Below are 120415 nucleotides of genomic sequence, written 5' to 3' on the forward strand. Positions count from 1 at the left end.
ACCAAGTAGCAGTGTAACAAACTATTGTATAAAAACACCAGTGAGTGGCAGGAAACACCACACAGGGCACTGGGCCAGGCAAATGCCAATTTCGAACTTAGACCTGCTAGTAATCAAGTTTTTTTTTTCACATTCAGTAAATAACTGCCAATTTTTTTTGAGCAGATACATAATTGAATCCACATTCAGTAGTTTGACTACTATAGTAGGAAAATTGGAGGCAGTAAATTGTTTGCATGCAATAAGCAGCAACAACATCCCCTTCATTATTTCTGCCTTTTGAGTGGTAACAGATGATAAACATTGGGTTACTAAAGGGTGTGATGTGATGGAATGATGGGTCTGTGCACCTTATAGACATAAACAACTGTCCCTATATTGTACTGTATATCTTTAGTGGGTGACTAAGTTTGGGTGGTCTACTATCTTAACAATTAATCAGAGGGTAGAACTGGGGAACATGGTGGTTGCATTTTAAGGTTTTAATTCATGGAGTAATAAAAGGTTTGGGTAAAAAGTAGAAAATATGAACAATATATGGATATTATAAGTTTTACAAAGTATGTTATGTGCTTGTATGGACTGATAATGGGATGGCCAGTTAATAATTGAAGTTGAAGACTGATAAGGAGGTTTTTAAGATTACAGTACAAGAATTCTTATTTTATAATATAATAATGATATTAAAGATGGATTTGTTTGAGAAAAGGAAGTACAGTAGTTATTGTAAAACAAAATTTAATTTTTATGTAGTCTATTAATATTATAACCAGTAAGCCCCTATTAACCATGGTGACAATGCTATAGTGAATTTTTCAAGAAATTTGAAAATAAATATAAAAATATATACAGTACAGTATACAGTATGTTATAAATTGAAAGAAAATCATCAAAATAGGAAGAAAAGCAAAAAATAAATATGAATTACATCTCAACTCATGTGTGGCTAGACTGGCGAAGGGAGTACTGATGGTGGTGATGTTGACAAACAATAGCCTGCAAGATGGGCCAGCAACAGTAAAATTCATAGCTTCTACCGTCATCATCAATGTCCATTTTTTCTATGCCACCATCAGTATCTTCACTAGTATCCAATTCACTATATGTGTATACTGTATACATAATCATTCAAATAAATACTTATACAGGACTTATAATCTACAGATGTGTTCATACAGCCTCACCTCTAACCTTATGCAATTTTACTCAATTATTATTGAGGCACAGTATTACTCTTCTTGAAATGCAACTACAAGAGAATCCCCAGTTAGGTCTAATGATATTCCAAACATGCAGGTGTCTGGTAATTTGGCACACAGTAATTTTGTATAATAAGTCTACTTAAAGCAGTGGTTACCAACATTTTTTGGCTGCGACCCTAAATTTCCCAACAATACAGTGTCGTGACCCTCAGGCATATAATATATTATACGTATGGTTTGAATGTTAAGCAAAATTTTTTTTGACTGATAAGTATTATATTTCTTAAATTGTCTGAAGGCCCCATGCGACCTGAGATTGGGAACCGCTGACTTAAAGTATTAATGCGTTTTATCTAAACCAGTTCAACAACTTGGTAAGTAATACTGTATAAAGCTCATGGTATTACAGCTTTGTACTGTAATGCATTTTTTTTTTACATCAATGATGTTATCTTTTGTGCGTATTACTATTACTTGTTCAGTCCATGTTAATCAATTCATCGATAATGTTTTTAGGTAGCTAACGTATTTCTGACATCACTTTACTTAATTTCCTACTCCTTTAGTTAATCATACCTTGGGATGTGTATACAGTAATAGGTTTTAACTCATTCCAGAGGTGTAACCTGTGTATCCCAACTGGAGGTTACAGTTGTGCCTTTTGGTACATCAGCAATAATGACAGGCTACCTAATTAATTGTAAGCATATCAAAATATCTCACACACACATGCATACATACATTTCTGTACATGTACAGATATGGGACCATTTATTCAGTGTCCTGGTATTCAGAACGCTCCAAAACCTTTTGAGGACTTACACAATGAATTTTATTTTATTTTCTACAGTTCAACACTTACCTTCATAACACAGACCTCTAATTCTTCTGGTACACTTTAGGCTAATTGCACAACTACCATTAAGAGATAGCCAGTGCCTGACAAACACCGACTATACAGTTAGCTGTAGGTAACAGGAGTATTCTTGGCAGTACATAATTGTGACTGAAGGCCAGTATTTACAATATAGAGAATTCAAATTTACAAACTGATTATGGCAAGAAACCGAGATCTAATTAGCAGTTCATAATCCTTGAAGAACAAGGCATGTTGCTTTACATACTACTTTGTGAAAAGATTAAGCCAAGTGCAATGGATTTGTCAAAAATCTTTGAAATTGCCCCTAACATTCAAACAACAAAAATGGCATTTGGCAAGAAGTAAAATTACATTTAATGGTTTGATATCTACGAATGACAGAGATCCTTAGTTTATTAAGATTTTTATTCTTAAGTGTCTTCAGCAACAGGGTATAACATATTTGTGGGTTGATCTTATATGCTAGGTTCCTTTTAATATTTTCTATAGACTTTTCAGTGCTCTGGGCAAATATGATGTACTGTATGTGATGATAAACTGAACAGTACCTGCAACTTTCTGGAGCAGATCAACTTGTGTTCCTTTCACACATTCTGATTTCACCCAATTTAGTGATCATAATTACATATTTTTCTTGTAATTGCCATTTGATTTTAATTGCAATAGTTTATTTATCAATGTCTGATTTACTATGTTCACTGTGTTGACAGTTTAGTGTAATGGCTAATGCTGATTATTCATTTCCAAAAATCTTGCATGGCTTACTGGTCCATCTCTGATAAATACAACTGCATACAGTACAGCAAACTCTCAAAGGTCCAGACCCCATAAGTCCAGATTTTGGATAGTCCAGACACTGACTCTTTCTTGCCCAAATCCTTAAATATTTGTCGTTTAAAATTCCTGTCATGCGCGGTCATTTGAAATTGCCGCCAGCAAGCAATCCCTTAGCCTCTTTCCTCCTCTCAGACCAATGAGTGACCAGTTTATTCCCCCCCCTCTTAGAATGGACTCTCACCCATAATGCTGCCCTGTGATTGGTTAGCTATAAGTTCAACACACATTCAGTAACAGAAAAATGGTAAGATTTTAGGTAAAATAAATCAAACAATGGTGATGGTAATCCCCACAGGAAAAGAGCAAAAGACAAGCACAGATTGAATCACCCATGTCACACGCACCAGGTGCAGCCCATCTGTCTCCAATATTTCTTGCTTACACCAACTGTAGAAGCATCGAGGCTACCATTGTCCATGAACAACTACGCTGGACTGGCCATGTTACCTGCATGGACGACAGTAGACTGCCAAAGCAGCTACTTTACAGTCGTCTAACAAATAATAAATGTAACGCTGGTGGGCAACTGAAAAGGTATAGTCTTAAGACACACCTGAGTAAGTGCCAAATCGACCCTCTCACCTGGGAGTCGATTACTCCACATTGTAATGCTTGGAGAAGCACCACACAAGAAGTGTCGATACTTTAGAGTTAGCCCAACTGCAAACCGAGGCAGACAAGCACCAACGCCGGAAAGACGCTGCCACCGCCCCTCCCGCACTAGATGCAGCCCTCCACATGTGCAACATCTGTGAACAACTCTGTTGCTCCCGTATCGGTCTCTTTAGTCGCCTCAAAACTCGCCAATGAAGGTGACATCCCTAGTAACTCATAACATTGTATCATAGCTGGATGATCGTCATACTCGATTCCGAGTGACAGCAAAGTAGTAGTAGTAAGTAAAGTCAAAATACTTGTACTGTATCTTATTTTATTTATTTTTTTAATGATGAAATATACACCATAAGAGACTGATCATACGAGAATATAATAAATAAATAAAAAGAAACTGGCGAACGCAGCAACAAATAGTCCAACCATCAGGGAAGAGATTACCTTCTGATTTGGCATGTCCATTTATTAAGTCAAATTACAAAAAATATAGAGTACAGTGTTTTGTATTTTTTCTATTATTTAATAATGTATGGTACATTAGTTATGATGAAACATACACTCTAAGAGGTTGATCATATGAGAATATAATGAGTAAATAAAAACAAATGGTGGACGTGACAATGGCCAGTCTCTCTCCCCCACCTCGTACCTATTCGCTAGGCCTATATCAAATCTGATTAGACCACTGTAAAGTATTCCCATTAAAGACAAAACAGTATATATTTTAACAATAAATACAGTAATATATTTTATAAGAATTTATATATTTCTTAATTAAGTGCTGAGTGGCCCCCAGAATCCCCCAAACAAACTTCGTAAAATTTCGGATAATTGGCAAGTCTGGACCATCTTTCCCCCCAAATTGTCTTAACTTTCAAGGGTTTATTGTACAGATATACGTATTGCAAAGTACTAATGGGTGAAGCACAGAAACTCATTTATTAGGTCGTAGGGAGCTACCAAACAGGGAGGTACTACCGCCTGGGAAGATATTGGAAGCATAATGAGTTGCCTATGGTAGACCCTGCTGCTATATGGCATCACAAAAATTGTGTCCAAGTCTCAGGTTGCTGATCTGACTTTCTGCCTCATTTACACACAATTGCAGGGTCTCAATTGTTTCACTTACTATTGACAACACAACGTACATATATTGTTTCTCACTTTTGATTTTTTTTTCCCATTTCTTTATGGTTCTTTATTATTATTATTACATTTTCGCCCCCAGGCCCTGATGTGGGTCAGTAACCTGTGCCCAGGTGGGCTAATCCCCGTGTAAAAAAAAAAACCTCCCAACCACAATGTCAGTTTCAGGAAAACTTAGTACACTACAAACCTGCAGTTTTTTTTTTAAAGAACAGACCTAGTGAACCAACATGGATGATGCCCTCATGAATAATTACTTACTGTAACTAGTAGCATGTTTGTATTCATTTGGTGAAAGTTACTGAACATGTTCAAGTGCAGAGTGTAAAGAGATGAATTCAGATGGCAGTTATATCTTCAGGATTCCAGTACTGTACAGTATACATAGTACTATATTTAAATTCATCTTTATTGATTAAATGGTGATTCAGGAATTTGTGTATTTTAGTATAAAAAATAAGCAGTTGGTGGCTTTTTTTTTTATACAAAGGAGACAATCCAATGAGGCTGCAAAATGTCAACAAAGACTAATATTTATTCTGAAAATTTATTCCCCCCCAAGGAAACAAGCACCATATTGTCTCCTGATAATTAGGTCAGCGGTGGGCTCTCGTTTCACCTTTAGTTGTGTCCTCATTTTTACATCTGCAAAATGTCAAAGACAAGTCATCTGAAGGCAACACATCTAAGCTACCCGGTAAGCTATAGATATTTAGAAAAAACAACTATAACTGCCAAATATCATTAACATGGACCCATATTGGCACGTGCATGAAATTTCATTGAAAATTGTTTGATTACTGTAATAGTTTTTAAAAACTTCCAATTACAGGGTATATAAAACTAGATTACACGACCCATTAACTTAGACAGATGCACATCTGCCATCTAGGTTGAGATTAATTCCTTCACTATGGGGACACCACCTTTTTCATTTGGCTCATGCCAGATGATTTTATTCAGCCCAGATACCCCATACACAAGGGGCTATGATGCACTACCATACTGCCTCATTTCAGTTTGATGTCAAATGCACTTCATTGATTTACAGTTTGTAACTACACGAGTTTCATCTTTTTACATTCATTATACCATGTGTACTTGTAATTATAAAGTATTTAAAAAAGGTACAGTACTGTACTTGCAATACTTGCCTTTATATTTCATCATTACCACTATATCTCACAAAATTATACTTTTCTCCATTAGCACTCCATTGTCTAATTTTAGCTTCATTTTCTGCCAATTGCTTACTTACCGTATATACTCGTGTATAGTTTGAGTTTTTAAGACCAAATTTTTAGGCAAAAAATTGGGGGTCGTCCTATACATGCGTAATAGTTTGTTAAGTTGAACCCTTGCATGATGGGAAGGGCGAGGAGCAACTTTTAGCTTCAGACATGAAAAATATTTACCATTTACTGCCAGTAAACAATGGAAACGTAAAATATGTATCAATTAGTAATGAAAAGTTGTGCAGTTCCTTCAGTAAATGAAGCTCACCAACTTACAATAGGCTAAATTACCTTACAACGTGCTTTCAGTAGTCTATGTTGAAGTTCTTAGCACAGGCTAACTTATTATATCATATACGGTGTCACAGTTCTCATTGATCTACAAAAAATACAGGTATTAAAAACCTTTTCGATATTTCACACTTAATATAATACCCGGTAATCTACTTCAACCTCCTATTGTTTACAACGACGCATCACCAGCTGTATCAGCTAGACGGTACACGTGTTTTTCGAATCGTTTTCAGTTAAAAAACTGTTACATCACATGTATATTTTACCTTAACTGTGCCTGAATGAATATATTCTCGGAAATAAATACAGTTGTACCCACTTAGCGGTCAATTGAACAGGGTCCGTTAAGTGGCACGTTAAGTGAATAATAGAACATATGGGATTAATTCCAATAGAGCAGCCCGACCCCAAACTCCACGGCGACAAATAACTATGTTGTAGTAAAATAACATCTTAATTTTATGATGGTACATGCACACAATTAATACTTAAAATACAGTCATGAGTTAATGTCCATTCAAATAATGGACTCAACTCCCTCCCCTCTTCTCACACTACACTCACTGGCTCTTCCCTCTGAAAATTTTGGGGAAAACCAGGTATAGTAATAAATAATTCCTCAAACTAAAGTTAGGATAATATAATTGACATTGCTGATTCCTTGTGAGACCAGGAATATTTTTGAATATAAATGTCATATATTTTCACAAAAGATAACATATTTACTCAGAATAAACTTTACATCTTTAGTATGTCTAATGCAAAAATTATGATGTTTATATTCAAAATGATCAGCAAATTGTAAGAATTCCAGCAATGTAAATTATATTTGGGCGGATAATTTGTATGAATTTTAATGAGCTAAAACAAATATCAAATAAAAAAAAAATATTCGACACTATCTGTCAATCAAAAGTAATCCCACCTTGCCTTCCAACCGCGTGGCAGTCCCAACCCTCCCCCACCCCCCACCAATCCTCCATTCAAGAGTTTTAACATTTAAATAAATAATACCTCAGATTAAAGTTGGATAATATAATTGACATTGCTGGATTCTTGAGACCAGGAATATTGAATATAAATGTCATATTTTGGACAAAGATAACATATATTTAGAGAACAATTTTATCTAAAATTATAGTTTAATTAAAATATATGTTGTTTATTCAAAATGATCACCAAATTATAAGAATTCCAGCAATGTAAATTATATTCTGACCGTAATTTGTATGAATTTTGAGCTAAAACAAATATCTTCAGTTAATAAAAAAAAAAATTTCACAGGGTAACAGATGGTCGGTCGGTCCTCCCCCACCCCCACCAACCGTCCCAAGGAGATGTGGGATAACAACAATTTTAATAAATAATACCTCAAACTAAATTTAGGATAATATAATTGACATTGCTGGATTCCTTAAGACCAGGAATATTTTGAATATAAATGTCATATATTTTGGACAAAAGATAACATAATTACCTAGAGCAATTTTATCTAAAATTGTATGTTTAATGCAAATATATGTTGTTTATATTCAAAATGATCACCAAATTATAAGAATTCCAGCAATGAAAATTATATTCTGGCTGGGTAATTTGTAAGGAATTTATGAGCTAAAACAGGCAGTCAGGCAGGGTGGGGGGTGGTGCGAATTCAAAAATAGCTCTCGAGCCGGACACTCAATATATGATGAAAAATGCCACGTTAAGTGAAAGTTCAGCTTTGGCAAGGCACACGGTATATAAAACGCAGCTATGAAAGCGCCGTTAAGCGGGTAATACTGTAGTAGTTTTGCTGAAACGTGATGTATTTTAATGTAAAATAGGATAAAATACATGACGAAAACAAAAGATTTTACCTAACCTTCCGATGTTCAAGAGAAGTTACTCGTTTTTTTAATAGTTTTTGGTTAAAATATTGTTATATTACAATGGTATTCTATTCATACTGTGCTTCATATAATGCATTCACGGAAATGTAATATTTTTGCTGAAATGACATACATATTAGTGGAAAGTGGGATAAAATTGTGACGAAAACAATGACTTTCGCTTTCTTTCGTTCAAAAGATGTTACCGTAATCGCTTTTCAAATGGCTTTCAGTTAAAAAACTGTTGTATTACGATAATATTCTATCCTAATTGACTTGAATAAATACTACGATGCCATATTTCTGAATATTTTCATTAAAATCCATCAAAATCATTTTCCTTGTCATCGTCTGCAGCACCAAACAGCTTCTCCCAGTCCTCTCCTTGAACAGGGCTAGAGGGTACGTGTTTTTCGAATCGTTTTCAGTTAAAAAACTATTACATCACACGTATAATTTACCTAAACTGCGCCTGAATGAATATATTCTCGGAAATAAATAGTAGTTTTGCTGAAACGTGATGTATTTTAATGTAAAATAGGATGAAATACATGACGAAAACAAAAGACTTTACCTAAGCTTCTGTTCTTGAGATGTTACTCGTTTTTTTAATAGTTTTCGGTTAAAATTCTGTTATATTACAATGATATTCTATTCATACTGTGCTTGATATAATACATTCACGGAAATGTAATATTTTTGCTGAAATTACGTACGTATTAGAGTGGAAAGTGGGATAAAATCGTGACGAAAACAATGACTTTCGCTTTCTTTCGTTCAAAAGATGTTACCGTAATCGCTTTTCGAATGGTTTAGTTAAAAACTGTTGTATTACAATAATATTCCCTCCTAATTGACTTGAATAAATACTTGAATGGAAATATACAATATTTTTGTTGAAACTACCCACGTTTCAGTGTAAAGTGTCGTAATAATAAATGGTAAACAATTTGCCTTCGGCACTCGTGTTTCATGCACGGCGAGCCTCAGTTTATAGGATGTAGAGCGTTTTTAGTGAAGGTTTTGTTGTTCCATTACCCTCAAAAACGTGGGTCGAACTATTAACGAGGAATATCGTAAATTAACAATTTCTTGGTCAAAAAATCAGGGTCGACCTATAAACGAGGGGGGGTTATAGACGAGTATATACGGTAATTCAAACACAGTACTCTGTTCAGATTTTCTAATACTCCTCCTTCATACCGAGCCATTGAAACATACTGTAGCTGTTAAGAACCTTAATTTAATTAGGTCTTTTTTTAACATAAATTAGCAATGCTGAGCCGAAAAAGTTATTTTATGGCCACAGTTATGAACATGTGCTAAGTTAGCACAAATGGATATGGAAAGCTAAATCAAATATATCTTGCATTTGTACATATGTATATAAAGTTTCATCAGTAAATGAAGTTTCAATTTCTTCCTTCATATTTTAAGTACTAGAAATGTGTGCAAGCAGGAATAGATATGAGGTGCAAGTAATTCAGAGGAGTATAAATATAATCTGGGTAGCCTCAAAAGTACCACATTAAGTCATATGACAGCAAAGTCCACCTCAACTTAACACTATTCTACCATGCATTTTTCCACAGTAGTCTTTATAGCCCAGCCTCTGAACAATAACAAACACATTCAAAATATTTCAGACTTCAAGTGAAAATTGCTGAGGAAAGCCTCACAAAAATGATCTAAATTTACTTAAAAAATACAACTTCTGAGTGGAATATTCAATTATCACAAAATTCATGGAGATAACAGTTTGCACACTGAAGAACCCAGAAAATTAATTAAAAATAATGTTCATAGACCCTCAAAACAAAATGTCACCAGATCAGAAAATGGACTCGGCCTCTTGGCCAAGGGTAAGTAAGCATTCATCAACTACCTCAGGATTAGCCATAAAGGAACTTTGGAGGAAACTTATCCAACATCTCAATACACCAATTAGGGTTAAAGCAATTTAGTCTACAATATTTACCATGACTAGGACACAGCTCATGGTTATCAAGAGGGTGGATTTCCGGTTTACAGATGGAAGTCCTGTAAACCTTATCTTGATCAATTAAAAACAGAAATATCCTAAAATATTGGTAATTTCCAGTGGAGCAGAAATAATATTTGAAAGGTATCACACTAAAGCAAACTCCCTAGAAGGTTGCATCATCAGAGAAGACATTGTAATCAGTATGGAAAATGAACTCCAAATAAATAAATATCATGCATGTGTCACCGGTTCCTGAAGTTCTCTGTTCGCTCCAATCATGTTGGTTCCATTGTCGGATCTGATGCACTTGGGAGGTCCTCTGCAGGATGTGAACCTCGTCATGGCATTGATGAACGAGTGTGTCCAGTGAGGTGAGGACTTCCAAGTGTATACTCAGGTGGCCAGGACATGTAAACAAGCATCCCCATCTTTTCGCCCTTAGCCCGGCCTTGTTTAACCATGAAGGGACCAAAACAGTCGACTCGGGTGCAAGTGAATGGCCGATCTTCTGGATGTACCCGGTCCTCTGGCAGTCAGCTTGGCATTGGTGGGTAGGCTTCCAATTGCTTCTTCGACAAATTACACACTTACGTAATACTCGGTCGATCAACTTACAGTACGGCACTTGGGTATCCAATATGTCTCGCGTAGTGCGGCTAGAGTGTGCTCGCATCCTGAGTGGCCAGCCCTATTCGAAGTACCTCTTGTAAGATAAGTTGTGTTTTTTTTTGTCCCTGGGTAACAGTACGGGGTTCTTTTGGTCTGGATGGAGAGCAGCACGCTTCAGTCGGCCGCCTACTCTGATCAGGCCGTCTGCACCCAGTTAAGGTTCCAGTCTGCTTACATCACCAGTCCTGAAGGAGTGTCCTTGTTCCAGTGCGTCCAACTCGTGGGGAAAACCCTCCCTTTGTATCAGTCGCAAGACAGCTAATCTTGCCTCATCCAACTCGCTGATCTTTAGTCCCTCACTCACACCTTCCTGCAGCAAGCAAGTGCATCTTGGACCATTCTGTCAACTTTGGCAAAACGCTCAACATTTTGATCCATTCCGTCAAACATCTGCATCCCCTTATTAATTGTAGCAAATGCCTCTGCCATTTGCTTCACTGAAAAATTTAGAGTATCTTCTTCCTCTGCATGTTTCTGTGCTTCCAGTTTGATAAGATCCTCGTTAATTAGCTCTTCTGCTACACTTTCAACCAACTGTTCAACATTTTCATTATCAATTTTTAACTCAAGCTGTTTACCCAACTCCACTATCTTGTTATTAATCTCAGAAATTACTTCATCTTCATTAAATCCTCTGAAACTGTTCACATATCTTTTCAGGACTTTCTTCCATATTCCATTCATGCACTGTTCTGTAGCCTCATCCCATGCTGCAATAATGTTCTTTATACATGTCAAAATGTTGTTGTCCTTCCAAAACTCCGAGCGTTTTCTCACCTTCAGTAGCAGCAACAGCCTGAGCGAAGGTCGTACATATATAATTAGCTTTAAAAGCTGCAATAGCACCTTAATCCATGGGTTGGATGACAAGAGGGAGTGTTAGGTGGAATGTAGACTACCTTAACATCAGGGTGCATGTCGTCCAGGTGTGGTCGGTGTCCCGGAGTATTATCCAAAATTAACAAAATTTTGAATGGAATCCATTGTTGCAGACAATACTCCTTGGCTCGAGGAAAGAAACAAGTTATGTACCAATCCTCAAACAGTACTAGGGTCATCCATGCTTTCTTATTACTTCGATAAAACACTGGCAGTGTGTGCTTGCTGACATGTTTAAAAGCCCTGGGGTTCTCTGAATGATAGATCATGAAAGGCTTTATCTTGAAACCAGCTACACACCCCCCCCCCCCTAACAGAAGTGCAATTCCGTTCTTGAATGCCTTTAATCCTGGCATTGTTTTTGCCTCTTTGTGGATGTATGTCCATTCAGGCATGCGCTTCCACAATAATCCAGTTTCATCCACATTGAATATTTGCTCAGGCAAATAATTTCCTTCCACGATGACACAATATAGCTCCTCCTTAAAAGCTTCGGCAGCACCAACATCAGCACTAGCTGCCTCTCCACTCGCCTTAACATTATGTAAACTGTAGCGGTTCTTAAGTCTGTTAAACCACCCATGACTTGCTGTGAAGGTTTGCTCGCACTCATCTCCTGCCTGCTCCTTCAGGCTTTCGAAAAGGCTTCTTGCCTTAGCTTGTATGGTTAGAAGGCTTAAGGGTACAGGCTTTTGTATCTGGTCTTCCATCCATATCACAAGCAATTTTTCATCTCGTGAATGGGACCTTGTCTTTTCTTCGTTATTACAGTTCCCTTTATAGGTGCTGATCCTTTCACTACCTCACGAATACGTTCATTGTCTTTCAAAATAGTAGATATGGTCTAGTGCGAGAAGCCTAGGTAGCATGAAATTGTTGCTACAGTTTTTTCCAATTTCATACTGCATTATTATCTTCATTTTCGTCTCAAAAGTAATTGACTCGCCTTTTCGTCTGAGCACTACTAGCACTCTCACTTGTACGCTTTTCAGTCATTCTAAAGTCAATTAAATACTTAAATAATGTCAGTACACAGCGCGATCAGTTGCAGATACGACAGCCAAACACCAACTAAGCGCTCTACAGCGTGGGTGCTGTAGCCACGCGGCGACCCAAGCCACGCGACGCTCTCGTACGGGATGGAAATGTTTCGGTATAGAAAATGCGCGCGTCATTTGAAAAAAAATTTGGTACCAACTGCAGCGGTCGTATGTGAGGGTGGTCGTTACGGACTGAGGCAGGTCGTAAGTGCGGGTGGTCGTAGGTCGTAAGTCGGGGAGGAGCTGTACAGTATTCCGAGACAATGGGTTTGGCCTTGGGTATACATTTATCAACCAAACTGTTCACTTTATTGATTATGATGTTCAGAGTAATAATTGATATTCAGTCAATTTGACCAAGGACAGCTGACAAAGCCATGAGAGGCTTTTTTCCAGTAGAGTTTTTATGCCAGCAGCATCTGGTGTTCTTACCAGTGAGTCAGGCCAGTGAATACCCCTCCATCCTGTCATAATTGCCATTGCAATATTTGAACCATGGCCTGATCTTATCATTAACCAAGCAACAGTTAAATCTGAAAGACAGTGTCACATGACAGCTTGTGTAAACAGGAGCTAGATGTTCCAACTTAGTCACCAAGTAATCAATTATGTACAGTAATACCCCGATTTACACGGTTTCGCTTTACGCGATTCTACATTTACACGGTACCTAGCCAGAACCGGAATTTCATTTTACGCGGTGCATCTACTCATATACGCAGGTGAAGTATAATTTTTTATTTAGCTCATACAACTCATACAAATTACCCGGCCAGAATATAATTTACATTGCTGGAATTCTTACAATATGATGATCATTTTGAATATAAACATCATGGATTTTGCATTAGACATACAAACTTTAGATCTAATGTAATAATTTGGTTTACATAAAGCAAATATTTTATCCTTTGTGCAAAATATATGAAGTTTACATTCAAAATATTCCCTGACCTGCAGGTAATCCAGAAATGTCAATTATATTATCCTAACTTTAGTTTGAGGTATTATTTATTACTATTCGTTAAAATCTAGTGTTTTCACCCAAACATTTCTCAGAGAGGTAGGAGCCAGTGAGCTGGGAAGGGGGGGGGGGGGTTGGTTGAGTCCATTATTTGAATGGACATTAACCTGGAGACTGTATTTCTCTTAAATATTAATTGTGTGTGCATACCATCATAAAATTAAGATGTTATTTTTACTACAACATAGGTATTGTGTCGGAAAAAGTGGAGTTTAGGGGTCGGGCCAGTCTCTATTGGAATTAATCCCATATGTTCTGTTGTTCACTTTAGGCAGTTTTCACTTTCCGCGGTACCCTGTGGGTTCAATTGACCGCGTAAATCGGGGTACTACTGTATACTATATCCTATTAACTACATTTCACAAGAAAATCCAGTATAAAAAAGGAGCTACTTTTTATAATACAGTACTGTACAATAAACACAGCATCAACATTAATTAGAACTCACCTGCACTGGTTAATAAAGGAGTCCTTATTTTTATGTTATATTTATTTGAAATTATTAAATGAACAGCATCTATGCACAGAACTGTCACCTGTATTCTCTAAAAATAAGTATTAATTTAAAAACCATACATCGGATTCACAACATCAGAAACCATAAGAGCAATTTCAGGTTGGGTTTTTTATAGGACATATGAATATCACTATTTCTTGAAAATAATATAACTAATATAATAATCAGGGTTAAATTTGGTTTGAACTGAAAACCTCAAGACTGGTTTATGCAAATGAATAGTTGAGTAATCCTCTTCCTACTGACAAACTTAAACTGCAAGTTCCCATTTCACTACTGACATTTAAATCAGCAGTTTAGTGGGTACTCAGTAACTTAAACAAAGCAAGAATTATCTAACAGTTTAATGGATAATTAATCTAGGAATGCAATAGTTCTAAGATTTGTAATACACATCTACCCAAACCACTAATATTTGGACCAGGAATCTAAATAGCCACAAGCAATAGAGAACTTTTAACAACTGAAGTATCCCAAGGCTTGGACTTTTATTTCAAAGAGAGAGCAGGAAGAACCTTGCCAGTACACTGGCCAAAACCAACCCTGAAATCATCACCTCGACAATAGCCAGTTATTACCACTTCATCTCCATCTTGAAGGAACTTACGAGTGGCTCCATTGCCAATGTCAACTGTTTTACTCCCACGCCATGACAGTTCCAACATTGACCCATATGAATCTTCAGTCTGTCAAGGCCAGAAAAATTTAAGAAATGAGTTATACCTGTAGTAATGCTGTGCAACACATGAGAGCATATGCAGTTTTGAAGATTAAAAAACTCAAACCTAAATTATCATGTTCTTGCAAGCAAAATTTGAATTTTTTGTGTAATATAAAAAAGACACTAATTGGCAAATACAGGCCATTCTTCCAATTATGTTAGGGTTGCATTCTTGAAAACTTGTACCCCCGTAATACAAAATTCTGTATATTGCCATGGAATTTTATAAACGCTTACAACAAATATGATGTAAACAAATCAAGCATATAAGAGCAAATATCGTACTGAGCCTAGCATGCCTCAAATTAATCACAATAATACGGTTCCTGCAAGACTAAAAATATTTAAGGTACACTGTAGGCGAGTAATGCCAATTTACTAATGCCGATAGTTTATTATTAAATATATTGACAAGTATAAAAAAAATTCAAACTTCATAATTATTGTACATGATAAGCAAAGGATGTTGTTCATTGTATTAACAATATATGGCAGTACGATGTAGTTGCAGTATACGGCAACAAGCACAAGAACTATCGGTACACAATTAAAAATGGTTATCTATTTCACCTAAAACAATACAAAATAAATGATGCTCAAAGGTAAAGTAAATATTGGATTGCCAATTTAGAACATTCAATAAACAGTACTTTATATTATTAATGAAAGTACTGTACACTGTGTTGGCAGTATACTGCAACAAGCGAACGAAGTTTACACTCGGGTGCTGGTAAATTATTCAAATATTTTATTTATAACTAAAAATATACTTTAAAAAGTTGCTTGAAAGTAAAGTTAATATTTAATGCCAATGTAAACCATTCAAGTTTTACATGTACCTGTACAGTGATATATCCGTTATCTGGAACAATTGGTGCAGAGCATTTCCAGGAATGAGAGATTTCCGGGTAAAAAGGCAACTCTCTCAAAGCTGGAAAAAATCCCTCATCCCCGGAATTTTCTGGGTTGCGGAAAAATATTCTTGGAAGTTCAAGAAATTGCGCATTATATCATCTCTTGGTAACATATTAAAATATTTCCCATCCCCAGAATTTTCCAGGTACCGGAAAAAAATTCTCGTTATTTCCGGAAAATGCACCTGGTTTTTATCTCTCAAACCCGGAAAAGGATCCCTCAACTCCGGAATTTTCCAGGTACAGGTAATGGGAAAATTTTCTCGGAATTTTCCAGAAAATGTGCCCCCTTACAAAATTTTAAATCCGGCTATCCTTCTTAACCGGAACTCTCAGATACCCAGAATTTTCTTGAAACGACCCAGGACTGTTTCCTAAGTCAACATATAACCGAACCCACCCGGGGTAATAATATACTCGATTTAGTTCTGTCAAACAGAGAAAACCTCATTAGTAATGTCGAGGTAGGGAACAAACTTGCAAACAGCGCTCACAAAGAAATTAGATTCCAGTCAGAATTTCAGGACAACCGTAAGGAAAATTCCACTAAAGTCCCAGATTTCAGAAGGGCAAACTTTGATAGTTTGAAGAGGCAATTGAGAGAAGGGGTATCACGCTTGGGGGTGAACTACACCGACCTCACCCCACCCATGAACTTGACGGTTGAAACCGACCTGATAACGAGATCTGAGGTTGCCAAGTTCCATGACAATTTAAATAATGAGTTACTTAATGCACAAAGGCAGAACATACCATACAAAAAACTCATATCAAACAACAATGACCCTAAATGGATAAATAATTATTTAAAGAACATTATTGGACAAAGGAAGGATATATTGTAGGTAGGAGAATAAATCGTGGTGAAGTTTACCTGAGTTTACAATAAGGTATTGGCCGGTAAGGTTAAGACCAAGATAAGAAAAGCCAAGAGGAATAATGAGCTGAAGATAGCAAGGGAGGCTAAGTCAAACCCCAAGGGATTCTATCAAATGTATCAAACTAAAACACGAGAAAAGATTGGACCAATACAGTCGGATACCGGCGAGCTAACTGATAACGACGGAGAAATGAGCAATAATCTGAATAAATATTTTTCAACAGTTTTCACCACCGAAAATTTAAACATGATACCCGAAGCTGACTCTATACAGAGATAGTGAAGAAAATAAATTAAGCAAGATCGTAGTGACTAGTAACGGTGTTAGTAAGCAAATAGACAAACTAAAGCCTAATAAGTCACCAGGTCCCGATGAGATATTTGCCAGAGTATTAAAGGAATGTAAGGAAGAGCTTAGTATGCCCTTAGCAAAGTTGTTTAACATGTCCTTAAAAGCAGGTGTAGTACAGAATCCTGGAGAATAGCGAATGTAATACCGATTATCAAGAAGGGAGATTCACCTGGAGAAGCACAAGTTGATCAATGATTCCCAACATAGCTTCACAAGCAGGCGTTCATGTCTAACTAATCTATTAACATTCTTTTCATCAGTTTTCGAATCAGTGGACGAGGGGCACAATTATGATGTGGTATATCTCGACTTTAGCAAAGCCTTCGACAGAGTCCCCCACGAAAGACTAATAAGAAAAGTGGAGACTCATGGCATTAAAGGTGATATTCTAAAATGGATTAGGGGGTGGTTACAGGACAGAAAACAGCGAGTGAGCATTAACGGCACTAAATCTCATTGGAGCAACATCACTAGTGGAGTTCCGCAAGGCTCAGTACTTGGACCATTATTATTTATTATATACATAAACGACATAGATATCGGCGTAGGCAGCAACATAAGTAAATTTACTGATGACACTAAAATTGGACGTGTAATTAAATCTGACGAGGACTCCACAAAACTACAGGAAGATCTAAACAAATTTTTCAAATGGTTTGAAAAATGGCAGATGAAATTCAATGTGGACAAATGTAAAGTACTCAGTATAGGAGATGTAAATAGGGAAACCAAATACCAAATGAACAACTATGTTATTGAGAAATCCGACTGCAAGTAAGATTTAGGAGTTATGATAAGTAGGAATCTTCAGCCAAGTAAACAACGTGTATTTGCTCGAAACAAAGCTACTAAAGTATTTGGGTTCATACAAAGGAGTGTTAGTTACAAGACTAGCGAGGTCATCTCAAAACTATACCTTGCGCTTGTGAGACTTCACTTGGATTACGCAGTTCAATTCTGTTCACCGTATTACAGAATGGATATAGAATCCTTGGAAAGCATTCAGAGGAGAATGACAAGACTAATCCCGGGCATTAGGAACCTTGAGTACAGAGACAGGTTAAAGCATCTTAATTTGCACTCCCTCGAGAGACGTAGAATGAGGGGCGACACATGATCGAGGTGTATAAATGGAAGTCAGGGCTAAACAAAGGGGACATTACAAAGGTACTCAAACTATCCAACCAGGAGCAAACTCGTAACATTGATTTTAAATTAAACAAATTTAGATTTTGGCGCGAAGTAGGTAAACATTGGTTTGGAAAAAGAGTAGTGGACGAATGGAACAAGTTACCAAATATCATCATTAACTCGAATACGCTGGATAGCTTCAAACATAGGTTGGATGGATATATGAGCAATAGGGGCTGGGTGTAAATGGGACTGCCCAGTATGGGCCAATAGGCCCGCTGCAGTTTCCTCCATTCTTATGTTCTTATGTTAATTGAAATTTTCTTGGAAAAAAGTTCCCAGTACCCAGAGAATTCTGGAAAATTTCGGGGATGGAGTTTTTTCCGGGTTTGAGAGATGAAAATCAGGCGCATTTTGCGGAAATTCTGATAAAAATTTTCTGATACTGTACCTGGAAAACTCCGGGAATGGGAGTTATTCTGGTAACACAGTAATGAGTAACCCTATTAAAACTGAATAAAGTAGAATATAATAAAAAAATTTAAAAGGAAAGACCAAATCATATGCTATGTGTACTAACCGGTCCTGATATGGTGCCAGAAGCCAACAGATCTCCAGGGCGAGTGTTACAGCCTGTGATGGTGTGGTGAGCCAGTTGCTGCTTCATTGTCCAGTACATGTTGCGAAAGTTGCTTTGACACACAGTTCCTACATGATCACTACCATCCGCTACAAAAGAGTATTAATATACTTGTAGAAGGATTGATTTTGAAACCCTGCTATTTGACCAAGTCCATGACTGCTTGGCCCAGGTGTATGTACTCAATAAGTTGTTGGGGTAGGGGTAAGAAGACCTTGACAGAGTGGCTGCAACTTATCTTAATTACCAGTAATTCTCCAATAGCTCTGCAACTAGAGCCTTATAAAGGGTTGTTTTTAAACAAAGGGGTTTTTCCCTGACAGACAAAGGAAGTACACAGGAAGCGAGGGCACTAAATTTTCTAAAGCAATGAAATAATATCTGAGCTGTTTATCCTCCTCCTAAATACAGTCATTCTGAAAGTGACACCTCTAACTAACACCAGAAAGGCAAAACACTGTCCTTGTATCACAAAACACTCCAAGGTCCTGCCACACTTGACCATTCCTTAGAATCAAAAGGAGTCCAAAATGAAACATTTACCTGTCAAATATGTAATTATGCAATAATCTATTACACACCAGGACCACATACAGCTTAAGGTGAAATGCACATAGTACAGTGTAATGAACTTATTATTATGCTGTATGCTCAATCTTAAAATATTACTAAATAAATGTACGTTTTCTGCGTAAAAGTACACTTTATTATAGATACAGGGTACTGCACTTGTAATGACATTTTCCTCTCATTAATTTAGGAGTCAATATTCATCACAACAAATTGAAATGGACATAGTGTAATGAAAGAATGTTAAGCTGCATGCTCATAACATAAAATAATAAATAATTGTATGTTTTTGGTGAAAATCGTACCCAATTACAAATAAACATAAACCTTCAACAGGAGGGCAACACTGAATCACAAACTGGCAATGGACCCTGTACATGAGGGCAACTCCCGGCTTTTCACCCATGTGGTAAGTGTTAATCTTTTTGTTAAACTGAAATAAGAATAATAATAAATTTGTTTTTATCGATTCATTTAACAAATAAAATATGAAGTAACAAAATATTACTTAACCCTCTCACGCACACAATAATTCTAAGTTTCTAACCATAACAAAAGTAGTATGTGACCACTCACGTGAGGTTTGTTCGCCTTTGTTCTGCGACCAATTTATTCCAAAAATAACTTTTTTTTGCATGATTTATACATCAATGACTTCATTATTGTTTTGGCCATAATGTACACAGAAAATAATGAATAAAATGAGAATAAGACTACCGGGTATTGTATATTTTTTCACTTCGAATAGAGAAACAAAAATAATTTTGTTCCCAACATCACATCTCATATTTTCTCAAACATCCACCCTAGTTACTGTGTAGAAGTGGAATTTTATGAGTTTTCCAACAGTGGCTTTGGAATTTTGATAAGACTAACCGTGGGGAAGATGAAATAAAGGACAAATGTGACCTACCAGCAAGGCTGACAGGAAGAAATTGATGAACGGTGGAACTCCACCCACATTTAGGTACTTTCTGGAAGATTCCCTCGCAAGATCATGCAGTCATTTATGATGTATGAAAATTTGACAATTATCTAGGAAAAACTTAGGAAGGCAAATTTTCTTAAGCTTGATGATAAAATTCACATCGCTGATGCAAATAGTACTACCTAATGATTTGACGTGATTTGCGTCACGATACACGAGTGGGTTAACTTATCATTTAAAACAGTAAAACACCATAATTCAAAACAATAGCGGCTCTAGCCCCTACCAATAATGATAATTTACAAAAGAGGGACACCTCCTGAGTTAAGAAAGGAACGGTACTTTTCTGTTATCTGTCCCAATCAAAATTTAAACTCCTCTCTACCAAATTTACCTGTCTGGTCCAGGGTTATCAGATATAATGGCTCAAACACTGAGCAATAATGGAAAAACAAGTGGTAAAAAGCTTGCGTGGTACACCATAGATATACACTCCACAAATGACCAACATGAACTGACAGTGACCAACATGCTGTCTGGTACAGTATACTTGTTTACACCGAGGCAAGCATCCAAATCCCATGGGGACATGTGCATCATGTATATTTATAAATGGCTCTCATAATCCCAAATTTTACCAAATATTAAAAAAAATTGTAATACAGACTACACGAATATATAGTCACTCCTCGACTTACGATGGGGTTAGGTACTCAAATTCAGGTCGTAAGTCGAAAATGCGAAGATAATACATAGAAAATCTAAAATGGGTGTATCTTTTTCTTCTCAGTACCACAAATCTCTCACTTTTAAGCATGCCAGCCATTTTAAATGGAATTACAAACGAAAATTTTGTCAATACACAGCACAATCACTAACGTCGGGACTCAAAAATACGTAATTTGAAAAAATTTTGGTATGACTGGGGCGGTCGTATGTCCTAGTGGTCGTAAGTCAAGTAGGTCGTAAGTCGAGGAGCAGCTGTATGTCGTAATACTGTATTTCATAATGTCTCATAGCATTTCAAAATTTTACTAAACATAACGAATTAGGAGTTAGTTCTGTTTTTCAAATTAGGGGGGGTTTTGCTGTAGTTCAATGGAATTATTCTTGGCTTTCGAGCAAAATGATCAATAACTTAGCCATAAAATTCTAGCTTGCTCTGAAGATGCTGCAATAATTCTTTTTCAATTGATAGAAGGGCCATGCCTTGTAATCTTTCTTGACCTTCAGGTATGTAATTCATTTCAAAGCAGAGAAGATGCAGTCGTTGCTGGCACCGTTAAAATTAATTCACAAAGACTAGCACTTTCTCAGTAAGTCTTTTCCAACTTATTCATCTTTATAAAAGAATTTTTTTTATAGTTTTATCCTTCAATTCTTCCAACATGTAAACAATTCCAAGTTGTGATTTCAGTAACAAAGAATCAAAGAAATTGTTATAGTTACACTTCGGGTACTGAAAAGCAAGCTCTGGAAATTTTCTAAACCTACAGAAAGATGGAGTGTAATTCTGCGAAAAGTCGTAAGAATGAAGTTTTCACATAACATTTTCATTGTCTCTTAAATTTGGGTTCATTTTCATTTATGTAATCACAGCTTGTTGTTTTCCATTGTTCTCAAACTTCTCTTTTCTGTTCTAAAGCCAGACAAAATTTTTTCACCCTTTTGACACGGTACCCAACATCATGAATTCTTGCCTGCAGTATGTTGAATAGTGGATCCGACAATGGGAAAAATGAGGTAAAAAGAATTAAGAGAAAGCAAAAATATAAATTAGTCATCATTCGTATTCAGGATCTCTCTTTTTTCGAATAAAGCAACAAGGGATTTTTTACACTCAAACAGGGTCAACTGTTTTGAAGTACTGTACTATATAATTCCAACAGGTAGGTGACAGTTGCATAAGTTTTTCTCATGGTCATTTCTTGATTTAGAGCATGTGTTCTCTTTATAGCTCTACTGAAAAAGGCTGAAATTCCAAAGTCTTGAAAAATACTTTGCTTTTACTTATTTTTGTTGTATCTTGTGATGTGATAAAACTAAATTTAATCTGTGGGCAAAGCAGTGTATGAATAAAGCAGTTGAATATTTTTCTTTGACTCTTGATGCAGGTCATTCAACTCTCCAGTCATGAGAGTAGTACTCTCATAAGTCTGAGCAACTATTTTGCTTTCACAATTATATATTTGCAGAAGACTTTTAACAAATGTGTAAAGTGCTTTTGCTGTTCTATCATGAGAGAGGTTTTCGAAGCCTAAAAACCATTCATATACCTTGTTATCCAATGAATAATGAAACACATACAACAGCTGACATAAATTGGTATTGTTCATAAGATACCTTAGGTTTAATATTTGTGTTCGTTTGTGCATTTAAGGTGTTTGTATGTTACTGCATGTTAAATTATTGCCAAGGTGTCCTTCTCCCTCTCTTGCACTGGTTCCGTGAACATCTCCCAGGCATTCAAGTTCGTGAAGTTTTTCTTTACTGGTGAATTTTACCGCAATTATGGCCCTTAATAGGAAAATTAGTGGCAGTGCTTGTGGTGGCTTGAGTGAGAAAAAGAAAGCCCATGCAGTACTGTGAGAACCTTTGTAGAAAAAGTCAAAATACTTTGTACAGTGGATTTACTAAGAAGTGGCATATCAAACTCTGAAGTTGCAATCGGTTACCCTAGCATAAAATAGGGGTACAGTATATGTATATATAGTACAGGGAGGACCCGAATTCACACTTATGCGGGATCCCAAGAACGTACTCCGAGATCCTACTGTATTTTACTCCTAAATTGTTCTGGCAAGGTGTATTTTTATGAATCTATACTGAACTCTGTTTTTTTTATGAATACTGCTCAACAGCTGTATACTACCAAACTGAACCATAATATACAATATATACTTCAACTTAGAAATGATCCCAACAATGTCACATTCTCAAGGTTTTACTATATGAAACACTCACCTTTAATTCCCACTTCAAGTTTGATGTCATAGGTATATTTATCTTCATGTTTAAGATATGGGAAGGGTTGAGGATCTTGAACATAGTTGTCTACTGTAAAAGGTGCCAGTGCCTCCATGGTCACCACCCATGGAGAAATTGTTGTTCCCATGTTCTTTGCCAAGAATGGACCAAGAGGAACGTATTCCCATTTCTGGATGTCTCGTGCTACAGAAAGATTACCACATTAAAATAATAATGAATAAAAGAGCTACGTACATGTTAGTTAAGAGTTAAAAAATGTAATAAAAAACATTCTAAAAACCAGTTTTGTGATATAGTAGTCCAGAATGCAACGTCTTGCTTCATACCAAGGTATGTAAATGCCTAGCATTAACTCGCCAGGCCAACATACAGGCAATTAAAACATCTAATAATTAATTAAATACGTAATACAGTACGTATTAGGACACGTCGCTACCTGGCATTTAATTGCAATTTTCAACACCCCCCTCCCACACCCTCCATCACACGCATTGCTACCATCATCTCTTGCCCTAGAGCGAGCAGTAAACAAATGTCAACTCTCGAGGGGTGAGATTTCGACATCGCATTCTGGACTATATCACAAAAACTGATTTTAGAAAAAAACGGCTTTTCGTTCAATCCAGAATGCGACGTCTGGCTTTGATTACCCGAGCAGGAGGTGGAGAGGAAGGCAACATTGCGTATAAGGCTCCACTAGCTTAGGTCCAGATTATAATTATAAACTTTTGGGAATATTTTCCAATACAGTGACCCCTCGTTTAACGAACACCTCGGTTAACGTAATTTCGATTAACGAACTGCCTTCCATAAGGATCTTCAATTCGGTTAACGAAAAAAAATTCGCTTAACGAACTTCTTACGAACCGACCTCAACATGTTTTCGCTTGCACTGACCGGGCAACCAGGTTTAGTATCAGTCCGCCAATACATTAATCGGTTCTAGGGCTTAAATTCCTTACTATTTTTGTAAATATCAAGAAGTTTATACTATTCAATAATTTTAAAAGTTTAATATTCAATTTTTTAGTCATTTTAACAATTATTGAACAAAATTGAAGGTAAAGTGACTAGTTTAATGCGCGGCATCCAGCCTCTTAACACAGCAAACAGGCGTCAGTCTCTCTCTGTTTTCACTGGAGGTAACATCTTGCTTGAGACTCTCTTCAACTAAACGCTTTTTTTCTGTGTTTCCAAGCAAATTATTGGTCATTTTGAAATATATTTTATATATTGACAATATATAATGCAGTGCAGCGTTGATTTAAAGAAAATAATCTTGAATTAAACCAGAGAGCTAAAATTTTATGGGTGAAATGGCACCATGGGGTGACTTCTCTTCCACCCCAATGCCTTCTCTTCTTCCTTCTCCTCCACCCCCATTCTAAATCCCATCATCATCATCATCATCCAGGAGCCTTCTACATACACACCTCAAAGTAAGTGAACTTTTCTACCATTTTTGTTGAATTTAGGAAATTTTCGGTGAGCTGGAACCAATTACCCAAAAACCCATTGAAACAATGGTTTCGGTTAACGAACGTTTCGGTTAACGAACGACCTTCTGGAACGGATTGAGTTCGTTAACCGAGGGGCCACTGTATTAGGAACATTTACCGGAAGGTAAAATGTTAATTTACATATCCCAATTAGGTTACTCACTTTATTCTGATGAGGAAGAAGGTGGTCCTGGTTGTGGAGATTGACTAGTTGGGGGAGGGGATCCCAGTACCACCACATGTGAAGCATCTTTCAGAGACAGATGAAGATAGCCGTTTTAAAAGGTTTTTGAAGATTTCCAAAAGCCCATTTCTTTGATCTGACTGAGGCTCATATGCCACAGAAAGACCACAGACCCTGCATATTTTCTGGTGTCATGTGCCTTTTTTTTTTCCAGGGTCTGCTTGACTCAATAACTGCAAAAATATTTTGTCATTTGACTAGGAGGCAATTTCTTACCATCTTGTGATGGGAATATACAGGGGTCTCAATTAGGGAATCTGGTTGACCAATCTTGAAGAAACTTAACTGGGCACAATATATGAGGAACCCTTGTCTCATCCATTAGCAGTTTTATCCTGATTGGTTGAGCTTGAAAATCCTCCATTTCATTTTTTCTTAGAATCTCCATAGGAAAAAGGGTGACATCTTCCTCAGAAAATACCAATAATGATGGATTATTGGAAATTGAAATCGGCTCACCGATTCTCATTCCTGTTGCTATTGCTAGAAGGAAGGCTGCCTTCTGAAGCAATCTATCCCGGTTCAGATTTATATTGTAATTAGGCCCCATAAGAAATTTAGGAACTTTATCTAGAGACCAAGGTGGGATTCTCTTAGGCCGAGGGGGGTCTCTGAATGAAAAAGGACGATCAGAGCATTTGATAAATTCTTGGGTTCAAAGTAATATTAAAACCCCACGCCAGAGGGTCAACCAATGATGACATAAGATGCAATTGTCGATCCCTGAAGGCCTTTAACTCTGAACAGAAAATCTAAAAATTCTAACACCACTGTTTCCGACAATGTGATTGAAGTTGTTAACCTGATAAATTATTGAAAAAGTTTTTAAGCTTGCTCATATTGCATAGAAGTTTGGGGTCTATGACCTGCTATCACTTGGTTAACTATATTGGAATTACCCAACAATCTATTTAAACATCTTTTGAGAAACTCCAAGCGTGAAGTGCCTAGGATATCTCAAACTGAGGGTGCAGTACCTGGTCTAGACATCCTTGTTGCAATTGTAGTGGATGCGGGCACCAGTCCAACAGATCCAGACACCACAGATGTAGGATCCAATATGGTGCAATTAAGAGGACCTTTCCCTGGAAGGATCCGAGTTTTTGAACCACTTTGGGCAACATTTTCACATGTGGCAACAGATAGATTGAATTCCAACGGTTTGAATCTATGAGTAGAGCATTTCCTAAAAGCCTCGATCGTTCCAGAGATGCACAAGTTGGCACCTTGCAATTGTTTTGCGAGGCAAACAGATCGATTTGTGGAGTCCCAAACCTCCTCACCAGACTCTTGAGCTTCGATATCTTTAGGGACCATTCTGTTTCCGTCGATACTGGCCTGAGACAGGACAACACATCTGCCCAATTGTTTTGTACCCCTGTTATGTTTATGCGTTTGTCTCAAAGGGAGTTGCTCAACTTCCCTTGACGGAACTCTCCTTTTGAGGAATGGTATTCTCATCCTATCTCAAACGCTTCTGTACAAACAACCAAGTCTGTTTGAGGGGGAGCCCTGGGAGATAAACCGATTAGATTGTCCAAATTTGTCCACCATGACAGACGAATCTTATCTGAATAGGGAGAGAAGCAATATTTTTGTTTCTGTGAAGCAACTTTGACCCCAGATGAGTTAGTTGCTTCTTCCTTACCCTGCCCAAAGGAACTACTATGGTGGCAAAATTCAACAGACCCAGTAGTTTTTCCCAATCATGCCAAGAAACCCCTTGCTTTACACAAAAGGCTTCTACTTGGTTTATCACATCTGTTTCCTTTGCTTCTGGTAGACTGACTGACTTCTTATTGGTGTCCCAATGGAGACCTAACCAATCCAATTTCTGACATGGTATGAGATTTGATTTGACCCAGTTTATCTTTAATCCTAGGTTTTGAATTAGTACGAGTGTATGTTGGGCCGCCCTTTGACAATCTTCGAAAGAGTTTCCCCACTATCAGCCAATCGTCTAGATAAGCAAAATTTCTTATGCCCTCCTTCGCAATGATCTCCCTGGGGACGTTCGCCAGTTTTGTAAACACTTTTGGTGCAATTATTAGTCCGAATGGCATCACTGTTAGTTGATAACTTACATCCCCCACTGCAAACACTAGAAACTTTCTGTATCTGGGAGCAACAGGCACATGATAATAGGCATCTTTGAGATCCACTTTTGAGATCCAATCATTGGGCAGAAGTAGATGCCTCAGATCATAAGTGAGCATCTTGATGCTTGTTTTGGTAATGAACTTGTTCAGTACGGAAAGATCTAAAATCCACCTCAATTTGTCGGTGCTTTTCTTGGGGACTGGGACCAAGTGAGACATGAAAAACTTCTCTTACTGCAACAGTTCTATCATACCTCTGTTTACAATTGAATTACAAATTCTGTGAGTAAGGGGATCCCCTGTATAGATGATATTCCCTAAGAGTAATCGCCACACTGGTAAATGAAGTAAAAACCCAGTGCAGAAACTAGAACCCTCTTCAGCTAACTAACAGCACAAAATAAGGGAGAAAGACTTAGAACATAGGAATCAAGCCACACGACCTGTCTCCTGAGTTGAGGAAGGATGGGGATTAGGGAAAATCTTCTCGACAGTATTCAGGATCATTTTTTAAAGAATACGAATGAAGCCGAAATTCAAATTCTAACAATCCGAATTAAGGAGGGTACAGTGTACAGTATAACCAATCTAAGTAGGAAAACATACAAATTTGATGAAAAAGCATCTGTATTAGATCCTACCAATAACTTCCAAGCTAATTTCAATTATGTACCTGAACCCAAGCACTAAAAACATGCTATTTCTGTTGACAACACTTTTTTTTTTAATGTTCTAGTCAGTAGTTACTCCAAAAAATTCATAAAAAGGCAATGCTGAATAGCAGTCCCATCCACAGCCTTATTTAGAATATTCTTACAATGTTTCAACACAATTTCACCTAGAACAGTGAAGGTCTTCTAATGCTTAAAGTATTTACATCTACAGATACACAGCTAAACCTACCAAACGTCTAGACAATGCCAGACACTATTGTCACAATCTCATTATTCTGTGTTGAAATGAAGAGGAATCAAGTTTAAATAAAACAATATTTATGACTACAGTGGTCCCTCGGTTAACGAATGGTTCGATTAACGAAATTTCAGTTAACGAATTAGCTCCCATAAGGATTTTCAGTTCGATTAACGAACAAAACTTCGATTAACGAAATCCTTACGACAAACAGGTTTTGTTGTGCGTATCAGCCGATCAACTGATTGACCAGTCCGTCAATACAATAATCAGTTCTATGTTTACATTCGTTTCCAGTGGAGTAAATATCAAGAAAGTTGGTCTCTTGAATATTTCTGCATTTTTTACATTAAAATAGTTGGTCATTCTGAAATTTAGTTAACGTATTGATAATATATACAGTACTGTATAGGGAACAGTTTTTGTGCGTCAATCAGCTGATTGAATCACCCTACAACGCATCTCAGTTTAACTTTGTTTACAGTGGAGTGAACATCCAGATTGTTGGTCTCTTGAATATTTTTGCATTTTTACATTAAAATTATTGGTCATTCTCAAATTTAGTTAACATATTGATAATATACAGTGCAGAAATTATGAAACAAAGAAGGCATTAGAACCAATACACTCTGTAAAGAATATGGCATGTCATCATCGACTGCCTCTACAATCAGCTGTTTGATATGTAAACAAAGCTGCCGGGAATACAACATACACACCTCAAAGCAAGTTAAAATACAGTATTTTCTTGTTTTTTATTTATTATTATACAGTATACTGTACAGTACAGTACTGTATTTAGTTTATATTTAATGTTTTGTGAATTCTATTACTGGTATACAGTACTTTGTGTGTACCTGTATAGTGATCCCTCGGTTAACGAACGCCTCAGTTAACGAAATTTCAGTTAAAGAATTACCTTTCATAAGAATCATCAACTCGATTAACGAACAAAAATTCGGTTAACGAAATCCTTACGAAATCGTGTCAACACGTTTTCGCCTGCTCACCAGCTGGAGTATTAGTCCGCCAATAGTGATCGGTTTTAGGGCTTAAATTCGTTACCATTTGAGTAAATATCAAGAAGGTTGTACTATTCAATAATTTTCCAAGTCTTATATTAAAAATTTTAGTCATTACAATTATTAAACATAATTGAAGTACAGGGAACTAGTTTTTAGCACGCCAAACAGCCACTTGACTCGCCCAGAATGGCGTCAGTTTGTGTGTCTGCTCAGTGGAGGTAACATCTTGCTCGAGACTATTTTTACGTTTTTACAGTACAATCATTGGTCATTCTGAAATTTATTTTACATATTGACAATATATAGTGCAGTGCAGTGTTGATTTAAAGAAAATAATCTTGAATTACACCAAGTGAACTTAAAATTTTATGGGTGAAATGGCAGCATGAAGCATGGGGTGACTTCTCTTCCACCCCACTGCCTTCCCTTCTCCCTTCTCCTCCAGCCCCACTTCTAATTCCCATCATCATCATCATCAACCAGGAGCCTTCTACATGCACACCTCAAAGTAAGTGTACTTTACTGCATTTATTTTTAGTTTGTATGTAATTTTCTGTGAGCTGGAACCAATTACCCAAAATCCCATTGAAACAATGGTTTCCTTAACAAAATTTTCGGTTAATGAACGACCTTCTGGAACGAATTGTGTTCGTTAACCGAGGGACCACTGTATACTTTTTCTGTGAGTTGGAACCAATTACTCAATATCCCATTGAAAAAATAGATACGGTTAACGAATGATTTTGTGGAACGAATTGTGTTCGTTAACCGAGGGACCACTGTACTCTCTTCTCATTAAACACAACAACAGAAGCTGTCAATATTTACCACTCCAGTCATTCATGAGAACCATGCCAAATATGTGCTTGTGGGCATCCTTTATGTTGATAGGCTCTCCCATTGTGTTCCCTGGGCCAACAAAGAAGGCCATTTCAAGTTCAAAATCCATCAGTCGACATGGCCCAAATACAGGGGGTTCGTCATCCTTTGGACGGGTTTGGCCATTTGGCCGGTGGATGGGTGTACCAGACACGACTACACTCGAAGCTCTACCATGGTAACCAACTGGTAAATATTTCCTGTAATCACAAAATGGATAAATTTAATTATTCTGATATTTTATTCATAAATTCAACTCAAATGATAAGAGAAATGATAGAAAATATAACATCAACATACACATCTTGGTCGAAGCAACACAGTGATCCAATGATATTTAAAAAGTAATAAGAACTTAAGTTCCTATGTCAGATTTAAAGAAGTTTATTACATTTGTATGAGAGTAGTCCACATTCATAAAAAATAGGAAAACTTTATGTACAGTACAAGCATATTAGCATGGTTTGAGTACCAAAGATGATTGTCCTTAGTGTCTCAAACTAAGTTGGACTTTCACCTACTATAAAAAAAAAAAAAAAAAATGTTATGAACAGTGATATCTTGGTGAATGAAACCCATGATTCTAGATTTCTTTGGTGAAAGGGGGATGATATAATTCATTAAATTTTTCATCAAATCAAAATGTCCTTGATACAAAAATTATAGCCCAATACTTTAATGTATTAATATTGTATTAATCCTGAAGTGCACTTCCTGTACACAGGTAGAACTACTGTAGTACTGTCAAGGTCAATATATATTACTGTAATAGCAGACCCAGATTTACAAAAAGGTTCCATTCTTTAACACCTTTCACACATTGATTTTATATCAATCGAAGCACATTTTCCCAGATTCCCCCATTATAAAAGATGATACAATATTACCAAAAAAAAAAAGTTCCCCAAAGTCTTAAAATGCCTCAAAATGCTACAAAACATATTTCTAAACCATTACTAGTAAAAATCATAGATCTAGGTCCCCGAGCGGCTTACTGCGAGTGGTCTATAACGTAGATATAAAATCCCTGCAGCGTCTGAAATGGCACGGAAAGATTAATATATTTAAAATATGACCAATGGAAACTTCTCAAGACACATCAGCCTGTTTCAGCTATCTCTATCCCTCCACAACCCTCCTCCTAGTCAGGTGATGCTGTTAGGCAAGGTGTGATAGGGAGACGGAGAGTGAAACGAGGCGGTTGCGAGGAGAAATGAAGTGGTTGTGAGGGAAACGCAAGGCTTCGTTTACCGATCCTGCCACCACTATACCCACCCACCCACCCACACCCAGCAGCTCTCTCCTCGCTACCTCCCAAGTTTGCTGCCCTCATCACAGGCTAAGAAATATGGCCAGAGACCTTGCACCCTTTTAAGCCAAAAAAATAAATTATTATATTATAAATGATAGACGTGCAGTACAGTACAGTATAATACTGTACTAATTCTATGGATGTACTTAAGAGAAACTGGATGATAATAGAAATGGTGAACAGTATGAGATGCTAAGCTAACATCCATAACAATTATATTACCCTAGTACTGCAATACCAAATACACGGACTCCCATTATTTACAATTAGAAATGTTCTGAGAAAAAATAAACATATAATCCCCTGATGAGATCTGCTTTGTTTACACGGCACAAATGCCACTTCACCAGTCAGTTGGCACTCCACTCACCTTCCCTTGTCGAGTTGCCAGGATTCTCCGCACCTCAATACTTTTCTTTACTTCCAAATTCCACAATTTCTCTTACAGGCCTACACCTTTATTGCCCATTATGATCAACAAATGAAATTTAAGAATAAAGAATAATCAATTTTTTTTTAATTTTCCACATATAATATGAGAGTAAATGTTGAGAAATTGGATATAGTGAGGTAGTGCAGAACACAAAACAGCAAACAATGTTCTTGCCATGAGGTAGCAGGTTGAGCATAGGTAATTTGATTCTTCTCTCCATCATCCATGAACCAAGAAACCAACAATTGAAGTCGGTGAGAAGATTGACCCATTGACACTTGCCAAACATCCAAAAGCCTCAGTGTGCAATGAATTAAACTGTCCATCAACTATGCTGTCAATTATAGAACATGCACAAAAAGACAATGATGACCTACGAAACTTTTCTATTTTTGTCAATGTGGCCATTTTCAACATGCACATTTTATACCTGAAGAACAGGCAAGAAGTGAATGCTGGAAGATTTCTCTCCAGAAATTGTGCTCCAACTGTTGAAGGTACAATACACACAATGCCTTGCTCCACATCTGGAAGTCATCAGCAAGCAGGGGGCAATATGCCCCACCATTTCCCAGCTATCATACCAGCAACAGCCACCAAAAAATGAGCACAGAAACCCTTTCCTATGTGCAAGAAAAGTGTTGCAGCCCAAAGTGAGGAAAGACATCAGGTACCAATGCACTTAATGTGATGTTGTTTTATGCCTCATTTCTTGTTTTGAGCAATACTGTACCACACACTGCAGCAGTACTAAGCAAGTATAAAATGAATGTAAATACTGTATATCACACAAACATTAGTGCAATCCAAGTGAAAGAAGAAGTTGTTTAATATGTTGTGCAAGTGTGCATTACATATAAAGACTGCCGAATTAGGAAAAAATTTAGCTAAATTACAATGTTTTGATATAACAAGTGGTGTCTCATTGTACAAACAAGTGTCTTACTCTTTGCCCATGGTTGTCTGACTTTTATTGTTTACATTTCTATTACAGTGGTAAAAAAAATGAATTAATTATATATTTTGTTCTGTACAGTGGTAATATGCAGTACAGTACAGAACAGTGAATTGTGGTGCTAAACTACAGTACAGTTGGCCCTTAACATACGCAGGTTTAACTTACACGGATTTGGAAATACGAGGATTGCCGCTGGAGGAATATACATTCAAAGGAATATGCAGTGGTCCCTCGGTTAACAAACGCCTCGGTTAACGAAATTTCGGTTAACGAACTGCCTCCCAAAAGATTCTTAAATTCGGTTAACGAACAAAAATTCGGTTAACAAATTTCTTACGAACCAACCTCAACATGTTTTCGCTTGCACTGGCCGGTCAACCAGCTTTAGTATTAGTCCGCCAATACATTAATCGGTTCTAGGGCTTAAATTCCTTACTATTTTAGTAAATATCAATTAGTTTATACTATTCAATAATTTTAAAAGTTTAATATTCAATTTTTTAGTCATTTTAACAATTATTGAACATAATTGAAAGTAAAGTGACTAGTTTAATGCGCGGCATCCAGCCTCTTAACACAGCAAACAGGCGTTAGTCTCTCTCTGTTTTCACTGGGGGTAACATCTTGCTTGAGACTCTCTTCAACTAAACACTTTTTTTTCTGTGTTTCCAAGCAAATTATTGGTCATTTTGAAATATATTTTACATATTGACAATATATAATGCAGTGCAGTGTTGATTTAAAGAAAATAATCTTGAAATACACCAAGTGAACTAAAATTTTATAGGTGAAATGGTGCCATGGGGTGACTTCTCTTCCACCCCAATGCCTTCTCTTCTGCCATCTCCTCCACCCCCATTCTAATTCCCATCATCATCATCATCATCCAGGAGCCTTCTACATACACACATCAAAGTAAGTGAACTTTTCTACCATTTTTGTTGAATTTAGACAATTTTCGGTGAGCTGGAACCAATTACCCAAAACCCATTGAAACAATGGTTTCGGTTGACGAATTTTTCGGTTAACGAACAACCTGCTGGAACGGATTGTGTTCGTTAACCGATAAACCACTGTACATTATTCAAATCGCGCGCGACACCACACACTGCACACCACACACATCGCCCGCATTCCCTCAGTCAGTCAGTCTCGCTGTAACCACGCTTGTATTGACATCAGCATTGTAGTTGCAAAAATATTACATTTCCGTGAATGTATTATATCAAGCACAGTATGAATAGAATATCACTAATACAAAAGTATTTCAACCGAAAACTATTAAAAAAAACGAGTAACATATCTTGAACATCAGAAGGTTAGGTAGGTCTTTTGTTTTCATGTAATTTATCCTAATTTACATTGAAATACATTACGTTTCAGCAAAACTACTACAGGTAGTTCTGCTATAACGCGATAATTGTGTTCTTGTAAAATATCGTGTTATAGAAAATCGCGTAATAGAAATAACAGGGCTTATGGAGAAAATAGGGTTAGGTGCAGATTACTCGAAATCGAAAAAATTTAGTATTTAGCCTAACACAAAGGATAGCACAGTCTAAATAAATGTTACATTCATATCTAATAATGAAATCATACAGTAAATTTAACACTTTACCTTGAAAAAATATGAATGTAACTTGATGGGGGAGAAGGGTGATTTTGAGGTTGATAACATTGAGCTTCTCTTCAAGTGTTATATCCTTTCTTTTACGATAATCACCGGGAATTCTATCATCAGAGCGCCTTTTGGAGATATTCTTCTTTACCATATTCACAGTTAATACCACAAAATTGGAGAAATAGTAAGCAAAAATCGCGTTATAGCAAACAAGCGTTCGCGTTATACAAATATTGTTCCGAATTCATAAATCGCGTTAGAGCAAATTCGCGTTATCAAAACACGCGTTATAGCAGAACTCCCTGTACGTGTATTTATTTCTGAGAATATGGAAATGTAATATTTTTGCTGAAATGACGTACGTATTACAGTGGAAAGTGGGATAAAATCGTGACGAAAGCAATGACTTTCGCTTTCTTTCGTTCAAAAGATGTTACCGTAATCGCTTTTCGAATGGTTTTCAGTTAAAAAACTGTTGTATTACAATAATATTCTATCCTAATTCACTTGTGATGCAAACAGTTTTTTAACTGAAAACCATTCGAAAAGCGATTATGGTAACATCTTTTGAACGAAAGAAAGCAAATGTCATTGTTTTCGTCACGATTTTATCCCACTTTCCACTATAATACGTACGTCATTTCAGCAAAAATATTACATTTCCGTGAATGTATTATATCAAGCACAGTATGAATAGAATATCATTGTAAAATAATAGTATTTTAACCGAAAACTATTAAAAAAACGAGTAACATCTCTTGAACATCGGAAGGTTAGGTAAAGTCTTTTGTTGTCGTCAGGTACTTTATCCTATTTTACATTGATATACATCACGTTTCAGCAAAACTACTATTTATTTCTGAGAATATATTCATTCAGGCACAGTTTAGGTAAAATATACATGTGATGTAACAGTTTTTTAACTGAAAACGATTCGAAAAACAAGTACCCCCTAGCCCTGTTCAAGGAGAAGACTGGGAGGAGCTGTTTCGTGCTGAAGACGATGACAAGGAAAATGATTTTGATGGATTTTAATGAAAGTATCCAGAAATATGGTATCGTAGTATTTATTCAAGTGAATTAGGATAGAATATTATTGTAATACAACACCTTTCTTAACTGAAAACCATTCGAAAAGCGATTACTGTAAAATCTTTTGAACAACGAAAGAAAGCAAAAGTCATTGTGTTCATCATGATTTTATCCCATTTTCCACTGTAATATGTACGTAATTTCATCAAAAATATTACATTTCCATATTTATTTCTGAGAATATATTCACTCAGTCACAGTTAAGGTAAAATATACTTGTGATGTAACATTTTAATGAAAATACGCGGTACAGTGAACCCTCACTTTACGCGGTTAATTCAACCCACAGGGTACCGCGGAAAGCGAGAAACGCGTAAAGTGAACAACATAACATATGGGATTAATTGAAATCGAGACCGGGCCGACCCCCAAACTCCACTTTTTCAGACACAATACCTACGTTGTAGTAAAAATAACTTTTTAATTTTATGATGGTATGCACACACAATTAATAATTAAGAGAAATGTCAATAATATTAGGTTTTTTAACACTTACATTAGTAGAAAAAATGGCTGGGCACACGGGGATGGGGGGTTGGTTCCGAGGCAGAGGGCAGATTATTGGCCCTCACCTGTATCACTTGTATCAATTGTATCACTATCCACCACAGAGGCTTGCAGGGCCTCTTTGTCAAACCCCTCAAAGTCCATACAAGTCCATATCCTCACTATAACTATCACTGACTTGGGCCAGCTGTGGTGGGTGAAGAACTCGGTAATGTTTGATGACTGGGCGACCTTGTGCGCACCCTGCTCGCGCCGCTTACAGAACATGGCGGGAGGTTTGGATCCAAAAATGGCGCGGCTCGCCAGCCGCTGTCAGCGTAAAGGGGTACACGCACCGCGGAATGTGAGCATTCCGGTTTCGGCAGGGTACCGCGTAAACGTGGAAACGCGGAATGTGGGACCGCGTAAAGCGAGGGTTGACTGTATTTAGAAATACGGTATCATAGTTTTCTTTTGTTTCAAATTTAATTAACAAAGACTGACGTTTCAAATGTAATGAACAAAAATTTATGTATCTATAAATAAACTTTAAAAAATGAATACTTTATGTTTTACATCGTCCTGTGCTACCACATACCATGCATTTGGCTACTTTGGGCTTGCTATGATGATGCAAGAGATCTGCCCTGGCAACTGTACCAACACTCACAGCTGGTGGTGCGTCGTTTCCATTGTTTACTGGTAGTTACTGGTAAATATTTTTCAACCTAACGAAACTATTACCCGTTCAGAGGTCGACCCTTAATTTTTTGAGAAAAATTTCGTCTTAAAAACTCAAACTACACACAGGTATATACGGTAAATAAGGACACGGGGGTCCAGGGGTGTTTTTAGGGGGGGGGGCAGCAAAAATACGCAGATTCTTAACATTCACGGGTATCTCTGTTACTTAACCCCCTCATATGTTAAGGGCCGACTATACTGTATGACCTCTCTATACCAAAATAGTTGGTGAGCAGTCGGTTCTGTATAGGGAGTTTTTCAGTGTTAAAAGAATCCAAAAACTTGTCCAATAACGAACTTTGTTCGGTATATAGTATTTTAAAGTTTGGTATTTTCAGTCCAGATAAATTGTTGTAATACCAAATTATTTGGTTATATAAATTATAATTTGGAAACTCAAGACTAAAAAACATTAAATACCTGTATACATAAAAAATTCAGTTATACAAATATTGTACAAAAGAGGTTCTTTATTACATAAACAGCTCCTTCCCTGGCTGCTGTCTGGTCAGCTGTTCATCAGTGTAAACAAGGCATCAGGAATTTAATAGGATACAATAACTAATGTGGGGTAGTGCGATTTTTTTTTTTGGGATAAAAATTAATTTATGATAATGTTTTATTAAAACCAGCACTAAATGAACCTACATAATATTGGAATTTGGGTGAAATTATGGGGGTTGAAGGACTGGAGGAGGGAATTTTCCGCCCAATCCAGCCAGCAACCCGCTTTTCCTACCTTCTCTCTCCCACAGAATTATTTTCTTTACAGGGAACAGTACTCACTTTTCTTATTCTATAGTTTTATATTATATTTTCTTTACTTCTAATTTAAATTACAGCATTGTAAGACAATACAGTATTATAATTGAATATTTGAGGAGGGGTTCAGTATAGTATGTACTAAAGCAAATTCTTTTGGAAAACAGTGGTACAGTACTGGAATCTGAGAAGGGGTTTGGTATATAGCAAATTTCAGTTGATAGAAGTTTGGTATATACCTGTACGATGTTTTTATGTGATAATAGTAGGCATCTAAAACATAGGTTACATAAAATGAAACAACCATAATAATAGCTGTCTTTGGGAGTCTTTTAGCCAAATTTAAATTTCTTGGGTTACTTTTCCTACAAAATATTGCTATCTGTAAGACACTAATCTTTCATGAATAATAAAAAAAAATAGAAAACTCGTGTTTTTTTTTTATAAAAATATAAAAAGGTCAAGTTAGGTAAAAAAAATTTTTACAAAGAAATGGCACTCATTGAGGACTGGCCTATAATCCCAGTATTGAGTGAAAGGGTAAAAAAAAAAAACAAAAAAAAAAACTTACCAGTTTGGCATTAGGGCATTATCCTTGCCTCGAAACATCGTGCCCACATTAGTTGCATGTTCAATAGAGGAATAGAAGTCCGTGTAATCCCCAATGTCAGCTGGAAGATGCATTGCAGCAGAACTCTGGGGCACAAAAGCTCTGGAAAACACAAAATATTACACCCAATTAAAATATAAAGACAAGGCATGCATGTCTCCCTATATTTGTCCCCTATTTAGAGCACTTGAATAGAACATTCTCCTTAAGGGGAACATTTGGTTTAGAACAATTAATTTTGTATTTTTTGGCTAATCACTTTTATATTCATGACGTTATTCAAGGATAACGTAAGCATGAATTTAAGCCCCATAAACCCCACCTCCCTTTAATTTTTTTTACTGCACCCACAAATTTGTCTATTTTTTTCTTAAGTTAATACCATCATAACTAATGATTCATTGGACATGAAACTTTTTCTACTAAAAGAATAAGGATCGTTCTTGACAACTACATATCAATATATTCTTTTTTTTATCCGAATTCTGGAAAAAAAATTTAATTAAATAAAAAAATTTGCAAAAATTTTTCTGAAAAAAAAATCCCCCAAAACACCTTACACGACAATAAAAATAAAAATGTTTAGCTTAGTGGAATATTGGCTTATCTTTTAACTGCTTTTTGTTTCACTGATATAGGTAAAAATATTAATTTTTTATGATTGAAAAGGTCAAGTTTCAAGATACGGGCGACTCGGGAGCCACGTGACACCCTCTACCTCAAACGAGCAAAGTGCTCACTGTCCTGAATCAGCGTCTCTCGGGGAGAGAGAGCAGCAGGGAGTGGGGAAATGTTGCCTAGGTCGAATATCTTCGAGTAATTTTAGTGACAGTTTTAGGCTGGATTTGTTAAGATTTTTACAGCGATCACCGACAGGTTACCCTTTGGCGGCACAGGTTGGGGGTGGGTTAAGATGCAGACAATATAAAAGTTTCTTCCATGCCTTACCCAAGGCCAGCCACGGTTGCTCATTCTTATTTGCCATGGTAGGTGGACCCTTTCAATAACCTTTTACCATGTGCAACAGTCATCAGTTGCCATCAACACCTCAAGAAGCCTAAGCATCCCTTAGGTTCTCCCTCTACCACTCCAGTCACAAGAAGCCTTATAGGAATTTCTCCCCGAGGGATGAGAGCGAGATAAGTGGCATAGTGTGACAAGTCGACCAATCCAGTTGAGTAAGAAATTGTCTTAAAAGAAATTTTGTGTTGTGTTTTGTAGACTGACCAACATCGTTTACATTTAAATAAGGTTCACTGCCTCCTCCTGTTTCCATACTCATACAATCTGTCTCACTTCAAGAAGCTGGTTTCCCGGCATCTTTGTGGTGTAGATTAAGTCTTTTTCTCTTCTATTTTTAATTTCTTTTTACTCTTATTTTTTTACCCCCTAGGCCCCATTGTGGGTCGTTGACCTGTGCCTGGGTGGGCTATTCCCCGTAGAAAAAAAAAATTGGCGAGTATTTTAGAGACGCAATACTAAAAGTTGACCTTTTGTCCTGCGACAACATATACCTGTTCCAAAACCGAGTTTAGTGAAATAATGAAATGCAACAAAATAGGAGGTTGAATACATCACACAGCTGGTAGTCCCACTGCTTACCATACCCAAGCAGATGATACAAGTGACATTATGTACATTTTCTGATTATCTATATACTGTATGTCATGGCAAATAGAAAATCAATGCACTTTTAGTTTATACAGTAATGGTTAAATATACATTTTCCATCTTATAAAATCCACTGGCATTTGTAATACAGTAGTGTTCATGTACAGTAATACTCTGCATAGAGCAACACTGGTCAACACTGCTTAACTACAGTACTCCTGATCCCAGAGAGACTTTTAACAATAAAAAATAAAAAATGTACATAAAATTTCAAATAAATTAAAATGAAAATATACACAAAAATTTATAAATAAATTACAATTCTAAACCAATTTTTGTCCAATGTACATTTTCAGGCTTTTGGCTACTGTATCATATACTGTACAGTACAGGTACTGTATACAGTATACATAATGTATATAAAATGAAAACTTACTTGGATCTAAGTTTCTGGTCATCACGAAGAGCCGAGTTACTTTCACTCAGTAACGTCTGCAGGGTTGACCTGGCTTCCTTCCATGCCTCATTGCCCAGGCTCATTAACCGATTGAGGGTGGTCTAGAAGCAAGGACTCCTTAATACTGTACTCCATCTTATCAATAATTACCTAAAGTATAAAAATTGCCTAGTATAACATCCATTTCCCTCCAGACACACGCCAAGAGATTTTAGCGAGCTAGAATAATGTTCTTGCATCTTACTCAGTAACAGAGTCCAGGTCAAAATTTCAACCCTAGGTTCCACTTGTTTTTAAAAAGCTAAATGAATCAAACTGCCATCTCAAGCTCTTGAGCCTGAAAAGGTTTAGCATAAATAAAAAATTAGTTAACCAATAACAGGGATTAAATAATACGGTGGCTTAGTAGTATTTTAACACTAATTTAATTTCTAATACGCAACATTAACACCAGATCAAAGATACAGCATGTAAATTTATTAAGAATTTCCATTAGTGCAGAATATTATCCCTCTCTGGCACAATTCAGTTGTGTGGTATAACAGCAGCCAGCTTGCCTCAAACTAATATGATCTGGGTTCAAACCTGGATTATATGGGGAGAAGGGAGCTGTGACCATTTTAAATTTTTTTCCCAGGGACTTTGGTGTTCTTCTGTAGTAATACTTGACTTGTGAATGATAACCTCACCAGGAACAAAGGGGGTTGAAAACACATCAGCTACCTTCCCTTGGGAAACCAGTACATTAATGTATACACAGAGCCGTTCCTAAAGGAGTGCGGGGCTATTATTTTTGTATGTATGCATGCCTTTTGCCACACACACAGACCGGCAGCCCCCCACCCACCTCGCGCAGTCCGCCACTACAACAAAATTCAGTCCATAAGAGCCCGCACCGATAGATATAAGAATAGCACCATCCCATCTATTGTTAAAATAATAAACAACTCCTGATTTATGTACTGTACAGCCTTGTAAATGTATTCAATGCATATTATATCATTATGTCTAAATCAAATGTAAGTCTGTATATTTTCAGATACCAGCTGCAACTCTATTAATAAACTGTTTATTATTATTATTAGAAGGCGACATCTCTATCAGCCCGAAAAATTGGTGCAGAGCACTTCCGGGAATGAGAAATTTCTGGGCAACAAGACAACTCTCGAAGCCGAAAAAGAAATCCCTCATCCCTGGAAATTTCCGGGTAACGAAAAAATTTTCTCGGAAGTTCCGGAATGATGCACTATTTCATCTCTCAAAGCCAGAAAAAACCCTCATCACCGGAATTTTCAGGATAACGGAAAAATATTCTTGGAAGTTACAGAAATTGCGCATTACAGTATCTCACAAACCCAGAATAAATAACCCCAATCCCAGGAATTTATGGAATTTTCCAGGTACCAGGAAAATTTTCTCAGATTTTTCCAGAAAATGTGACCCTCGGAAAATCTTTCCCAAAGCCAGAATTTAAGGAAAATTTGGGGTTTGGGAATGATTTTCATGAGAAAATTTAAATTACAGCTATCGGAGAGTTCTGGGTTGGAGGGATTCCATGCAAAAGATTTTACTTAAAACCTCAATAGATCAGACTAAATGAGGCAGACCCCATTAAAAAAAAATGCGAAAGTCCCCAAAAAGCGAATACCCTGTAGTACTGTATATGGAAGGGGGTTTGTTGTTGTTGTTGTTGTACTGTATAAAGAAAATCAGGTTTTATTACATTATTACTGCACTTCAACAACTAAAGTCTTTAAGTGTATAACAAGGTTATTAAAAGAATATTACAAACAATAAAACAAATATGAAACAACTCTCTGGGTTGAAAATCAGACACCTAAGTCTGGTTGTCAACAATTGTTGTCACCAAAGATGATTGTTATTTACTGTAAAGTGTTACATGTAAGTAACCACAGAATTTGTCTTATGAATAAAGAGAAAACTGTATACTGTACAGTACAATAAAGATAAAAACAAGAACAAATAAGTGTAGGAGTATTGTAAGCGCCTTCCGGACGTTTAAAGGTTAATCAGACTCTTCACGTTAAACTCAAACGTTATAATTCGGTCAAACCTGTTGAATACAATTCATTTTAGTATTTCAAATAAATCATACATAGGCAATCATACATAAATGTTTAATCCAATATATATTTACATAACAATCATAGCTATGTAATTAGCCTAATCTTAACACTTGCAATGAGTACTTAATTTGCCATATTTTATGTTGTCACAATGATAAACGATGCAATGGACACAGTCTATCTGTGTACACAATAAGTACCAGTTAAACTTACGTGTTGAAAGTCTCAAGAGAAACCAGGTTAGGTGTTGCCTCTCTGATATGGACAACTACAGTGACAGCCTGGTCGCCTGCCCAACCCTCGCTGGTCGGCGAGGGCCGAATCAGGTGTTTATACATAAACAAGCTCCCCTTACACACTCCAACCTCCTCTGGGTGTCTCATCTTCCACCATCTCAATACTCTATATACTGTATATGGGCCGGCACACCCAATAAACATGTGACTTACAGCCTAACATAAGGTTTGTTTAGGGGTCATCCTACTCATTACTGCTTGTGGTAACAAGTATATTGTATGTGAAAGACGAATGTTTACCTAGGAGCAGCTGGCAGAGGGGGAGGGGGGTAGCACAAGTGGGTTGCTCCCTCCCCCTCTCTCCCACAATTCTTATATAATTTAGGATCATTTGGTGCGAGGTTGATAAAATAGTATCCCAAAAGAATCGGCTTTCATGAAAAAAGAATCCTACTCTGAACACCATGAGTCATTTGTTTACAAAGAGCAAAGAGCTCTGTCTGTCTTCAACACTTCGTTAATCAGTACAGTGTGTATTTATCATCGCTTAATAAATACTATTGTAAGGTATTTATCATCGCTTAATAAATACTATTGTAAGGTATTTATCATCACTTAATAAATACTATTGTAAGGTATTTATCATCGCTTAATAAATACTATTGTAAGGTATTTATCATCGCTTAATAAATACTATTGTAAGGTATTTATCATCGCTTAATAAATACTATTGTACGGTATTTATCATCCCTTAATAAATACTATTGCAAGGTATTTATCACCACTTAATAAATACTATTGTAAGGTATTTATCATCACTTAATAAATACTATTGTACGGTATTTATCATCACTTAATAAATACTATTGTAAGGTATTTATCATCACTTAATAAATACTATTGTACGGTATTTATCATCCCTTAATAAATACTATTGCAAGGTATTTATCACCACTTAATAAATACTATTGTAAGGTAATTATCATCACTTAATAAATACTATTGTACGGTATTTATCATCCCTAAATAAATACTATTGCAAGGTATTTATCACCACTTAATAAATACTATTGTAATAAGACAGATGCCATATTGTAATATTTCATGATAACAATTTATAACTCATCACCACTTAATAAATACTATTGTAAGGTATTTATCATCACTTAATAAATACTATTGTAAGGAATACAGGCTTTTTCCAGCAAAGTCTTCAATCAATTCACGATAACACAAACTTGCTGCCAGTTCCTTTTCGATGGAAAGCACAGGTAGTCTACTCAACCTCTCTTGAGACATAGTTGTCCTTAGATAGTTTTATATCAATTTGAGTTTAGATAAACTTTGCTCCCCTGATGCCACTGTGACTGGACAAAATCCTATACTGTACAGGGTATGCTATTTCTGCATTAGGAAAGGAACCATTGAGAGAGTTTATTGACTAAAAGACTAAGTGCATTTTTTTTTCTTTGGTAAGGAATTCTCAAGAGTACTCCCACTTCTGAAAACAACTTAGCTTCGTCAATATTGTGAGAATATGCAATACTCAATGACTTGTCCAAAGAAGAGTTATGCTTGAATAGGTACTGCACAGCTGCTATAATACGTGTTAGAACCGATCGCTAATGTTCCTCTTCTTTATTCAAGTCTTGTAACATGTGTGTATCTACGGTAATCACTGAACACAACCTTCTTTTCACTTCTATCCATTTGGTTAAATTAAACAAGTGTTCATTTGGTGACTCATGAGATTTTAATTTTCACTAAAATGCTTCCAATCAGCACAGCCATCTTTTACTAGTTTATGTGTTGCATTTGAACTGTATAATTACTAACCCGGAGAGCGTAAGGCCCCTGGAAGCACTAGACCCCCCCCCTCCCTCCCCTCGGGATGACTCTGTGTATACAGTACCATATTAGGGAAAAAATGGAAGTTATACATGTACTGTACAGTACTTAAATAGCACAATACATACCTGCTGAAACACTTGTTGCTGTGTCTTGAGAAGCGGTCCATTAAACAAGTTTGAGATCACCGAAAGGTCCAAAATTAGATTACCAATTGCCACACCAATACGATGAGTTGCCTGAAAAGATAATAAAGAGTACAAGTATTGTACATTATATCAATTAATGGTACAGGGTATTGGTTAAGATTATCTCTGTGGCAGCTTTTCTTCTCATAGGAATTTTACAGTTTGTTCAGCAAGAACAGTTGCTTATACAGCTGCTCCTCGACTTACGACGGGGTTAGGGACCCAAATCCAGGTCTTAAGTCGAATTGGTCGTAAGTCGAAAATGCTTAAATAATACATAGAAAACCTAAAATGGGTGTCTTTTTTCTTCTCAGCACCACAAAACTCTTACTTTTAAGCATGCCAGCCATTTTAAAGTGAATTACAAACGAAAATTTTGTCAGTACACAGCGCAATCACTAACGCCGGGACTCGAAATTATGTAATTTAACAAAATTTTGGAACGACTGAGGCAGTCGCATGTCCGGGTGGTCGTCAGTCGAGTAGGTCGTAAGTCGAGGAGTAGCTGTATATGTAAAGCTTCTTGCCCCACAGGCAAATTGCCAAGTGAACGATCATTCACTTGGCAATTTATAATTTTCCAAGCCCTTTCTCACTGAACGATCATCATTTTTCAGTTTAGCAATCTTTGACTCACTGGGAAAAATTCAGGGGTAGGGTACGATTCAGCGCCGCCATTCCAGCTCCGATGTTTCAGCACCGCTGTTTCAGCGCCAGCCCATTTCAGCGCCAGACTATTCAGCGCCACCAAATCAATAATTTATTCAAAGAATCACACACATTTATGAGATTGGTTGATTTAATTAAAAATTATTAAAAAAAACATTTAAAATCGTTTAAAATAAAGGGTTAGCTTTATTTTTAGTGTGATAAATTGTGCGCAATTGCACACAGGTATTCTACTTCATTTCTGTTCCCATATTCAAAAACAATTTTTAATATTCTTTCATCTGCTTTTCTGTATTTCAGTAATTTGGGTTGAGGTTCATGCCCAGCTGAAAGCTTCTCGAAATATTCATCCCGTCCTTTTTGGACTCGTTTAAGAGCATGGATGAAGTTCAATATGGTTGGATGCAACATTCCCAGTTTGCCTCGTAGTCGTCTGTTTGCAGCTTCAGCATGGTTATTGGTTCTATCTTTGCCTTGTAAAGTTCGTTGGCACATGTTCCACATCTGTGGGAAACAACGGTTGTCTTCTCCCAGTTCCTCTCCGGTATGGACGATCAATATAATTGTCTTCAAACCAATTTAAAAGCGGAACCAATTCCCCAGACAAGTCCGTTGCAAGAGCATCCACATGAAGGTCAATGTCATCATTTGGTACAAAAGTAAGTGCCGTTACCATTTTAGCATGTAAAGCAAAGTCGAGATTGCTATTATATGAACCCATGAGACCCATACTTTTATCTGTTTTAGTAAATTTTGCGATAAACGGAACAGACAGCCTCTGATTTCTACATCGGAAAAGCTGCATACTCAAAATCACAGTTTATGGCAACGGGGTCGTGCATTTGGTACCATCTCCTGTATCATTTCCATCATTCTCATATAAGTTACACTCTGCTTATTCTGCAAGAGTGCATATAGTACAGGGTGTACGCCCACATGTTTCTTGACCATGATGATATACACTTGATAAAATAAATGTGGTGCAATCGCAAATGTTCCATCGATGTACCAAATGCTCGAAGTTGCTATATGTTCCAACCAGCTCTCTTCTAAAAATAATAATCCCATCGTGGCTCGTTCCTCTATCCATCAAACAAAAATTTTCCTCTGTTTCTGGTGTGGGTTCATACATTTTGTAATCGTGAGGCAATTCTAACTCTTGAATGGATCTTGGATTTTCAGGAACTTGGTCGACTTCATCCTGTTTTCGCCGAATGATCTTATGCATTGCTTGCCTATTTGGTAATTGTGCAATGCCAGGTTGAGACATTTATATGCACTTGTTAATAATAATGCTTGGAGGTTCACACGTCTTCTCAGCACGATGTCTTGCATCTGTTTTTGCCTTTTCTACCTCGACTTCAACTGCAGATGGGAATGTTCGTTAATCTTATGGTAATTACCGTTTCCTCTAATGTATGAATTCTGGATTTGCATCTTCCATCTTCATGGCATCGCTAAAACTTAACATCATTCTGTGTCTTACTTAATTTGTCAAATCGATATAGATATCCCTCATGACAGAATTTCTCTCTTCATCTCTTGCTTTGCACTAGTTGCGCACCATGGGTCCAACGGTTATACAGCAAAGACACCTGTTATGGCTAATGAGAAGTTGGTGCTTGATAATATCCTGTAATTGATATTATGTCACAAACATAGGTGCAATATCATTGATGAAAATTTGTTTGATTAAATGATAAACAATAATAGAATTTCAGATTCAACTAGACAGACGTAGCAAAACCACTCTCACTCACTCACTCTTTCTTTCTTTCTCTCATTCATAACACCAAATATTAAGAAGTTGAATACAACATAATATAAATCTAGAGTAGTATACAGTATTATTCCATGTTAATGAAAGAGATAGTTTCCGAGTTGAACGGAACGCACAGACGCTGAAAGGTCTTGGCGCTTAATAGTCTGGCGCCGAAACGGAGGCGCTGAATTGGGCCATCACCAAATTCGGAGGGGAGTCAGAAAAACTGGGGATTCCGTGCTCTAAGTGCACATCTCTACTGTCATTTGTTTATGCTACCCGTGCATGCACCACCTCCCTAGCCATGGTGAGCACTACTAGTTTCAACAGCCTACCATTTGATCATTTTATTCTGTGCTGCACTGTTATCGATGCATACATTATCAATCACTGTGCAGCGTCCCGATTGCTGTGAATCGCTATTATTGTTGAGAGTTTTACAGGTTATTGAGTATTGTACAGTACTTAACGGACTGTTCATATACTGTACATGTACAGTACCCTGCTTAGTCGTCCAGCCTCGGAGAGGACACATGGTGACTGCAAGAGGGTCATCGTAAATGACGCCGTACACCCCATAACCGTTCTTGCAAATGGCCCTACATCCGACATGGGCTTGGCAAGTGTTACTTTACTGTAGTGTACTGTAGTTTATTATTACTTTAAACAAATTTTATGTATTTTCCCTCATTTTGCCATTTGGCAACGGTTTCACACCACATGAGACAAGACAGCAAACAATTGGGAGATCCCCATGCCGTTCCCCTTCCCCGCTCAGCCTCACCCACGAGTGCTACTGGGTGGCGAGTCAGCAATCCGACTACACAATTACATGCCATTTCCATGTATAGAATACTGTACCTCATTATCTCTTGTTTAGGATATTATTTCTTGTTATTCCTCATTTAGCAATCATATCCATTAACGATCATTTTCTTCAGGGATGCATCCCAATCATTAAACGAGGGATACCTGTACATGTGATATCACTGCAGTCAAGATACCCCAACTGTGGAATCGTGGGGACTTTACATTTCAATGTCCTTTAGATATTATGTCGGTTATAATTGTGTTGTTGAATTCTGCTGTCCTCCCTTCCCTCCACCATTCTCCAGTTTGGATACCCTGACATCACTGCAGCATTGCCACATGTACCAAGTCATCTGAGAGGCAAAGAATATAACACGTGGAAAATTGTACATAGACAACACAGATATACAGCATATATAAACTGTGCAGATACACAACCAATTTACCTAAATAGTGTGAGTATATGAACACAGGCAAACAGTAAGGCAAATTGACCAAGAATACCCAACAGGGCCACAAGATGCTGCCATCATCAGATATTCAGTGAAGCAGGGAACTCAATGGCTTTCTTCAAAATTCAGTATAATCTGGTAGCAATGGTTTGTGTACATCTAAACCACCTATTTTTATTAGTTTTGTATTGATGACAACATTCTACATTGAGAAAAGTGCAAACCAAAAGTGGGAATTCCAATTTTCACATCTTGGTTATCCCATCATTTTTCTACCTGAAAGTAATCTACCAGCATGTCCATCAGACACATCCATCTACCGCCAATTTTACGCTTGGTGTATTGTTGTCATACAAATGCTTACCAGTGACCTTTCCATACAAAGGCTTCCAGTAACTCACATCCCTCGATATTCGAGATTTCTTAATACTTGAATTTCACACACAAGAAAGCTTCAATCTACAAAAGGGATAGGTATGTTTTTTATAAACCTTTCATAAATTGAAAGAAATTAATAAATTATCCCCCAAAAGTAAAAATACATTTTTAGGCAATTTGGGGGGGGGGGGGGAATACTTCTAAGCAAATGTATTTATCATAATAAAATTAATTAGGCAGTACAGCATCATGTATATTTAATACATATTAGAATACTGTAGTTGGATTTAAATCCCATACAGTAAAATATTATGAGTTTCGATACATTTCCAATTTCTTTCAAGTAGCACTGGTTTCCAAGTGAACTGTACGTTTGTATACTTATTGTTCTTCTCCAAGGGGACAGATTTAGAGACAAGCTCACTATTTTTAATTTTACCAACCTAGCAATGTTGTCCTGTTCTGGTTGTTCTTTCTCTTATTGTAAGTGAAGGACTGTTAGCACCAGAAAGACTTTATGGAATTGCACCAAATTTTCAGATGTTGTTTGGATGACACTGAGTAGTAAAGTATCCCCGAGAACATTGCAAGTATTTTTTTTTCCATTTTAGTTTATCCTTTGATCATCATTTACTTGTTAGTGGACAGGACATGAAAGAATATGGAAATAATGAGGTAAAAACACTGATCATATGGCAGTACTGTCACGTCTCTAAAGGTTTTGTAGGCTAAGAAATAAATTATTTTCCGTAATTATAACTCGGATCTACTGTGGTGAATATGTTTTGGTTCACATTGTCTGCTATAAAAGAGCGTCCATGGTGTTTTTTTATATGTCAAACAACGAATGACTATCTCATTGGGCAAGTCCATTATTATTTATATTGGATTAAATTTGTTCATTTCTTCTAGAGATGTTTGGATGTTAGTAAGAAAATTGAAACGACAATGCACAGGTTTGGAAGTTAGGTAGGTTAGGTTATACCAAAATCAATACTGTATAGAGTTGCATGGTTGACCTTTTAGTATTTTTGCAGTAGTTCACACAATTTTCCTACCCAAAATCTATTATCATATTCGAAAAAGCCATCTAATTTTAAGATAATTTTCTTCCATTACATTACCGTCGCAAACGTATAATAACAGAGATAGCGCAAGCCAAATCTTTCTCTATTTTCTTCCACTAATCTTCGGCCATTACCGCCTACTCAACCTCCGACTCGGCATGTTTCCTTTATAAATCTTCACGCGCATGCATTCCGTTCACGTCACGCAGCTAATCAAGCTTTTTTTTTTGCCAACAATTAAAATGACTTGTGGCTTAATTCGCGTTATTTTTTGCCCAATCAGATTTGATCGTAATTTTGGGTCTCATTTTGAAATTCAAATTAATTTCCGACCATGGAAATCTACAATGGGTGTCACTTCAATCATATGGAGTCACGTAACTGCACGTTTCGGGGGAAAAAACGAACAAGCTATAGCATAGTTGGCATCAGCCACCTGTACTGACCTTAGAATCCAACGACGAACCAGAACCAGGCCAATAAGGTAAGAAATAAGTGATTCCATCATATGGTGAGAGTTAAGTCAAGTTAGGTCATCCCAAAAAAGGTTCAGTTTATGTTTTTCTAGTTTTTTTTTTTGTGTATTTTGTATTCGCTTGGCCATGATTTTTGTTGGAAAACGACCCACCCAAAACCCCCGTTAACTAAAAAACAGGCAATTTCCGTCGGAAATCAAGGTCAAAACCAATCAAAACAAAAATACACTAGAAAAAACATAGTTTTGACTTTCTAACAGTGTTGTGTGCACTAATGCAAATTTACCGACCTTTTTCCAAATCTAAACTCAAATTAACATAAATAAGCCAGTAACTCTTCTTAAACTTTACCCATTATTGTTAACCATACGTGATTATAGAAACATACACAAAAGTAATCCCACCAAATTTGGAGTGTCAAAATATATAGAACAATTAGCGTATGGGTGTATTAATATTATCTGTTGCCAGCACAAATTGTCCTTGTAAGAGCAAACAACACACTTTAGCCTGAGGTTACCGTCCAAGGTCTCTCCCCGATTAGGCTTAAAAATAATGGTATTTGTATGTTGTTAGCTTCAAACATCCAAACAATACTAAAGGCAGTTAAGTGAATTTCCAGTAACCCGAAAAACAGTACAAGCATAAGTTTCGGTACTTTGATCATGAAAGATAATTTATCATGTACGCATGTGTGGGGGGGGGGGCGTGTAAAAAATGCCGGGTGGACAGCAACAATTCCCTTCCTCATTATTACTCTGAATTTGCCACTGATACTCACGTTGTCAGCTGTCGAGAAGATCCCGTACGGTAGATTCTGAATGGGGAAATGACTTTCGGGGGAAACCTCTATGAATGACTTCATTTTCTAGGACACTGCCGCAAAAGCCTTATCTCTTCCAAACGTGGGTTGACTACAAGCGGGATCAGGGACTGGGTTGGTCTCTGGGCGCTGGCAACACTTCAGCTGACTTTTCATGAGTTGCCAAAGTTTGTTTGATCATAGTTGCCAAGTAAAGTGCTTCTTTTATTTTAATTCAAATCATTATTTAAAAATATTTAGCTACAATATATTATCAACACTCTCGTGCTCTGAACTGAAATACTTAGGTTTAACTCAGTCACATATTAACACAGTGGCTACATACAGTAATATACTGCACATGTCGTGGAGGTGTGTCAAGACGCCTCCAACAAAACCTACCTTGATTGGTTGAATGGAATGACGTCATTAAATAGAATATTTTCATTGGTCAGTAATGTTAATGAGACTGCTTACTTGTCCTTCAAGCTTCAATCTCATTACAACATACATAGCTATTTACGGCAGTCTACCAGCGTGACACCAGGCTCAACATGTCAACTTATGATGATGAACACAAGGAAGACAACCAACGAATACAGTACTGCACTACTAAACAGTACACCTGCTTAATGTAACCAACCCTCACCCTTGTAAACTCGTATTAAGCGACCTTTCCATCCAACCCGCATAGCAACTAACCTCTGTAGTCTGTTTACACAATTGTTCCTAGAATTATCCCAATCCTTATAATTACCAACCTATGGAACCGATCCTTGTAAATATTTTGTAAAAACTAATTCTAAAATCAACATACTCTGCAATCAATTCTATTAACCAAATTGTAACAACTAACCTCATGACAATAAAAAATCATAACTATCAAACAATGTAATTAACATCTCAAAGGGTAGCCTACTGTAGAGGTCTACGCAACAGTACTACTCAGTCGAGTGTATCCTGAAGCTGGCGGACACTTTTACTTTTTTTTTACTTTTATCCTCATCGCCACTGATCGGCTTGTTAGCCGCTTGGGCGATCGGTCACGTCTCTGTCACGCACTGTTAGCAAGTACTGGGCATGCACCGGCTCCTGAATGTACCTGAACCCGCTCCAGTGTTGGTCAAGTCTTCTCTTGAAAGAGCTCACACTCGGTGCCGTCACAACACTCTCTGGTAGATTGTTCCAAGAGTTTACAACCCTCACTCCGAAAAAGTTTGCCCTCACGGTTTTCTGGACTTGCAGCTTCTTCAATCTTGAGCTGTGACCCCTTGTGGGGCGAGCGTCCGCCAGCTCCAAGTAAGGACACTCAACTGAGTAGTGCCCCCTGAGATGCTTATAAACCTCAACTAGGTCCCCCCTTGCCCGTCTGTAGTATAAGCTAGGCAAGTTCAGGCGCTCCAATCTCTCAGGGTAGCTGAGGTGCCGAAGTGCAGGCACCAGTTTGGTGGCCCTCCTTTGAACATTTTCAACCAACTGACAGTCTCTAGCATATCTCGGGGACCAGATGGGGTGACAGTACTCCAGATGGGGAAGCTCTTCACTCCTGAAGATCGTCACGAGGGACGGACCGTCTAGATATCTGAACGACCTTATGGTACTTCAATGGAATTTTCCTTACGTCTGCCCTGAAAATCTAACTGGAATCTAATTTCTTTGTGATCGCTGTTTGCAAGTTCGTTCCCGACCTCGACATTGCTAATGAGGGTTTCTCTGTTCGACAGAACTAAATCGAGTATATTATTACCCCGTTTGGGTTCGGTTATATGTTGACTTAGGAAACAGTCCTGGATCGTCTCGAGAAAATCCTCTGATTCTGAGTTACCTGTAAGGTCAGTCCAATCTATTTGGCCAAGGTTAAAGTCGCCTACTATACAGACTTTGTTGTGTATGGAAGCCCTGCGCATTTCATCCCAGATAAGTCGCTCATTGACTCCATCAAGATTGGGAGGTCTATATATTACTCCTGTGATTAATTTTTCCCTACCGTCGCTTAATTCTATCCAAATTGTTTCTGTATTCCGCTCAGTTTTTATTTCCTTATTTATTTCACACTTCAGATTATACCTAACATAGATTGCTACTCCACCTCCTTTCCTGGTCTGCCTATCGGTATGGAACAATTTGTAACCCGCAATTTGGTATTCGACCAGCAACTCACGTGAGTCTAGGTTGATCCATGTTTCAGTGAATGCTATTATATCGATTTTTTGGTACATACCAAGGCCCTAATATCATCCACTTTGTTTCTCATACTTCTACTGTTCGCGTAGTGGACATTTAAGTTAGTCCTCCCTTTACCGCGTTTAGTTTTAAACTCCGTTTAATTTAGTTTTGTCATCATTCCTAACACTATTTCCCTGTAATCTTTTACTTTGTTTACCCGCTCCCACTGCAGTTTCCCCCACCCGTGCCCATATGTTCCCCTAGCAGTTTAAAGACTTCGATATCCTTTGAACTGCCCCTCTGAATGCATTACACATTTTGATAATTGTCATTACCCATGTCTGCAACAAGGTTACACAACTAAAATAAATCCAGTACAGTACTGTACAATATTAGAAAATTCCATGTACTGTAGTTCAGTCGGGTAGTATCAAGTAAGGATTAAAAAATTTTGTAAGAGATTTTTATATAATTTATTTGATTTTTAACAAATGAAAATTACCATATATTTTGAAATAATTTTGTTGAAGAATGAAGCATAAAATCTCATTTAACAACTAAAAACCTGTGTGACCTATGAGATTCCAGTGCAACAACTTGTCATAGCTATAGGGCATAAAATCTGGCAGAATCTATTAATTATTCAAAGGAATAATGCAATAGTAGTCAATGTAGCTTATCAGCCAATCACATTCGAGTCTTTTAATGATCCAGTTGTTAAATGGTTGCCTAATTGGCCAGTGAATGTAGCTGGTCAGGAGTTACTCTCAACAATGGCTGCACCTCTGAAAACTCCAAGCTATAAAAATAGGATCTAATCTAAGATCCTGGGCCCAGTCTCTTGAAAGAGGATAAACTGCCACCCACCTGAGCCAAAACATTGTACAGAACTACAGTAGTGTCTACCTCCTCCCAAGCCCCCCACTTCCTTTTCTAAAGGTGGGAAGAGATCTAGAATGGACCAGTTCATTTACAAGAACATCTATTGCAGGGCACAAAAAGAGGCTGGGGCATGTACTATAACTGTGCTGTACCTCCAGGTCATTTTTCTCATGGAAAACTGAGGCCCAACTTTTTAAAAGGCAGATGAACCACACTGTCATCAAATACTTTATAAGCATTTTATCAGATAATAATAATAATAATTTTGTAATACAATATATACTATATATATTAAATCATACATGGAGGAAAACAATATATGAATGAGGAAAACCTGAAGCACCAATTGAAACAAAACTGGACCTCTCTGAAATACAGTATTGTACTGTACAATTAATTAAATTTAATGAATAGTACATAAAAAAAAGTTGAAATAGAGTAGAACCTTTCTAATTCACCAGTAAAGTTTGCAAATTTGCTTTGTTTATGTTGATTTCACTCATGAACTAAACTGAACTGTCGCTAAGAGTAGGAATAGAGATAGTCACATGGCATTCATACTAGCACATGAATAATTGGGACAAAGAAAACCGTAAACAGTATACATATATGTGTATATATAAATAGATATATATCCACATATTTTCTTTCAGTGAAGACGAGCCCGGGAGGACGCAGTGACATTCACCGAGTGACTAAAAGGCGAGGAATAGTCAAGAACCATCTACACGAATTCATACAGAAGACGTAAAGTGGACGCCATGAGACTGACCAAAGATCATATAAGAAATTGTCCCAAATACAATAATTGAGACAAACCAAATAAAAGTCACTCTACTTCCTCACTGTGCTAATAAGTATAAATACCGTATATAAAATCCTCGTGGGACTTAGTATTTCAGCAATTGCCACACAAATTCGCAGAGCCTTCTTTTGTGTGTATTTACAGCTGAATCGCCAGGCAAGATGATGGGGGGTGAAGGAGGGGGGTTTTGAGAATTGCAATTAAATGCCAGGTAGTGACGTGTCCTCCTAATATTACTTATTAAGTAATTATTAATTGTTTTAATTCCCTGTATGTTGGCCTGGTGAGTTACCTAGGAATTAACATACCTAGGTAACATGCTGTGCGTCGCATTCTGACGAACAAAAATAAAGGATAAGCCAGCCCCACTAACTGACATCAGAAAAAAAAACAACAACAATTATTGCATTGTACCACAGGTACTACAGGTATATGAAAATTGGTATCTTGCGACATTCCTCCCTTCAATATCAAAACCTTTAAAATACAGACTATATAAGGAGTCTGAACGAATAAACACCAATAATAATAATAATGAGGTGAAAAAACTTTTCATAGTATTTATTGAGATGCAGGAGGTTGAGTCAGGGCAAGCCAATTAGGTACATGGTAAGTTCAGTTAGTGACATTGAAAAGAGGATGCAAATAACAAGACTTAAGATTGGAGCATGAAAGACCCACTATTTTGTTGAAAGAGGAGTGATGGAGGTTCAGAAATGTAGAGATTATTAAGTCTAACTTTTAACAGAATATCTTCAATGACAACCATCACACTGTTGGATACCTTAAAAGACTTCAGGTGTGACTTAGTAGAGCTGTCCTGGCAACAAATGATATTCACTTGAATAATGTACAGTCCCCCCAAAAAGTATCAATGTTTCTGAATGGTGGTAGTACTACATCCATGACCTTTGAGCATGAATGAATATACTGTATGTTTTAGATCCTCCGAGGCTTCAAATCATATATTACATGAATCAGAATGGATGTCGTAAATGGACACTAATGACATGCCAGCCATCAAAGGGATCCGAGGAATGAGGAATTGTCGGGGAGACATAAAATGCGAGAGGTGCTATCATATGCCCTTCTTAACGAGGGTATACGTAACACTGAGACACGGCATGAACCCACATCATGATGGGTTAGGCGCCATGAAATAACTGGTAACACACTGAAACTTACAACCACAAATGTCTTACTATAAGTGGAATAAGGGTTCTGTTCTTGGAAGTCTCTTGATTTGAAACCTTATTTCAGTGTTAAAACAAAGCAATTTACATATCAGTAACATTAAACTGCCAATAGAAAGGTTTGATACAGAATACAAAGTTTATCAGTTTGTAATTAAAACAAGTCAAACTCTGGAAGCTAGGCAGTCTCAGTAGATACCTGTGCATAAACCATATACATGTATTTTGATGTCTTATATTTGTACATATTTAACCATCCTCAACACTTATATAAACCCCACACTGCCTTGCTCCACATCGCACCCTCAACTTATTACCATCACTCCTATTTACACTTTCATTTGATAAATAAATTATTTAACTAAAATTTGGTATACTGTACTAAGATAAATAATGCCCTCCTTATTAAATATTAACACTTGGGCAGGTAGCTACATAAATGATTGCCAATCAAGCCAGTAGTTCACAAGAGTTCTGGAGGTAATACAATTGGGATAATTTATAGAAAATATGTCCATTATCACATCCTGTATATCGCTTTCCACATTGATTAAATAGCGAGTCCACTTTTTGAGGCAAATGCAAGAATTGTAAACGTCATGTCAAAATATTAGCCATACTGTACTGTACACTGTTATAAATAATATACTGTACTGCACACTGTTATAAACTAAATTTTGAATTGCTTTAACCTGAAACAGTGATATTCTGTACTGTTTGGTCACATTAAAACTTTTTGGATACAGTATTTTATTTCCTATACAGCATTAAGAGAATTACAAATGACAATTTAAAACTACACAGATTTTAGCTTATCTTCCCACAGTAGGTTCTTTTGGAATATTGTTAAATTCCCTGTTAGACACCCCAGTCTAAGATTTTTAATGTATCTTATTACTTAGGACTCATTATCCTAACTTAACCTACAAGTAGTGGTGGTTCTCCAAAAGGCATACATTTCATGTTTAAACAATATTACTGCACAGGGGGTCCCCAGGTTACGAACAAGTTCCATTCCTGAGGACGTTCTCAAGTCAGAAATGTACACAAGTCGGAACACACACTCTATGAGCACTATATTATAGCCCAAGTCCTTTAATACATCTTGAATCACTTAATATAAGAGAAAAGAATTAATTGAATGACAAAATACAGTAAAGTAAAAATTAAACCTGGGACTGGCTTGGATGTAGAGATGGGCATTTGTAGGAGTGACAGGGGCTTTATTGGGATGGTTGAACTGAAACTTTCTTCTTTTCGTCATAAATATCTCTGTAGATATTAAGTAATACCTCTATGAATCTTGCTGTTTAAATTTAACCATTCCCTCAATAAGACTGAAACCATCTGCTATTTCTTTTGTAATGAATCCCATTGGTTCTGGAGTTTCAGTTTCCTCTACATACTTTTGACAAAATTTGTTTCTCCAGTTCAATCAGGTCTTCATTGCTTAATTATTCAGCATTAGACTCAAGCAACTGTGTGACAACTGTGTGACATCATCCTCATGACTATCAAGCTGGAATTGGTTCCTAAGGTCTACCACTGTCTGTGTCACTTCCCCAACAGTGAGTGGGCAGTGTTTTTTCCAAACATTATTTGTCCTTACCTTGAACCTGTTAAACCAGCCCCCTATTAGCAACAAAATCTTGCCCATCACTTTCACCACCACACTTAGCCATCAAGTCAGCATATAATCTTCTCACTTTTTCCCAAATCAAGGCTAGACTTAGAGGCAGATCCCATTGATTTTGATCTTCCACTCATATCACTAACAATCTTTCCATTTCATTAAACAATCCACTTCTTTGTTTAGTTATCACAGTTGAGTACATTGGTGAAGATCCTTTTACATGTACAAGAATTTTCTCTATGTCTTTCAAAATTGTTCTGACCGTTGACCGACTGAAACCCAACGCCTTACCAATCACTGAGGGGGTTTCATCCTTTTCAGACCGTTTAATTACATTAACTTTCACTTCCATTGTAATTGGTTTCCTTTTCTTGGATGCACTATGTACCATCACTTGCATCAGGTTTGCATTTGGGAGCCATGATGAAGGTCGAAAAAGAGTTAATAATAATAACAATAAAAACAGTTTGCACTTTGTACGTTTAGGCAGTGAGGATAAAGTATACCGATGCTCCTGCTCCCTCAAGGCAGGTTTCTGGGTGCGACGCATCACTCCCCATGAGCCGCTTCACCTCCCTTCTACGCCACGCAAACTAGTTCTCGTAAATAATTGCTACAAACTATTGTACTTATGTTGGATTTTAAAGGATAATTGACTTCTTTCGTATCGGCGGGCGTTCGTAAGTCGGGGACCCCCTGTACTACTCTATTAAGGTTCACTGGATTCCTTTCTTCACAACATTAATTTATATATCTCGTAACAAATATTTTACAATAGTGCTATATCTAGTTGGAATGCAAATGTTGCTGGTGTCATATGGTTGTTAAAAAAATAAATAAATAAATAAAAATAATATAACAGACAAAAAATTCCTACCATAATTCTACTATAAATGACTTATGTACAAAGAAAAGTGTCATGTTACACTTACCATGCCTTATGTCCTGAAACCCACGACGAAGAATTTTGGTAACATTCCCTGTTGAGACTCGAACATTCAAGCTTTGCTGTCACTGTACCCAAATTCTTTGTTATGGGTTTTGATCACACCACTAGGAGGTGTAAGATGACCTTTTTCTTTGACTGTACATCTATAAATGATCTTGATCTAAGTACTTTGATGTTTAACCCCTTCAGTCCAAAGCTCAGTCTATTTTTTGCATCCCCCCAGCCCAAGACTGAGAGAGAGATATATACAGTGGTCCCTTGGTTAACGAACACAATTCGTTCCACAGAGTCGTTTGTTAACCGAATCTATTATTTCAATGGGATATTAGGTAATTGGTTCCAAGTCACAGAAAAAGTACATACAAAGTATACTGTATACCAGTAATAGAATTAACAAAACATTAAATATAAACTAAATACAGTACTGTACTGTACAGTATACTGTATAATAATAAATAAAAAACAATAGAATACTGTATTTTAACTTACTTTGAGGTGTGTATGTCATATTACTGGCAGCTTTGTTTACATATCAAACAGCTGATTGTAGAGGCAGTCGATGATGACAGCATATTCTTTACAGAGTGCATTGGTTCTAATGCCTTCTTCATGTTTCATAATAATTTCTGCACTGTATATTATCAATATGTTAACTAAATTTCAGAATGACCAATAATTTTTAATGTAAAAATGCAAAAATATTCAAGAGACCAACATAATCAATGTTCAGTCCACTGTAAACAAAGTTAAACTGAGAAGCCTTGTTGGGTGATTCAATCAGCTGATGGGGGCATAAAAACTATTCCCTGTACTGTCTATATTATCAACATGTTAACTAAATTTCAGAATGACCAATAATTTTAATATAAAAAAATGTAGAAATAATCAAAAGACCAATTTTCTTGATATTTACTTCACTGGAAGTGCGCATCAGCTGATGCACACAACAAAACGTGTTTGTCGTAAGGATTTCATTAATCAAAGTTTTGTTTGTTAATCGAACTGAAAATCCTTATGGGAGCTAATTCGTTAACCGAAATTTTGTTAATCGAACCGTTTGTTAACAGAGACCACTGTATATATACTATGTACACCTGTACAGAGTATGTATATATATATATATATATATATATATATATATATATATATATATATATATATATATATATATATATATATATATATATATATATATATATATATATATATAATATATATATTATATATATATATATATACAGTGAACCCTCACTTTACACGGTCAATTGAACCCACGGCGGCCCGCGTAAAGTGAACAACATAACATATGGGATTAATTGAAATAGAGACCAGGCCGACCCCTTAACTCCACTTTTTCAGACACAATACCTACGTTGTAGTAAAAATAAATTCTTAATTTTATGATGGTATGCACACACAATTAATAATTAAGAAAAATATCAATAATATTAGGTTTTGTAACACTTACATTAGTAGAAAAGATGGCTGGGCACACGGGGATGGAGGGTTGGTTCCGAGGCAGAGGGCTGATTATTGGCCCTCACCTGTATCAATTGTATCACTATCCACCACAGAGGCTTGCAGGGCCTCTTTGTCAAACCCCTCAAAATCCATATAAGTCCATATCCTCACTATCATTATCACTATCACTGACTTGGGCCGGCTGTGGTGGGTGGCGGGTGAAGAACTCGGTAATGTTTTGATGACTGGGCGACCTTGTGCGCACCGTGCTCGCGCCGATCTCCGCGTAAAAGGGTACACACACCGCGGAAAGTGAGCATTCTGGTTTCGGCAGGGTACCGTGTAAACGTGGAAACGCGTAAAGCGAGGGTTGACTGTGTATATATATATGTATATATATGTATATGTATATGTATATATATATATATATATATATATATATATATATATATATATATATATATATATATATATATATATATATATATATATATATATATATATATATATATATATTTATATATATATATATATATTTCATGTAAATCCACAATGAAAACGTGGATAAATCTTGATAAAATCACACGGGAAAATGGAAACAACGGAGTACCTTAGCTTTCGTCTTTATTCAAGACATCTTCAGAGGCAACTGGATTACATGGACAGAGAGAGGCTTAAATATACAGGGTGACCTAAAAACATGAGGTCAGGTCATAATGATGACATCCACTAATCCCCACACCAACATACACGTAGAGGAGCTTAAGAGAAGGGTGATGACGTGACTAGACAGGTCAGGTCAGAAAAAAGGGACCCTGTATATTTAAGCCTCTCTCTGTCCATGTAATCCAGTTGCCTCTGAAGATGTCTTGAATAAAGACGAAAGCTAAGGTACTCCGTTGTTTCCATTTTCCCGTGTGATTTTATCAAGATATATATATATATATATATATATATATATATATATATATATATATATATACAATTACCCCGCTTAACGCGCTTTCACTTAACGCGTTTTCGCATATACGCGGTGCCTTGCCAAAGCTGAACTTTCACTTAACGCGGATTTTTCCACAGCAACGCGGTGAGTGTCCGGCTCGAGAGCTATTTTTAGATTCGCACCACCCCCCACCCGCCACCCTGCCTGACTGCCTGTTTTAGCTCATAAAATTCATACAAATTACCCAGCCAGAATATAGTTTACATTGCTGGAATTCTTATAATTTGGTGATCATTTTGAATATAAACAACATATTTTTTGCATTAAACATACAATTTTTAGATAAAATGTTTAATCTGAGTAATATGTTATCTTTTGTCCAAAATATATGACATTTATATTCAAAATATTCCTGGTCTTACAAGGAATCCAGCAATGTCAATTATATTATCCTAACTTTAGTTTGAGGTATTATTTATTAAAATTTAGTGGTTATCCCACACATCTCCTTGGGACGGTTGGTGGGGGGTGGGGGGGAGGGAGGGACCAACCGACCGACCATCTGTTACCCGGTGAAGAATTATTTTTTTTTAACTGAAGATATTTGTTTTAGCTCATTAAATTCATACAAATTACCCGGTCAGAATATAATTTACATTGCTGGAATTCTTATAATTTGGTGATCATTTTGAATATAAACAACATATTTTTTGCATTAAACATACAATTTTTAGATAAAATGTTTAATCTGAGTAAGTATGTTATCTTTTGTCCAAAATATATGACATTTATATTCAAAATATTCCTGGTCTTACAAGGAATCCAGCAATGTCAATTATATTATCCTAACTTTAATCTGAGGTATTATTTAATACTAAATGTTAAAAACTCTTGAATGGAGGATTGGTGGGGGTGGGGGGAGGGTTGGGACTGACCACGCGGTTGGAAGAGGGGGGGAAGGCAAGGTGGGGTACTTTGATTGACAGATAGTGTTGAAGAATATATTTTTTTTTTTATTAACTGAAGATATTTGTTTTAGCTCATAAAATTCATACAAATTATCCGGCCAGAATATAATTTACATTGCTGGAATTCTTATAATTTGGTGATCATTTTGAATATAAACAACATATTTTTTGCATTAAACATACAATTTTTAGATAAAATGTTTAATCTGTGTAAGTATGTTATCTTTTGTGAAAAATATATGACATTTATATTCAAAATATTCCTGGTCTTACAAGGAATCCAGCAATGTCAATTATATTTTCCTAACTTTAGTTTGAGGTTATCCCACACATCTCCTTGGGACGGTTGGTGGGGGGTTGGGGGGAGGGAGGGACCGACCGACCATCTGTTAGCTGGCTGTGTACTGTAGTGTGAGAGGGAGGGAGTTGAGTCCATTATTTGAATGGACATTAACTTGGCGACTGTATTTCTATTTCTCTTAAGTATTAATTGTGTGCATGTACCATCATAAAATTAAGATGTTATTTTTACTACAACATAGTTATTTGTCGTCAAAAAGTGGAGTTTGGGGGTCGGGCTGGGTTCTATTGGAATTAATCCCATATGTTCTGTTATTCACTTAACGCGGTTTTCACTTAACGCGGGACCCTCTGGGTTCAATTGACCGCGTTAAGTGGGGTACCACTGTATATATATATATATATATATATATATATATATATATATATATATATATATATATATATATATATATATATATATATACACAATGTTTAAAAACACTTGTACAGTAATTAACTTTGTTATATTCAATACAAGCCAAGAAATGAGCCATCATTATGACCCTTTCTTCAAGCTAATTTGAATAATTTACATGATACAATGTTACACAGTACTGTACATTTACCCTACCCTTTACTTTGCCCATAAAAAGTGTTCTTTACAAAATGAATGACTAAGATATAGATTTTGTAAGGCACTTGTACTAAATATTTGTCATCACCTGTAAAATACCACATGTTTACAACACAATATCATTATAATATTATCCACCTATTTTACTCCTATTATAATCAAGGGATAGATGACATCTTCTCTATCATACAAAATCAACTGTCATGAAATTAACTTAAGGCACTTCAAAATAATACACATTTTACTTTCACCGACTTTATGTTATGTTCTAATGTGTGTCTGCTACCACAAAAAAATGAAGACTTCACACAACTCTTAAGTCTTGCTGATATGGAGTCACAGTAAATTTTTCTTTATTCCTGTGACTCAACACTTGAGACTTTTTTCCAATCTGAGAAAGTGTTTTAATGTCACGATGTTTACACTGTGATGTTATGCATGGAGGGCAACTACCTGATGGCGTCAGCTTGGGTATCCGGTGACTGTTTTGTTTTACCAAACTGGAGCACACAGGAGGCAGTAACTGGCTTGATGAAGCCCTTGTTGGATTCTTCACACCTGCTCATGACAAACAAATATATATTAAAGAATGAATCAAAGTTTTCAGTCATACTGCAAGGGCTACTCTTCATAATATCCAGTTCACAAAAAATGTTCTTGCAAAGTTAGGATTTAAGTCAGGTCATAAGAGAACACATCCTCCACAGTCCCCAGCCTGTTGAAAAAGGCAACTAGAAGGGTAAAATGAGGAATTTTTTTGAGGATAAAGGGAATGCTTATGATGGTTACTTTTCTGTGGTTAAATGGTTTCAGTAACCAACACCCTTTAAAACCTCAAAGATACTGCCCTAAAGTTTTTCAATACCAGTATATATTATTTAGCCATAGTTGTACAGGCAGTCCCTGATTTACTAAGACCAAGTTTATGTAAAATCAAAGTTATGGGGAGGGAGAGAAAAAAAATCAGGTTTCAACTTATGAAAAAAATTAATAAATAAATAAAACAAAAAAATCATATTTTGGGGGGAAACATCAGAAGATGCAGACAATTACTGTAACCTGAAAAAACACCAGAGTACTGTAGAGTCGGCCCTTAACATACGCGGGGGTTACGTAACAGAGATACCCATGGATGTTAAAAATCAGCGTATTTTTGCTGCCCCCCCCCCCCAAAACAAACCCTGGCCCCCCATGTCCTTATTTACCGTATATACCTGTGTATAGTTCGAGTTTTTAAGACCAAATTATTTTACAAAAAATTGGGGGTTGACCTCTAAACGGGTAATAGTTTCGTTAGGTTGAAAAATATTTACCAGTAACTACCAGTAAACAATGGAAACGATGCACCAACGCACCACCAGCTGTGAGTGTCAGTACAGTTGCCAGGGCAGATCTCTTGCGTCATCATAGCAAGTCCAAAGTAGCCAAATCCATGGTATGGTAGCACAGGACGATGTAAAACATAAAGTATTCATTTATTAAAGTTTATTTATAGATACTGTACATAAATTTTTATTCATAACATTTGAAACAACAATCTTTGTTAATTAAATTTGAAACAAAAGAAAACTACGATACCGTATTTTCATTAAAATATTACATCACAAGTATATTTTACCTTAACTGTGACTGAATGAATATACGTATTCTCAGAAATAAATATGGAAATATAATATTTTTGCTGGAATGACGTACATATTACAGTGGAAACATGAAAACAATGACTTTCGCTTTCTTTCGTTGTTCAAAAGATTTTACCGTAATCGCTTTTCGAATGGTTTTCAGTTAAAAAACTGTTGTACTCGTACTGTATTACAATAATATTCTATCCTATCATTAGCCTTATAATCCCACAACTGAAAACCATTCAAAAAGCGATTACGGTAACATCTTTTGAATGAAAGAAAGAGAAAGTCATTGCTTTCGTCACAATTTTATCCCACTTTCTACTGTAATACGTACATCATTTCAGCAAAAATATTACATTTCCATGTTCTCAGAAATAAATGGTAGTTTTGTTGAAACGTAATGTACAATATTTAATATTAAAATGCAAAAATAGCTATAAAAACAATTAATACACCCATAATGTACTGGCTGACATCTCCACTTGTCCCTGCTCCCGCGTCCAAAGTCACCACCCCTCCCAACTCGCTCTCTCCTCTGCCTCCTCCACCCCCTCTCTACTGCCGACAACGAACACAAATGTTTTGTGAATAACTGCACCTCCACTTCCTATGTACAGTACTGAACTGTACTGTGCTGTGCATTTTTACAAACAATAAACATGACAAGAAAAGCTATTAAAAAAAAATAGATAAAAATTTCACTTTACTGTACAGTACCTATCCTCGGCGACAGGACGGGGGTCATCGTCACTCAATTCCATAACGGGTGGTGAAGTGGGGGCGACGGTGGATTCAGCTGCTTCCTCAATGCCGCCAGTGATTGATGGTGTTAAATCTCTCCTTCGGTGATCAAAGAACATGGTGATGGGGAGTTGTCGTCTCTTTCTTTTCATTTCTTCCATGATGTTTTTGTATGGAGCAAAAACGTTATCCATCCCTCGTATGAATTTCAGGGCACGCACCATGGAGGGGTCCATACTATAGGCCAGGTTTTTCAGTGCCTCAATATTCCTGGTCATCTCCCCCAACTTCTCCAATGTTATTTCTTGGTGCTCTTCCTCTTTCCCTTTCGCTTCCTCTTCCTTGCCTGAGCCTACTAACTCCTGTAGATCCTCCTCGGTCAGCTCAGTGTCGTGCTCTTCAATTAGCTCCCTAATCTCGTCCTCTGCCATGTCCTGGAAGCCTTCAGCAGCCACTTTCCTTGACAGTGCCAGGGTCTTTCTAAATATTTTCATTAAAACCCATCAAAATCATTTTCCTTGTCATCGTCTTAAGCACCAAACAGCTCCTCCCAGTCTTCTCCTTGAACAGGGCTAGAGGGTACGTGTTTTTCGAATAGTTTTCAGTTAAAAAAATGTTACAGCACATGTATATTTTACCTAAACTGTGCCTGAATGAATATATTCTCAGAAATAAATAGTAGTTTTGCTGAAACGTGATGTATTTCAATGTAAAATAGGATAAAATACATGACGAAAACAAAAGACTTTACCTAACCTTCCGATGTTCAAGAGATGTTACTCATTTTTTTAATAGTTTTCGGTTAAAATACTGTTATATTACAATGATATTCTATTCATACTGTGCTTGATATACTACATTCACGGAAATGTAATATTTTTGCTGAAATGAGATACGTATTACAGTGGAAAGTGCGATAAAATCGTGACGAAAACAATGACTTTCGCTTTCTTTCCTTCAAAAGATGTTACCGTAATCGCTTTTCGAATGGTTTTCAGTTAAAAAAAACTGTTGCATCACAAGTGAATTAGGATAGAATATTATTGTAATACAACAGTTTTTTAACTGAAAACCATTCGAAAAGGGATTACAGTAACATCTTTTGAACGAAAGAAAGTGAAAGTCATTGCTTTCGTCACTTTCCACTGTAATATGTACGTCATTTCAGCAAAATATTACATTTCCATATTCTCAGAAATAAATAGTAGTTTTGCTGAAACTTAATGCATTTCAATGTAAATTAGGATAAACTACATGAAAACAAAAGATTTTACCTCACCTTCCGATGTTCAAGATATGTTACTCGTTGTTTTAGTAGTTTTCGGTTAAAATACTCTTATATTAGTGATATTCTATTCATACTGTGCTTGATATAATACATTCACGGAAATGGCAGATGGGCATCTCCCGCACACACTCCATTATTAGTCAGTTCTTTAGTGTGTGCCACACCATCCTCCCCCTCTCAATCCACCCAGTACATGGATGAGGGAAGGGAGGGAGCTGTAGCACCCCAATATTTTGGGTATAAATTGCACCACAGAGTATCTAGGACACCAGAAATAATATTCAGCACTCCCTGGTAATATTTGGTTCCTGTAGTACTGACCCAGTAGCACCCAGCAACCTCCTCCATTCATGTCAGGCCAACCATTGTATGCAGAATGTCTCCACTATTACGGTAAATCCAGTGTTGTAGATTTTATTTAATTTACAGTTCAATTCATTTTATCTGAATTCCAACTATCTGAATCTTTCAGGTATCCCAACTTTGTCCCTGTTCAGTACAAATTCAAATTTAACCCAACAATCTGAACACAACTAAAGTAATTTAATCATGTGTCTGCCACCAGTAGTGTCATAACCACTTTATAAAAAAAAAATTGCTATGATAAACAACAAAATTGATCTGTAATATATCATAATACAACAGCACACAATTTATGTACAAAAGTAGCTCTTTCCACACTCAAGTCATCATCTAAGCGACACCACACAGTCCAGTCAGGCAGTCAACCAGCTGACTCCGGGACGTGAGTGTATGCTATGACGTCACATCGGGGGAAGGGACCCAGGTGAGTCGGTGACGGAGTGTGCATGCACGCACACTCACTTGAGTGAGTGAGGTCCTGTGACACCAGACCAAGTGGTGTCCCCATGATGCTACGACACCATGTAGTGAATGAGTTGCTACAGCATCATGTGAGGTTCCTCATAACACCATCTTTGAGGGAATTACTACACCACGTGATGCCCCTCATAACACCATCTGTGAGGGAATTACTACACCACGTGATGCCCCTCATAACACCATCTGTGAGGGAATTACTACACCACGTCAAGCCCCTCATAACACCATCTGTGAGGGAATTACTACACCACGTCAAGCCCCCCATAACACCATCTGTGAGGGAATTACTACACCACGTGATGCCCCTCATAACACCACCTGTGAGGGAATTACTACACCACGTCAAGCCCCTCATAACACTATCTGTGAGGGACTACACCACGTGAGCCCCTCATAACACCATCTGTGAGGGATTACTACACCACATGACGCCCCTCATAACACCATCTGTGAGGGAATTACTACACCAAGTGAGTTCCCTCATAACATCATCTGTGGGGGAATTACTACACCACATGAGGTCCCTCATAACACCATCAGTGGGGGAATTACTACACCACGTGAGGCCCCTCATAACACCATCTGTGAGGGAATTACTACACCACGTGAGGTCCCTCATAACACCATCTGTGGGGGAATTACTACACCACGTGAGGTCCCTCATAACACCATCTGTGAGGGAGTTACTACGCTACGTGTCTGCTGTTCAACACCTCAGCGTACATGATCTACATGACCTCCACTGTAAACATTAAACTGGATGTTCACTGTATGTCCTTTACCTTTCTCTAATGAAGGCTTTTGTTAAACCACCATTGTATGTAAAAGTCATTTATGTCCAATGTATATTTTCAGCCTTAGGGCTGCAGAACTTAAAAAGTCTCTCTCTCTCTCTCTGCTCTCTCTCTCTCTCTCTCTCTCTCTCTCTCTCTCTCTCTCTCTCTCTCTCTCTCTCTCTCTCTCTCTCTCTCTCTCTCTCTCTCTCTCTCTCTCTCTCTCTCTCTCTCTCTCTCTCTCTCTCTCTCTCTCTCTCTCTCTCTCTCTCTCTCTCTCTCTCTCTCTCTCTCTCTCTCTCTCTCTCTCTCTCTCTCTCTCTCTCTCTCTCTCTCTCTCTCTCTCTCTCTCTCTCTCTCTCTCTCTCTCTCTCTCTCTCTCTCTCTCTCTCTCTCTCTCTCTCTCTCTCTCTCTCTCTCTCTCTCTCTCTCTCTCTCTCTCTCTCTCTCTCTCTCTCTCTCTCTCTCTCTCTCTCTCTCTCTCTCTCTCTCTCTCTCTCTCTCTCTCTCTCTCTCTCTCTCTCTCTCTCTCTCTCTCTCTCTCTCTCTCTCTCTCTCTCTCTCTCTCTCTCTCTCTCTCTCTCTCTCTCTCTCTCTCTCTCTCTCTCTCTCTCTCTCTCTCTCTCTCTCTCTCTCTCTCTCTCTCTCTCTCTCTCTCTCTCTCCTTTTTTACTTATTTTAGTTTTTTATTATATTTCTTCATTTCTAAGCCACATTAGAGTACATTAGTGTAATTCTTAGTCTTTTGATCTGTAATAAAGAAAATGGTTTACTAGGGCAAATTATAATGTCTTGAGTGATATAGATTACATGTTTATTTACATACTCAAACTTGAATATTGAACTGATTAAGCTTTCATAATGATTGCAATAATTTTCTTTAAATTTCAGAACAATTATTGTAATGTTTTTTGGCAGTCCCAAAGTTTTTTTTTTTCTGAAACAAACAGACAAGTGAGTAACACGGTAACTGGGTAATGGTCAAAAAAAAGCACAGATTTGTAGAAAAACGGATGTTTGAAACAGGAATTTGCGGGGTCAGGGTGTATTAATTCCTACATGCCCTTTCTAATTCCCTTTTAGAGGCATATATTTTTTCAACACTTAAACAGTATCATTAGTAATACAGTAGTACCTAAATAAACACTGACAATAGCATGTGCCAGAATAACAAAATGTCTCACCTTATTGCCTGGATCTCCACCCTGACTAGGTATCCCAGTGACTAGACTCTTGGGACGTGTGAACTTGAAGGAATTACCAAAAATCTCCTCTAGCTCACTGTCAGTGCTGGAACCTTCAGGAGATGGTTGCCACTGTCTGCTGCTGGAACATAAAATGAAATGCCATAAATAGTTCTTTCACAAAATAATTACAGTAAAATATCTTTCAATCAAAAATCTACTTTACAAAATAATAAACACTGATCTAAGCATTCTAAGTTCCCATTCTATGGTTGAACCCTACAGGTCATTGTGACATCTTAAACTTTACCGTTATGTTTACTGAGCACTGCGATTAACAATGCTTGACCTATGACCAACACTGGGTCAAGTATCAGTCTTCAAGACTTCTTATTTGCAGAAGATGCATAAATAGTGACAAGGATGCATCAGTTAATGTTCAAATGATAGATGACAGAATTGCAAATATGGCCGTGAATTCAGACGAATCATTTGACAGTGAAAAAATCCAGGAATGATTAGTCAGTTTGTTGTTCTAGCTGACTGGCAGAAGTGTGGTTGTAAATACTTACAAGGGTAAAGATGCACTTAAACATGGGAAATATAGGGAACTGGACTGTTAGATAAGGTTATGAAAGTTGAGGAAAAGGTAACCAAGAAACTGATATGGGAGAGAGGGGACATAAGCAAAAAAATGCAGTTTGGATTCATGCCAGGTAGGGAGACTACCTGGGTACTATTTATGGCCAGGTAACAAGAGAAATGTCTAGGGATGGAGAGAAAGTTGTACTTTGTATTTGTAGACTTCGAGAAGGCATTTGAGTTTCCATGTGAAATATTGGCCACAAAGAGGGCATTGAGAAAGCATTGTCTTGTTCACGTGGTTATGGCATTATATGAAGCCTCAAGAGCCACTGTGAGAGTAAATAGCGAGGAAAGTGAGGAATATGAAGTGAAAATATGGGTTAATCTTCAGCCCCCTTCTGTTTATCACAGTAGTCTCACCCAAAAGTTTGTTAACTCTCCCATCCAGCTATTACTGCACTGCCTGCTTCAGATGTTTGAAACTGTCTCGGTACCAACCAGAACATGAAACCAATACGAATGAATCTAAAGGTTCGAAGTAAGAGACTCATGATATGATGAAAGCAAAAGACAGCCAAATACTGTCTGTAAGAAAGGTGTTAGCAACAACTCCATAATGTGCGAGTGTTGAAGGTGGGTACACAACAGGTGCAGTCGAGTAGATGGCAAACTGCAGGTTGTTGTTGACTTTAAGCTTAAATTTCTTGTATCTGCAGGAACCAAGCAATGCTGGAGAAACTCAACACTGGGATACAGTACTGTATATCCCTGGACTGTATTGAGGAGTTCTGTTACCTGGATGACATGATCATTGCTGGAGGGGTGCTTGAACTAACTCAGTTACAGGAGTCAGAAAAGGCTGGAAAAAGGTTTGGGAGTTGCTGCCTTTTATTGATGGCAAGACTACCTTCCCTCTGCATGAAAAGAAGGGTGTATGCAACTGACATGGGAAGTATGATGTTGTATGGCAGTGAGGCATGGGCAGTTAAAAAGGATGACATGACACACAGTAGCTACACAGGTTTGGGCAAGCTGAAATGTGAATGGTGAGGTGAATGTGCAATATGCCACAGAAAGATAGGAAACTTTATTTAGAGTTATAAGGGCAGCTGGTTATTCAGAATACAATATTGACAATGTTATGCATACAGGTATGCTGAGATGATTTGGGTTTGTGGAGAATGGTGGAAACCAATTGGATAAAGAGAAGCATGAGCTTAAACATGGAGAGCCAAGAATGATATAGGGGGAGGGTGTAAGAAATTACATCAGTTAATAACCTGCACAAAAGTGGAAAATGGGTGTAAAATTCTTTTTGTTGATGGTAGTGATAATGACGATGATGATATGCATTAGAAGAAACTGTATCTTACCTATTTTGATGACAACCAACTAAAGGTTTTGATCCAGCACTGACATTCGACTGGAGATGTACAAATCCTACAGGTACTTGGTCACCTGACCCTGTGGCCGACAGCTGAGACTGCAATCCTTGAGACTGGGACAACTGGATCTTAGAAAGATTGCCACTGGATACTGATGTAGCGGAACATTTTGTTGGCTGGGAGTTCATGGGAGATTTTGAAGAGCTCACTCTGGCAAAAGCCCTCTGGCCACTGTGGTTACCAGACACTGTGAAGATGGTGCAAGGACTGGGGTTGCCTTGTAATGACTCAGAAAAAGTTTCTCCTTCACCCAAAGGATTGCTGGACCCAGTCACTTTCTGACCATTAGTATAGGTCCCTGTAGACACTTGCTGGAATCCTCCATTAACATGCATGACAAGTTTTGATGGAACTGAACTTTGACTAAAAGTTTGTGTTTGTACAGCTGGTAACACTGTAATGACCGTAGAGGACTCCTGTTGATTTAATCCTTCAGTCCTCGTTATGACCTTGATCACCTGCATGTTCTTTGGAAGAGTTGAAGTGAGAGCACCAGTGTGGGACCCAGGCTGAGCTACAGTGAGAGGCACCAGTCCACCATTCACCATCAACACTGGGGAAGTCTTCACATTTTGGCTGGTTGTGCAAAAAAATTTATTCATTGGTTGGCCATAGTTCGAGTTGCATGACTCTATTAAGCTGCCTGATGTAAAGGCTTCCCTTGCTTCATGATGGGAAGCCTTATATCCCTGAAAATGAAAATACAGTATAATTAAATTTCCATATTATTATTATTATTTGCTAATTACAATTACAGTCAACCCTCGCTTTACGCGGTCCCACTTTACGCGGTACCCTGCCGAACACGGAATGCTCACTTTCCGCGGTGCGTGTACCCCTTTACGCGGAGAGCAGCTGGCGGTCCTCTCGCGCCGCGCCATTTTTGGATCCAAACCTCCCGCCATGTTGTGTAAGTGGCGCGAGTAGGTTGCGCAGTGTATGTCTTTGTTGCGTTATCGGTGACGTCATATGACGTAGCGGACTGTGATTGGGCAAAGCATCCTTACCTCCCTCCCTGCTAGCTGTGATTGGTATAATGTAGTACTATGACATGCCCCGCTGTGGGAGCGTTCAAGCCCCTTGACCTACCGCATCAGTTACACCCCTCCCGGCTACACCATGTATATCAGTATCCATTGTTCCATAAGAATGGCTTCCACCGGACCACCACCACCACAAAGAAACCTTGCATTACCTGGACCCAGCCGCCCTAAGCCAAAGAAGACACGACGTTCCTTAAGCTACGAAATCAAATATAAGATCATACAAGAGTTGGAGAAAAGAACAAGACAGGTTGATCTCGCGCGCCAGCATGGTGTTAACGAATCAACTATCAGGACAATTAAGAAGGATGCAGCCAAGATAAAGGAGCACATGAACATCACAAAGTCTACAGGTGCTTCTATGATCAAGTATTCCCACAACCAGGTGCTTCTCAAGATGGAAAAATTACTTGTGAGCTACTTGGTGCGTCAGGCGCGACGGAACATGGCGGTGGACACGCGCTCAGTTAAGGAGTACGCACGTGAACTGTATGCTGCAGTGTCACGAAAGATGGGAATTACAGAGCCCAAACCCTTTAATGCTTCCTCTGGGTGGTTACAGAGATTTAAGAAGAGGAACAAGATCACCAATATCAACATTGGTGGTGAAGAAGCTAGTGCTGACTGTGTTGCGGCTAGGGAATTTCCTCCGTTTTTACGTGAGATTATGGAGGAAGGACAGTACACCGACGACCAGTTGTTTAACATGGACGAATCTGGTCTTTTTTGGAAAAAGCTACCTTCCAAGACCTTCGTTGTGAAGAATGCCAGCAAGTGTCGGGGCCGGAAGATGCAGAAGGAGCGCATCACCGTCCTGTTTACCACCAATGCCTCCGGAACCTGTAAGCTCAAGTTATCGGTGATCCACACAGCATGCAAGCCGCACGCCTACAAAAGTATGGACATGACCAAGCTAAATGTCCACTGGCTGACCGCACGTAAGGCGTGGATGTTCTCTACACTGTCCCTCTCCTGGTTTGATGACTGTTTCGTTCCCGATGTGAAGAAATTCTGTGAGCAACAGAATGTGCCATTCAAGATTTTGTTGCTGCTTGACAACGCACCAGGACACTCGCCCCTACTGTTAGATCGTCACCCCAACGTAAAAGTGGCCTTCCTTCCTCCCAACACTATGTCTATAATACAGCCCATGGACCAAGAATTGATCTGTAATGTAAAAGCTGCATTCTCTGCTAAAAAATTCAACCTCCTGAACGACTACACCAACACCAAGGAAGAGTTGCGTAACCTGAGTGACACCAACACCGATAGCAAGAGCGAAGACGACGAGGATCAACAGTTGGCAGAGCAAGAAGTACTTTTGAAACAATTCTGGAGAACATTCAACGTCAAGAAAGCTGTGGACTTCTTGGTGGAGGCATGGTATCAGCTGTCTGTAGCAACTGTTCGTCACGCATGGAGACATGGTGTTGCAAGGCATTCCGGGTGTTAGGCAGAGTAAATCTGTGACTGGTGAGGTTCAGACTGTTGCAGTAGCAGTGGACCTTGCCAGAGAAGCTGCGCAGAGTGTTACAGCTGCAGGCTTCTCCGAGACCACCAACGACGACATCCTGGAGGTGATAAGGGATCCTGATGTGACTACCGACGAGATGGTAGATGATGATGTCAGTGAAGAGGCAGGTGGTGCGTCATCCCAAGAAGAACGCCGCTTATCCCATAGTAATGTAAGGGGTGCCATCGAGTGTATTGAGAAAGTCGAGCTCCTCCTTTCCGACGACCCTGACGCTAACAGGTATGAAATCTTCACTACCCAGCTGTTGCAGACTATGGAGCCCTACATCAAAGTTTATCATGACAACATAAACACCAGCTGTCAGCAAAGCATAACAGGGTTCTTCGCCCACAACCCACCACAGCCAGCCCAAGCCAGTGATAGTGACAGAGGCAGAGACAGTGATGATGACTTTGAGGGATTTGTCAGGGAGGCACTAGTAAGTGTGGATGACACCGATGAAGACTCACCTGAGGGCCAGTAGCCTGCCCTCTGCCTCGGAACCAGCCTCCATTCCCCTACGCCGACCCATCTCTTCTACTAATGTAAGTGTTAACCCCAACCTTGTTTTTTTTTCTAACCTAACCTTCAGTATATTATTCTCTTATTGATTGTTCCCTTCTATATTATGTGTGTGTGAATACCATCATAAAGTTAAGATGTTATTTTTAGTAAAACGTATGTATTGTGTCGGGAAAAAGTGGAGTTTGGGGGTCGGCCCGGTCTCTTTTTCAATTAATCCCATATGTTATGTTGTTCACTTTACGCGGGCCGCCGTGGGTTCAATTAACCGCATAAAGTGAGGGTTCACTGTATATAATTTAACCCTCAAAAGGGGCAATTTCAAAGATGATATCAGAAGGCAGGGCAGAGGGTGGAGGGTATGACTGATCCCTGTAAAACATGTTGAAGAGAGTTTTCAACACAATCTTGGTATCAATTGAAAGTTCTTGACATAACAATTCAAATGTGTCTTATATCTATATAATGCCCAAGAAATCCAAGATGGCTAACATAGCCACCATTAACAGGAAATGATCCAAGTATTAGCCATGCTGCCTGAATACAGTACAATGCCTCCTTTTAATGATTTATTAAATGTTATCATCATTTAATATTTGTCGAACCATTCTTGTCCGTCAGAATTCCCCAATTCTTCTAAAAAGGAGAATAGTATACAGTAAACCCCCAATTTCTGTGCAGGTTAGGTTTCTATAGTTCTGCAGATAACAAAGTTCTTTTGGGAAAAATGGAATGCATTCCAGACTCCACATGGATATCCTCCAGCCACTAAATCTGTTAAAAAGTAACTACAGTACTACAATTAAGTTTATAAAAAAAGAGAGCAAGAAACTGGGTGGCTACTAAGGCATTAACCTAATACAATCCTGCCTTTAGTGCATGAAAATTATTATTACCTGTATTGCAGTGTTGTTATTATTATCATCCCTTAAGCCCTGAGTGACGTTCCAAAACGTCCGTCCAGCGTGCCCCGGGTGACGTTCCAGAACGCGTGCCTATTCCCGCCACTTTAAATGCCCAGCGCAGGTTATCAAGTTCCAGTGTGACTATTTGCCTGTCATACCACACGCTTGGCCACAGGGAAGCTTCCTGAACATAATTACCTGCTTTGTTTGTTTCATTTTCATGGTTTGCCCATTTTATCATGTTGTATCAAATTAATATTGCTAAAAGTAGTGTACAGTGGTCCCTCGGTTAACGAGCACAATCCGTTCCAGCAGGTTGCTCGTTAACCGAAACCATTGTTTCAATGGGTTTTTGGGTAATTGGTTCCAGCTCACCGAAAATTGCCTAAATTCAACAAAAAAGGTAGAAAAGTACACTTACTTTGAAGTGTGTATGTAGAAGGCTCCTGGATGATGATGGGAATTAGAATGGGGGTGGAGGAGAAGGGAGAAGAGAAGGCTTTCGGGTGGAAGAGAACTCACCCCATGGCACCATTTCACCCATAAAATTTTAGTTCTCTTGGTGTAATTCAAGATTATTTTCTTTAAATCAACACTGCACAGCATAATATATTGTCAATATGTAAAATAAATTTCAAAATGACCAATAATTTGCTTGGAAACACAGAAAAAAAGCGTTTAGTTGAAGAGTCTCTCAAGCAAAATGTTACCTCCACTGAAAACAGAGAGAGACTAACGCCTGTCTGGTGTGTTAACAGGCTGGATGGCACGCCAGAAACTAGTTTCTTTACCTTCAATTATGTTCAATAATTGTTAAAATGACTAAAAAAGTTAATATTAAACTTTTAAAATTATTGAATAGTATAAACTCCTTGATATTTACTAAAAATAGTAAGGAATTTAAGCCCTAAAACCAATTACTGTATTGGCGAACTAATACTACAGCTGGTGGACCGCCAAATGCAACCGAAAACATGTTGAAGTCCGCTCGTAAAAAACTCATTAATCGAGGGATTGCTCGTTAACCGAAGTTAAGAATCTTATGGAAGGTAAATCGTTAACCGAAATCTCGTTAACCGAGGGATCACTGTAGTTGTATTGTAGGGTAGTATTACTGTAAAACAATACTACTATGATTATGTTATAAATGTATTTATTTGTGGAATTATTATTATTTTATACATTACTTGCTCTACCAAACGCAAAGACAGCCTGGAAACCGACTGGTGAGTGTTGCCAAGCACTTTTTATGAAAATTTATGCAAATATATTCTAAATTAATTATTTATAGCATATAAGTATTAAGATCAGTAAATATATGCATTATTGGCCACCCTGGACACAAAGGTGAGCTAAAAATAGCTGCTAAGTGAGTAGGGACCACGAGCGTCAGCTGTCAAACCAACATTGCCTCCTTATCTCCCCCCCTCCTCCCTCCCTCTGTGCAGTCACAAAAGTTTCTAGAGGATCAATATATACAGTCTCTCCTCGACCCAACGACCTGGTCGTAAGTCGAAAAAGCGAAAAATAATAGAGAAATTCTAAAATGGTAAATTCAGTACAGTAAAAGTAATCAATAATGAAAAATGAATAAAGTGTTACTGTGAACTTACCTTTAACGTAGTCAGCTGAATACACACAGGGCCTCAATAATTTTTTAATTAAGCATGTAGACTACATTAATTGGACGAAGCAGAGGAGGAGGAGATAGGGCTGGGTGTGTCATCAAGTTCACTTTCTTCAGACAGGCTAACATACTTGCTTGTTGAGGGTATTGGACCATCTTTAGGGAGTGTAGAGGCAGCAGTGGTGGGGCGTGAGGAGACAGCAGTGGGAGACTTCTTAAAAACTATGTCAAATTTAGACTGCACAGTTTGCTTTTTCTTTTCATTGCACATCTCCCTGTAGCAAGCACGTGCATCTTGGATCAGTCTGTCAACTTTTGCAAAACGCTCAACATTTTGATCCATTTCTTCAAACATTTGCATCCCCTTAGTAATAGTAGCAAATGCCTCTGCCATTTGTTTCACTGAAAACTTTTTGGGGGGTGCAGGTTCTTCTACATTTTGTCTCTCTTCTTCCTCTGCAATTTTCTGTGCATCCAGTTCAATACGATCCTCGTTACTTAGGTCTTCTGCTACACTTTTCACCAACTGCTCAACATCTTCATTATCAATTTCTAACTCCAGCTGTTGACCCATCTGCACTATCTTGTTACTAATCTCAGAAATTGCTTCATCTTCACTAAATCCTTTGAAACTGTTCACATATCTTTTCAGGACCTTCTTCCATATTCCATTCATGCACTGACCTGTAACCTCATCCCATGCTGCAGCTATGTTCTTTGTACATTGCAAAATGTTGTAGTCCTTCCAAAACTGAGCGTTTTCTCACCTTCAGTAGCAGCAATAGCCTGAGCGAAGGTCGTACGTAAATAATACACTTTAAAAGCAGCAATAGCACCCTGATCCATGGGTTGGATGATAAGAGGTAGTGTTAGGTGGAAGGTAGACTCCCTTAACATCAGGGTGCAGGTCGTCCAGATGTGGTGGGTGTCCCGGAGCATTATCTAAAATTAATAAAATATTGAATGCAACCCCTTGTTGCAGACAATACTCCTTGGCTCATGGAATGAAACAACCCAGGAACCAATCCTCAAACAGTGCAAGGGTCATCCATGCTTTTTTATTACTTCGATAAAACACCGGCAGTGTGTGCTTGCTGACATTTTTAAAAGCCCTTGGGTTCTCTGAATGATATATCATGAAGGGTTTTACCTTGAAACCAGCTACATTCGCCCCCAAGAAAAGTGTGATTCGGTCCTTGAATGCCTTGAATCCCGGCATGGTTTTCGCCAGTTTCATCCACATTAAATATTTGCTCAGGCAAATAATTTCCCTCCACGATGACACAATCTAGCTCCTTAAAAGCTTTGGCAGCACCCACATCAGCACTTGCTGCCTCTCCACTCACCTTTACACTGTGCAAACTGTAATGTTTCTTAAACCTTTGGAACCACCCATGACTTGCTGTGAAGTTTTGGTCGCACTCATCTCCTGCCTGTTCTTTCAGGCTTTCGAAAAGGCTTCTTGGATTAGCCTGTATGGTTAGAAAGCTTAAGGGTACACGCTTTTGCAGCTCATCTTCCATCCACATCACAAGTAATTTTTCCATCTCGTGGAGAGGACCTTTTTTTTTTGTTATTATTGTTCCCTTCATAGGTGCTGATCCTTTCACTACCTCACGAATTCGTTCCTTGTCCTTCAAAATTGTTGATATCGTCGAGTGAGAGAAGCCAAAGTCGAGTGAAATGGTTGCTACCATTTTTACATTTTCATATTGCATTATTTTCATTTTCATCTCAAAAGTAATTGATTGTCTCCTTTTCTTATCAGAACCACGAGAGCTCTCACTTTTACGCTTGCCAGCAATTTTAAAGGGAATTAGAAACAACAATTTTTTTAGTACACAGCACCAAACACCAACTGAGCGGGAAAGGCGTGTATGCTGTACACCACGGGGCAGCCCAGCCCACGCTGTCGTGATAATAATTGGTAAAGAATTATCTTTGTAGGTCTGTCTTATAACTAGAGCCTTAAACCTCTACATTAATTCCTCTTCCTTAATTCTTTGAGTTTCTAGATGCTTTAAAGTTATAGCCAGTAAAACATATTGTAATATACTGTACAGTAAGGTACCTGTTAATAATAATAGTGAATTTTTTTACTTTATTTGCAGCTATAGACATTTAAGACAATGTTACATAATTTACCTCAGAATTCTGGTGGGAAGAGTTGGATGTTTGCTGCTCAGCCCTGGAGTCCATCATGTTTAAAGGTGTCATTGGTAACTGCTCAATCTTGGGTTGTTCTGAACTCTGGCCTTCATTACAAACATTACTCTGATAACCTCGGAAAGTAAGGGCCTTGGGTATCTCTGTTCGGCACATGAGACGCCGCTGAAGAAGGGAAGTGATTTTGGACGCTGTTGAGCTTACAGATTGTAATTCAGTGTTCATAGCTTGCTTCTTTGTCTGTAACAAGATTTTGTTTTTATTTCAATATTCCTTCATCATTTTTAATGAAGGAACAATATGTCTTAATTTACCTACAAAAGGATAGCACAAGCAGAAGCTTGTCTTGGCATAACACAAATCACTAAGAAATTTTAAGGAGAATCAATGCAAGACTAAATTTCTTATTTGACAGAATAAGGAAACAATACTGAGAATGACACATGGCCAAGTGCTGTGACTCAATTTAGATACTGTATACTGTTTGATACCTCTGTATTAGAAATATATATGTCATCTATCATCCCTATTATGTACATATTGTGACTTAAGATGCATAAAACATTTTGGAACTACTGTACAGTATATTAAATAAGGATGGCAACAGCAAAGTACAAATGAGAATTTGTGAAAGCTAAGAAAAAGTGCTAAAGTTTACTGCGGACCTTGGAGGATGGAAAGACTTCAATATTCAACAGTGAAAAATACAGTGATACAGGAGTACATGTTCTCCATCTTCTTAATGTATGAGAATTAAAAGTTTCTTAAGTGCAATGAAGGAAACACATGATTAGCAAAAAAAAAATTTCACAAGTCATTCCCCATCTCCAAATATGTGCATTCCAGTATATATTGGGCCAAATGTTTGATGAAAAGTTCCAGCTGATCAGAGGTGAGACATAGGCTCAGATAGAGATACAGTAATCACTCTGTTCGCCGGAATCTTCGATCCCCAGAACTCTCCACTAGCGAGAGTTTTTTTTTTTTTAAAAACCTTCCAAAAAATTCTGGGAAAAATATTTCCATTCCAGGCATGGGAATGAGTTTCCGAGGATGGAATCATGCGCATTTCTGGAAAATTGAGAAAATCTCTCAGTTCCGTGCAGGAGAAGTGATAAAACACACTGAGCGAGCACGAGATGCTGGGTGGGTTGTCTCGAGCAAGACCCAAGCATAAGGACAGTTCAGGGGATTAGACACGTAAAAGCTGGGTCGCCTACTGAAATCCTACCCTAACTCGTTTAGAGTCGACTGTGATTTTTGGGGGGAAATTTGTTTATTTTATGATAGTTTTATTAACAAGGTACATAATGAACCTAAATATGGAAATTATGGTGAAATTGCATACTGTCGTTATAAATGAATTACAGGCTGAGGAGTGAGGGAGGTGAGCAGTCCAACCGGCACTCCCTCCCTCCTCCTCCCGGCTACACACCCAGACATACCGTTGTTTTGTATTTTTCTTTTCATCCCATTTCTTTGCATTGTATAAAACTGAATAAGGCTTTCCAAACTTTAATTTTTTGGCAGTGGAACACTTATGTGATTTAAATGTCCATGGTGATGTATACAGTAGTCCAGTGAGTCCTGGCGAGTTGCCAAATAGCCTGCTACTCTCATATAGCTGTACACTCCATCTCCCACACATAATATACCCCTACCCTCTTAATTTTGATTTTTTTTGGTACTTTTATATTAATGTACAGTGATCCCTCGGTTAACGAAATTTCGGTTTACGAATTACCTTCCATAAGAATATTCAATTCGGTTAACGAATTCCTTACGAATTTTTTCCCAACATGTTTTCACCTGCTCACCAGGTGTAGTATTAGTCCGCCAATACAGTAATCGGTTTTAGGGCTTAAATTCGTTACCATTTGAGTAAATATTAAGAAGGTTGTACTATTCAATAATTTTCCAAGTCTTATATTAAAATTTTTAGTCATTTTAACAATTATTTAACATAATTGAAGTACAGGGAACTAGTTTTTAGTGTGCCAAACAACCACTTGACTCACCCAGAATGGCGTCAGTTTGTGTCTCTGCTCAGTGGAGGAAGCATCTTGCTTGAGACTCTCTTGAACATAAACTATTTTTACAATACAATTATTGGTCATTCTGAAATTTATTTTACATATTGACAATATATAGTGCAGTGCAGTGTTGATTAATAGAAAATAATATTGAATTACACCTAGTGAACTTAAAATTTTATGGGTGAAATGGCAGCATGAAGCATGGGGTGATTTCTTTTCCACCCCACTTCCTTCTCTTCTCCCTTCTCCTCCACCCCCACTTCTAATTCCCATCATCAACCAGGAGACTTCTACGTGCACACCTCAAAGTAAGTGTACTTTAATACATTTATTTTTAGTTTGTATGTAATTTTCGGTGAGCTGGAACCAATTACCCAAAATTCCATTGAAACAATGGTTTTGGTTAACAAACGACCTTTTGGAACGAATTGTGTTCGTTAACCGAGGGACCACTGTACAGTAATATATAGTATTTTCTTTATTCATAAAGCACACTAGCACATTAAGATGACTTTTTTGATACTTCTGTGATTACTTACATTAAGTATAACAATGGCATAGCATGCAATTATGTGAAAGGTGATCGACATATTTTGGCATGGGAGAAACTAATACCTGTAGGGCATTTTCATTACTTATTATAGTTATTTGTACATTATACAGGCATTAGACACTTTTAACACTATTTATACATCATATTTGGATACATAGACTTGGTATAAAACAGTGGATGATGCACTCAAAGCATAAGTGAAACAAATGACGTATAATGAAAATTTCTTCCTATATTTGTTAGCAACGTATTTTATACATTCACATATGTGAAATGTGATATGATATATATTGGTACAACGTTTAACGAGGAACCTCTGTACAGTACAGGAGTATTAAACATTATTTTGTTTGCATAAATAAATAAAGCTCTGTGCCTGTCATTGTGCGATGCATAAACTCTGAAAACTTCCCAGGATATGCAAAAAAAATTTCCATACCCAGAAACCTTTCAATCCTGGAACCACTCCTTGAAATTTCACATTTGATGATTTAAAAAACTGCAATTTGAAGAGATAGTCAAAAGCAGTTATTACGGTGTTTTTGTTTTTGATTCTGGCTATTTTGCACCATAGTAGGAAATGGTCTAAAAACAAATAAATATATGCCAAATTAAAACACATCAGATTATTTGTAGAAACAGAATTCAAGATACACTAGACTAGTAACTGAATACAGATACAAACTTTTTCCAGGGATGATGACTGACTGGTCCTGGTGTACACGGAGTCACTGGTTAAGTGTGAACATTGCAGCTGCTCCTTCTGTAGTAGTTTCTCTCGCTCTACCTCTGCTACCTGTTCAGAAATAGACGAACATTAATGAAGAGCAATCCACACTTATTACATGAACAGCTATTTGTAAGTAATACTAATTAAATGCTTAACACCTGTACTACAAAAACTAAGTAATTGTTTTACTCACCCAATCAAAACTTTAGGAAAATCCTTTAATTCCAATTCATGGCCAAACCATAACTGGGCAACTCAAATAATACTGTATGCTCATTAAGCCATTGGTCTAGACCCAGGAGACATGATATTAGTGGCTAAGACTAATTTCAGGATTAATCTGTTCTCCCCTATTGCAACTAATACAATGTCCAACTATTAAGAGGGAAGGCAATGAGGTTAGTTGTGTAATATCTATCATTATACGTCAATCCTTTATGTAAGGCAGTGATGAAGTATCAAAATTAGCAGACAACTTACTGGTTTATATCATTGATGTTCTACAAGCTGTACAAACAGAACTGCTGCATCTACATAATTATCACACAACAATAAAAAGGTTGCAACACAAATTGATGCAATGTTGCCATTAATATCACGTTTCTTATTTATCATTCCAGACTTATATACAGTACTACAGAATTTAAAGTCATCGTTCAAACTAGAGCCTGTTGGGTGTTGGGAGTGATGTTATATAGAAGGTGGAGTGTGAGGGGTGATGTCTGGGTTAGTAGATACTGAAGCAACAAGATAGGCACAGCTAATATTAATTTTACTTATTGTATGAAGAGTTCTTTAATGATTTTTTAATAAGTTCCAGTAATGTCACTTGTCCCATGTACAGTCCCCCCAAAAGTATAATTAGCCATGGGGTCAATGTGATTTGAAGCTTTCCAAGCAACGTTACACGCCCTGTTTCTGAACGGCTGGTAGTTCTACATCCGTGACCTTTGAGCATGAATGAATACATATACAAGTTTTCAAACGATACACACATTATTATAGCTTAATGGATTTATTGTTAAATTGAAGTATCTAGTATGCCATACAAGGATACAACCACAATAGAACACAATATTAAAAGAAAAGACAGGAAAAAATCTCACTGGATTCAATTGTATAGTATTGAACTGTACTCACTTTTATGTTGTTCAAAACTACATAATGTAAATTGAGGTTCCACCCATATCTATTGTAAAGATCAGTTTATACAATATATCTTTAATAACTAGAAATAATTGAGCAGCATTAGAAACACTTGCCTGACAGATGTCATGAAGAGATGGATGACGTGTGAGCTTCCGAGTTTGTTTTGAAGTGATGTCTTCACTACGAGTTCTCTGAAGTCTACTTCTTTTAGCAGCTGCAGGTAACCCAAAGTAAGAAATATAAAGACACATTTGCTCCCCTTAATAATTAATATCCTACTTGCTGACCTAAAAATAATGTTTGAAAAAATAATGTCGGATTAAAACATAAATAAAAAAAAAATAAAAAAAATAAAAACTAATCCCTTTGGTATCAGTCCATTTTATTGTGTAATTTTATGTAAGATAGCCATCTTGAATTTTAAAAAATTACCACCTGCAAAGGCATTTACCTCAATATTTCAATGTCTAAACCACCAAGGTCTTCATGTTTATGGCTAAACATAAGTATCTAAGGGCAAAGAATCCAATGGTACCAGGTATAATGTGGTACAACCACTTCTAAGACCATTTTGTCTTTTGTCAAACAATTTTTATGGTATCAATATGTACAACCCAGGTAGTAGGTAGTAGGCAGCTACCAAACAGGGAGGTACTACCACCTGGAAAGATATTGGAAGCATTATGTGTTATCTAATGGTAGACCCTACTGCTATATGGCTTCACGAAAATCGTGACCAAGTCCCAGGTTTCTGATCTGACTTTCTGCCTCATTTACACAATTGCAGGGTCTCAATTGTTTCTCTTACTTGACAACACAACATACATATAGGGTTTCTCACTATTGATTTTTTGTTTTTCATTTTGTATTTCTTTATGGTTCGTTGTTATTATTATTATTATTATTATTATTTCAGTGTTATTATTATTATTTTACTTTACTTTTTATTATAAATTTTATTTACTCTGAATAATTATTACATTTTCACCCACGAGGCCCCGATGTGGGTCAGTGACCTGTGCCCGGGTGAGCTAATCCCCGTAAAAAATAAAAAATAAAAAAATAAAAAAAAATAAAATATCGAGAAGGCGGTGACTGTGTTTACAGTGGTTCCCTTTGTTTTATTTTAGGTTCGGCAGGTTCCAGTACGTGAACATCATGAGTGACATACCCAACCTTGGTTATGGAGCTCATCAAACCCATGAATCCACAAACTGGAAGTTGTGTATTCTGTACCAATCTGCTGACACAAGGAAAGGAGGCAATTGTGCAACAGCCCAGAATTGACTCATATCAGCAACTGTTGGAGACAGTTCAAGAGAAAGTCAGTTTGCTTGATGGCAACTATGTTCAAGGGCAAAATCGACTACAAGACTGCACAAAAGAAAAATTTTCCAGAGAAAGCTATGGCACCATACTTGCTACTTCACTGCAGCTAACAAGGACCGGATAGTGTGCCAGAGACTGCAAAGCCTATGCATTATCAACTGGGTCCTACACTGTCAAAAATCGAGGACGTAAGAGAGGAAGCACCAAAATAGATAAGTCTGACCAATCTTCTTCTGCCAGGTAGTAAGCAGCGACCAAACAGGGAGGTACTACCGCCTGGGATGATATTGGAAGCATAATGTGTTGTCTATGGTAGACCCTGCTGCCATATGGCATCACAAAAAAATGTAACAGTCTCAGGTTACTGATCTGACTTTCTGCCTCATTTACACACAATTGCAGGGTCTAAATTGTTTCACTTGCTATTGACAACACAACATACATACGGTACAGTATACCGTTTCTCACTTTTGATCTATTTTTTTCATTTTTTTATTATTATTATTGTTAATATTATTATTACATTTTTGCCCCTCAGACCCTGATGTGGGCTAATCCCCGTAAAAAAAACAAAAAAACTTCACATGGTTGTGCACAATGACACTGGACAAGGACCGGTGCTTCTTCTGTTAGAAGGCCAGCAGTTCTTTAGAGCAAGGAATGAAAATGCTGGTAAAGATATCAGACACTGTAGAGATGACCCTAGATGCCTCATTCAAAACAAGATTGAACACGTGTATATAACCCTGTGATGCACATGCAATCGGCATTATCTACCACAGATTGTGTTGGACTAAACACATGTTCTGTGTTTTGCGAGACAAGCAGCAGAAGCAGTGTACACAAAGAGAACATAATGCAAAGTGCCTGTCTGATTGAACTGATCAACCTCATTGATGTGCAAACTCAGAACCAAGCACACCTCTCAATGAATGACATTGAAACCACATATGTCAACATGCTTGGTACAGATGGCTTAGAAGACCATTCACCTGCATTCAGTAGACAGTAGCTGAAAGACATGATCCTCACCGAGTTGCCAAGTATGACATCTGTCCTCTACTCTCCAGCTGCAAGTGAGGAAGACCTGGTCCATTCTGCTATCACAAGTGAAGGTGATGACATGACCAATAGCAAGGTCATCTACAAAGCAGCACAGATGATACACAAATGCATTGCTGACTTTACCAAGGAAAATCCAACCAATATCTAGCAGCATTGGCTAGTTTTTATTAAAGAAGGGCAACAAGGTTCTTGAAAAATGTCAAACAATATTCATCAAAATGTAGTGGAATAAATGTAGAAATATTTATCAAGCAAATGTAATTAAAAAAAAAATTTTTAAGTACCTGTCCTGTATAGTATTCAAATAGAAGTTCAATCCACTTAAGAAGAATACTAAAGTATCCCTTCCCCGCACACACACCGATAGGTTAAAATGTATGAGAAAAGCATAAGGATATACAGTACACAAAAAACAAGTACAGTACCTGGCAATGTAGATGCTGAAAAGTCTGTTGAGAGTTTTCGTGGTCGCCCTCTTTTTTGTACTGGTGGAGCAACATTGGAGGGTGTAACATCATGGTCACCGAGAGAAGTAATGTTTTCCTTCCCTCCACTACCTCCTAGACAGGATGGCAGTAATGAGTGGCGGTGGAGCACACCCAATGTGACTGAGGAAAAAACGCTTATCACTGTTCAGTCATAAAATACATATTAAACTCAACACCACAAAACCTTTCATCAACTTCTTCAATAAGATTTGTCTTTTACATGAGTCCTTTATCTTGACTTACACCTTCCTTATCTCCCTTAGGATACACACCTGTACCAAAGAAGGAAGCACTTATAAGAGTATAAAAAATGTATGTGTCTGTGTGGATGTCATGCTAAATCTAGATTCAGTAATTGTAAATTAAGGATAATTTCCACATAAAGTAGTTCTTTATATTTCTAACAAAATTAAACAGGTCTCTATGATTTTGATACATATTGTAAATCAGGGTGCCGCTCGGCCCTTTAATTATTCCATGAGTGTTTGCGTTATATTATTTTTCCTTATACCCTGTACCACAATATTCTACATGCTTTGTTCTTTATTTTGGCATATAGTACATTTCAATGAACACCATAATACAAGGAAAATGTGAATGGAAATCGAGATGTGACTAAACATTTTCCTACTTTTCAACTTAGTGAGTTCTGCTATAAAGCGTGTTTTGACAACGCGAATTGGCTCGCGATTTATGAATAGAGGAACAATATTTGTATAACGCGAACGCTTGTTTGCTGTAACACAATTTTTGGTTACTATTTCTCCAATTTTGTGGTATTAACTGTGAATATGGTAAAGAAGAATATCTCCAAGAAGCATTCTGGTGATCGCATTCCGGTGATGATCGTAAAAGAAAGGCTATAACACTTGAAGAGAAGCTCGATGTTATCAACCTCAAAATCACCCTTCTCCCCCATCAAGTTATATTCATATTTTTTCAAGGTAAAGTGTTACATTTACTGTAATATTTTCATTATTAGATATGAATGTAACATTTATTTAGACTGTGCTATCCTTTGTGTTAGGCTAACTACTAAATTTTTTTCGATTTCGAGTAGTAATCTGCACCTAACCCTATTTTCTCCATAAGCCGTTATTTCTATAACGCAAATTTCTATAACACGATGTTATACAAGAACACAACTATCGCGTTATAGCAGAACTGACTGTATACAAAAAAAATGGCGTAAATTTCAAATTTTTTTTTTTATGGTTTCATACAATTTTACGCTAGAAAAGACCCCATTACAATTAATCAAACAATTCCATGGCAATGAAATGAGCCCTAAAAAAATCGGCTATTTTTCCACAAAAACCTCCGAGGCCGAGCGTAAGTTTTCATGCACGTATGTGTCTCAAGGTCCGAGGTTGAGAGGGTTAACACAATTCTCACTTACAAACAAGTCGACTTACGATTAGGGTCCTAGAACGTATCTGTCATAAGTCAGGGAATGCCTGTACAGTATAGTATTCTGTCATAAGTCGGGGAATGCCTGTACAGTATAGTATTTTGTTATAAGTCGGGGAATGCCTGTACAGTATAGTATTCTGTCATAAGTCGGGGAATGCCTGTACAGTATAGTATTTTGTCTAGAGAACAAACTAACATGGTGCACCATATATACATATATACAGCTCCTCCCCGACTTATGACCACTCTCACTTATGACCTGCCTCAGTCGTACCAAAACTGTCGAATTAAGTATTTTCGAGTCCCAACGTCAGTACAGAGAAAATTTTCGTTTGTATTTCACTTTAAAATGGATGGCAAGCTTAAAAGTGAAAGTTTTGTGGTGCTGAGAAGAAAAAGAGACACCCATTTTTTTTCTATGTATTATTCAAGCATTTTCGACTTACGACCTGGATTTGGGTCCCAAACCCCGTCGTAAGTAGGGGAGCAGCTGTATATATATATATACAGTATTGCATTCAATACTTGCATTTACCTTCTTCACTGGTTATGGCTTCTACCTCTGGGCCAACATACTGAAAGGCCTTGGCTGTAGGAACTCTCTTTACTAGTCCCAGGGATGTTAAGACATTGGCAATATCATATAGCCGTCTCCCCCTTGTCCTCAATCGCTCCCCATCTTCACCAACTTCTCCCACCAGCATCCGCACTGCATTGTCCAGGGAAATGATATGAGGCTGTAATAAGAATACTGTATTAAAAAAAATTTTGTAAGAAAATAAGATAGGCAAATAGGAGTTTTTCATGATCTATTAGTTCTTTATTAATATACATTCAATATGGTAATGCCATTACTCTGGGGAAAGGGGGATGGGGGGTAGCCACAAAATTTTAATGAAAATGCCAACACATAAGAAATAGCAGATAATTTTAAATGATACTGTAGTTTGGCTAGTGTAGATGACTTTTGGTTTCATTGGTAGTGAGAAGTCTGGCACTTCATCCTTGTTGATGTACAGCCTCGTTCAAGGTTCTTCGAACACTGCTGGAGACAGCTGGCAACTCGAGGCCGTTTGTTTACTATAGTACATAATAAAAATTATGAATGAATGTAAAAGTGAAAAGTGATTGGTTACTTAGTTCCCCGTTGCTTAAATAATGGTTGGGCTTTGTTGTTTTGTATTATATTATACTACATACTATAGTAAACAAATGGCCTTGAGTTGCCAGCTGTCTCCAGCAGTGTTTGAAGAATCTTGAATGAGACTGTACATTCACATTCTGATGATCAGAGGATCCCCATGAAGAAAGTCAAGGCTAACCACAAACAGTGTTCCAATGAAACCCTAGGTTGAAAATGCCTTTAACCCTAGTTCCAAGATCACATCTCTGAGGCCACCAAGGGCAGGCGAGACAGTGCATGGTGAATATTTTTTGGGGGTTCTATCAATTTCCCCACAAAACTTGTTTTTAATGGCATAAACCAAATATCTTTGGCTTCATAACTGATTACTCTCCAACATAAGCAAAAATATATGTAATAATACAAGTACTATATTTAGCTATTTTTCGTCACATCTAATAAACATGAGGATAAAATACACACCAATACGTTCACAACCTCCTGGACAAAATTGTCTGAGTCAACTGTTTAAGTACTATAAGGTTTCTCATAAGACCAACAGTTTTTGAGAAAATAGCAAAAAACTGATTCTTAAATGGTAATTTATTATTTTTTATTATTTTTGTGCCTGTTTTATATCGATATAAATTATATTGTACAGTATCTTATAGCCAACACTATAACTAAGAGAATGGTACTGATAAAATTCTTGTAAGTCTAGAAAATCAACCTTTTTCAGGTTGTGTAGCCTGATACGGTAACGGCTTTTGAAAACTAAACACTCCCTGTAAATATGAACAAAATATTACATTACACAACCATCACTTCACTTTTCTAACACTAAAAATAAATTATTTCAGGTAGTAGGGTAAGCACTGTAATCCAGGAGTTGAGGCAGCCCGCAAGGAGTTATGGAAATTTAAATGGACATGGCTCACACTCACGGTCTGACAGCCAAGATAATACTGCGCATTTATCGTTCCAGTCTTCCCTTTCTATGGGTCTTGAGAGTTGCCAATTAGTTTATTTGATAGAACTTACTTGCTACTATGACATCAAAATTTGATGCAATTATGTTGAAAACTTAAATTTTGGCAAATTTTTTAATGTTTGGCGACTCAATTTGCGTCACCGTGCAGTTGGTCTTATCATGAATATGATACGAATCACGTCATCATGCGCAAGAGGGCTAAGAACTTTCATGTGCTTGGGGTTTGTTGATGACAACAGCTGAACATACGAGTGTCTGGTGACTGAAAGAAGGAAGGTAGCCCAATGACATATTGTAAGTAAGGATATAAACAGCAGCATTCATGAAATGGAGGAGAGAGGGATCTGGATAATTTAAGCCCTGAAAATGAAAGTGGGTCTAATCGGCATGGATAGTATGGATTCAGCACACTGTATACTATACAAAGAGGCAACATGGACACCACAGCTTTCAATCACCTTCACTTCCCAAATGTAAAGTTAGATCCCCATTTACACTTGCATAGACTGGGAGTGTCCTGGGCTCAAATCAACACCACTTAGGCAATTTCCTACATATTAATGTACTGCAGCACTGTCATTTAATGTGGTAGCAAGGAGTCCAACTATGACTGGATACAGCTTCATATTTCTTGGAAATACTACAGTACAGTATAGTCTCGATTTACGCGGTCAACTGAACCCGTGGAGATCCGTGTAAACCAAGAAATGCATAAACGAAATAACAGAACATATGGGATTAATTGAAATAGACACTGGGCCGAACCCCAAACTACGCTTTTTCCGACACAATACATATGTTGTAGTAAAAATAACATCATAATTTTATGATGGTATGCACCCACAATTAATATTTAAGAGAAATAGTCGCCAGTTAATGTCCATTCAAATAATGAACTCAACTCCCCCCCCCTCCCCTCCGTCTGACCTTGTGCACACCCTGCCCGCGTAAATGATGGAATGAACCGCGTAAATAAAAATTGTCGGTCTGGCAAGGTGCCGGGTAAATGACCAAACGCGTAAACCAAATCCGCGTAAATCTAGACTGGTGTGTTTTTTCCCAGCTGAGAAGAGATGCCCCACCCCCTCCTCAAGAGTTACAGCTGATTGGTTGTTTCAAATCTGTCCGATTTCGTCCTCTTAGTAATGATGTATTTCTAAACGAGTTTATTCATAATCGTTAGGATGACCATTTCTGACGAGAAAGATATTTAGCTAAATTATATAGATACATACATTCATTATTTCAAACATGAGCACGTAGGAAGTTTATCAGAAATTTTATACAGCTCCTCCCCGACTTACGACCTACTCGACTTACATCCACCCGTACTTACGACCTGCCTCAGTCGTACCAAAATTTGGTCAAATTACGTATTTTTGAGTCCCAAAGTCAGTACAGAGACAAAATTTTCATCTGTAATTCACTTTAAAATGGCTGGCAAGCTTAAAAGTGAGTGTTTTGTGGTGCTGAGAAGAAAAAGTGACCCCCATTTTAGATTTTCTATGTATTATTTAAGCATTTCCGACTTACGACCTGGATATCAGTCCCTAACCCCGTCATAAGTCGGGGAGCAGCTGTACATGAATTAACTGTTAAACTCTGGTAGCAAATTCACGCTTTCGGAGTACGCATTTAATATACAGTATGCTTATTTTTACCCACAATAAGGCAAACTAAGACAAAGTATGTATCAATAATACTACATTACTGCTGATGCGAGAGTAGACGGCATATTGTAGCATTGGAGTGAAAGCAGAGAGCTCTCCGTGAAATCTGAAAGTCATATGCAGTCATATTTCCTACCTCTGCTGATAGCTGTTCGCTCGAGTGGCCAATTGTCACACTCATCCACCAACTTTCAGGGGCCATGCAATATTTCAATGTGACTCTGATCTTTTAAAATGTTAGTTTTTGCATATGTAGTACAGTATTATTGATACATAATTTGTCTTAGTATGCCTTATTGTGGGTAAAAATAAGTACAGCTCCTCCCCGACTTACATCCACCCGCACTTACGACCTGCCTCAGTCGTTCCAAAATTTGGTCAAATTACGTATTTTCGAGTCCCAAAGTCAGTACACAGACAAAATTTTCATCTGTAATTCACTTTAAAATGGCTGGCAAGCTTAAAGGTGAGTGTTTTGTGGTGCCGAGATGAAAAAGAGACCCCCATTTTAGATTTTCTATGTGTTATTTAAGCATTTCCGACTTACGACCTGGATGTCGGTTCCTAACCCTGTCGTAAGTCAGGGAGCAGCTGTATATAATAAATGCGTACTCCAAAAGCGTGAATTTGCTACTAGAGTTTAACAGTTAATTCGTGTATAAGATTTCTGATAAACTTCCTACATGCTCATGTTTGAAATAATGAATGTATGTATCTATATAAGTTAGCTAAATATCTTTCTTGTCAAAAACGGTCATCCCAACGATTGTGAATAAACTCGTTTAGAAATACATCATTACTTCAGGACGAAATCGGACAGATTTACAACAACCAATCAGCTGTAACTCTTGAGAAAGGGGCGGGGAATCTCTTTTCAGCTGGGAAAAAATGCACTGCAGTGGTCCCTCGGTTAACGAACGGCTAGATTAGCGAAATTTTGGTTAACGAATTAGCTCCCATAAGGATCTTCAATTCGGTTAACGAACAAAACTTTGATTAACGAAATCCTTACGACAAACACGTTTTGTTGTGAGCATCAGCTGATGGGCTAGTCCGCCAATACAGTAATCTGTTCTATGTTTACATTCGTTTCCAGTCGAGTAAATATCAAGAAGGTTGTGTTCTTGAATATTTTTTTGCATTTTTTTTATATTAAAATTATTGATCATTCTAAAACTTAGCCATCCAAGCTCTGTCTACATAAAGTTTTTGAACTAATATTTTTGGCTCGATATATGTAACTTTATTCATTTATTGAAACTCATTTACATGCACACACTGTCCTAAGGGCAATGCTGAACTGTACATGTAATCAAAATAATGTACAAAATGATTACTAAAACTTTTGTCTAGTGCAAACTATAGGATGTTTACATTCAAATTAATCACTATCTTATAAGAATTCCAGCAATGTAAATTATATTCTCCCCGGTCACTTCTATGACATTTTATAAGCAAAAAACAAAAACTCAATCTAAAGGACATAAATAAACACTTCACTAGACCTTCAGTGCCAACTGTCAAACATGTCACTGTCCCCCACCCTCCCAGCCAGGGTTTGGTGGTTATACAGTAAGATTTAAGTTTTTATCTTATATAATATCACAGACTAAAGTTAGAATAAAATTTGCTTTGCTGGAATCCTTGCAAGGCAGCAAATAATTTGAATATAAATGTCATATATTTTGCACAAGAGAAAAATTAATCACCTGTATCACATTACAGCAGTGATTTAAGAGTTCTAGTGTATATGTACGTATATATACAGTGGTCCTTCGGTTAACAAACACAATTCGTTCCAGAAGGTCATTCGTTAACCGAAAATTTTGTTAACCGAAACCATTGTTTCAATGGGATTTTGGGTAATTGGTTCCAGCTCACCAAAAATTACATACAAAGTAAAAAGAAATGTATTAAAGTACACTTACTTTGAGGTGTGCATGTAGAAGGCTCCTGGTTGATGATGATGATGGGAATTAGAAATGGGGGTGTAATCCAAGATTATTTTCTTTAAATCAGCACTGTACTGCACTATATATTGTCAATATGTAAAATAAATTTCAGAATGACCAATAATTGTACTGTAAAAACATAAAATTAGTTTATGTTCAAGAGAGCCACAAGCAAGATGTTACCTCCACTGACCAGAGATACAAACTGATGTCTTGCTGGGTGAGTCAAGTGGCTGATTGGCACACCAAAAACTAGTTACCTGTACTACAATTATGTTAAATAAGTGTTAAAATTACTAAAAATTTTAATTTAAAACTTGGAAAATTATTGAATAGTACAACCTTCTTGATATTTACTCAAATGGGAACGAATTTAAGCCCTAGAACCGATTACTGTATTGGCGGACTAATATTCCAGCTGGTGAGCAAGCGAAAACATGTTGACATGATTTCGTAAAAAAATTTTTAACCGTACAGTGGGGTATGCTATAACGAATGGATTCTACTACGAATATTCCTATAACGAACGGTTTTACCTATAAAATTGAGAATGCTATAACGAACGAAACTCCTACAACAAACATTATTATTATTATTATCTTTTTTTTTTTTTTTTACTAATTTATTGTTTTTTATTACAAGTATTAATGATATTCTTTATTTCAGGGGTTTAGATGCATATTTATGCACTTTTTTACAATTTTTACATTTTTATATTACATTTTTCAGTGTTAAGTGGTTGTATTTGTGGGCCTGGAACGGATTAATCCTATAACGAACGAATGCTATAACGAACAAGGTTCTAGAACCAATTAGGTTCCTTATAGCATACCCCACTATTTTTTTTCGTTATCTGAATTGAAGATTCTTATGGAAGGTAATTCGTTAACCGAAATTTCGTTAACCGAGAGATCACTGTACAGTATAGTGATTTAAGGGTGATTTAGGGGAATTTTAGGAGTGTTTCTGACTTTATGCGTTTTTGGCTTTATACTTTGTACTTTTCTGTGAGCTGGAACCAATTACCCAATATCCCATCGAAATAATGGATTTGGTTAACGAACGACTCTGTGGAACGAATTGTCTACATTAACCGAGGGACCACTATACAGTATAATGAATGCACATCAATACAGTAAGCACACATAAATAAGGATGCGCATACTTTCACAACAACAACAACAACTTACTTCTGGACTAACAAGCAGCAACATTAGAAACTTCTGACACAGGATTCCTAGTGATTTTTCTCTTCTGGTGTCAGTCTTCTCCCCATCACTGCTTAAACTGGATCCGATACGTTTTGGGAACTGAGAGAAAGCTATAAATAATAATACTACTCATAAATAACATATTCTGATACAAAAGACAATGAACTGATTAAAACATTAATCTACAACTGAACTTCATCCTCCTGAGTGTGTGTATATATATATATATATATATATATACATACAGTATATATATATCTTCATTCATTGTTAGTTTGTCATTCTTATTGTTGCAACACATGTAGTGTATTCTACTATATTTCCCCTTCACAATAAGGCCCCAAATGTCTATTTGGTTGGTTCTAGGACAACTGCCCCCTTGACAACTTGTATTTTTATATAAAACTGAACCCTGTATTATGGCTTAAGTTAGCAAAAATAACACAGGTTTTAAGTTAAATTTCATTAGTTGTGTAAAAATGGCAAGCCACACAACCCTTACAATTACATGTTGAAATTGAATTTAAAATAAGGTCTGAAGGACTAGGGGGGAGAATAAGAGTTTGAGGGAAGGAACTACACTAGCAGGTTGGGTGAACAAAGTTGCACAGCATAAGTAATGGAGTGGATGCTGTGTCCTTAGCTTCCATCCTGCCACCCTTGTTTTTCTATTCATATCTATTTCTCCAACCTTTTTACCTCTCCAATGCTCAAAAGTTAATACTTTCACCTTTATTACTAATCTTCTCTTTGATCTTTCTCCATCTCATTTTTACTCTATATCTCTAGCCCTATTTGTGACAATTACAGAAGTCAAGTGAATGACCTGGTGTGACCACAAACTTCAACTTCCCAATCATCAACCTGACACAGTGACTTCCCTTTTCTCACAACAATTAAACTATGACTCAACATGCTTCCATCAATAACCATGGAGTTTGTGAACAGTGAACACAGGAAAAGGAAGCTCATATTAGGAGGTTACATCTATGTGAAGCACAGATTGGCTCAAGGCGTAACACGAGTGCAATATGTGCTGGCAATATAACTGAAAAGTCAAGGTTAAGGTTTGTAGAGAAAAGATATTTGGATACGTACATGAGCACACTCATGCCGTTGACACAGTGCCAACAAGTGTTAAGAGTCAAATAAGAAATAAAGAGAAGGGCCACAGGCACCCAAGAGAATTCGTAACAAATCACCCTGCAAGTAGATGAGAATACTGTAAAGTGTCACAACACAACTACCAACAACCAGACATATTAGATGTGCTATACAATGCTGCAGACAACCTACTGATGCCCCTCAACCCATTCTACTTGACCATGCTCAAGTAGTGAGTCTGCTGTGACAATGGTCCAGGTGACTGCCGCATGCTGATATTTTCCACAGAAATCAATATGAAGTTACTGTACAGTTCTAGACAATTCAGCTGTCTGGTTTAGCCAATGGCACATTTAAGGTTTTACCATACTTATCCTACCAGCTATACACAATCTATTCCCTGACACCAAAGGGAGTTCTGCCATGTGTTTGTGAACTATTCCGAAACAAGCAGACCCACATCCAAAGATCTTCTCTGATAACTCTTCACCATCAACCCCATGCTAAACCCTCAGAAGATCCTCATTGATTAAAAACAAGCTGCCAGGAATATCAATGTAGATGTTTTCTTTAGCTTAAGAGTTAAAGAATGCAGCAGCAATGAAGAGTCAGCTACCAAGACAACAAATATTTTAAGTTCTGAGAACCACAATTTATTTGACTTTTGTGATGAATAGCTCATAACTTAGATACAAGAGGGTAAACAAATGTAATTGCCTTATGGTACATTGCATGTACTGTACTTAGGTTGTAAAAGTTTGCATGCTTACCATTTTTAATACAGTAATATCTCCGTTAGCCGGAACAATTGGTACAGAGCACTTCTGGGAATGAGAGATTTCTGGGAAACGAGACGACTCTCTTAAAGCTGGAAAAAATCCCCGGAAATTTCTGGGTATGGTAACAAAAAAATGATCTCAGAAGTTCCAGATTTTGTCCATTACATCATCTCTCAAACCTGGAAAAATATCCCCCATCCCCGGAAATTTCCGGGTATGGGAAAAATTTTCTCGGAATTTCTGAAAAAAGCGCCTGACTTTCATCTTTCAAACGTGGAATAAACTCCCCCATCTCCGGAAGTTTCCAGGTATCAGAAAAATTTTCTTGGAGTTTTCCAGAAAATTTGCCCCTTGGAAAATCGTTCACAAAGCCGGAATTTTCAGGAAAATCACAGCTTTGGGAACAATTTTCCAAGAAAATTTCAATTCCGGCTATCGGAGAGTTCCGGGCTTGAGGGATTCCGGCTAACAGAGATATTACTATTTTTTTTTCCAATACACAATATTTACTTTGAAGCCTATGCTATTTTCCCCTACAAAAACAGTTTTACTGTATATGATTCAATCTTCTATAAAAAAAAAATACAAGAAATATGTGTTATCTTCCTATTTAAATCATTTTATTTACCCGATATAAGAACACGATATTTGGCTGCAGGGGTCAATTTTACTGCAGGGGTAGTTGTCCATTGCCATCTGGTTAACCCTTGCTACTTCACACAACTTTAAAATCATTGTCTAAATGCTGGAGTGCCTGGAGCTGAGAACCTACATCCAGTCTGAAGCCCAAAGCCTTGAGGCGCCCAAGGGTCTCTTCTAAATGCCGCTTGCCCCTCCATTGGTACATGTTCTTCTGCACTCGAGCAGCCATGTTAAGGCTCTCCAGCACATTAATAATATCATACACTCGCCGCCGCTCAGTGCCCAACATAGATGCTACTTCATCAATGACTAGACGTCGAGGAGTCTCCAAAATAGAGACTTCCATTGGAAACTGCTCTAAGAACCTTGACAGTGGAGAAAAAGAATTATCATAATTTTTTACCTAATATATGTCAAATAACTAACAGATCATAATACATAATTTATACATAATATATACAAGTAATATGACTGACAGGTTATGATACAAAATCTTTTATCAATACTGTACTGTACTAGTGATCTATAAATATATTACTCAACATACTTTTCACTTAAAAGACCCAAAGATTTATCCTTCCGAGAGCCCTCTGATGAACGATTAGTACTGGTTTCATCCACTGACGGGAGTTGGCCCATGCCCTCTATAACAAGGTTACCTGGGGAGCTTGGTCTCGGGTAATCACTACTTGTGGGGTGTTTGCGAAGGGTACTAGTGGACCTGTTTAAACGACTCTGACTTTGTCCCAAACAATCACTGTTGTACCTCCGAAGGCTTGACAAGTTTTTAGTGGCACTACTGGATGTGACACAAGTTTGTACAAATGAGGGGCTTTGAGTCATTTTATCACTGACACTTTGGTTCTGGAACAATACTTTTTTACTTGTCAAAGATTCTTCCATTGATGCAATATGAGTTAACAACTTTAAATTACTCATAGGAGTTGGTGGACTCCTCCCTGATCCACCATTTGTTAGATAAGGAGAAACTCCATCCCCATTAGGGGTCTGTGCTTCTGTCCCTGGTGAAGGATAAGAGTAGGACTTCCCATTACTGCCTCTTCCAATAACACCTTTTGATCTGAAAGTAAAGTTAAATTATTATTTCCAAATTGTATGAATTTTCTTGACAACATACGTACTTATCTCACATTCAAAGGCTTAATCATTTTTCACATGTTTTGGAGAACCATAGCTCCAAAATTAGTGTTATGAGCACCAATGAACATGAGTATATACAGTAGGTATACTGTACAAACATTTTCTGCTCATACTGAAGTTTGATGTTAAAACAGGTTATCTATTAGACTGAAAAATTCAATACTGTACAATACTATATGTAAGCATGTAACATGAATTTTTCTTCCATATTCCAAAACTCATTCCATACTTTTTGGATCCCATTACTGTAAATTTCCATAACTCAAGGTATGCCTATATTATGTCAATCACTTTGTTGAATGATTTGCTTGGAAAGTATTTTAGTTTTCAGGACATATTACATGTATATACACTATAACCTGTCTAATTCAACAATTTGAAGCTCTTTTCTTGTTGAATTACCCAAAAGGTCCAAATTATCCAGTGTTATACTTTGGTCAGCGAATTCAGACATCTTTGTTGGGATAGTGATTGTTTTTTCAGCAACTCTAAGTGGGTAAATCAGACAGTATAAAAAAGATAACCCAATTCTGATATTTGTTAAGAATCAGAGATTTAATTTATTCACAGATTAACAAGACATAAGTTAAATGGGAAATTATACAAAAATAATTGTTTTGATTGCATAATTCCCAGACATCTGACCTAGTTCAGTAGAGGCACTGTGCAGCAGACATGCATCTCGGCAATTAGCACCCAGTTTGTATTTATTTCTCTACCTTATATCTGCATTTACTTAAGGAAAAATGTGATTAGATATACAGGGAATGGGAAAATTAAATTTTCCTACAGACAAGATGATTGGTACATGTCTCCCACCTGTAGAAGAACATTCAGACAAAGCATCCCTCTATGCAGTGGGTCTGAACCTTTTATGGTTGACATACCTCTTAGTTTTAGTGTGACTCAAGTAATTTTCATAATTTTAAAAAACTTTGCACTGTACTGTATACATTACAGTACTATCATAAAAATAATGGTACTTATTGAACATACACTGGACAGTTTTCACTCAAAATACTGTGGTTCCTCAAATCTATATCATGTACCCCCTGGCGAAGATTTGCATACTCCCAGGGGTCCATTGTTCAGAACTACTGCTCTAGGGCTATGCCTGAGGCCACAAAGCTTCAACAGAATGGATGCATGGGTAAATCCAACAACTTTAATGTTATTCAGACAATAGGGTCTTGGTGTGGAAAAATTACTGAGTAATTCAACATCATAAAAAATTTCTAAATTAGTGAGAGGCAAATCAGGGGGGTTCTAGTGTACAGTACATGAATATGAAGTGTTAACTTCAAGCTACTCAAACTTTAAATATAATGTACTATTTTGATTGGTGACCACCAAATAAAATGTATTGAGCTTATGATCTTTTGGCATGATTAGAATTTTAATAGAAAGATGCCAAACTATTTCAACAAAAATCATACGAATACAATAAGGAGTGTAAAACACATGAATGAAAAATCAAAAACAAAGTATCTCTAGAGATATCTTTAATTATTTCTTCAGATAATTGAACTTGTACAACTAACCCTGGAGTGGTGACTGCAGATGCCAAACCCCTCGACTTTGTTTTTGGAGTATTGAGGGTTGGAGCTGTGAAGAGCGTTTGAAGTGGTGAATTTTTTAACTTCTCCGGTGATATGTTAATAGTATTGGTCACTTCTCCAAACACAGATCTGGCTCCTTTTTTTGGTGTCAGAGGAGTAACTAACTCTGTGGACAGGAATAAATAATAATTCTGATCTTAACAAATTATTAATAAAACTCGATAAAAAGCTTATGATCCCTCCTTTAATCAAATTCAGTAAACAACTGACAATCCAGATAAACTGTTGGGAAAATTAGTCTTAAAGATTTAAATTCCAAGAATATCCCAAGGATGTTTTCTGGGACATGAAAATTCATTTGTAGCCATTTTAAGTATAGTACTAAACATCTAAGGTCATTTCATCGAAATTTATATTAACCAGTAACATACCCTAACTTAACAATAACCTATTAAAACAAAAAAAAATTAAGAACTAAGCAGTTTACACCCTCTGAGGCATAGCTAGTGATGTAGTGGCTAATCCAGTTCTACTGGTGGAGCATCATCTGCACTTTTAATATGAATTTTTGCAACATTTGTTCACTTTCACCAAGCTCTACCTACCACTTGCACTTTCCATTCCCAGTGAGACAATATTGGGAAGTTTGTGCATAAAGATCACACTGAAGGCATACAATAGCTAGAGTATATGACCAAAAACAGATATAAACAAAGAATTTAGGTGTGTAACTTTGGTGAAAATATGACAAACATGTTCCTCATAACTGAAAAACTATGCACCTGACACACAGATTCAAAGTGAATACCCAAAGAATGACCAAGCATAGCATGGAGATTATAGTGCACTTATATTAACTAGAAACATACACTTAGCACTCAAAAATGAAAATAAAATATTTCTTTCCCCAATTTTTAACCTTAAATCTACCTCCAAAGTAGTATGACTGGTAATCAATTCGATGCTATTCTTGGTCTTTCATGTTTTATTCATTCTACTTATTTTGTGGAGTTGTAACTGAATTTGTTTATCTTTTCATCATTAGCAGGGTTGACATCATGATGCAAACATGCTGGTGGCAGACACTGGTTCATTTCTAAGTTTCTCTGCTAATAGTCATGTTTTAATCTAGAATATCAAGGGTTTGCTCTACTGTATTAATGAATTCTGTTTTCTGCTACAGTATAATAAAGTGAAGTCTACATTCCTCACAAATAAATTTGAGCTAATTTACATTCAAATGATACAGAACCACTGGTGAATGATGATGGTGGTACAGTATCCAACATTCTGTAAAGTCTCACTGTATCAATATATCACCTCTCATTTTACCTTCCTTGGGGTCTGCACTGAAGACTGCATCAGCAGCAAATGTGAGAAGGTCCATGTTACCCTCTGATCATCACTCCTGAAAGAAAAACATGAATTATTCTGAAGCATCCAAAGGATAATTACAAACCTGGGAATGTTTATACTGAAAAAATTCAATTAGTGCATTATATTAAATTTGCAAGACAGGTGTGTGGAAATAGTATCTTAAAGAGCCAAAGATGGGGAAACTTACCAGCCCCAAAATATGGAGTGAAAAAAATTTGGAACAGTACCAACATATTTAGCTGTTACTAAGTCCAAAGAGAAAGGCTCTAAGATATTACATCTCAATTAACCTTTGATATAAAATGCAATGCCACGTCTACATTCAAGAACCCCCTCCCCCTCAAAAAATCATACTGCCTGATGTACAAGTAAACTTTCTGTACAAATTAGTAAATCTTAAAAAGGCCCCACTTTACCTACATAAAGATTGCCTTACTGCAAACATGATATTTAGGTTCAAATGAAACAGCTCGAAGAGGAATTCAGGAAAGTTTGGATAATTCCAAATGATCCAACCCATACCCTCAATGGCTGAGAAAAAGTAGCTAAGCAACAGGAGTTGGTGCATGGGTATGTTGCATGTAATTGGGAAGTGTTGTATTATCCACAGTTAAACAGTAATGTGGGAACATGCGTGTTTTTTGTTTTTTTTTAAACGGGCATTAGCCCACTCGGGGCACAGGTCACTGACCCACATCAGGGCCTGGGGGGCGAAAATGCAATAATAATAATAATAATAATAATAATAATAATAATAATAATAATAATAATAATAATAATAATAATAATAATAATAATAATAACATTAATAATCAATAAAAAATATAATAAAAAATACAAATAAATTGATAAGAAAAAATACAAACAAATTGATGATGATAATAATAATAATAACCATAAATAAATACGAAAATTATAAAAAAAAATGAAGAGTGAGAAATGATACACATTAGTATGTTGTGTTGTCAATGGTAAGAGAAACAATTGAGACCCTACAATTGTGTGTAAATGAGGCAGAAAGTCAGATCAACAACCTGGGACTTGGTCACAATTTTTGTGATGCCATATGGCAGCAGGGTCTACCATTAGACAACACATTATGCTTCCAATATCTTCCCAGGCGGTAGTACCTCCCTGTTTGGTAGCTGCCTACTACCTATTAGGACAAAGGCCCCCTAAGAAAAATAATACTAACAATTCTTAAAATAATTATTTTTATTCTTTATCATTTAGAGTTTAAGAATACTCCTCTGACATGTAAAATATTACATAAGACTGCAATACCTAACCTAATCTAACCTATTTTACACTTTAACTGAGGGGGTTTAGTCCAGGTTTTTTTGTCCTAGAGGGCTTTTGTCTGGATCCCGGGAACAAGCAGTAGCCAAAATCAAATGCCTTTTCAACCAAGAGCCTCATTTACAAATACTGTACCCAGTCATCTAAGAAGAGGTCAAGCTCCAGTAAACTCACTCTCCCTCACCCTGTAGATATTAACTCAAATCCAATGACTCAGAAATGATGGCAGGTGACACTAAGCCACCCAGGACAGGAGTCTGACTCAGTCCAAAGAGCAAGTTTTTCTAAATAACATTAAATGTATTTTTATGTTTTCATTTATAGCTACAGTAATACATTACATTACTGTACAGTCAGTACAAGTATAGTATATGTATTTTCTTATGCATCTGTGGCTGATTTATGCCATATATACTGTAGTAGTTTGGAAAAGGATTTCCTCATCATAGGGATTTCAGATTGTGCATACTGAGACATATATATATATATATATATATATATATATATATATATATATATATATATATATATATATATATATATATATATATATATATATATATATATATATATATATATATATATATTATGTATATATATGCATATATATATATATATATATATATATATATATATATATATATATATATATATATATATATATATATATATATATATATATATATATATATATATATATATATATATATTAAACATACAGTACCGTAGTGCATTATGAATAGTTCTGGTGAAACAGGTTTTTATCTGAGAATATTTTGATCTGGTGTTGTCTTTAGTTCAGGTCAACCTAATACAAAGTTCGTCTGTGGAGATTTCAGCTGCACTGCAACCACAGGTAAAAGATCAAGGTAACCAAGCAGTAGTAAATTCTTGGACTGGGTGAACCAGCCAGCCATTTTGACGTTTGGGTAGCTGTCATCTATACAACCACAGCATTTTTAGCCAAAAACAATATTCACCATTCAACCATAAACACTGCCTATTCTTTTACAAAAATATATGTAAAATTAAAAATAAAATAATGTACATTATAATTGATTTTTACTTGCATGGACTTGCAATTTGCAGTTGTTATACCGGTGACTCAATTATGGGATAATTGTCAAGGAAAAAATAAAGTACCCATATTTTCTCAATGATCACTACTGTCTTTAATTATATAAAAAGAAGAGTAGCGACAAAGAGCGTCTTAACACTATTCGTATATTTTCATTTTAAAATTCAAGTTGACCCAACAAATTATAAAATTTTAGGAAATATAATTTCCTTTCCAATATTAGTTTTAGTAAATCAATTTAAAATGTGAATGCAGTAAAGTCAGGAGACGCCTGTATTTCTATAGAGAACTAATGATAATACCTAGAATTTGGAAAATTTATGTAAGTTATTATGGAATGGCCGTTACCTGCACCCCAGAACTCACTCCAGTTAATTTATCCAGTACAGTATATTTCTTCTCGTCCACTTATAACAGCTCTTACTAACCTTCACTAATGTCTTGACATAAGTAGATGTATTGCAACCAAAATATTGCCACAGAGAGATCCCTTAATCGAGAAATCTACACCAATATTTGAGCAATACCTCTGCCAGTCACCTTGAGTTGATCTTCTGAATTTACGCGCGAATGATGTCAGCCTCAGACGTCACAGACTAAAACAGCTGAGCAGCGGCCGCCGCCACTCACTGTCACCTCTACTATTACTTCATGATAAAATTAATTAAGCAATAAACACTTAGTGTTAATTTCATGTGGAATTTAATAAATTACTAATGAAATATTATATTGTAATGAAATTAATTCAAAACACACATAAAGATCACGTAAAAACAGATAAGATAAAAACAGTAGCGGCGTCAACACTACTAAATATTGCCACAACATTTTATTTTATGTTTCGTCATAATTGTGAGAGAACACATTCTTATAATATGAAAATATATATCATATCATACACACTTTAAAGTATATATCTAAAACGACTGTAAACCATAATCCATGTGTCCTCTCACTGGAAATTGTCAGTCCTCCCCAAGTTTAACTCAACTAAAGAATTATGCGATAATTTATAATCCATCTAGCATTAATGCCAAACGATATTATCAACACATAATTTATTCATCATCCTTTGATTTTGGACGTGAAGATATATTTGCACATTATTTCATATACATCTGAAATTCCCACAAGGGAATGTCCTAGGACCATTGCTCTTCCTGTGTTATGTTGAAGACTGGCAGTCGGCTACTCAGCGACAAACAGCGTTTGTAGGGGAGAAATCCACTACAATATAAACGGCATATCAAATCTCATTTTTTTCTTCTGTGTGGTAATGACCCCATCTCAACTATAACCTCAGTGTAATACCTTGGGCTAACTCTTGACTCTTATTTGTCTGGTGAATTAATCTTAGAACCCCTGAAGATCCTGTTTTGTAAATGCCTGAATGAACAAAAGGTCCCCAGTGAATGTAAAGTGGTTTAGGTGAGTCCTATCTTCAAGAAGGGCGACCGTCACTCTACGAACAACTATAGACCGGTGAGCCTGACCAGCATAATATGTAAAGTACTTGAGAGAATTATCAGAGATGCCGCAATGGAACATCTACTACGAAACAACCTTGTAAAGGATTGCCAACACAGTTTTATGCCGGGGCGCTCCTGCTTAACACAATTGCTCAAGGCATTGGATATTTGGACTCATTGTGGAACGGGGTGGTAATATCGACAATATTTACCTAGATTTTGCCAAGGCTTTCGACAGTGTACCAACCCACGAAAGGCTGAAAATCAAACTGGAAGGGTAAGGAATTCGGGGAAATGCCCTAGCGTGGATAGAAGACTTTCTACATGACCGCAAGCAGTGTGTGGTGATTAATGGCAGGAAATCATCATTCGTACCTGTCACAAGCGGGGTACTACAGGGCAGTGTATTGGGCCCTCTGCTGTTTGTTTGTTTCATAAATGACATGCCTGACGTTGTACACTCCTCCATACAAATGTTTGCCGATGACCCCAAGTTATTTAGGGAAATCAAGAACCAAGCGGATTGTGAAGAGCTGCAGAAGGACCTCTGTGGGCTCCAAGAATGGTCGAAGAAATGGCTGCTGAGATTTAATGTCGCGAAGTGTAAGAGGATGCACCTGGGGCGTACCAACGGTAAGGAGGCGTATCATATGTCCCAACGGGATGAAGAAACTGCACTATTTGAGACTGAATGTGAGAAGGACCTAGGTGTGTATGTTGACAGTGAGCTGAAGTTCTCGGGCCATTGCGAGAAGATGGTAAATCAGGCAAATAAATTATTGGGTCTTATAAGAAGGTCGTTCAGATATCTAGACGGTCCGTCCCTCGTTACGATCTTCAAGAGTGAAGTGCTTCCCCATCTGGAGTACTGTCACCCTATCTGGTCCCCGAGATATGCTAGGGACTGTCAGTTGGTTAAAAATGTTCAAAGGAGGGCACCGAGCGTGAGCTCTTTCAAGACAATACTTGACCAACACTGGAGCGGGTTCAGGTACATTCAGGAGCCGGTGCATGCCCAGTACTTGCCAACAGTGCGTAACAGAGACGTGACCGATTGCCCAAGCGACTAACGAGCCGATCAGTGGTGAAGTGGATAAAAGTAAAAGTATAAAAATGCTAAATGCTTCTCAGCCGATACCTATAGGTTAGGTTCCTTTGCTTGGCGCTCATACAATATGTCACTTGGACTATTCCTGCTCGTCATGTTACTCTAGGACCCTAATGTAAAAGCTAAAATCCAAACTCCAAATTATTTTAAACAAGGCGGTGAGGTTCACTCTTGACAAGAAAGCAAGAAATTACATTGGTCACGAAGTTCTTCAATCAATTCTTTCGAAAATAGTGACCACACCTACTAAAACACGTATCATGACTGGAAAAAGAACAATGCAAGGCGATTAAAATTATTATTGAAATAAGTCATCTTGCGTACCCAAGTATACTGAGAGCCTTGGGACTGACAATTCCTCAGACAAGACACAACAGGGTGAACCTCTTTATGCAATAAATGTGCATAGATAACCCACATATACCTGTATATATAGGTACCACTGTCTATATGTTGACAGAGGCTATTACATCCATTTGGGTATTTGGTGGTGATCTGATAGTACAAAACAAAAGCAAGCTGACAGTAGGTGTGTGCTATAGGGCCGACTCAGCTTCGGGGGAGGAAGTAACAGATCTTCATAGAGTCATCCAGAGAGCATCCAGAGCACTAGCCCTCATCATGGGAGATTTTCATCACGAGACGATTGGCTGGATGAAGAGGGAGAAGAATTCCTTGATCACATTCTTTTCTTCTTTTTTTTCTTTTATCCTCTTCACCACTGATCGGCTCGTTTGCCGCTTGGGCGATCGGTCACGTCTCTGTTACGCACTGTTGGCAAGTAATGGGCATGCACTGCCTCCTGAATGTAGTTGAACCCGCTCCAGTGTTGGTCAAGTCTGGTCTTGAAAGAGCTCACACTCGGTGCCGTCACAACACTTTCTGGTAGATTGTTCCAAGAGTTCACAACTCTCACTCCGAAAAAGTTTGCCCTCATGGTTTTCTGGACTTGCGGCTTCTTCGATCTTGAGCTGTGACCCCTTGTGGGGCGAGTGTCCACCAGCTCCAAGTAAGGACACTCGACTGAGTAGTGCCCTTGAGATGTTTATACACCTTAATTAGGTCACCCCTTGCCCGTCTGTAGTATAAGCTAGGCAAGTTCAGGCGTTCCAATCTCTCAGGGTAGATGAGGTGCCGAAGTGCAGGCACCAGTTTGGTGGCCCTCCTTTGAACATTTTCAACCAACTGATAGTCACTAGCATATCTCGGGGGCCAGAAGGGGTGACAGTACTCCAGATGGGGAAGCACTTCACTCTTAAAGATCGTTACGAGGGACAGACCGTCTAGATATCTGAACGACCTTCTTATAAGACCCAATAATTTATTTGCCTGATTTACCTTCTTCTTGCAATGGCCCGAGAACTTCAGCTCATTGTCAACATACACACCTACTGTAGGTCCTTCTCACATTAAGTCTCAAATAGTGCAGTTTCTTCATCCCGTTGGAACATATGATACGCCTCCTTACCGTTGGTACGCCCCAGGTGCATCCTCTTACACTTTGTGACATACTACTAAATGCACTTATCTCCTCTAGTATATACTCGTTCCTTACTACTTCTCTTTATCCTATGATGTTAGGAGGTATTTCATTAGCGAAAGATGAGCACATCATTGCAAAGAAGAAACTCACGTAGGCGAACCTCTCAGCTGACAGTGTAAACTTTTACTTTACTTTACTTTTATCCTCTTCACCTCTGATCGGCTCGTTAGCCGCTTGGGCGATCGGTCACGTCTCTGTTACGCACTGTTGGCAAGTACTGGGCTTTAAGAGTCTCGATTGTTATTTCAAATTTATAAAATCAAATTGATGACATAAAATGTGTTAACTAAATTGAGTACACAGTGTATAGAAGGATTCTCTACTTTAATATACCCCCTAAATGGTGTTACTCCTTTAGGCATCTAATCAAGGGAGTCAGTGCAATTTTAATGGTATAACTGGGCAATTCTTTATATTTTAACTTTAACATGATTGTTTTTTGTATTGCGAGGAATATTATGGTTCCCTTCGCATATAAACAACCGGTATATATAATAAATATACCAGTGGTGGTTGGTAGCTTCACTCACCAGAGAAACGTGGAAAATATATGGTACTTATTTTTAGGAATTAACAAGTAAATAATTACTTCTTATGCTAAATTCATAGAATTATTCATATTTTCAAATTCATATTAAAGTTTGCGTATACGCTAAGGAGCTCTACATTATTGTACTTGAGAATCTTTTTTGTCTATTGATACTAAACAGAGCTTTGATTCGGATTCACTGTCCAGGAGTGTCCTACACTCACACCTCAAAGGAAGACTCACCTTTCCTTCAGATAATCAGAGCCGTAGTTACCAGATAACGGGGGCCAGTTTACAGGTTGCCCCGGATGCTAACAGTTGGATTGTTGCAGTATACTTATATTTTCAAGCAACATACATACACACACACATATAAATTCACACTTCTAATTCACCTCCCAGTGATGAGTGAGTCTTGTGCCGTGGAGCCGCGTCGCGAGCTGTCCAGTAAAACCTGCCTCGACCAATAAAGAAGTGCTGTTTTACAGAGATTCTAATTCGACCCGAACCTAATGGTTTTCAAAATCAATGAACCTCGAATATATATGAATTAACCTTTCGAGTACCTGCTACTAATAAATGAACTGATGGCATTTTTTATACTTTAGAATCTTAAGTATAGATTAAAAGGTAACATCAACTTATGAACACCTGTGGCGAGCTTTAATCTATTCGAACTTTAACTAGAAACATCAACTCACACAAGCTTCGTTGTTCCAATATTTCGACTTTGATATCCGTTCCAAATTTGATAATTAACATTTTATCCTCGGTATTTGTCCAGCCACTTATAATAATGTACAAACTTGATATTATTAAACATTACAGTAACTTGAGTGAAAATCAACTGACTTCGCATTTCAGTTCCTTTTAACTTTTCTTCAGTTTTAACATCGCCGAATACATATCTAAACCTGAAGAATAAACTTTAAACTCTACAGTGATTTTTTGCTCGAACTTCCAACATCTTCACCAATTAATAATATTTTTTCGAGGACGTACAGTTTCACGATGAACACTGTCTTATCTTTATCAAACGGTAAACGTCTGTCACTTACACATTTTGCATAAAGTAACTCTGACGTAGATAGCCACAAGGCGCCTTTCGTACTTAATATTCCTGATTTCCCAATCAAGGTTTCACCTTTAGTTCATTCCTTGAGACTCGAATATGAACTATTACGGTCAGTCAGACGTGAGACGAGAGGCGCCGCCAACAGTCCCCGGCCACCAGTCCTGATCCTGACTCTCCTCGCCTCACCGCGCCGCCTCAGTCCTGACCACCTATAATATTCTTGACGCACTGTATAGCCCTGAAGTTCTGTATTTCTGAGGTACTGTATCCTGAAATATTGTACTGCTGAGGTACTGTATCCTTGAAGTACCGCAGTCCTTAAGTACTATTCCGTGCTGTATTTTTTTTGTATTTCCTTTGGTATTGTTGTTTCGAAATGTTGTTGTTGTTTTTCTGGAGGTACTGCTTGTTCCCGATCTTACTGCTTAAGGGTGAACATAAGAATGGAGGAAACTGCAGCGGCCCTATTGGCCCATACTAGACAGTCCCATTTACACCCAGCCCCTATTGCTCATATATCCATCCAACCTATATTTGAAGCTATCCAGCGTATTCGAGTTAACGATGATATTTGGTAACGTGTTCCACTCGTCCACTACTCTATTTCCAAACCAATGTTTACTTATTTCGCGCCTAAATCTAAATTTGTCAAATTTAAAACCATTGTTATGAGTTCACCCCTGGTTGGATAGTTTGAGTACCTTTGAAATGGCCCTTTGTTTAGCCCTGACTTCCGTTTATACACCTCTATCATTATCGCCCCTCGCTCTACGTCTCTCGAGGGAGTGCAAATTAAGATGCTGTAACCTGTCTCTATACTTAAGGTTCCTAATGCTCGGAATTACTCTTGTCAATCTCCTCTTAATTCTTTCCAAGGATTCTATATCCATTCTGTGGTACGGTGACCAGAATTCGACTGCGTAATCCAAGTGAGGTCTCACAAGCGCAAAATATAGTTTTAGGATGACCTCGCTAGTCTTGTAACTAACACTCCTTTATATGAACCCAAGTACTTTATTAGCCTTGTTTCGAGCAAATCCACATTGTTTACTTGGCTTAAGATTCCTACTTATCATTACTCCTAATTCTTTCTCACATTCGGATTTCTCAATAACATCGTTGTTTATCTGGTTTCATCAGAAAATTCCAATATTTTTTCTTTAATGCAGTATTTTACTCAGGCGTTTTCGATTAGTTAAAAGTAATTACTATTGACTTCAGAATATCCCCTAATATCAAGTGCGCATGGCTTCAAAATGGCCTCAAATATGCCCATGATATTGGTTTGATTACAAAAAAATTTCCGGGGGAGCTTACAGCGCCCCCCCCCCAAAAAAAACAGCTGGGTGGGCTCGCTGTCTTCGCCATGTTTCCTCGCCCACAATTTCTTGGACATCCCCCTTTTGATATTCCTGGATCGCCTCTGGTTTCTGTTGGTAGTTTAGAAATCTACAGATTTTTTGTGCGCGCAATGACTCCCCTTCCTGTACAATATCCCTGAGCCAGTGCCTATGCGTCATCTGCGCTTCGATGAAAAAAAAACCCACATTGAACTGCTTGGTTTAAACTGGAACTAATCACTGATCACTGTACTGTATATCCCTCTTGTATGATAAAAAAAATAGTGCAATTAGGATAATGCGCTGATGGTACAGTACGTAAATAGTGATACAGTATTGACAAAATTTTGTTGTATGCATCAGGAGGATACAAATATATTAACTGCAATTATTTTATACATCTAGTGAATAATCGTGGCTGTAAACCAATGTTTAGGGTGGTGTCCCTAAAATGAGACGTTAATTGCGTACACAGTTCAGAATTTACTCAAATAACGTACGCTAGGGTCATCAATATCAAGTAGGATTCTGGGGTAATATTTACATCTCATTTCCGTGAAAATTTATCACTACTTCCGGTAATTTCCCTCGTTATTTTTATAATGTAAATGTATCATTATTTTCGTAATTAATATTCAAGCAGTTGATAGTTAATCAAAGCTTTCCGAAATTTGTCACTGTACTCACTTGTACAGTATCAAACACTGTAAGATTATAATAGATTAAGAAGTTTTTATTTGGAAAGCAAATACTTAATTTGGTTTCATTACTCTATATATCATTTATTCCTTCATCAGCATTACCTGGAATTCCTGATAACAATCTTGTCCTTTTACAGCGTCTCACTGGCATCGTCGGCTGTCGCGTCCATTCTGCCAGTCGACGTCGCCCAGATCTCTTCAGCTCCCCCTGTGTGGTAAGGCGTGAGTCCCGTCGCTACTCCTGTGTGGTACTCTTGGTGAGGCAAGAGTGAAAAATGGATGACCTGCCGTACTTATACGACCTCTTGGCTGGGGTGTTAATGTCGGTGTGGGCCCAGGCTGTGCACGCCGTGGGGTTGCGAGTAAAGGTCGGCCTTGGGGGTGATGATAGGGATGGTTCAGGCGGCGATGCTGGGGGCAGGGCTGGGGCGCGGCCCTCCAGGCCCGGGCTCAGGGTTGGAATCTACAAAATCGGAAGACCCCACCGACATTTTAAGCTGTACAGATATGAGAGAAGCAATAACCCTAAGATGAAGGTGAGAGGAGTGTGGCCCTACTTCCCCGTGGTGACGCTGGGTCACCCCGTCCTCGACTGGTACACGCCAGACAGCCATGACGAGTCCTTTAATACCGTGAGCCTCGACAGTGACAGCAGTGATGACTCCTTCAGCTCCTCGGACCTCACCAGCCTCAGGTCTTCCTCCTTAACATCCGTCACCTCCACAGAGTCCTTCAACCCTGATGTCAACTTCGCCCAGCTCCCCGCGGCCTCCGAGAGTGACTGTAGACCCTAGGTGGGCCAGCCTATAAACTTAGCTGTAGCCGAGAAAATTACAGGAGATAATCTGGGATAATACAGCTGGTGCTGATAAAGCAAGCATTTTACGAGGACATTATAGAAGAAATATTAGGCAAAAAAAACATTAGGAGTTCGGAAAAAGTGCTGCCTTTACTCACCCGGCACACCAGGAGAATAATATCACACTACCTTTAAGCTATATTTATTTTTAAGAAGGAACGATTTTCTAATCACTACCAACCTTATGGTTCTCAATTATCGTGCCTGTTAAATTTAAACTTAATTCAGTGGTGGTTTTAATTCGCCGAAACCGTCAAGTGAAGTTCACCTTTTCGTAAAACCCAAACGATGTTTGCTTTAACCTTACAGGTAATAAACACTTTATCCTCATTATTGTTTGTTGGAGAGATGGAAAACTCAGTCACAGAAGCTGTCTGAAGTAAAGTCGAACGCTTTGAAGTAAAGAACACCGTTTTAGATTACGAGGCAGTTGTAACCTCGAAAACTTATACACCACCGTATGGACAGTCGAAATTTTATTTATTTTTAAACGAAACTAGTTGTGTTGTATTTTTTAAAGATTGTCAAATAAAGAGATTTCATTGAAGTTATTTCGTGTTAGTGAGAGAAAACCCGAAAAGTTTCTTTATACAATAAATAGTTTATTTTTTCGCCTCGGATCATAAATGGCATTTTAGTAAAGTTAGAGGTTAGGCAGTGTAGAGTTCGGCAATACCAAGAGGTCCGTTTATGATGGATTGGACAGTCCCAAGGTTCATTACTAAGGTCAGGTTAGTATGGAGGTCAGGTCAGTACAAAGGTCAGGTCCGTATGGAGGTCAGGTCAGTACTAAGGTCAGGGCAGTACTAAGGTCAGGTCAGTGCTAAAGTTAGAAAGTACCTAGGTAGGGTAGTATTTAGGTCGGTTAGAACTAAGCTTAAATAGTACTAAGGTCAGGTCAGTACCAAAGTTAGGCAGTAAACAAGGTCGGCTGATACCAATATCAGACAGTACGAAGTTCGGCCAGTACCAGGGTTGAACAATACAAGTCAGGTACTGCTAAAATTGGACAGTACCATGGTTGGACAGTACTGAAAGTAGGCAGTAGTAATATCATACCGTACTAAACAAAGGTTGGATAGCACTGTATCAATATCCACCCTAATCATTATTCATTTATTATTGGGATATTTCAAGGTACTCATTAAGCCTTGACCACACACTATATAAACTATTTGGTTAACATATTTTATAATTATTCAGTATTTTGACAATGAGTTTCTCAACATCATTATTCACTACTAAAACGAATTTACCATACTTGAAACGGTATGCAGTACAGAGGTCCGTTGAAGTAATGAAGCAGTGAGGCCGTGTATTGAAGTAATGAAGCAGTGAGGTCAGGTATTGAAGTAATGAAGCAGTGAGGCCAGGTATTGAAGTAATGAAACAGTGAGGCCAGGTATTGAAGTAATGTAGCAGTGAGGCCAGGTATTGAAGTAATGTAGCAGTGAGGCCATGTATTGAAGTAATGAAGCAGTGAGGCCAGGTATTGAAGTAATGAAGCAGTGAGGTCAGGTATTGAAGTAATGAAACAGTGAGGCCAAGTATTGAAGTAATGAAACAGTGAGGTCAGGTATTGAAGTAATGAAGCAGTGAGGCCAGGTATTGAAGTAATGAGGCAGTGAGGCCAGGTATTGAAGTAATGAAGCAGTGAGGCCAGGTATTGAAGTAATGAAACAGTGAGGCCAGGTATTGAAGTAATGAAACAGTGAGGTCAGATATTGAAGTAATGAAGCAGTGAGGCCAGGTATTGAAGTAATGAAACAGTGAGGCCAGGTATTGAAGTAATGAAACAGTGAGGTCAGATATTGAAGTAATGAAGCAGTGAGGCCAGGTATTGAAGTATGAAGCAGTGAGGCCAGGTATTGAAGTTAATGAAGCAGTGAGGCCAGGTATTGAAGTAATGTAGCAAAGAGGCCATGTATTGAAGTAATGAACAGTGAGGCCAGGCATGGAAGTAATGAACAGGAGGCCAGGTATTGAAGTAATGAAGCAGTGAGGCCACAGTATTGAAGTAATGAAGAAAGAGGCCAGGTATTGAAGCAATGGAAGCAGGAGGCCAGGTGAAGTAATGAAACAGTGAGGCCAGGTATTGAAGTAATGTAGCAGGAGGCCAGGTATTGAAGCTAATGTAGCAGTGAGGCCAGGTATTGAAGTAATGTAGCAGTGAGGCCAGGTATTGAAGTAATGTAGCAGTGAGGCCAGGTATTGAAGTAATGAAGCAGTGAGGCCATGTATTGAAGTAATGAAGCAGTGAGGCCATGTATTGAAGTAATGAAGCAGTGAGGCCATGTATTGAAGTAATGTAGCAGTGAGGCCAGGTATTGAAGTAATGAAGCAGTGAGGCCATGTATTGAAGTAATGTAGCAGTGAGGCCAGGTATTGAAGTAATGAAACAGTGAGGCCAGGTATTGAAGTAATGAAGCAGTGAGGTCAGGTATTGAAGTAATGAAACAGTGAGGCCAAGTATTGAAGTAATGAAACAGTGAGGTCAGGTATTGAAGTAATGAAGCAGTGAGGCCAGGTATTGAAGTAATGAGGCAGTGAGGCCAGGTATTGAAGTAATGAAGCAGTGAGGCCAGGTATTGAAGTAATGAAACAGTGAGGCCAGGTATTGAAGTAATGAAACAGTGAGGTCAGATATTGAAGTAATGAAGCAGTGAGGCCAGGTATTGAAGTAATGAAACAGTGAGGCCAGGTATTGAAGTAATGAAACAGTGAGGTCAGATATTGAAGTAATGAAGCAGTGAGGCCAGGTATTGAAGTAATGAAGCAGTGAGGCCAGGTATTGAAGTAATGTAGCAGTGAGGCCAGGTATTGAAGTAATGAGGCAGTGAGGCCAGGTATTGAAGTAATGAAGCAGTGAGGCCAGGTATTGAAGTAATGAGGCAGTGAGGCCAGGTATTGAAGTAATGAAGCAGTGAGGCCAGGTATTGAAGTAACGAAGCAAAAAAATTATGAGAATATGAAGTAACGAATAAAGAGATACAAAATTAATGAGGTTATAAGGTAATAAATAATGAGGAAATGTCTATAAATGATGAGGTAATGAATAAGATAATGAAGTAATGCTACAATAAAATAATGAGTTATGAGATAGTTAAAAATATGGTTATAAATGAATAAAAATTTGAATGAGGTTTTGAGAAATTAAAAAATAATAAGAAAATGAATAATGAAAGAATAATGGAAATGAATGAGAGAATAATGAAAGACTAATAAAAATGAATGGAAGAATAATGAAAATGAATGAAAGAATAATGAAAATGAATGAAAGAATAATGAAATATTGAAAGGATAATGAAATAATGAAAGAATAAGAAAATGAATAATAAAAGAATAAGAAAATGAATCATAGAAAATGAAGTAATAAATAAATGGGGGATAGAAGTACAGTAATTTGATAATAAAGATAAACTAATACCAAGAAGAGAAAGAAAGTGAAGGAAGTAAATAAACCGAAAATAGGAATGAATGAAAACATAAATAATAATAAAATAGCCTGAAAATTGAAAGACAATTGAGATAGAAAATTAGAAAGGAAGGAAGGAAGGAGAGAAAATGAAGTAAGTAGAATTAAATAATTGAAGGAAAGCAAAAGGGGAAAAGGGATGAGAAGGAACAAAGAAATTTAGGGTATAGCAAAACAAGAGATAAGGAAAGCCACCGAGAGAAGGAAGGAAGAAACAGAGAGAAGGAAGACATAACAGAGAAGGAAGAGAATAAAATAGAGAAATTAAGGAATAAGATATACTGAACAAAACTATAAATGAAAGATATATAATGAGGGAATTATCTCCTGTGCCGGTGTATAAGGGAGTTATTGGTTCCTCCCTGGGTCAGTGTATAAGGGAGTTAGTGGTTCCTCCCTGGGTCAGTGTATAAGGGAGTTAGTGGTTCCTCCCTGGGTCAGTGTACAAGGGAGTTAGTGTTTCCTCCCTGGGTCAGTGTATAAGGGAGTTTGTGTGTTCCTCCCTGGGGTTATCTACCTTGGTCAGTGTATAAGGGAATTAGTGATATCTCCCTGGGTCAGTGTATAAGGGAGTTAGTGGTTCCTCCCTATGTCAGTGTACAAGGGAGTTAGTGGTTCTTCCCTGGGTCAGTGTATAAGGGAGTTAGTGGTTCCTCCCTGGGTCAGTGTATAAGGGAGATATTGATTCCTCCCTTGGTCAGTGTATAAGGGAGTTATTGGTTTCTCCCTGGCTCAGTGTATAAGGGAGATATTGGCTCCTCCCTTTGTCAGTGTATAAGGGAGATATTGGTTCCTCCCTTGGTCAGTGTATAAGGGAGTTATTGATTCCTCCCTGGCTCAGTGTGTAAGGGAGATATTGGTTCCTCCCTTGGTCAGTGTATAAGGGAGATATTGCTTCCTCCCTGCGTCAGTGTATAAGAGAGATATTGGTTCCTCCCTGGCTCAGTGAGTGTATAAGGGAGATATTGGTTCCTCCCTTGGTCAGTGTATAAGGGAGATATTGGTTCCTCCCTTGGTCAGTGTATAAGGGAGATATTGGTTCCTCCCTTGGTCAGTATATAAGGGAGTTATTGGTTCCTCCCTTGGTCAGTGTATAAGGGAGATATTGGTTCCTCCCTGGGTCAGTGTATAAGGGAGATATTGGTTCCTCCCTTGGTCAGTGTATAAGGGAGATATTGGTTCCTCCCTGGGTCAGTGTATAAGGGAGATATTGGTTCCTCCCTGGGTCAGTGTATAAGGGAGATATTGATTCCTCCCTTGGTCAGTGTATAAGGGAGATATTGGTTCCTCCCTTGGTCTGTGTATAAGGGAGATATTGGTTTCTCTTTGGCTCAGTGTATAAGGGAATTATTGGTTCCTCCCTGGGTCAGTGTATAAGGGAGTTATTGATTCCTCCCTGGGTCAGTGTATGAGTGAGGTAGTGGTTCCTCCCTGGGTCAGTGTATAAGGGAGTTAGTGGTTCCTCCCTGGGGCAGTGTATGAGGGAGTTAGTAGCTCCTCCCTGGGGCAGTGTATAAGGGACCTCATGATTCCTCCCTGGGTCAGTGTATAAGGGAGTTAATGGTTCCTCCCTGGGTCAGTGTATAAGGGAGTTAGTGGTTCCTCCCTGGGGCAGTGTATAAGGGAGTTCATGATTCCTCCCTGGGTCAGTGTATAAGGGAGTTAGTGTTTCCTCCCTGGGTCAGTGTATAAGGGAGTTAGCGGTTCCTCCCTGCAGCAGTGTATAAGGGAGTTCATGATTCCTCCCTGGATCAGTGTATAAGGGAGTTAATGGTTCCTCCCTGGGGCAGTGTATAAGAGAATTCGTGGTTCCTCCCTGGGTCACTGTATGAGGGAGCTCATGATTCCTCCCTGGGTCAGTGTATAAGGGAGTTAGTGGTTCCTCGCTGGGTCACTGTATGAGGGAGCTCATGATTCCTCCCTGCATCAGTGTATAAGGGAGTTCATGATTCCTCCCTGGGTCTGTGTATAAGGGAGTTAGTGGTTCCTCCCTGGATCACTGTATGAGGGAGCAAATGATTCCTCCCTGGGGCAGTGTATAAGGGAGTTCATGTCTCCTCCCTGGGATCAGAGTATAAGGGAGTTCATGATTCCTCCCTGGGTCAGTGTATAAGGGAGTTCATGATTCCTCCCTGGTTCAGTGTATAAGAGAGTTTGTGGTTCCTCCCTGGGTCAGTGTATAAGGGAGTTATTGGTTCCTCCCTGTGTCAGTGTATAAGGGAGTTAGTGGTTCCTCCCTGGGTCAGTGTATAATGGAGTTAGTGGTTCCTCCCTGCAGCAGTGTATGAGGGAGTTTATGATTCCTCCCTGGATCAGTGTATAAGGGAGTTAATGGTTCCTCCCTGGGGCAGTGTATAAGAGAATTCGTGGTTCCTCCCTGGGTCACTGTATGAGGGAGCTCATGATTCCTCCCTGTGTCAGTGTATAAGGGAGTTAGTGGTTCCTCCCTGGGTCACTGTATGAGAGAGCTCATGACTCCTCCCTGGGTCAGAGTATAAGGGAGTTCATGATTCCTCCCTGCATCAGTGTATAAGGGAGTTCATGATTCCTCCCTGGGTCTGTGTATAAGGGAGTTAGTGGTTCCTCCCTGGATCATTGTATAAGAGAGTTTGTGGTTCCTCCTGGGTCAGTGTATAAAGGAGTTATTGGTTCCTCCCTGTGGCAGTGTATAAGGTAGTTAGTGGTTCCTCCTGGGTCAGTGTATAATGGAGTTAGTGGTTCCTCCTTGGTTTATCTCCCTTGTTCAGTGTATAAGTGAGTTAGTGGTTCCTCTGTGTCAGTGTATAAGGGAGTTAGTGGTTTCCTCCTGGGTCAGTGTATAATGGAGTTAGTGGTTCCTCCTGTGTCAGTGTATAGGGAGATATTGGTCCTCCCTGTGTCAGTGTATAGGGAGTTAGTTTTTCCTCCCCTGGGTCAGTGTATAAGGGAGATATTGGTTCCTCCTGTGTCAGTGTATAAGGGAGTTAGTGGTTCCACCCTGGGTCAGTGTATAAGGGATATTGGTTCCTCCCTGTGTCAGTGTATAAGGGAGTTAGTTGTTCCTCCTAAGTTAGTGTATAAGGGAGATATTGGTTCCTCCTGGGTCAGTTTATAAGGGAGTTGTTGGTTCCTCCTGTGTCAGTGTATAAGAGGTTAATTTGGTTCCTCCTGGTCAGTGTATAAGGAGATATTGGTTCCTCCCTGCGTCAGTGTATAAGGGAGTTAGTGGTTCCTCCTGGGTCAGTGTATAAGGAGATATTGGTTCCTCCTGTGTCAGTGTATAAGGAGATATTGGTTCCTCCTGTGTCAGTGTATAAGGGAGTTATTGGTTTCCTCCTGGGTCAGTGTATAAGGGAGATATTTGTTCCTCCTGGGTCAGTTTATAATGGGTTGTTGGTTCCTCCTGGGTCAGTGTATAAGGGAGTTATTGGTTCCTCCCTGGGTCAGTGTATATGGGAGTTAGTGGTTCCTCCTGGGTCAGTGTATAAGGGGTTAGTGGTCCTCCCCGGATCAGTGTATAAGGAGTTTGTTGTTCCTGGGTCAGTGTATAAGGAGTTAGTATCCTCCTGGATCAGTGTATAAGGAGTTATTGGTTCCTCTGTCAGTGTATAAGAAATTAGTGGTTCCTCACTGGGTCAGTTTATAAGGGAGTTGTTGGTTCCTCCTGGGTCAGTGTATATGGGAGTTAGTGGTTCCTCCTGGGTCAGTGTATAGAGTTAGTGGTTTCCTCCCGGATCAGTGTATAAGGGAGTTAGTGTTGTTCCTGGGTCAGTGTATAAGGAGTTAGTGATTCCTCCCTGGATCAGTGTATAAGGAGTTATTGGTTCCTCCCTGTGTCAGTGTTTAGGGAATTAGTGGTTCCTCACTGGGTCAGTTTATAAGGGAGTTTTGGTTTCCTCCCTAGGTCAGTGTATAAAGGGAATTAGTGGTTCTCCTGGGTCAGTTTATAAAGGAGTTGTTGGTCCTCCCTAGGTCAGTGTATAAGGAGTTATTGGTTCCTTCATGGGTGAGTGTATAAGGGAGTTAGTGGTTCCTCCCTGGGTCAGTGTATAAGGGAGTTAGTGGTTCCTCCCTGGGTCAGCGCATAAGGGAGATATTGGTTCCTCCCTTGGTTTATCTCCCTGGGTCAGTGTATAAGGGTGTTTGGGGTTCCTCCCTAGGTCAGTGTATACGGGAGTTAGTGTGCTCCTCCCTGGACCAGTGTATAAGGTAGCTCATGATTCCTCCCTTTGTCAGTATATAAGGGAGTTATTGGTTCCTCCCTGGGTCAGTGTATAAGGGAGATATTTGTTCCTCCCTGGGTCAGTTTATAAGGGAGTTGTTGGTTCCTCCCTGGGTCAGTGTATAAGGGAGTTATTGGTTCCTCCCTGGGTCAGTGTATATGGGAGTTAGTGGTTCCTCCCTGGGTCAGTGTATAAGGGAGTTAGTGGTTCCTCCCCGGATCAGTGTATAAGGGAGTTAGTGTTGTTCCCTGGGTCAGTGTATAAGGGAGTTAGTGGTTCCTCCCTGGTTTAGTGTACTGTATAAGGGAGTTAGTTGTTCCTCACTGGGTCATTGCATAAGGGAGCTCATGTTTAGTCTTTGGGTTTATATTGCGAGATGAGGATGTGTAAGGA

General features: G+C 37.8%; 3 protein-coding genes and 1 long non-coding RNA gene across 5 annotated transcripts; 2 read left to right on the forward strand and 2 right to left on the reverse strand.

The window, feature by feature from the left end:
- Positions 1-14145: 14145 nt before the first annotated feature.
- LOC121862281 (fumarylacetoacetase-like) lies at positions 14146-50985 on the reverse strand. Its single transcript, XM_042360410.1, has 8 exons — positions 50813-50985; positions 44358-44468; positions 40038-40159; positions 37952-38092; positions 29922-30172; positions 23291-23497; positions 18769-18917; positions 14146-14876 (listed from the first exon to the last, which is right to left on the reverse strand). Exons 1-8 carry the CDS (start codon positions 50894-50896, stop codon positions 14679-14681), a joined length of 1263 nt encoding a protein of 420 aa, XP_042216344.1. The 5' UTR covers positions 50897-50985; the 3' UTR covers positions 14146-14678.
- A 1089-nt stretch (positions 50986-52074) lies between these two features.
- On the forward strand, positions 52075-58625 carry LOC121862282. Its single transcript, XR_006088210.1, has 2 exons — positions 52075-52132; positions 54535-58625. It is a non-coding gene; the product is annotated as an uncharacterized LOC121862282 (long non-coding RNA).
- Positions 58626-62605: 3980 nt separating this feature from the next.
- On the reverse strand, positions 62606-104272 carry LOC121862283. Of its 2 annotated transcripts, none has more exons than XM_042360412.1 (14): positions 104150-104272; positions 101300-101375; positions 99950-100133; positions 97795-98328; positions 97378-97612; positions 94702-94821; positions 88311-88512; positions 86300-86482; positions 83594-83694; positions 82287-82397; positions 78992-79252; positions 71165-71925; positions 69207-69345; positions 62606-63307 (listed from the first exon to the last, which is right to left on the reverse strand). In XM_042360412.1, exons 2-14 carry the CDS (start codon positions 101352-101354, stop codon positions 63302-63304), a joined length of 2892 nt encoding a protein of 963 aa, XP_042216346.1. In that variant the 5' UTR covers positions 101355-101375; positions 104150-104272; the 3' UTR covers positions 62606-63301. The 2 variants fall into 2 exon arrangements, with proteins under 2 accessions (XP_042216346.1, XP_042216345.1); XM_042360411.1 differs by having other exon boundaries at positions 62607-63307; positions 69207-69348.
- A 5282-nt stretch (positions 104273-109554) lies between these two features.
- On the forward strand, positions 109555-112892 carry LOC121862541. Its single transcript, XM_042360843.1, has 2 exons — positions 109555-109704; positions 111624-112892. Exon 2 carries the CDS (start codon positions 111762-111764, stop codon positions 112278-112280), a length of 519 nt encoding a protein of 172 aa, XP_042216777.1. The 5' UTR covers positions 109555-109704; positions 111624-111761; the 3' UTR covers positions 112281-112892.
- The last annotated feature ends 7523 nt before the right edge of the window (positions 112893-120415 follow it).

Source organism: Homarus americanus, unplaced genomic scaffold, assembly GCF_018991925.1.
Source record: "Homarus americanus isolate GMGI-L3 unplaced genomic scaffold, GMGI_Hamer_2.0 scaffold31037, whole genome shotgun sequence".
Lineage (NCBI taxonomy): Eukaryota > Metazoa > Arthropoda > Malacostraca > Decapoda > Nephropidae > Homarus > Homarus americanus.

What these genes read in the sequence shown, in the direction of transcription:
- LOC121862283 (XM_042360411.1), bottom strand. Translation starts at nt 101,354, where the DNA reads ATGGACCTTCTCACATTTGCTGCTGATGCAGTCTTCAGTGCAGACCCC. An exon ending in CAGTGCAGACCCCAAGGAAG is followed by an intron (nt 100,134 to 101,299) that starts GTAAAATGAGAG and finishes TCCTGTCCACAG; the next exon opens with AGTTAGTTACTCCTCTGACA. An exon ending in AGCCATAACCAGTGAAGAAG is followed by an intron (nt 86,483 to 88,310) that starts GTAAATGCAAGT and finishes TTTTTTCCTCAG; the next exon opens with TCACATTGGGTGTGCTCCAC.
- LOC121862541 (XM_042360843.1), top strand. Translation starts at nt 111,762, where the DNA reads ATGGATGACCTGCCGTACTTATACGACCTCTTGGCTGGGGTGTTAATG.
- LOC121862281 (XM_042360410.1), bottom strand. Translation starts at nt 50,896, where the DNA reads ATGAAGTCATTCATAGAGGTTTCCCCCGAAAGTCATTTCCCCATTCAG. An exon ending in GACCAGAAACTTAGATCCAA is followed by an intron (nt 38,093 to 40,037) that starts GTAAGTTTTCAT and finishes TGTGTTTTCCAG; the next exon opens with AGCTTTTGTGCCCCAGAGTT. An exon ending in AATGCCCTAATGCCAAACTG is followed by an intron (nt 30,173 to 37,951) that starts GTAAGTTTTTTT and finishes TTGTGATTACAG; the next exon opens with GAAATATTTACCAGTTGGTT.